This window comes from Ranitomeya variabilis, chromosome 3 (assembly GCF_051348905.1).
Source record: "Ranitomeya variabilis isolate aRanVar5 chromosome 3, aRanVar5.hap1, whole genome shotgun sequence".
Taxonomy (NCBI): Eukaryota; Metazoa; Chordata; class Amphibia; order Anura; family Dendrobatidae; genus Ranitomeya; species Ranitomeya variabilis.
Window position 1 is genome coordinate 378,677,084 of NC_135234.1, and position 144,179 is coordinate 378,821,262.

The window sequence follows — 144,179 nt, forward strand, 5'->3', positions numbered from 1 at the left end:
GAAACCCATTAGAAGAAGCTACCAGATTTTGTGATACATTTATTGCCAGACGGGATTTTGAGCTCTGCGGTTATTGTGTCAGGAAAGTGTCAGTGACTTTTATGTACTATGAGCAGCACAGTGGCTCAGTGGTTAGCACTGCAAATTCTATGCAGTTCAAATTCCACCAAGGACAACATCTGCAAGGAGTTTGTATGTTCTCCCCATGTTTGTGTGGGTTTCTTCTGGGTTCTCCGGTTTCCTCCCACACAAAGACATACTGATTGGGAATTTAGATAGGGAGCCCCACTGGGGACAGTGATAATAGTGTACAGTGTGTACGGAAAGTATTCAGACCCCTTTACATTTTTCACTCTTTGTTTCATTGCAGTGATTTGGTAAATAAAAAAAAAATTATCATTAATGTACACTCTGCACCCCATCTTGACTAAAAGAAAAACAGAAATGTAGAAATGTTTGCAAAATTATTAAAATAGAAAAACTGAAATATCACAGGTTATAAGTATTCAGACCCTTTGCTCATCCACTCATATTTAAATCACATGCTGTCCTTGTGATCCTCCTTGAGATGGTTCTACTCCTTCATTTGAGTCCACCTGTGTTTAATTAAACTGATAGGACTTGATTTGGAAAGGCACACACCTGTCTATATAAGACCTCACAGTGCATGTGAGACCAAATGAGAATCATGAGGTCAAAGGAACTGGCCAAGGAGCTAGGAGACAGAATTGTGGAAAGGCAACAGATCTGGCCAAGGTTACAACAGAATTTCTGCAGTACCCAAGGTTCCTAAGAGCACAGTACTCTACACAATCCTTAAATGGAAGAAGTTTGGGACCACCAGAAGTCTTCCTAGAAATGACCGTCCAGCCAAACTGAGTAATTGTGGGAGAAGAGCTTAGGTGAGAGACGTAAAGAAGAACCCCAAGATCACTGTGACTGAGCTCCAGAGATGCAGTAGGGAGATGAGAGAAAGTTCCACAAAGTCAACTATCACTGCAGCCCTCCACCAGTCGGGCTTTTATGGCAGAGTGGCCCGACGGAAGCCTCTCCTCAGTGCAAGACATGTGAAAGCCCACATAGAGTTTGCTAAAAAACACATGAAGGACTCCCAGGCTATGGGAAATAAGATTCTCTGGTCCGATGAGACGAAGATAGACCTTTTTGGTGTTAATTCTAAGCGATATGTGTGGAGAAAGCCAGGCACTGCTCATCACCTGCCCAATACAATCCCAACAGTGAAACATGGTGGTGGCAGCATCATGCTATGGGGGTGTTTTTCAGCTGCAGGGACAGGATGACTGGTTGTCATTGAAGGAAACATGACTGCGGCCAAGTACAGAGATATCCTGGATGAAAACCTCTTCCAGAGTGCCCTGGACCTCAGACTTGGCCAAAGTTTCACCTTCCAACAAGACAATGACCCTAAGATCACAGCTAAAATAACAAAGGTGTGGCTTCAGAACAACTCTGTGACTATTCTTGACTGGCCCAGCCAGAGCCCTGACCTAAACCCAATTGAGCTTCTCCTGAGAGACCTGAAAATGGCTATCCACCAACGTTCACCATCCAACCTGACGGAACTGGAGAGGATCTGCAAGGAAGAATGGCAGAGGATCCCCAAATCCAGGTGTGAAAAACTTGTTGCATCATTCCCAAGAAGACTCATGGCTGTACTAGCTCAAAGGGTGCTTCTACTTAATACTGAGCAAAGGATCTGAATATTTATGACTATGTGTTATTTCAGTTTTTCTTTTTTAATTAATTAGCAAAAATGTCTATATTTCTGGGGATTTTTTCAGTCAAGATGGAGAGCAGATTGTAAATTAATGAGAAAAAAAACGACCTTTTTGAATTTACCAAATGGCTGCAATGAAACAAACAGTGAAAAATTTAAAGGGGTCTGAATACTTTCTGTACCCACTGTAAGTTAGGTATTAATCAGTTTAGCTTTTAATCAATTTCTTAATATTGAGCAAAGTCCCAATAAACTTGCAAATTCTGATTATTTATCTGAATAGTCTTTGTATGACTTTAAAATGGTGAATAGAACGTTTACATCACAGAAATGTTAGTGACTAGGTTAATATATAAAAGTTGAGCTAAATGTTAACCACTGGCATTACAGTCTGCTTGTAACTGAGTTACACCTCCTATTTTCTTTCTTTGTGTCCTTTGTGCACTGTAGTGTATAAATGACTCAGGCACTGCAGGGACCCCCAATACAACCAGAGGGTTAGTGAGCACGGGGGTTTCTTCTGAAGAACAGGCTGGCCTCTTAAGACATTTGCAATTCATTTTGCACCTGACCTAGCTTTCTTCAAGCCATTAACCTCAGCATTTACTTACTAATCGCTGCCACTAATGGATACAGACAGTTTGTCCAATAGATCCTCCTCACCAGAGCTGGAGAGAAAAGACATCATCACCATAAAGTCTTGTCAAATGTTCCCGAAACTGTGCCAAGGACAAAAAAGGCCATCTCGAGGAAAAATAAGATCCTGCAGAAGAGATAGTGAAGAAAATCCACATGTGCTTCGCTTAAAGGTGAATAGTCGTGAGCGTCAACGAATGCACGACCTAAACCAAGCAATGGATGGCCTGCGTGAAGTCATGCCATATTCCCATGGACCATCAGTGCGTAAGCTCTCTAAGATTTCAACTCTACTGCTTGCTCGCAACTACATCCTTATGTTATCCAACTCTCTGGAGGAGATGAAAAAACTCATGACTGATGTTTATTGTGCCCACCGTCTACCCAGCTGTGCAAGTTCTTTGCATCCCCAGCATGTGACTCCACTACCCCATGTCTTACAAACTTTGCCATCCTCAAATGTTAGCAGTTACATGGGATTATTGACCCAAGATGTCCATCACAACCCTGTTCTTGCTTCTCACCAAATTTCAGGACTTTTCTGCTCTTGTGCCACGTGTCAGCAATTTCCACTTCTGTCAAGAACTGCTTCTTCTCTGCCAGCCTCAAGACATGGAAAATAAGGACCCATTAAATATCTGTATGTATATAACTGAAGTCATATCAAGTCTGAAGACAATTCACATTACAATTATGATTTATCTTTTGTGAAAATATTCATGCTGATCTGTTTTGCTGTACAAAAGCTTATTGCATACTTTTCATAGATTTAGTCATTTTAAACTACAGAGAAATACAATTTGTAAAGTCTCTATTTTGGTCTCCTTGGTATTTCTGGCCATCCACTTTAAAGTGTAACTCTCATTTAGGTGAATTTGCAGCAGAATGTCTGAGTCTACCGCTAGTACCTCTTACTCCTTCCGAATAGAAATTTATGAACAGCAACTGTCATCTCATCATATCTCAGTAATGAGAAAATCAGTCGGCACTGAAGACAGATTTTACCCACGTATTGAGAGTAACTGATCAAAAAGAAGCAGATTTCTCTGATAAGATATATTACAGGAAAAATATTTCTTTGTATCGTGTTAGCCGGTAGATAGAAAAATATTAAAATTTTAAACTTACTCTTTTAAAATCAATATCTCCTAAATTCTAGGCTGATTTATTTAGGCATGGATAATGCTATTCTGCTAATGTTCTAGCAATATGCAATAACCACTATAGACTGCAGTAGACAGAAAAATTGGAAGTCCAATGGCACTGTCTGATTAAAACCACTTTTATTACTGGTGTGCTAAAACCACAATAAAACAGTGGTAAATTACAAAAACAATGAAAAAGAATTAAAAAAAAATTAATATACTTTAAGCTAACATGTTTTTGTCCCTATACCAGGACTATCCTCAGGTTTAATATATTCAACTAGTTAATGAATATATTAACTAGTATGGGTCCGAAAACGTGTTTTGCTTACCTTTGTTAACATTTTACTTTTTTATTGTTTTTGTAATTTACCATGTTTTTTCCTGGTTTTAACACACCAGTAATAAAAGTGGTTTTAATCAGAAGACACCATTAGACTTCCTATTCAATACTCTTGTATACAGTTAATAAATATCACAGTACACCAGTTGGTGGCAATATATTCCAATAACAATCAATTTATATATATATATATATATATATATAAAGAAAAAAGAAAAAAAAAATTTTTATATTATTATTCAGACACCATAAGCCACCAGGGTGCGCTGTGTGACAACTTCTGTGGTAACCACAGTATAAACCGAGCTAAAACCAAAACAATACAGGAAGAATCCAACACCAGTTGGAAAAACAAAGCAGGAATTATTATTAAAATATGCCTTTATTGTGGGTATGGCAGTGGCTACAGAAAAAACATTTATTTACAAATTAATACAAATATATATAAAATAGCGCGGCACCAGGATTATAAGGTATGTCTAATATTCCTATTCCCCCTCCTACATCAGGATAATCTCAAATGTGCTACATATAAATCAATCCATTTCACGTGGTAAAATTCATTAGTGAACAATAAATCAGTGGAAAAAATAAATAGATAAAAAGGATATAATAAAGTGCACCAGTATAACTCTCTGCATAAAGTGACCAAGTGCATCAAATCCAAATATTGATCGTTTAAAGTGCCAGTGTGAAAAGGAGTTTAGGAACCACTCAATGGGTACAAGTAGTGACAGCCTGTGCTGAAACCCGCGTGTATAGATAGCCTATATAGCAGCAATATGTTCGTATCTACCTGAGGGGGATAAAGCCTGTGCCAGCGTCTCGCCCGACGCGCGTTTCGGAAAACCGTTGTCCTTCGTCAGGGGGAAGCCCTGCTCTATGTAGCAGAAATACTTACTTGCTATGAGCGCTCATTGCAATCCGGCAATGACAACCACAGGGTTCTGCTGCAGACCCCCGAGTTGTCATGCAAACCCATCGGAGACCCACGGTAATGTGACACGGGTGCCAATGGGCGGGGTTACTGAAGCGCTTCTGGCGTGAGCATGTTAAATGCCACTCTCAGAGATTGACAGCGGCATTTAACATATTAACAGCCGCGGTTGGATCATGAGTCCACCCGCTGCTGTTAGGGGCACATGTCAGCTGTTTACATCAGCTGACATGTGCCGGAAAATTTGCACCCCCGCCACCGGAGCCCACAGCAAACAGGGGGAGCCTGCCTTAGACGTAATTATATATGTCTAAGGTGGGAAAGGGGTTAAAGAACCAGTAGTGGAAGCTCATGCATGTATGTTCACACAGAAACCACTAGAGAAACATTTTAATTTACACAGCCAACACTACTGTTGTCGGGTGACCCGTGACCAGGAGCTCCTTCCCTGTCCCTAACGCTAGGAGGCGCCGTAGCTCACCCTGTTCCCCATATTACTTCTGAAGGTGAAAATGCTGGAGCTACATACCTTGCCTTATCTCCTTAATCCGCCCTTCATCTGTACCCTTTCCCCTCCCAGGGAAGAGGGGAGTAGCAGTGCACTGTAGTACACCAACCAGACAAACAAGGTAACATGAACAGGGGAAACTGAAACTACCAGGCATACAAATATACACTATAACAAAGGAACCAGGGAGTGGAGGATGAGGTAAAACCAGAGTAGAAGAAGAAAGGAAATGATCACACTCACTAAACCAAGGAACATCCACCAAACGCTTATTCTTATAACCACCATCTATCCTCTATACTAGCCTCCCAGCCATGTATCATAAGCTAGCTCTGGCGATGTGCGTCAGTCAGGACTCAGATTTTATAGGGGATAGGAGTGGCTCAGCAAGTGCAGACACTGGCAGCTTGGGGCCCCAGGTCAAGAAATATGTCTGGGCTCCCCTTCTTTTATGGCGACACACACATACATGTATATACTGTATACTACATAGTCTCCTTTATTATGTATATTGCCATCCCTTATTACACAGTGCCCTCTCTTGTTATGTACAGCACCGTCCCTTTTATATCGGATTATATAGGGACCTGTCTTTATTACATACCGTCCTGTCTTGTAAGATGTATAATGCAATGATGGCTGATGATGCATGGGAAAGCTTCTTTTTTAATGGAAGAGCTGATGGACTGGTCGGCTGGTCACCGCTGCTACATCAGCAGTCATTTTATATTTAACAAGAGAGGGGACTATGTAATAAAAGCGGGAGCTGTGAATAACAAAAATAACAAGAATAAACTATGTAAGAGACAGCACAGTACATAACAGCAGAGGAAGCAATATAATAAGAGAAGACAACATTTAACTAGAGAGGATGGAGCATAATAAGGGACGGTGTTATACATAATAAAAGAGGAAACTATGTAACTAAGGACGGTGTTATACATAATAAATTAGTACACTATACTAAGAGACTGTGCTATACTTAATAAGTGAGGACACTATATACTAAGGAACTGTGCAATACATAAGGCTACATCCCTGTATCTGTGTGCAGTGTTGGTGTGCTGCCCGCTTTTACAGATGCCTTGAGCATGTTCTATTCAGATCCTCAAAATCAGTTCACAACAGAACATTCTCTGACCCCCCATGGATCACATGCTCAGATCCGTGAATTTCCTGTATGTGGGAATGGACCTATAAAACTATGAGCCCGTGTGCCATCCGATAAAAAACCTGGAAGCACACGGACATTTCACACAAATGTGAAAATGTAGAATAAAGGATTTAAAAAAAAAAAAAAAAACATTATCACTCCACGTCACACAGAACAGATACAGAATAATATCTACATCCAGTCACTTACCGTTGACGTCTTGTCTGATTAGAGCGGCTTTCTTCTGTTTCTCCTCCATCTGGTCAGATCTTCATGTCGACATCTCCCAGCAACAACTCGTCCTGTCACAATGATCTTCACAGCCCTGAAAATAAGGTCACATACATTGTATGCATACATGTGTCACCCACCTGAAGACCCACCTCTTCCAACAAGCCTACAACCTGCAGTAACCACTAAACCTGCACGACCAGCTCTACCCTCACCTACTGTATCCTCACCCATCTCGTGTAGATTGTGAGCCCTCGCTCGTGGGCAGGGTCCTCTCTCCTCCTGTACCAGTTGTGACCTGTATTGTTTAAGATTATTGTACTTGTTTTTATTATGTATACCCCTCCTCACATGTAAAGCGTCATGGAATAAATGGTGCTATAATAAATAATAATAATAATATGTACCCCACCATTAACCCCTTAACGACCGCCGATACGCCTTTTAACGGCAGCCGCTAAGGGTACTTAAACCGCAGCGCCGTTAATTAACGGCGCTGTGGAAAAAGTGAATATCGCCCCCCAGAGTCGGATTTTCTCTGGGGTCTCGGTTGCCGGGGGTAGCCAAGACCCCAGAGAACATGATTCGGGGGTTTTTTACTGACCCCCGAGTTGCGATCGCCGGTAATTAACCGTTTACCGGCGGTCGCAACAAAAAAAAAAAAAAGCTGCGATTTGCCATTTAATTTCTCTGTGCGATCACATCGGAGGACAGAGAAATGTGGTCCCCGATAGCCCCCCAATACTCACCTACCTCCCCCGGTGCTCCTTGTGGCTCCCGATGGGCGCCGCCATCTTTATCCGGGGAAATAATGGCGGGCGCATGCGCAGTGCGCCCGCCGCCTGGCACCCGGATGTTCTTTGGGGTCTCGGCTGCCGGGGGTAGCCGAGACCCCAAAGAACATGATCGGGGTCGGTTTTTACCGACCCCTGTTTTGCGATCGCCGGTAATTAACTGTTTACCGGCGACCGCAAAAAAAAAAAAAAGCGATGTCATTCTCTGTCCTCTGATGTGATCGCACATCAGAGGACAGAGAAATAGGGGGATTCGGGGACCCTGTTATACTTACCGGTGTCCCTGGGTCCTCCTGCTTCTTCTGCTGGCCGCCGGCTTCTTGCTCCGGTAAGAAAATGGCGGGCGCATGCGCAGTGCGCCCGCCATGATCTGCCGGCCGGCAGAAGAAAATTCTTCCTCTTTTTTTATTTTGGTCACTGTGAGATCCTATCACAGTGATCAAAATAAAAAAAATAGTAAATAACCCCCCCCTTTATTACCCCCTTAGTAAGAAAAAAATAATAAAATAAAAAAAATGTATGAATTTCTATTTTCCAAATAGGGGTAGGGTTAGGGGTAGGGTTAGGGGTAGGGGTAGGGTTAGGGGTAGGGTTAGGGGTAGGGTTAGGGGTAGGGTTAGGGGTAGGAGTAGGGTTAGGATATGTGCACACATAGAATGGTTCGCTGCGGATTTTTCCGCAGCGGATTTGATAAATCCGCAGGACCAAAACGCTGCGTTTTTCCTGCGGATTTATCGCAGATGTACCGCGGTTTTTGTGCGGATTCCACTGCGGTTTTACACCTGCGGTTTTCTATTATGGAGCAGGTGTAAAACCGCTGCGGAATCAGCAGAAAGAATTGACATGCTGCGGAATGTAAACCGCTGCGTTTCCGTGTGGTTTTTTCCGCAGCATGGGCACAGCGTTTTATGTTTCCCATAGGTTTACATTGTACTGTAAACTCATGGGAAACTGCTGCGGACCCACAGCTGCGGAAACACTGCGGATCCGCAGCAAAATCCGCAACATGTGCACATAGCCTTAGGGTTAGGGTTAGGGCTTGGGTTAGAGCTAGGATTAGGGTTAGAGCTAGGGTTAGGGCTAGGGTTGGGGCTAAAGTTAGGGTTAGGGTTGGGGCTAGGTTTAGGGCTAAAGTTAGGGTTTGGGCTAAAGTTAGGGTTAGGGCTAGGGTTGGGGCTAAAGTTAGGGTTAGAGTTGGGATTAGGATTTGGATTAGGGTTGGCATTAGGGTTACATTTGGGATTAGGGTTAGGTTTGGGATTAGGGTTAAGGCTAGGGTTGGGATTAAGGATAGGGGTGTATTGGGATTAGGGTTAGGTTTTGAGGTTAGGGTTGAGATTAGGATTAGGGGGGTGTTGGGTTTAGGGTTTTGATTAGGGTTATGGTTAGCTTTGGGATTAGGGTTAGGGGTGTTTTGGGGGTTAGGGTTGTGATTAGGATTATGGATCGGGTTGGGATTAGGGTTAGGGGTGTGTTGGGGTTAGGGTTGGAGTTAGAATTGGGGGGTTTCCACTGTTTAGGTACATCAGAGGGTCTCTAAACGCCACAGCCAATTTTGTGCCCAAAAAGTAAAATGGTGCTCCCTACCTTCTGAGCTCTGCCGTGCGCCCAAACAGTGGTTTACCCCCACATATGGGGCATCAGCTTACTCGGGATAAATTGGACAACAACTTTTGGGGTCCAATTTCTCCTGATACCCTTGTGAAAATAAAAACTTGGGGGCTAAAAAATCTTTTTTTGTGGAAAAAAAAAATATTTTTTATTTTCACGACTCTGCATTATAAACTTCTGTGAAGCACTTGGGCATTCAAAGTTCTCACCACACATCTAGATAAGTTCCTTGGGGGTCTAGTTTCCAAAATGGGGTCACTTCTGGGGGGTCTCTACTGTTTAGGTATATCTGGGGCTCTGCAAATGCAACATAACGCCCGCAGACCATTCTATCAAAGTCTGCATTCCAAAACAGCACTCCTTCCCTTCCGAGCTCAGCCATGCACCTAAACAGTGGTTTATCCCCCACATTGGGGTATCAGCGTACTCAGCATAAATTGCACAATAAATTTTGGGGTCCAATTTCTCTTGTTACCTTTGTGAAAATAAAAATTGGGGGGCTAAAAAAATCTTTTTTGTGAAAAAAATATTTTTTTTTGTTTTCACGACTCTGCATTATAAACTTCTGTGAAGCACTTGGGCATTCAAAGTTCTCACAACACATCTAGATAAGTTCCTTGGGGGGTCTAGTTTCCAAAATGAGGTCACTTGTGGGGGGGTTTCTACTGTTTAGGTACATCGGGGGCTCTGCAAACGCAACATAATGCCTGCAGACCATTCTATCAAAGTCTGCATTCCAAAACGGCGCTCCTTCCCTTCCAAGCTCTGCCATGCGCCCAAACAGTGGTTTATCCCCCACATTGGGGTATCAGCCTACTCAGCATAAATTGCACAATAAATTTTGGGGTCCAATTTCTCCTGTTACCCTTGTGAAAGTAAAAATTTGGGGGTGAAAAGATCATTTTTGTGGAAAAAATATGATTTTTTTTATTTTCATGGCTCTACATTATAAACTTCTGTGAAGCAGTTGGTGCTCACCGTCACCACACATCTAGATAAGCTCTTTGGGGGGTCTAGTTTCCAAAATGGAGTCACTTGTGGGGGGTTTCTACTGTTTAGGTACATCAGGATCTCTGCAAATGCAACATGACACCTGCAGACCATCCCATCAAAGTCTGCATTCCAAGCGGCGCTCCTTCCCTTCCGAGCCCTGATGGGTGCCCAAACAGTACCCTCCCCCCACATATGGGGTATCAGCGTACTCAGGACAAACTGGTCAACAGATTTTGTGGTCCAATAAAATTGCAGGCTAAAAAATAATTTTTGAGTGAAAAAAAAGGATTTTTTATTTTCACGGCTCTACGTTATAAACCTCCGGGAAGCAGAGGTTGCACAACAACATTTGTTGTCTAATTTCTCCTGTTACCCTTGTGAAAATAAAAATTTGGGGGCAAAAAGATCATTTTTGTAGAAAAAATGTGATTTTTTATTTTCACGGCTCTACGTTATAAACTTCCGTGAAGCACCTGGGGGATCAAAGTACTCACCACACATCTAGTTAAGTTCCTTATGGGGTCTAGTTTCCAAAGTGGTGTCACTTGTGGGAGGTTTCCACTGTTTAGGCACATCAGGGGCTCTCCAAACGCGACATGGCGTCCGATCTCAATTCCAGCCAATTCTACATTGAAAAAGTAAAACGGCACTCCTTCTCTTCCAAGCTCTGCGGTGCGCCCAAACAGTGGTTTACCCCCACATATGGGGTATCGACGTACTCAGGAGAAATTGTACAACAACTTTTGTGGTCTAATTTCTCCTGTTACCCTTGTGAAAATAAGAATTTGGGGAGAGAAAATATCATTTTTGTGTAAACAAATGCGATTTTTTATTTTCACGGCTTTATGTTATAAACTTCTGTGAAGCACTTGGGGGCTCAAAGTGCTCACCACACATCTAGTTAAGTTCCTTAAGGGGTCTAGTTTCCAAAATGGTGTCACTTGTGGAGCGTTTCCACTGTTTAGGCACATCAGGGGCTCTCCAAACGTGACATGGCATCCGATCTCAATTCCAGCCAATTCTGCATTGAAAAAGTCAAACGGTGCTCCTTCTCTTCCAAGCTCTGCGGTGCGCCCAAACAGTGGTTTACCCCCACATATGGGGTATCAGCGTATTCAGGAGAAATTTCACAACAAAATGTATGGTTAAATTCCTGTTTTTACACTTGTGAAAATAAAAAAATATGGTTCTGAATTAAAGTGTTTGCAAAAAAAGTTAAATGTTCATTTTTTCCTTCCACATTGTTTGAGTTCCTGTGAAGCACGTAAAGGGTTAATAAACTTCTTGAATGTGGTTTTAAGTACCTTGAGGGGTGCAGTTTTTAGAATGGTGTCACACTTGGTTATTTTCTATCATATAGACCCCTCAAAATGACTTCAAATGTGATGTGGTCCCTAAAAAAAAATGGTGTTGTAAAAATGAGAAATTGCTGGTCAAATTTTAACCCTTATAACTCCCTAACAAAAAAAAATGTTGTTTCCAAAATTGTGCTGATGTAAAGTAGACATGTCGGAAATGTTATTTATTAACTATTTTGTGTGACATATCTCTCTGATTTAAGGGCATAAAAATAAAAAATTTGAAAATTGCTAAATTTTAAAAATGTTCACCATATTTCCATTTTTTTCATAAATAATCGCAAGTAATATCGAAGAAATGTTACCACTAGCATGAAGTACAACATGTCACGAAAAAACAATCTCAGAATCAGCAGGATCCGTTAAAGCGTTCCAGAGTTATAACCTCATAAATTGACAGTGGTCAGAATTGTAAAAATTGGCTCGGTCATTAAGTACCAAATTGGCTCTGTCACTAAGGGGTTAATATACTATTAGCCACGCACCATTTAAAATATACAGTAATAAGCTATAATCTCCACCACACAATAATTATTATTATTAATTTATTTATATAGCACCATTGATTCCATGGTGCTGTACATGAGAAGGGGTTTCATACAAGTTTCAGATATCACTTACAGTGAACAAACAATGACAGACTGATACAGAGGGGTGAGGACCCTGCCCTTGCAGGCTTACATTAAACTAATCAGTATGTGACTCTCACCAATTATGTGTGGGACTATCTGCACACAGAATATATGCAAGGTTTTACAGTACAGTAAAACAGTGAAGGAGATCCCTGAAGTCTAAAGGCTGAGTCACACATAACGATATCTTTAACCCCTTAGTGACAGAGCCAATTTGGTACTTAATGACCGAGCCAATTTTTACAATTCTGACCAGTGTCACTTTATGAGGTTATAACTCTGGAACGCTTTATCGGATCCCGCTGACTCTGGAACGCTTTATCGGATCCCGCTGATTCTGAGATTGTTTTTTCGTGACATGTTGTACTTCAAGTTAGTGGTAACATTTCTTCGATATTACTTGCGATTATTTATGAAAAAAATGGAAATATGGCGAAAATTTTTAAAATTTTGCAATTTTCAAACTTTGTATTTTTATGCCCTTAAATCAGAGAGATATGTCACAAAAAATAGTTAATAAATAACATTTCTCACATGTCTACTTTACATCAGCACAATTTTGGAAACAATTTTTTTTTTTGTTAGGGAGTTATAAGGGTTAAAAGTTGACCAGCAATTTCTCATTTTTACAACACCATGTTTTTTTTAGGGACCACATCACCTTTGAAGTGATTTTGAGGGGTCTATATGATAGAAAATAACCAAGTGTGACACCATTCTAAAAACTGCACCCCTCAAGCTGCTCAAAACCACATTCAAGAAGTTTATTAACCCTTTACGTACTTCACAGGAATTAAAACAATGTGGAAGAAAAAAATGAACATTTAACTTTTTTTTGCAAACATTTTACTTCAGAACCATTTTTTTTAATTTTCACAAGTGTAAGAACAGAAATTTAACCACAAATTTTGTTGTGCAATTTTTCCTGAGTACGCCGATACCCCATATGTGGAGGTAAACCACTGTTTGGGCGCACCGCAGAGCTTGGAAGTGAAGGAGCACCGTTTGACTGTTTCAATGCAGAATTGGCTGGAATTGAGATGGGACGCCATGTCGCGTTTGGAGAGCCCCTAATGTGCCTAAACAGTGGAAACCCCCCACAAGTGACACCATTTTGGAAACTAGACCACCCAAGGAACTTATCTAGATGTGTGGTGAGCACTTTGAACCCCCAAGTGCTTCACAGAAGTTTATAACGTAGAGCCGTGAAAATAAAAAATCGCATTTGTTTTCACAAAAATGATTTTTTCGCCCACAAATTCTTATTTTCACAAGGGTAACAGGAGAAATTAGACCACAAAAGTTGTTGTGCAATTTCTCCTGAGTACGTCGATATACCATATGTGGAGGTAAACCACTGTTTGGGCGCACCGCAGAGCTTGGAAGTGAAGGAGCACCGTTTGACTTTTTCAATGCAGAATTGGCTGGAATTGAGATCGGATGCCATGTCGCGTTTGGAGAGTCCCTGATGTGCCTAAACAGTGGAAACCCCCCACAAGTGATACCATTTTGGAAACTAGACCCCTTAAGGAACTTAACTAGATGCGTGGTGAGCACTTTAAACCCCCAGGTGCTTCACAGAAGTTTATAACGTAGAGCCGTGAAAATAAAAAAATCGCATTTTTTCTACAAAAATGATCTTTTTGCCTCCAAATTTTTATTTTACCAAGGGTAACAGGAGAAAATGGACCCCAGAAGTTGTTGTACAATTTGTCTTGAGTACGCCGACACCCCATATGTGGGGGTAAACCACTGTTTGGGCGCACGGCAGAGCTCGGAAGGGAAGGAGCGCCATTTTGGAATGCAGACTTTGATAGAATTGTCTGCGGGCGTTATGTTGCGTTTGCAGACCCCTAATGTACCTAAACAGTAGAAACCCCCAACAAGTGACCCCAGTTTGGAAAATAGACCCCACAAGGAACTTATCTAGATATGTGTTGAGAACTTTGAATGCCCAAGTGCTTCACAGAAGTTTATAATGCAGAGTAGTGAAAATAAAAAATATTTTTTTTCCCACAAAAAAGATTTTTTTAGCCCTCAAATTTTTATTTTCACAAGGGTAACAAGAGAAATTGGACCCCAAAAGTTGTTGTCCAATTTGTCCTGAGTATGCTGGTACCCCATATGTGGGGGTAAACCACTGTTTGGGCGCACGGCAGAGCTCGGAAGGGAAGGAGCGCCATTTTGGAATGCAGACTTTGATAGAATTGTCTGCGGGCGTTATGTTGCGTTTGCAGACCCCTAATGTACCTAAACAGTAGAAACCCCCAACAAGTGACCCCATTTTGGAAAATAGACCCCCCAAGGAAAATATCTAGATATGTGGTGAGAACTTTGAATGCCCAAGTGCTTCACAGAAGTTTATAATGCAGAGTAGTGAAAATAAAAAATATTTTTTTTCCCACAAAAAAGATTTTTTTAGCCTCCAAATTTTTATTTTCACAAAGGTAACAAGAGAAATTGGATGCCAATATTTGTTCTCCAATTTGTCCTGAGTATTCTGGTACCCCATATGTGGGGGTAAACCACTGTTTTGACACACGGCAGAGCTCGGAAGAGAAGGAGCGCCATTTTGGAATTCAGACTTTGATAGAATTGTCTGTGGGTGTTATGTTGCGTTTGCAGAGCCCCTGATGTACCTAAACAGTAGAAACCCCCACAAGTTGCAGAGTAGTGAAAATAAAAAATATTTTTTTTTCCAACAAAAAAGATTTTTAGTCCCCAAGTTTTTATTTTCACAAGGGTAACAGGAGAAATTGGACCCCAAAAGTTGTTGTCCAATTTATCCCGAGTACGCTGATGCCCCATATGTGGGGGTAAACCACTGTTTGGGCGCACGGCAGAGCTCAGAAGGGAGGGAGTACCATTTGACTTTTTTAGCGCAAAATTGGCTGTCGTGTTTGGAGACCCCCTGATGTACCTAAACAGTGGAAACCCCCAAATTATAACTCCAACCCTAACTCCAACACACCCCTAACCCTAATCTCAAGCCGATCCATAATCCTAATCACAACCCTAACGATAATCACAACCCTAACCCCAAAACAGCCCTAATCTCAACCCTAACCATAACCCTAATCAAAACCCTAAATCCAACACACCCCTAACCCTAATCCCAACCCTAACCCTAATCCCAACCCTAATCCCAAACGTAACACTAATCCCAACCCTAATCCAAACCCTAACCCTAATCCCAACTTTAACCCTAACTTTAGCCCCAACCCTAACCCTAACTTTAGCCCCAACCCTAACCATAACTTTAGCCCCCGTCGTCACAAAAAAAGTTCAATGTAACCTTTTTTTTGTACATTGCATCCGCCATTTCCGCGCATGCGTGGCCGTAACTCTGCCCCCTCCTCCCCAGGACATAGACTGGGCAGCGGATGCGTTGAAAAACTGCATCCGCTGCCCACGTTGTGCACAATTTTCACGTGCGTCGGTATGTCGGGCCGACGCATTGCGACCGCCCCGTACCGACGCAAGTGTGAAAGAAGCCTAAGGCTACTTTCACACTAGCGTCGTACTCAGCCCATCGCAGTGTGTCGGGCCGACGTACCGACGCTAGCGTTGTAAGCGCCGCACAACGGGTGCAGCGGATGCTGTTTTTTCAACGCATCCGCTGCCCCATTGTGAGGTGCGGGGAGGCGGGGGCGGAGTTCCGGCCACGCATGCGCGGTCGGAAATGGCGGACACGTCGCACAAAAAAGTTACATGTAGCTTTTTTTGTGCCGACGGTCCGCCAAAGCACGACGCATCCGTCGCACGACGGATGCGACATGTGGCAATCCGTCGCTAATGCAAGCCAATGGAGAAAAAACGCATCCTGCAAGCACTTTTGCAGGATGCGTTTTTTCTCCAACGACGCATTGCGACGGAAGCGAAAAAACGCTAGTGTGAAAGTAGCCTAACCCTAACCCTAACCCTAACCCTAAATTTAGCCCCAACCCTAACCCTAACCCTAACTCTAACCCTAACTCTAACCCTAACTCTAACCCTAACCCTAACCCTAACCCTAACTCTAACCCTAACCCTAACCCTAACCCTAATTTTAGCCCCAACTCGTCTTCTCCTGCCGGCCGGCAGATGGCAGCAGATGGCGGGCGCACTGCGCATGCGCCCGCCATGATGAAAAAGCCGGCTGGCAGGAGAAGACAGAAGAGGACCCGGGGACACTGGGTGAGTATGTTAGGGTCCCCGAATCCCCCTATTTCTCTGTCCTCTGATGTGCGATCACATCAGAGGACAGAGAATTACAGATCGCTTTTTTTTTTTTTTTTTTGCGGTCGCCGGTAAACTGTTAATTACCGGCGATCGCAAAACAGGGGTCGGTGCAAACCGACCCCGATCATGTTCTTTGGGGTCTTGGCTACCCCCGGCAGCCGAGACCCCAAAGATCTTCCGGGTGCCGGGCGCACTGCGCGTGCGCCCGCCATTTTTTCCCGGAAAAAAGATGGCGGCGCCCATCGGGAGCCACGAGGAGCACCGGGGGAGGTAGGTAAGTATTGGGGGGCTACTGGGGGCCATCGGGGACCCTATTTCTCTGTCCTCCGATGTGCGATCACATCGGAGGACAGAGAAATTAAATGGCAAATCGCGTTTTTTTTTTTTTGTTGCGACCGCCGGTAAACGGTTAATTACTGGCGATCGCAACTCGGGGGTCGGTAAAAACCCCCCGAATCATGTTCTCTGGGGTCTCGGCTACCCTCGGCAACCGAGACCCCAGAGAAAATCTGACTCTGGGGGGCGCTATTCACTTTTTCCACAGCGCCGTTAATTAACGGCGCTGTGGTTTAAGTACCCTTAGCGGCCGCCGTTAAAAGGCGTATCGGCGGTCGTTAATGGGTTAACGATATCGTTGCAACGTCACACTTTTGACGTAGCAACGATCCCGCTAACGATCTCGTTATGTGTGACAGCGACCAACGATCAGGCCCCTGCTGGGAGATCGTTGGTCGATGGGAATGATCAGGACCTTTTTTTGGTTGCTGATCACACGCTGTCATCGCTGGATCGGCGTGTGTGACGCCGATCCAGCGATGTGTTCACTTGTAACCAGGGTAACTATCGGGTTACTAAGCGCAGGGCCGCGCTTAGTAACCCGATATTTACCCTGGTTACCATTGTAAAAGTTAAAAAAAAACTGTACATACTCACATTCTGATGTCTGTCACGTCCCCTGGCGTCCACAGGGTTAAAACTGCTTTCGGCAAGAGCGCTGCTAATATGCACGCGCTGCTGACGAGAGCTTCCCTGCACTGAATGTGTCAGCGCCGGCCGTAAAGCAGAGCACAGCGGTGACGTCACCGCTGTTACTGCCGGCGCTGACACATTCAGTGCAGGGATCCCTGCGGACGCCGGCGGGGGACGTGACAGACATCAGAATGTGAGTATGTACTGTTTTTTTTTTTTACTTTTACAATGGTAACCAGGGTAAATATCGGGTTACTAAGCGCGGCCCTGCACTTAGTAACCCGATATTTACCCTGGTTACCCGGGTGCTGCAGGGGGACTTCGGCATCGTTGAAGACAGTTTCAACGATGCCGAAGTCGTTCCCCTGATTGTTGGTCGCTGGAGAGAGCTGTCTGTGTGACAGCTCCGCAGCGACCACACAACGACTTACCAACGATCACGGCCAGGTCGTATCGCTGGTCGTGATCGTTGGTAAGTCGTTTAGTGTAACGGTACCATAATGCACACTTTGTTTACTTTTTCCTTGCAGATTTGCAGCAGATTAAAATCTGCATAATGTCAATTTTTGCAGCTTATTTCATCCACACTAATGGGGGAAAATACATAACAAAAGCATGGCAAAAATGTGAGAAAAAAAATAAATGTATTTTACGCAACTTTCTCCCTACCAACACATTGGGATATGCAGCAGAATTTTCTCCTGCAAATCATGAATGTGTGCACATAGCCTTAGTCCCTGCCCTGTGTCCCCCCCCTCCCAAATCATCATAAGTCCTTGATAGCATCATAATGAATTTGGAAGTGGGAGAAGACATTATCAGGTCCTGACCATCCTCCACCACCTCCCAATTCATTACAAGTCCCTGACAGTCTTCTCCCACTTTTCATAGTTATTAAGGTTGAAGGAAGACTTTAAGTCCATCTAGTTCAACCCATAGCCTAACCTAACATGCCCTAACATGTTGATCCAGAGGAAGGCAAAAAAAAAACATGTGGAAAAGAGTAAGCTCCACATAAGGGAGCCCATTGGATGTAGTGTATATGGACTTTTCAAAATCTTTTGATACGGTGCCACACAAAAGGTTGTTACATAAAATGAAAATAATGGGGATAAGGGAAAATATGTGTAAGTGGATTGAGAGCTGGCTCAGGGATAGGAAACAAAGGGTGGTTATTAATGGAGCACACTCGGACTGGGTCGCGGTTAGCAGTGGGGTACCACAGGGGTCAGTATTGGGCCCTCTTCTTTTTAACATATTGATTAATGACCTTGTAGGGGGCATTCAGAGTAGAATTTCAATATTTGCAGATGACACTAAACTCTGCAGGGTAATCAATACAGGGGAGGACAATTTTATATTACAGGATGATTTATGTAAACTAGAAGCTTGGGCTGATAAATGGCAAATGAGCTTTAATGGGGATAAATGTAAGGTCATGCACTTGGGTAGAAGTAATAAGATGTATAACTATGTGCTTAATTCTAAAACTCTGGGCAAAACCGTCAATGAAAAAGACCTGGGTGTATGGGTGGATGACAAACTCATATTCAGTGGCCAGTGTCAGGCAGCTGCTACAAAGGCAAATAAAATAATGGGATGCATTAAAAGAGGCATAGATGCTCATGAGGAGAACATAATTTTACCTCTATACAAGTCACTAGTTCGACCACACTTAGAATACTGTGCACAGTTCTGGTCTCCGGTGTATAAGAAAGACATAGCTGAACTAGAGCGGGTGCAGAGAAGAGCGACCAAGGTTATTAGAGGACTGGGGGGTCTGCCATACCAAGATAGATTATTACACCTGGGGCTACTTAGTTTGGAAAAATGAAGGCTAAGGGGTGATCTTATGTTAATGTATAAATATATGAGGGGACAGTACAAAGACCTTTCTGATGATCTTTTTAATCATAGACCGGTGACAGGGACAAGGGCGCATCCTCTGCGTCTGGAGGAAAAAAGGTTTAAGCATAATAACAGACGCGGATTCTTTACTGTAAGAGCAGTGAGACTATGGAACTCTCTGCCGTATGATGTTGTAATGAGTGATTCATTACTTAAATTTAAGAGGGGACTGGATACCTTTCTGGAAAAGTATAATGTTACAGGGTATATACACTAGATTCCTTGATAGGGCGTTGATCCAGGGAACTAGTCTGATTGCCGTATGTGGAGTCGGGAAGGAATTTTTTTCCCCAATGTGGAGCTTACTCTTTGCCACATGGTTTTTTTTTGCCTTCCTCTGGATCAACATGTTAGGGCATGTTAGGTTAGGCTATGGGTTGAACTAGATGGACTTAAAGTCTTCCTCAACCTTAATAACTATGTAACATTGGGGAAAATATTCCTTCCCGACTCCACATACGGCAATCAGACTAGTTCCCTGGATCAACACCCTATCAAGGAATCTAGTGTATATACCCTGTAACATTATACTTTTCCAGAAAGGTATCCAGTCCCCTCTTAAATTTAAGTAATGAATCACTCATTACAAAATCATACGGCAGAGAGTTCCATAGTCTCACTGCTCTTACAGTGAAGAATCCTCGTCTGTTATTATGCTTCACCCCTTTACCCCTAAGGGTGGTTTGCACGTTAATGACCGGGCCAATTTTTACAATTCTGACCACTGTCTCTTTATGAGGTTATAACTCCGAAACGCTTCAACGGATCTTGGCGATTCTGAGTTTGTTTTCTTGTGACATATTGTACTTCATGACAGTGGTAAAATTTCTTCGATATAACTTGCGTTTATTTGTGAAAAAAACGGAAATTTGGCGAAAATTTTGAAAATTTCACAATTTTAAAATTTTGAATTTTGATTCTCTTAAACCAGAGAGTTATGTGACACAAAATAGTTAGTAAATAACAATTCCCACATGTCTACTTTACATCAGCACAATTTTGGAAACAACATTTTTTTTTTTGCTAGGAAGTTATAAGGGTTAAAATTTGACCAGCAATTTCTCATTTTTACAACAAAATTTACAAAACCTTTTTTTTAGGGACCACCTCACATTTGAAGTCACTTTGAGGGGTCTATATGGCAGAAAATACCCAAAAGTGACACCATTCTGAAAACTGCACCCCTCAAGGTGCTCAAAACCACATTCAAGAAGTTTATTAACCCTTCAGGTGTTTCACAGCAGCAGAAGAAACATGGAAGGAAAAAATTAACATTTTACTTGTTAGTCACAAAAATGATCTTTCAGCAATATTTTTTTAATTTTCCCAAGGGTAAAAAGAGAAAATGGACCTCAAAAGTTGTTGTCCAATTTGTCCTGAGTACGCTGAGGGGGAACCACTTTTTGGGCGCACGGCAGGGCTCATAAGGAAAGGAGCGCCGTTTGACATTTTCAAGCTAAAATTGGCTGGAATTGAGATCGGACGCCATGTTGCGTTTGGCGAGCCCCTGACGTGCCTAAACAGTGGAAACCCCCCACAAGTGACCACATTTTGGAAACTAGACCCCCTAAGAAATTTATATAGGTGTGTGTTGAGCACTTTAAACCCCCAAGTGCTTCACAGAAGTTTATAACGCCCGGGCGTGAAAATAAAAATCCTATCTTTTCAACAAACATGATCGTTTGGTCCTCAATTTTTTATTTTCCCAAGGGTAACAGGAGAAATTGGACCCCAAAAGTTGTTATCCAATTTGTCCTGAGTACGCTGATACCCCATATGTGGGGGGAACCATTGTGTGGGTGCATGGCAGGGCTCAGAAGGAAAGGAGCGCCGTTTGACATTTTCAAGCTAAAATTGGCTGGAATTGAGATCGGACGCCATATCGCGTTTAGCGAGCCCCTGATGTGCCTAAACAGTTGAAACCCCCCAAAAGTGACACCATTTTGGAAACTAGACCCCCTAAAGAACTTATCTAGGTGTGTGTTGAGCACTTTAAAGCCCCAAGTGCTTCACAAAAGTTTATAACGCCCGGGCATGAAAATAAAAAATTCTATTTTTTTCCCACAAAAATGATCTTTCAGTCCCCAATTTTTTATTTTCCCAAGGGTATCAGGAGAAATTGGACCCCAAAAATTGTTGTCCAATTTTTCCTGAGTACGCTGGCACCCCATATGTGGGAGGAAACTACTGTTTGGGCACACTTCGGGGCTTGGAAGGGAAGTAGTGACGTTTTGGAATGCAGACTTTGATGGAATGGTCTGCGGGCATCATGTTCCATTGGTGAGCCCCTGATGTGCCTAAACAGTAGAAACTCCCCACAAGTGACCCCATTTTGGAAACTTGACCCCCTAAGGAATTTATCTAGGTGTGTGGTGAGAATTTTGAGCCCCCAAGTGCTTCACTAAAGTTTATTACGCCCGGCGTGAAAATAAAAAATTCTATTTTTTTTCCACAAAAATTATCTTTCAGTCCCCAATTTTTTAGTTTCCCAAGGGTAACAGGAGAAATTGGACCCCAAAAGTTGTTGTCCAATTTGTCCTGAGTACGCTGGTACCCCATATGTGGGAAAAAACTGTTTGGGCACTTCGGGACTCAGAAGGGAAGCAGTGACGATTTGGAATGCAGACCTTGATGGACTGGTCTGAGGGCGTCATGTTCCGTTTGCAGAGCCCCTGATGTGCCTAAACAGAAAAAAAAAACACAAGTGACATCATTTTGGAACCTAGACCCCCAAGGAACTTACTTAGATGTGCCCCCTCTTTGGATCTAATCTACTGGTTCCTGTTAAGTAAATTAGTAGTGCATGGAGGTGTGGTACAATTTGAAGCAATCCTTCATACACAGGCCAGGTTTGTCAGGGCAGGAGTCGCATTGATGGATGGTGTCCTTGCGTATTCCTCTTTTGTAACACACTCGGCACCTTTTCTGCGGCTTACCTTTACTTCCAGTTGGCGGGACCACCCCCGGAAAATGCTGGCCTGGTACGATACGAGCACCCTCAGTTCCGGAAGTACTGGCGCCCGCTCCTTCCCTCGTGCCAAACATCAGGGCCTTAACCACTACCTCCTGGAACTGAAGGTACGACGTATCAGTGTGTCGTACACATCGTGACAGCAGGAAAGCGTTGAGCATTGCCATTTGTACGATGTACAGGGACAGCTTTTTGTACCACACCTTGGCCTTTCTCAAAGCACTGTACGGTTGGAGGTGTTGATCGGAGAGATCAATGCCCCCCATATTTTTGTTGTACCCCAGTACAGTCCGGTTTGCTGACCTGTGTAGAGGTACCCCGTACAATGCTGAGGGCACTGCCATCACCGTGTATGGTGGTCAAGAGAAGGACATCCCTCTTGTCCTTGACCACCAGGAGGTGGTCGCTACATTGGGCTTTGCTCTCACCTTTTCTGAGCATCTGCCCAAGTAGCGTCTTCGGGAGGCCTCTCTGATTTTTGCGGACAGTACCACAGGCTGCGGTACCTCGCACTGAGAGGGATTTGCAGTGGGATGCTGGAATAAAAGTTATCGGTGTAGAGGCGATAACCTTTATCCAGCAGTGGGTGCACCAAATCCCACACAATTTTCCCACTCACTCCCAGGATAGGACACTCAGGCGGTTCAATCCTGCTGTCCTTCCCTTCATACACTCTAAAGCTGTAGGTATACCCTGAGATACTCTCACACAGCTTGTAGAGTTTGATTCCTTACCTGGCCCTCTTGTTGGGCAGGTATTGACGGAATCTGAGCCGCCCCTTAAAATGAACCAAGGACTCATCCACGCAGATGTTCTGTTTGGGGCACGTACACTTCAGCAAACTTTTTCTGAAGTGTTCGATGACCGGCCGAACTTTGAACAAACTGTCAAAATTGGGGTCATCTCGTGCGGGACACCGTGCATTATCGTTGTAATGCAGGAACTCATGGATGGCCTCAAAACGCGTCCGAACCATGACCATTCGGAACACTGGAGTGTTATATAAAATATCTACACTCCAATATTGCCGAATTTCTGGCTTCTTCAGGATCCCCATGTGGAGGACCAGGCCCCAAGACTGCATCATTTCAACTGCGTCTACAGGAGACCAGTTAGAAAATGATGAAGTTTTGCTCCAAATATTGCCAAGCATACAAATTAGTTTGCTCCACCATGAGGTTAACAAAATCCTCAGAGAAAAAGACTTTAAAAAAGTCTATTTCTGTGAGGCCGGTGGTGTCAAACTTGATTCCTGATTCTGCCACAAAATCAGGAATCAGTGGCTCGTAATTTTTGGGGGTCGAGGTCCATATGGGGTCCGAAGAGGGGCGCGCTGGTTCATCTTCAGAAGTGGGCGCTGCCTCATTTTCTGTCCTGGGGCGTCTGCGTGGCGGTTCCGCAGGACCCGAGGAGGAAGAGGAGGAGGAAGAGGAGGAGGAAGAGGATGAAGAATCTGAAGAGTAAAGGAATGTGGGATCCTCTCCCTCGCTATCAGTGTCGGAGGAAAAGGAAAGAATACGAACGGGACATTTTTTTTGTGAGTTTGGTGCTTGGGTGTAATTTATTGGTAACTGTGTACGTGTGGGGGGGGATAGTGTTTGGTGCAAACTATTCTGAAAAGAAAAAGCTAAAGGACAAAAAAAGCAAATAGGGAGAAAAAAATACCTGTGAAAGGAAAAGTCTAAAACAGCAGGCCCTAGCTCTGATAAGTGAACTGCGTCACTTATCAAAGTTCGGCCGCGGGGTGTGCGCACGGGGATGTGGAGGAATAAAGAAACGAAAGGCATGGGATTAGACGCATTGGCTGGGTGCGCGCAAGGGGATGTGGAAAAAAAAAAAGAAACGAAAGGAACGGGTTTAGACGCAGCGGCTGGGTGCGCGCAAAGGGATGTGGGAAAAAAAAAAGAAACGAAGAAAGATCGGGCCAGGATCGGGGATGAACACTTACGTTTGTAGTCTCTCTTCTTTCTTTAGCAAGAATTGTGGTGTCACAGGCTACTATAGCACCATAAGTCTCAGCACAGGAGGGGATCTGTCAGCGTAACAGCTCTGCAGGAATCCTCACCAAGTGTGAGGATTCCTGCAGAGCAGTCAGACAGGTCAGGGAGAGGTGAGACAGGTCACAGAGCGGTCATACCGCTGCTGTGGCCTGTCATTGGTGGGATCAATGATCACATTGATCCCACCAATCAGAGGAGGCCCTGGTGATGCCGGTGTTGCTAGGCACCAGCCTATGATCGGAGCTCACAGCTCCGATCAGCCTTGCGCAGGCTGGCGTGTACTCCGGAGGACAGAGAATGAACTTCAATCCAATATTGCGGCCAGCATGCAGCCAGCGGGTAAGGAAAGGGTGAATCAAACACCCGAAAACCCCGCCCATATGACCCAAAACCGGTCCCGCCAAATTCAGGTGACAGGTTCCCTTTAAAGCTCATTTGCCATTTATCAGCCCAAGCTTCTAGTTTACATAAATCATCCTGTAATATAAAATCGTCCTCCTCTGTATTGATTACCCTGCAGAGTTTAGTGTCATCTGCAAATATTGAAATTATGCTCTGTATGCCCCTACAAGGTCATTAATATGTTAAAAGAAGAGGGCCCAATACTTACCCCTGTGGTACCCCATTGCTAACCGCGACCCAGTCCGAGTGTGCTCCATTAATAACCACCCTTTGTTTCCTATCCCTGAGCCAGCTCTTAACCCACTTACACATATTTTCCCCGATCCCCATTATTCACATTTTATGCATCAACCTTTTGTGTGGCATCGTATCAAAAGCTTTTGAAAAGTCCATATACACTACGTCCACTGGAGTCCCTTGGTCCAGTCTGAAACTTACCTTACCTTACCCCCTCACTCTCCCACTTCCTTATAAATTTTAAGTCCCCAATAGCATCACAATGAAGTGTGAGATGGGGGAGTATGCTATCAGGGGCTTAGCACCCTCCTCCACTGCCCAATTCATTTTACATCTATGTCTAACGTCCCCTTCTTCATAAGTCCATTATAAGTCCCCCCTTCCTCCCATCCCAATCCCTCATTGTCCTCCCCACACCTCCACCATTGCCCTCTGCATCGCCTCCATGATTACCTTCTCCACCAACCCCATAATTGCCCTCTCCACCACCCCCATCATTGCCCTCTCCACCACCTACTCACAGCACCACTCACCTCTCTGCACGTTCCCCGGCAGCCGCAGCACACACACAGACACACACCACTCACCTCTCCACACGTACACACACACGCACAACTGGGAGACCCCAGACCAAGACCAGAGACTCCCATCGGATCGGACCGCCCCGCAGGTAAGTATAATAAAAGTTATTTTTCTTCTCTTACAGGTCGGGTTGGAGGCAGATATACAGCATTATAGAATGCTGTATATCAGTCCTGAAAGGTGATGGCCGTATCTCATATCGGCCAAACCTGGTGACAGGTTCTCTTTAAGGGATTAGATTGGGTGTATCAGTCTCTTACATGACAGAGTTACTATTTGTAGTGCGCAAACCGCCTATTCAGAGAAAAAGAGGACTTGAACTCTATAGCGCCACCTGTTGGAAGTAGCGAATCTACAAGTCACAATCAATGCTTTAATGAGTCTTGCAATATGACTTAGGATAAAAGCCAAATCAGTATCTCAATTCACAGACACGGTGTTTCGGGCTGTTGGCCCTCGTCAGTGCGAAGCATGAGAACTGATTTGGCTAGGTGAGAGGCTATTTGTAGTGGACAGTAAACCCACTGAATATTATAGTACATGCATATGTCCTCCCCTGAAGACACATAGGAGAAACACGTCGGGAGCCATACTAGCATAGGGCATGTCCATTCTATGGTAAGCTGTGGACTGCCCTTGTAAGTGGGAATTATCTGAGCCCAAGGGTCCTTTAGAGTCTCCTAGGGCACAATAGGGCCAGCTCTAGACTCCTCTAGCCAGATGAGGATCCACAGAGTGAGATAATGGTGCTAGGATTCCCCGTTCCCCTCTTGGATGAAACCAATTGGTGAGATTGTCCCAATATTTTCTCTACACGTTATCACTCACTGTGTATACATATATATGCTGTGACCACTCTTCAGTCCCATTACATATGGAATTTCATGACCACTGTCATATGATGAATCTGCTTATATTGATTCTGGTTTAGAGGCATAACAATATCTTTTTGGTTTGCCTTTATATCCATCACAGTGGACTAATCAGAGTCAATACCTGATACTCGGGAACAATGCTTTTTTTTATTGTTGTGTCACTTTTTTTATATCTAATATTACAAGTTAAGTTAGTTTTTAAGGGTTCATACTCACAGAGTCCCTGCTCACTTGGGATTTTTTTTTCTCAGCAGGAATATAGATGAGGAAAAATGCAAGTCAATGGACCATCCATATGCCATCTGATTTTTACGGCTACATTACCATTCTGTAGCATAGGGCACTGTCAATGGTTCTGTAAATGATAGAATAGTTGCAGAGAAAAAAATGCATGTCATACGGATGTCCTGCAAGAAAAATCGCAAATACTCAACGTGTGCACATGGCTTAAGGAGGTTGTTAGACTTATGCTATTAACACTTCCATTTCCATTTTTACATCTATGTAAGACCCCATCCCACTTTTCTCATACGTGTCTTCCGTTTTGCCTCAATTTTTTCTAATGTTTTTAAAAGCTGAAAGAGGTAAACTGTCTGAATGTTTGACTTTTAGCAATAAATCTGTGAAAATTGGATGAAAACGGATGGAACACTGAAGTAGCAAGTATATCAGTCATTCTCCATCAGTGTCTCATGTATTGGACATAAGGATCCGGTTTTAAAACAGATGTGAGTATGGATCAATGAGACTACGCATCCATACACTTGGAACATGGACAGCACATGGAGGTGAACACATGGGTGAATGTACCCTAAGACCGTTTTTAAAGCCAGTGCTGTAATATGTAGTGGATGTCCTCAAAAGCACAATAATGTGGGTGAGAAAATTTGCATGAGCGGCCTCATCACCAGCTCATGCAAATCTAGCGCATGTGCATCACTCATTTTGGCAGCGTCACTGCGTCCGAGTGTAAGCTTCCTGGCTTCAGAGGTGTACTGCGCATGACTGGAAGCCATCTTCTTAACTGTGTTCCTGCTTACAGCAACTAGAAGTATAAGAGCAAAACATTGGAAATCACAATTCCTACTGATAGTGAATGGTTAAAGGAACCTGTCACCCCCAAAATGGAAGTTGAGCTAAGCCCACCGGCATCAGGGGCTTATCTACAGCATTCTGTAATGCTGTAGATAAGCTGCTGATGTAACCTGAAAGATAAGAAAAAGAGGTTAGATTATACTCACCCAGGGGCGGTCCCGCTGCGGTCCGGGGCCTCCCATCTTCTTACGATGACGTCCTCTTCTTGTCTTCACGCTGCGGCTCCGGCGTACTGATTTGCCCTGTTGAGCGCAGAGCAAAGTACTGCAGTGCACAGGCGCAGGGAAAGGTCAGAGGCCCAGCACCTGCGCACTGCAGTACTTTGCTCTGCCCTTAACAGGACAAATCAGTACGCCTGCGCCGGAGCCGCAGCGTGAAGACAAGAAGAGGATGTCATCATAAGATGGGAGGCGCTGGACGAGACCGCGACGCCCATCGGAACCGCCCCCCAGGTGAGGATAATCTAACCTCTTTTTCTCATCTTTCAGATTACATCAGGGGCTAATCTACAGCATTCCAGAATGCTGTAGATAAGCCCCTGATGCCGGTGGGCTTAGCTCAACTTCCATTTTGGGGGTGACAGGTTCCCTTTAAAGGGGTTGTCCAGCTCCAAGAAATTGATGACCTACCTGTGGCATAAGTCCAACACCTAGCAATGCCACCGATCAGCTGTTATTTGCTTTGGCTGCTGATGAACGTACACAGATGGAAAGGAGCTACAAAGTGCATCTCGATTGAAAGGGCAGCACGGTGACTCAGTGGTTAGCACTGCAGCCTTGCAGCGCTGGGGTCCTGGGTTCTAATCCCACCTTGGACAACATCTGCAAAGAGTTTGTATGGGTTTCCTCCAGGTTCTCCGGTTTCCTCCCACATTCTAAAGACATACTGATAGGGAATTTAGATTGTGAGCCCCAACGGGGACAGTGATGATAATGTGTGCAACCTGTAAAGCGCTGCGGAATGTTAGCGCTATATAAAAATAAAGATTATTATTATAGTGTAGCAACTGCTTCAGGGTACTGCAAGACACTTTCTATCCTTTTAAGTTGGAGGAATTTGGAACTATTGTAAGAGATTACCCTCATAGCCAGATAAATACATTGCTCCCTTGGTAAGTCACACTCGTCCCTACAGTAAGGCTGGGTTCACATTGTGTTCAGTGACTCCGTTAAACGGACTACGTTACACCGCAGCATAACACGGTGTAACGTAGTCCGTTAACGCCGCCATTGAATGCAATGTCGGACGCATTGCTAGCGCACGCCCACAATGGGTGTGCGCTAGCGATGTGCCGTCATTGAGTGACGGACCCTGAGACGCAGGCTGCAGTGTTTCCGGGTCCGTCACTGCTAGCGCGATTGAACGTCGGCACTTTGAAAAAACAGGAATGGCTGGCGCACAACCCAATAGACATATAGATATACAGAAAAGGGGTGCAAAAATAAGCGGCTTAAAGTAATGTAACCAAACAAAGGAGGACAGAAGCTGCTCAAAAACATAATGCACACCACCCAATATGATTTATACAAAAGGAACAACTTTAATGATGAAACAGGATTAAAAACAATTAAGAGTAACAAAACAACTCCCCCATCAGGCCCGTTCAAAAGTAACATGCTGCATACAAGATATAAGAAAATACCAAATGCAATAAATGGACAATTATGCCAAATGCACACACTGTAATGACCCCGCGATGTATAAACGCCAATATAGCCCTCTGACTGCTCGGGCCATAGCAGTCTAATAGATGCTGTCCAAAGATGACAAAACCAATTAGTCCTGTATGGATAAAAAGCTATGACCAAGTAGCTAATAGCTGGTTACACCACATAATAGTGTGGAACAAGCTACCCACAAGGGGAATGATGAAAATAGGAAGACCCTGAACAGGTAAGGGGCACCGGCACATAATAGTGCAAACCAAATCAAACTGCCCACACAGAATGTCGGCACTTGCGTTAACAGCAGCCCGTTAGCGTATGTGCTGAGCGGGCTGCTATTAACGCAATGTGAACCCAGCCTAACAGAAAAAATTACTCCTTAACATTATAAGCAAATTGTCTCTTCAGAGAGGAAGAGGACTTGAACTCTGGCGCCACCTATTGGAAGTAGCAATCCTAAAAGTCAATATCAACCCTTTAACGAGCCGTCACGATTTAGGATAAAATCCAAACTCAGTTTACTCATTGCAAACCACACCAGCACCCAACTTTAGGGAGGTCAGATGTCCATATAAATTGAACAGAGTATATAGACTGGCCAACGGCTCTCCAGACCCGAGCGTGACCGCTTCAATATATTTCTCAGTAGCTGTCATGCTCAGGTCAGGATAGTTGCAGCCAGTCCGTGCACTGTGTTCCGATCTCGGTCTGATTTATACGGCCGTCTGACTGTGCCCTTATAGAAAGATATCAGCTTTGTCCCTTTTCTTTGGTGATGTTTGCTTAGCTTGTTATGACTAGAGATGGGCGAACCACTGGATGTTCGGGTCCGGCCAAACAGTTTAAAAAAAAGTTTGGGTACCAGCACAGGACCTCATTCACTTGATTGGGGGCCCCGAACATCCAGTGGTTGGCAAACACTGCCTTCGATTGGAGGTAAAAAGTCGACCTTTTGTAGAAAATAAAAAAAATATCCAGCATGTTGAATAAAATTCAGAAGACCTTATTGAAGAATTAAAAAGTTGCACCAGTGTACATGGGCAGAAAAAATGTGCATATCTAGCATACGCATTTCAGAATGTAATCCTTATTCATTGCATCAATCCTATAGTTATATTGTAAATAAACACACAGCAAGAATAAAGTCCTTTATTGGAAATAAAAAAAACACACATTCCTTTTTATCTAAAAATAAACCGTTATACTCCCCTAACACCCATTACATTGAAACCAACGTCTCCTGTAATAAAACAAAAATAAAAACAATATACCATACCCGGCCGTCGTTCTGTCCCACGCCGTAATCCATGTCTGGGGGATATACAGTTTTCAACCTGGACGGTGCCAAGATGCTATGGAAGGTAATGAAAGCTAGCACTCAATCTTTATAGTTCATGGTGCCAGTGAACGGGATACTCGATCCCACACGACATAAAATCAGAATAATCACTGCACTCGTATGGTTTCCAATTGCATTAATCAAAAAGTTTATTCATTTTGAATCAGTGGAAAGCAGTACTTGGCGAATTCGCCAGGTGCCAAGATGCGACCGTCCAGGCTGAGAACCACTGGTGAAGGAGCTGCTGGGAACGCAGCGTCAGTGACTGGGGGTGATGCCATAGAGGTTACATCCTGTCACTGGGCTCCGTTCCCAGCCGAGCCAAAGAACCATCGGTGACATCATGCAGATGTCAGTTTTGCCTTGCTTGTTATCAAAAATACAGGGGAACCCAAGCCAGTTTTTTTTTATTATTTTAGAGCGCAGGCTGATGAATACTCCAATCAGCTGCCACCTGCTCTCGCTGTTATTAGCGGCAGCAGGCATCGGCTGATGGGAGCAGTAGTCCCATCAGCCGACACCAATGACCTGAGAGGTAAACCTTGTATCTCCGATCACAGCTGCTTGTTCACGCTTTCATGTGGGAACCGCGACTGTCTGACCGGCGGTAATGATTTTACTGACGACCAGAGGCAGTATTTGCCGCGCTGTCTTGAACATGACAGAGCGAGAAACACCTGAGATTTGGGGGGGGTGAACCCAAGCAGTAAGGCCGGGATCACACATGCGAGAAATACAGCCGAGTCTCGCATGTTAATACCCGGCACTGCCGCCGTCACTCCGGAGCGGAGCGTGCAGCTCCATGTATTGCTATGTGGCCGCACGCTCCGCTCCTGAGTGAGGGCGGTAATGCCAGGTATTAACATGCGAGACTCGGCTGTATTTCTCGCATGTGTGATCCCGGCCTTACTCAGACTTCCTGGTGAAGTCCGTGTCTGAATAGTAGGCGTTTGGTAAGGACGCGGAACTTTACTGTTCGGGTTCGCCCATCTCTAGTTATGACGATTTTTCTCTATGTAATTATAAATTACAACAAAAATATAATAAAACAATGTGGAAGCTGGTATTTAAAGGAGATCCTTACAGCACTTCAGATGTGTTTTTTCCTGAGCTGGAATGGCACTTTAAATATAAGCCCCCTTTCTCATACACACCTGTGCCCTCATGCCCAGGCGGCACAGTCCGGTGTGCCCTCATGCCCAGGCAGCAGAACGCCACGGTGTGCCCTCATGCCCAGGCACCAGCACAGTCGTGTGCCCACATGCCCAGGCTGCGGCACAGTCCGGTGTGCCCTCATGCTCAGGTGGCAGCACAGTCCGGAGTGCCCTCATGCCCAGGCGGCAGCACAGTCCGGTGTACCCTCATGCCCAGGGGGCAGCACTGTCTGGTGTGCCCTCATGCCCAGGCGGCAGCACTGTCTGGTGTGCCCTCATCACCCAGGCAGCAGCACTGTCCGGTGTGCCCTCATCACCCACGCGGCAGCACTGTCCCGTGTGCTCTCATCACTCAGGCGGCAGCACAGTCCGGTGCCCTCATCACCCAGGCGGCAGCACAGTCCAGTGTGCCCTCATCGCCCAGGCGGCAGCACAGTCCGGGGTGCCCTCATCACCCAGGCGGCAGCACAGTCCGGGGTGCCCTCATCACCCAGGCGGCAGCACAGTCCGGGGTGCCCTCATCACCCAGGCGGCAGCACAGTCCGGGGTGCCCTCATCACCCAGGCGGCAGCACAGTCCGGGGTGCCCTCATCACCCAGGCGGCAGCACAGTCCGGGGTGCCCTCATCACCCAGGCGGCAGCACAGTCCGGGGTGCCCTCATCACTCAGGCGGCAGCACAGTCCGGGGTGCCCTCATCACCCACGCGGCAGCACAGTCCGGGGTGCCCTCATCACCCACGCGGCAGCACAGTCCGGGGTGCCCTCATCACTCAGGCGGCAGCACAGTCCGGTGTGCCCTCATCACCCAGGCGGCAGCACAGTCCGGTGTGCCCTCATCACCCAGGCGGCAGCACAGTCCGGGGTGCCCTCATCACCAAGGCAGCAGCAGTCCGCTGTGCCCTCATGCCCAGGCGGCAGCAGTCCGGTGTGCCCTCATGCCCAGGCGGCAGCACTGTCTGGTGTGCCCTCATGCCCAGGCAGCAGCAGTCCGGTGTGCCCTCATGCCCAGGCGGCAGCACAGTCCGGGGTGCCCTCATCACCCAGGCGGCAGCACAGTCCGGGGTGCCCCCATCACCCAGGCAGCAGCACAGTCCGGGGTGCCCTCATGCCCAGGCGGCAGCACAGTCCGGGGTGCCCTCATCACCCAGGCAGCAGCACAGTCCGGGGTGCCCTCATGCCCAGGCGGCAGCAGTCTGGTGTGCCCTCATGCCCAGGCGGCAGCAGTCCGCTGTGCCCTCATGCCCAGGCGGCAGCAGTCCGCTGTGCCCTCATGCCCAGGCGGCAGCACTGTCTGGTGTGCCCTCATGCCCAGGCAGCAGCAGTCCGGTGTGCCCTCATGCCCAGGCAGCAGCAGTCCGGTGTGCCCTCATGCCCAGGCGGCAGCACAGTCCGGGGTGCCCTCATCACCCAGGCGGCAGCACAGTCCGGGGTGCCCCCATCACCCAGGCAGCAGCACAGTCCGGTTTGCCCTCATCACCCAGGCAGCAGCACACAGTCAAGTGTGCCCACATGCCCAGGCGGCAGAACGCCACGGTGTGCCCTCATGCCCAGGATGCAGCACAGTCCGGTGAGCCACTGCCTTCATGCCCAGGGGGCAGCACGGCTCAGTGTGCCCCGCTCCCGCAGTACGGAGCCCGGTGCCCGGCCTGTAGACACCTACGCACTTCCGCTATGCTGTGCCGGAACTACGGGGTCAGAGTTCGGTAAATATTGGTGATGTCACGCAGCCGACATGGCGGAAGGGTGAGAGTGGTGTTTTGTGTCCCGACATATCCGCACAGCTTGTGTACCCCTCCCTGGCAGGGCACCCGGCTCTCCCGTACTTAGCCCGGGCCCCGTGCACTGGTACTGTGATGCCAGCTGTCCCGTGCCCGGTGCCTGCACAGTCTCCCCAGCGCACATATGTCGCACAAGCCCGGAGCTTCCTGCCACTGTCATGTGGCTGCCCTATACCGTCCTGCCCTCACTCACCGGTCTGGTGTGGCCGTGTACACAGCCTGTCATGGAGCACGGTCCTCGCTGTGCGATGTGATGTAGCAGAGCTGGCACCGCCATAGAGCACACAGAGTGACGAGTTGTGCCAGCTCTGCTACATCTGCTCTATGTGGCCTTGGTGTATAGTGACCTCTCTGATGTCTTCTCTTCTGGTTTGCGGCAGGGAGGATGGAGGCTGGTGGAGAAGCTGGTTACACCAGAGCTACAGCAGCGTCCGGGAGAAGGTATGTCGCCATTGTCTCATGTTATTGCTATGTCCATGGGAACATTCACTCTCATTGTGGCGGACTGCTGCTGTCGTTGTGGCGGACTGCTGCTGTCGTTGTGGCGGACTGCTGCTGTCGTTGTGGCGGACTGCTGCTGTCGTTGTGGCGGACTGCTGCTGTCGTTGTGGCGGACTGCTGCTGTCGTTGTGGCGGACTGCTGCTGTCGTTGTGGCGGACTGCTGCTGTCGTTGTGGCGGACTGCTGCTGTCGTTGTGGCGGACTGCTGCTGTCGTTGTGGCGGACTGCTGCTGTCGTTGTGGCGGACTGCTGCTCTCAGTCCTGGGTCTGGTGCAGGGAATTATTACTAACAGTTCTATAGTGCATATGTATATTCTGCAGGACAGGCAATATTTTTTACGGACACATTGGAAACCTGTAATAAATCATTCTGCTTATAAGTGTTACCTGTCTACAGCCCATAATTCTGATATGAAGACACCAGCTGCAGTCACTGTAAGCGGTAAAATAAGAATTACAGTCAACATAATCTGTACAGCTTCAAGAAAATCACAGACTTCTTCAGCAGTGCCCTATTGGACTGTCCTGGTATTTCTGGACAGTTGGCAGCCCTGGCTCTTCGTGTTTTATTCCCTGCAGGGGCATAAGTAAGAAGGGAGGTTCGCGCTATGAACATGTTCACAGTTGCAGAGAATACACACCCCCTTTGGTTCGTGTACACACAGTCACACACTGACACCCATACATACTGTATATTGATACCTCACACACTGACATATGACAGTCACACTTGCTTTCTTTTATAGGTGGCACAACAGAACTGGAGTGCTCCTGATACTGTGACTCCTGCCCCTGTGCTCCCCTTTCCCAGTCTCTCCTCTTGGATTGCACTGCTGCATGCTATGCTTAGTGCCATCTGCTGGTGAAAGGTGCACATCTCCCATGTAATGCTCTCCTCTCACCAGCTGATGGCATGGCAAATACACCACAAAGCTGTGGGGGATGAGCCAGCAAAGTGTAGAGGGCACAAGGGGGAAAGTTGAACTCTGCCCTTGTGTGCACCCCTGATCTCCTGGCACACTAATCCCTTGTGTGCACCCCTGATCTCCTGGCACACTAATCCCTTGTGTGCACCCCTGATCTCCTGGCGCACTAATCCCTTGTGTGCACCCCTGATCTCCTGGCGCACTAATCCATTGTGTGCACCCCTGATCTCCTGGCACACTAATCCCTTGTGTGCACCTCTGATCTCCTGGCGCACTAATCCCTTGTGTGCACCCCTGATCTCCTGGTACACTAATCCCTTGTGTGCACCCCTGATCTCCTGGCGCACTAATCCCTTGTGTGCACCCCTGATCTCCTGGCGCACTAATCCCTTGTGTGCACCCCTGATCTCCTGGTGCACTAATCCCTTGTGTTCACCCCTGATCTCCTGGCGCACTAATCCCTTGTGTGCACCCCTGATCTCCTGGCGCACTAATCCCTTGTGTGCACCCCTGATCTCCTGGCGCACTAATCCCTTGTGTGCACCCCTGATCTCCTGGCGCACTAATCCCTTGTGTGCACCCCTGATCTCCTGGCGCACTAATCCCTTGTGTGCACCCCTGATCTCCTGGCGCACTAATCCCTTGTGTGCACCCCTGATCTCCTGGCGCACTAATCCCTTGTGTGCACCCCTGATCTCCTGGCGCACTAATCCCTTGTGTGCACCCCTGATCTCCTGGCGCACTAATCCCTTGTGTGCACCCCTGATCTCCTGGCGCACTAATCCCTTGTGTGCACCCCTGATCTCCTGGCGCACTAATCCCTTGTGTGCACCCCTGATCTCCTGGCGCACTAATCCCTTGTGTGCACCCCTGATCTCCTGGCGCACTAATCCCTTGTGTGCACCCCTGATCTCCTGGCGCACTAATCCCTTGTGTGCACCCCTGATCTCCTGGCGCACTAATCCCTTGTGTGCACCCCTGCTCTCCTGGCGCACTAATCCCTTGTTTGCACCCCTGCTCTCCTGGCGCACTAATCCCTTGTGTGCACCCCTGCTCTCCTGGCGCACTAATCCCTTGTGTGCACCCCTGCTCTCCTGGCGCACTAATCCCTTGTGTGCACCCCTGATCTCCTGGCGCACTAATCCCTTGTGTGCACCCCTGATCTCCTGGCGCACTAATCCCTTGTGTGCACCCCTGATCTCCTGGCGCACTAATCCCTTGTGTGCACCCCTGATCTCCTGGCACCTAGTCACCATTTCAAAAAATAAATTCTGCTCTGGTGACATGTCTGTTTATAGTGGTTCTATAATAATGCCTATATAGTGCAGCTTTGGCTGTTAGAGAATAGTGCAGGGGCTCTTTTGTATGCCTTGTGCATACCTGTTTTAGCTGATGTGCTATTTCTAGATTGTCTGCCATTTTGGCTCCTTCTTCCCCCCTCTAATATAGTTTCCCTAAGGCTCCAGTCACATGGTCAGTACTTTACATCAGTATTTGTAAGCCAAAACCAGGAGTGGGTGATAAATACAGAAGTGGTGACGTGTTTCTATTATACAAAAAAGAAAATGTGATACCGCGCTTAGAGGTTAAATACTAGGTGGTGCTGAAAGGCGTATAGCCGGCAACTGAGCACCGCAAGTATGGAGGTAATGATAGGAAGTAGATAATAGTAATAAGTTCCCCTTAATAAAGTGACTAGAATGTACACATAACTCAGTACTGCAGGTCGGTGCTTACCCCGCTGGTGGTGCACGTGTAGTCTTGGGGTCACAATGCTTCTGGGAGGTATGTCCGGTCGGCGTGGATATGCTGAGGGGGAAAAGAAAAAATCCGAGTGATCTAATAGCTGCAGTGCTTCCCTAAGTACCTATCGATGCCATAACGTGTTTAGCTATAACTCTTCGTTGTTTTGTCCTCTATTATTCTTCCTGTAAATGTATGATTGAATGGGCTGTGATCCTATAAGCCTTGCCAGCACTGATAACCGTTCCAGGCTCGCAAGCACACATCCTACCTTGAAGGAAAATAATACCTAGTTGTCCCTTTATCCCAGATGTCCGCGATGAATGGCATATTGCAGACTTAAAAATTACTGGGTGCTGTATGGGATTATTTAGTATGTTACATTCTATTTTTCCTGATTTTATCTTTTATATTGTCTCCCCAGTCTGCAGAGGCTTTGGAGTTTATGAAGAGGGACCTCTCTGAATTCTCGCGAGTTGTGCAGCATGATACAGCATGCACTATTGCAGCTACCGCTACTGTTGTCAAGGAGAAGCTGGCGGTGAGTTTTACATGGACAAAGGCTTTGGTGATGTGTGCGACTGATTAAAAAAAAAAAATTGGCAAAGAATGTTAGCAATGAAATGGATAGACATGACCCTGATAAATTAAAATGAAAAAGACAAAAATAATAACATGCTGCATAGGAAAACTGTATGAAGGACCGTACACCACAATTGTAAAATGTAATTACAAATCGCAGATTTGTTTGACTTTCTTCCCTTTTTTTGCTGCTGATGACACTTTTCTAAACCAGTGTTTGGACTGGCAATAAAAGACCAAATAGATGCTTATGTGGGGTCCTCTGACTGGTGTTTGGCTGCCACAGAAAACCACCAGACCACCACAATTGTGTTGCAGAGGCTGATCAGTGGACAGAGAAGACACTTCTACATGTAACTTTCTAGTACCTGTACAGAGAAGGAAATTTTCTATTTACTAGATCTTTTTTGTTATAGATGGTGACGCCGTAGATGGGGTCATGGTTTGAGCATTCTTGAAGTAATGAAAAGGAGTATAATCCTGAATACAGGATACATAGATATATATGTAAAAATGACCTGGTGCGTTCACCAACAATGGCCATTATTAAAAGATTGGGAAACTTGAAAGTAACATTTCCTGCTTAGGCTACTTTCACACTTGTGTCGTGCACTGCACGTCGCTATGTGACGTTGCGGTGCACCGACGCATACTGTGGAAGCGCCGCACAACGGGGGCAGCGGATGCTGTTTTTCAACACATTCGCTGCCCCATTGTGAGGTGCGGGGAGGAGGGGGCGGAGGTCCGGCCGCGCATGCGCAGTCGAAAATGCTGGACACGATGCACCAAAAAAAGTTACATGCAACTTTTTTGGTGGCGACGGTTCGACGCAACACAACGCAACCGTCGCACGACGGTTGTGACGTGTGTCAATGCGTCGCACTGTCGCTAATGCAAGTCTATGGAGAAAAAACGCATCCTGCAAGCACTTTTGCAGGATGCGTTTTTTCTACAAAACGACGCATAGCGACTTGCAGTGCACGACGCTAGTCTGAAAGTAGCCTTACTTAGACTTTTGTACTATCTGTCCTTGCAGGTGGAAGGTTCTTCGGGGACTACAGAAAAGGTGAAGAAAAGTCTTTCAGATTTCCTAGGAGTGATCTCCGACACATTTGCTCCATCTCCCGACAAGACAATTGATTGTGACGTTATCACGTTGATGGCAACACCTTCTGGGACTACCGAACTTTATGACAGCACTAAGGTACTAGATCTTGATTTTCCCCAGAGATGACTAATGTGTTACTTGAATGTCTAGTTCTTTAATAGAAGTGATAAGCCTATCCTGGTTAACTGCTTTCCGTCATCTACTTCTTATTCATGTCCTAATAGAATGTGCTAATTTTTATTAGGACCTGAAAATACCATTCATCTTCCCTCTAACTTCGCTTATTCCCCGCTGGTAGCACAGACAGAGCTGGTAAGAGCTGTCTGCAGCAACTCAATTAACTCCTTAGATGCTACGGTAAGTAGCAAATGCTGCATGTAAGGGGATTGACAGATGGAGATCAGTACCTCTGTCTCTCGGCTTTCTGCAATACGATGGCGGGGAGCAAATGGCTACTATGGCAACGAGCGTTATTATTATTATTCATTTATATAGCACCGTTAATTCCATGGTGCTGTACATGAGAAAGGGGTTACATACAGAGTTATGGATATCATTTACAGTACACAAATTTACAATGACAGACTGGTACAGAGGGGAGAGGACCCTGTCCTTGCGGACTTACATTTTACGGGATAATGGGGAAGAGACAGAAGGTCGGGGGTGCAGCAGCTCTGGTGCTGGTGAGGAGGCAGCTCTGGTGGTGGTGAGCAGGCAGCTCTGGTGGTGGTGAGGCGGCAGCTCAGTTAGAGCAGATGAAGAGGGGGACATGGGATTCTGGGGTGCAGTGGCTATTCTGGATTAAGAGATAGTTCAGACATACCAGTTAGAGCAGATGAAGAGGAGTACATGGGATTCTGGGGTGCAGTGGGTATTCTGGATTAAAAGAGTACAGACGTACCAGTTAGAGCAGATGAAGAGGAGTACATGGGATTCTGGGGTGCAGTGGGTATTCTGGATTAAGAGATAGTTCAGACTCACCAGTTAGAGCAGATGAAGAGGAGTACATGGGATTTTGGGGTGCAGTGGGTATTCTGGATTAAGAGAGTACAGACGTACCAGTTAGAGCAGATGAAGAGGAGTACATGGGATTCTGGGGTGCAGTGGGTATTCTGGATTAAGAGATAGTTCAGACTCACCAGTTAGAGCAGATGAAGAGGAGTACATGGGATTTTGGGGTGCAGTGGGTATTCTGGATTAAGAGAGTACAGACGTACCAGTTAGAGCAGATGAAGAGGAGTACATGGGATTCTGGGGTGCAGTGGGTATTCTGGATTAAGAGAGTACAGACGTACCAGTTAGAGCAGATGAAGAGGAGTACATGGGATTCTGGGGTGCAGTGGGTATTCTGGATTAAGAGAGTACAGACGTACCAGTTAGAGCAGATGAAGAGGAGTACATGGGATTCTGGGGTGCAGTGGGTATTCTGGATTAAGAGAGTACAGACGTACCTTATAAAGCATATTTGATTTTACATTCCTTTTAAGTTAAGTTAAATGTTTTATTTTTTTTAGAATGAAAGGTCATTTCATGTAATAAAAAACAAATGCAGAAAAAGTGACACCTATCTGATATCACCATGACAGTAACAAACCATATCCAGAATTTCAAACCAACCTATTATTTTAATACAGAGTCCATTGCTTGCATTAACCTTTTAAAAGGGTTCTTCGGGCGTGAGCTAAATTTCTGTAGCCTCTCATGTAACTGCATATTGGTGAATCCTGATTATCAGGATTCCCATTATTTGCCAAATCTAGTGGGTTGTTACACTACTCCTAGTGTGCGATATGCATACTGGCGATCAAGTGCCAACTAGATTCTCATCCACTTTTCTCACCAGAAGGCCCGGGGTCCCATAAGCGTATGGTATCAGATTATTCTCTCATGCGAGAGCATCGGATACGATATGCTAATGACCCTCTGCCCCTGCTCTGCTGCGAGCGTGATCCGAGTGTCACGCGTCTGTGCTCCAACATGACCAGACCGGATCACAGCTGCGGAGGAGACAAAGTAATTTCTCCATCTCCTCCATTGCCGGCGTCTGCGTATATTGCACCACACTTGGATGATATCACTCGCACCCATAGGCTTATATGGGTGCATGAGATCCCATTCTCGGGTGCAATCGCAGCATGCTGAATCGGGATGAGAAAATAATCAGATGTGAGCTGCCCTATAGAGAAGCATTGGGGCACATGCAGTCTGACTTTTTTTTTTTTTATCGAATTGCATTCATCCGATGGTATCACAAGTGGGACTGATCCCAAACACTGAGAAAAGTGAATGTGAATCTTGGCAGCACCTGACCGCCAGTATGAGAACAGAACGTTGAGAGAGAGTTGAATGAGAATCTAGATGACACATGACAGCTAGCATATGCAGATTACATACTGGGGGTCACCCGACTGCCGACTCATTCTGGCAATTGTGGGGAATCAGGACAGTGTGTGTATTGCACACTCTCAGGATTTGCCAATCTGCCGTTACAGAGCCTGATTTCAGAAATGTAGCGTAAGCCCAGGAAACCCCTTTGTGGGGTTAATGCAAGCAGTGGAAGCTGTGTTAAAGTATGGTAAATGGCTGGTTTGGAATTCTGGATATAGTTAATCGATGTGAATACTTTTCTGCCCAATGATGACAGAAGAATTCTAGGAGTGATACCTTTATTGGCTAACCAGAAAATAATATGTTTGCAAGCTTTCAGAGCACAGTGGCTCCTTCTTCAGGCAGGATTACAAAGATTACATTTTTTTTTTTGTAATCTTGCCTGAAGAAGGAGCCACTGTGCTCTGAAAGCTTGCAAACATATTATTTTCTGGTTAGCCAATAAAGGTATCACTCCTAGAATACTTCTGTCATCATTGGGCAGAAAAGTATTCACATCGATTTTTCTGGCTAACACGGTACCACAATACAATTTGTTATTGTACATCTGGATATAGTTAAAAATGACACTATACTTGGTGAATATAATGTACAATATTAGTAGTAAATGCAATGTGACTGTATATGGCGAAATCAGCTAATCTGACATTTCTTTTCTTCCTTGAAGTAGTTAACAGTTTAATTTGTATAGCGATATCCAACACAGTAATACCCTTACTTCTTCTGTTAGGATCTTGCTGGTGGGAATATCCCTTTAACCTATCCCAATATGTAGTAGGTGGAATAATAATAGCAAATAACTTCAATTAGAAATGTAGTATAGTTCTTCTGATTCACTGTATCGCTTACCCCACGTTTATTGCAGTAGCTCAGGTCACTAACTGATTCACTATGTGAGAGGTCACAACCATGAATATCAAAGCTACTGCAATGCCTGCACATACGGTAAGCGGCACAGCAAATCAGGAGAACCATACTACATTTCTAAATGGAGGGATTTGCTAATAATATTATTATTATTATTATTATTATTATTACTCCTACATATTGGGATAGGATATTGGAGATGAGATGACTCCTTTAAGTTCCCACAATGAATTTTTGACATTGCGTATTTTCACTCTACAAATAAATGCTGTGTCTTACAGATCTAGCAAAGTGGATGAGATTTATAGCAATCTTGTGCTCACTGTGCTTTTTCTTTCTTTTTAAACTGCTTAGACTGCAGTGTGTTTTTGAAATCCGCAATATATCAATTTTTGTTGCGAGTACGCTAAGCTTTATGTGCAAATTTTCCCTGTAGAATTGCATTAGATGCAGAAAATCTGCAGGTAAAAAAATGCATGTGCATTTCCACTACAGAAACGCACTAAAGTGCTTGAAATCCACACAAATGTGTCAATAAAGCTTGTCGACTCCAAATACCAGTATCATTTAGATTACTAGGTGCAGCAGTTCTTTTAGATTGAGCATGAAGCAGAGCTGAGAAAGCTAACCCAGCCCGCACCAGGTTCTGTATATCCACTGCTCAAAAAATAAAGGGAACACTTACACAACAGAATATAACTCCAAGTAATTCAAACTTCTGTGAAATCAAACTGTCCACTTAGGAAGCAACACTGTTTGACAATCAATTTCACATGCTGTTGTGCAAATGGAATAAACAACAGATGGAAATTATTGGCAATTATCAAGACACACTCAATAAAGGAGTGGTTCTGCAGGTGGGGACCACAGACCACATCTCAGTACCAATGCTTTCTGGCTGATGTTTTGGTCACTTTTGAATGTTAGTTGTGCTTTCACAGTCGTGGTAGCATGAGACGGACTCTACAACCCACACAAGTGGCTCAGGTAGTGCAGCTCATCCAGGATGGCACATCAATGCGAGCTGTGGCAAGAAGGTTTGCTGTGTCTGCCAGCGTAGTGTCCAGAGGCTGGAGGCACTACCAGGAGACAGGCCAGTACACCAGGAGATGTGGAGGTGGCCGTAGGAGGGCAACAACCCAGCAGCAGGACCGCTACCTCAGCCTTTGTGCAAGGAGGAACAGGAGGAGCACTGCCAGATCCCTGCAAAATGACCTCCAGCAGGCCACAAATGTGCATGTGTCTGCACAAACGGTTAGAAACCGACTCCATGAGGATGGTCCGAGTGCCCGATGTCCACAAATGGGGGTTGTGCTCACAGCCCAACACAGTGCAGGACGCTTGGCATTTGCCACAGAACACCAGGATTGGCAAATTCGCCACTTGCGCCCTGTGCTCTTCACAGATGAAAGCAGGTTCACACTGAGCACATGTGACAGACGTGACAGTCTGGAGATGCCGTGGAGAGCGATCTGCTGCCTGCAACATCCTTCAGCATGACCGGTTTGGCAGTGGGTCAGTAATGGTGTGGGGTTGCATTTCTTTGGAGGGCCGCACAGCCCTCCATGTGCTCGCCAGAGGTAGCCTGACTGCCATTAGGTACCGAGATGAGATCCTCAGTCCCCTTGTGAGACCATATTCTGGTGCAGTTGGCCTTGGGTTCCGCCTAAGGCAGGACAATACCAGACCTCATGTGGCTGGAGTGTGTCAGCAGTTCCTGCAAGATGAAGGCATTGAAGCTATGGACTGGCCCGCCCGTTCCCCAGATCTGAATCCGATTGAACACATCTGGGACATCATGTCTCGCACCGTCCACCAACGTCATGTTGCACCACAGACTGTCCAGGAGTTGGCGAATGCTTTAATCAAGATCTGGGAGGAGATCCCTCAGGAGACCATCCGCCGCCTCATCAGGAGCATGCCCAGGTGTTGTCGGGAGGTCACACAGGCACATGGAGGCAACACACACACTACAGAGCATCATTTCCTTCTCTTGAGGCATTTCCAATGAAGTTAGATTAGCCTGTAACTTCATTTTCCACTTTGATTTTGAGCATCATTCCAAATTCAGACCTCCGTGGGATATTGATTTTGATTTACATTGATCATTTTTATGTTTTATTGTTCTGAACACATTCCACTATGTAATGAATAAAGGTTTGCAACTGAAATATTTCATTCAGTGATATCTAGGATGTGGTATTTTAGTGTTCCCTTTATTTTTGTGAGCAGTGTACAATGTCCATAGACAGTGAGCTGCCTGTCACAGGGATGGGGCGTTGCTAGACCAGGATGCAGGTGACCAGCTAGTCACAGCAATGATCGGCTCCTATGCTAAAACAATCATTGCAGGCCAACATAACCACCAGCTTGAAAAGGGTGACATTGCTGAAATCTGTGTTTAAACCCCTACAGCACTCTGGCTTCAGATTACATAGCAAAAACCTGCTGACAGATTCCATTTAAAACGTGACACACTAAAAAGAGACGAAAAACTACAGTATCAAAAACACTATAAAAATGCATATAAAATTATGTGCTGAAAAACGCAATGAAAAAATGTAAGTAACCTAATTTAGCTAATTAAACTTTAAAAGGTTTTCCCATCTCCATAAATGACGGCATTTTTAAGAATATGCTATTATTATGAGTTATGCCAAAATTCTAAAGGAAAATCAAACCACAATTCTGAGCTTCTGCACACCATTATTTACCATTTTAATGCAAAAATCACCACTCCCCAGTAATTTTGCCTCTTTACGCACTACTCTACAGCTCTGGTCTCTTAATTTTTTGCGGGAGGTCAGCAGCTCATCCCATCTGACCAGGAAATAGCAAAATCTCCCAGGAATGTATTTCATTCAGCTTCTGCTAACTCCCGACCTCCTATCTTCCCTCTTCGAACTGCAAGAAAATAATCTGTCCCTCAGCCCCACCAATAGGCAGATACTTAGAGAAGCTATTTATCTATGGATTATCATTCCAGCCACATAAGAAACAGCAGAGAGCACTACTACAGATGAAAATGTAATGTATGTACAAACCCAAACACTATTTTTAATTGATGTTTATAACAGGTGCACTTTTCACACAGATTATATTGAGTTGTGAACAATATTTTTGTGGGCTTACCTCTTTAAATGAAATTGATCCTCAGGTTTTTGCTATTTGTTCTGAGGGCAGTATGAAGTAGGGACTGAGACTCCGATTTCAGGGATGTGTCATTTATTAGGTTGTGTGCTGTTGTTTCAATATGATGAGTGTTTTATCACCAGGAGATTATCACTGCCTGGACTTCAGCTCACGTGAGCCCTAGTCTGACCACACACCCTCCTCTGATTAGCGTAGACAGTGAACACATAAAGCTGTGTTTTGGGCGGGGTTATCTTTCTGAGCGCGGCTATGTGTTACATCTAGAAACTCTTGATTGTGTCACAACTGCTGAACCCAGTAAACTAAGTAATGCATCGTTGGAATCAGGATCTCTTTCCCTACATTATGCTGCTGTCAGATGAGGTAGCAAAAACCTGCTGACAGATTCCCTTTAATAATCACTGGTGGTCTGACCTCTGAACCAGTATTGATCCTGAGAATGAAGGGGTCGGAGAACTGCTTCAGCATTGTGTTCCCTTCCCATTTCCTGGCCACCGAGCTGTGCAGGGTAGTAGTCAACCTCTCATTCATCCATTTATGCACTCCACGTGACTCTGCTTTATATTTCATGAGGATTTGCTCTTACAGATCTGTTTTTCTTCTTCTCTCAGGCCCGACTATACAGTTTGCAGTCTGATCCAGCTACATACTGCAATGAACCTGATGGTAATTTATTATCTACTATATAATTGTCTAAGGGTCACTTCCGTCTTTCTTTCTGTCCGTCTGTCTGTCTGTCACGGATATTCATTTGTCGCGGCCTCTGTCTGTCATGGAAATCCAAGTCCCTGATTGGTCTCGGCAAAACGGCCACGACCAATCAGCGACGGGCATAGTCCGGCGGCAAAATGGCCGCTCCTTCCCCCCGCAGTCAGTGCCTGCTCCATAATCCCCCCCAGTCAGCGCTCACACAGGGTTAATGGCAGCGGTAACGGACCGCGTTATGCCGCGGGTAACACTCCGTTACCACTGCTATTGACCCTGTGTGACCAACTTTTTACTATTGATGCTGCCTATGCGGCACCAATAGTTAAAAGATCTAATGTTAAAAATAATTAAAAAAAATAAAAAATCGTTATATACTCACCGTCCGTCGGCCCCTCGGATCAGGAACCGGCCTTTCCCGCTCCTCGCGAGGCTCCGGTGACCGCTCCGTCATCATCTCGCGAGACCGCAATGCACTCTTGGGACCGGAGCGCGCGAGGAGCATCGGTAAACGCTTCGCCTGGATCCGGGGCCAACGGAAGGTGAGTCTATAACTATTTTTTATTTTAATTCTTTTTTTTAACAGGGATATGATGCCCACATTGCTATATAATATGTGGGCTGTGCAATATACTACGTGGGCTGTGCAATATACTACGTGGGCTGTGCAATATACTACGTGGGCTGTGCAATATACTACGTGGGCTGTGCAATATACTCCGTGGGCTGTGCAATATACTCCGTGGGCTGTGCTCTATACTACGTGGCTGTGCTATATACTCTGGCTGTGCTATATACTCCGTGGGCTGTGCTATATACTCCGTGGGCTGTGCTATATACTATATGGCTGTGCTATATACTACGTGGCCTGTGTTATGTGTTATATGCTGCATGGGCTGTTATAAACTACGTGGCTGTGTTATATGCTATGTGGGCTGTTATACACTCCGTGGGCTTGCTATATACTATGTGGCTGTGCTATATACTCCGTGGGCTGTGCTATATACTCCGTGGGCTGTGCTATATACTCCGTGGGCTGTGCTATATACTCCGTGGGCTGTGCTATATACTCCGTGGGCTGTGCTATATACTCCGTGGGCTGTGCTATACTACATGGCCGGCCGCGAACAATCAGCGACAGGCGCAGTCCGGCCGAATCCTGTGTATTCAGTGTATTATTCTAAAATCTTCATAAATAAACTACATACATATTCTAGAATACCCCATGCATTAGAATTGGGCTACCATCTAGTTTAATTTATAACATGGCTGGGGTTTACCTATAATTTGGGCTACAAATCCACTGTTATCAGGATATTCCATCCCTTAATGCAAAGTGACATTTCCGTCTGCTGTGCTTGTCCGATCATAGTGGGAATCTGGCCTTAGCTGAAACTGTGATTTTGGGATACATATGGTTTCTGCTAATGAAGCTGGGGGCCTAGCAATGGCCTTGCGCCCACCATCTTAGAACACCCATTCGGACGGACAGATACAAGGCTTAAAGTGGTGGTCCAAAATGAAATTTGCATTTCAACCTAATGTATTAAACTAATAATGTTTCTAATATACTTGAATTAAATGTTCCCTACTGTTCCCGCTTTACTTTATCTTCCTGTTTATTTTCATTTTTTTTCCAATACTTCTGTTCTAATGACGTTTTGTTTGAGAATCCCCAGTGCGTGCAGGAATACTCAAATGAGACATCATCAGGAAGCTGAGGCTGCACTTACTGACTCTGCTGCTTTTCCCTTCCTGAAACAGTGTCATCAGTGATGTCCTTAAATTTATTTATTAAATCACATGAAAGATTACGTCAATAAAGGATACTGAATATGCTAAAACCTATTGGCAACATCCGATATAATAAAACCGCATTCATACAAGTCACCATAACATATATGAAATATATTGGGATCATTATTCAACCCATAATCTCGACTACTATCATATAATAGTAATAAGTAATATAAGACGTTATGTAGAGTTCACCTTGACATAAAATCAAGATTAATAAAGGATAAAAGTGAGAAAAAAGAAAAGTGGATACAAAACAACATGAGTGTGGGTGTAAGGGGGGAGGACATATTGACCAAACTAAGAGGTCCCACTTCAGTTTTTTTTTTAATATAGGCCTGGTATTCACCCAACGACTCAAATTCCAACCAATAAATTCAGGTTTTGTGATAAGTTATTAACTTTAGAGGTCAATTCTTCCATCCACAACGCTTCATTTATTTTAGAGAACGAGAGAGAGATCTTCTGAGCGGAGTCTTTTTTTTTCCAGAGCAGGGGTATGCTCACACGCACGTGACTCCTGATCTGTGATCCTACATATAACTAATTGCACCTTTTCCCAAAAAGGTGTGAATAGCTTACATGACCTAAAAATATGCAAGAAGTCACCCTCCTCTTCACCGCATCGGCAACACATGAAACTGGCTCAGGGATAAGAGTGCAGGCGCATCAGGACTCTCTACCATCAAGATAGCAGTTTATAACTGGTCTCATGGAAACAAGAACAATTTGACTATGCTTTGGAGAAAAAAATTAGTTTCCATTGTTCTTGTTTGTTATAGATAAACCCAAGTTCCCCTCCCATTGTCCTTGGAATTGAGCAACCGGAAGGTCTAGAGGATCAATCAGTGACGTCCTTTTCAGGCGCCTGGCTGGTCCCTGCTATACTGAGCATGGATCGCTTTTCAATTTTGACACATGCTCTGTTTGAGCTCCCTGATCACTGTGCTATATTCTTATGAATGCGCAGTGACAGTGCACTCTCTCGCCGGCTCTAATGAGAAGCAAAGAGCTGACAAGTGGGAGCTCTGTCAGTGCATGTTAAAAGGGGGGAGACCATGGCAAGCTGGGAGAACACAGACCAGCCCAGCCCTTGTTATTATATTATTAAATTCGACAAAACCTAAGATAGAAACAAAATGAACATATACCCCGCTGTAAGTAAGTAAAAAGCAATAGTGCTTGTAAATAATATTGGGTACCGTACTTGATAAACACTTCCATCCCATCAGCATCAAGGTGTAACCAATCAGGATGTTCCGTTAGTATACCGCTAGTATTAAAACCTTACCATGTGTCATAAATTACCTCAACTTGAATAAGGGCTGAGCAGGACCCGGGCCCCAAATATGGACACCCACCATAGGTTGCCTGTCAGCATTACAGAAGTATTGCAGCGTGCTATATGAACAATCAAACTAAATAAGGTTCAACTCCATGGGACCAAAAAAGTTTTAAAAAATAAATAGTTTACAAATATTTAACATTTAAAAGACAAAAAACACACAACCCCTTTTCCTGAGTATAATGGCTTTTTAGAATTTTTTTTTTTTTTTTAAACAATAAATTTTTATTGAAAGTTTACAATTTACATATGATGCAGTAATAAGGTATCATTACAAAGCTGTGAATACAATATGTGTACAAATGCATGTAAACAAGTAACACACAATCCTATGATCTTACAACAACAGGGGATAGGGGGAGGAATATGAAGAAAAAAGGGAGGGGGAGAGGGGAAAAAAAAGGGGGGGGGGAGGGGGAAAAAGGGGGGGCCCGAGGGTGGAATCGCATTGTTTATTATAATTACGGAAAGTCTTTTTGAATCGGATGGTTCAGTGTTAGTTAGATAAAGTGTAGGTACGGCAAAAGGAGTGTGATTAGTATATTCCGCCCAGGGAAGCCATACTTTCTCGAATTTACCGACTTTGTCCATAAGAATAGCCGACAGTTTTTCGTTGATCATATACCAGGAGAGGCGTGATTTAACTGCGGAGAAGTCTATGGTTGGTTTTCTCCAAGCCAAATCTATAATTTGCTTGGTTGCTAGAAATATGAATGATACAAGAGCCTGGGTGTGTTTGGGAATGTTGGAGATGCGTTTGTTGAGTAGAGCTTCCCAAGGGTTTTTTCTGAGATTTATATTTGTGACAGAGAAAACTAAATGGTAAATTCTAATCCATAGTCTCCTAACAGTTGGGCATAGCCACCAGATATGGAACATGTCTCCAGTAGAGTTACATCCTCTGAAACAATTTGGGGAGTAGTTGGCCACTGCCTTAGCCACTCTAGCTGGGGTCAGGTACCAACGGGTCAAAACTTTATAGTTGGTTTCCAGCATGAGGGTATTTAGTATTCCTCCTGTTGAGGAGGACCAGATTTGGGACCACTCTGAGTCAGTCAGGGTAGACCCAATATCGGACTCCCAGCGAAGAGTGTATTTTTGACAATTCCTATGTGAGGGGGAGTTGATTAGAGATTGAGATTGAGTAGAGGAGGGAGATAGTACCTGAGGCATGGGGGCTTTGACGACATCTTTGTTCAAATGAGGTAAAGGAGTATGGAGGGGTAGAGTTTTTCAATGAAGAGCTGACAAAGTTCTTTAATTGTAAGTATCGAAATATCTCTCCGGGGGGGAAATCATATTTTTCTCTAAGGGCTGGGAATGGGATAATCCCGTCCACATTAAAGAGATGGTGAACTCTAGTTATCCCCGCTTCAACCCACTTATGGAAGTATCTAAGGGATCCCATACCTGGGGGGAATAGAGTGTTGCCCCAAATTGGAGCGAGGGGCAAAAAGGGTGAGATTAGTTGCGAAGAGTATTTATGCGAGTCCCAGATTGCAAGAGAGTGTTTTATAATAGGGTTCGAAATATGTTTACGTTGGGTTGGAAGAATCCATAATATTGTATCTAGGGTATCGGGTTGCAGCTCAGAGGCCTCTAAAGATAGCCATTATGGGGGTTCAGTGAAGGCATGGTATAGGGTCAATTGGCCCAATTGGGCTGCGCGGTAGTATTTAGAAAGGTTGGGAACTCCCAAACCTCCTTTTAGGCGGTGACGGTAGAGAGTGGCTTTATTTACTCTGGGGAGACCTCCCCTCCAAACAAAAGCATCTATTGATCTTTGAACCATTTTAAGGAAGTGCGAAGGGATAGGGATTGGCAGGACACGGAATAGATAAAGTAGTTTGGGGAGAATAGACATCTTTAGGGCACGCACTCGGCCTAGCCAGGAGAGGTGCAATTTCTCCCAAGATTGAAGCAAAAGGCGAAGTTTTCGAAACATGAGCGGGTAGTTGGCTGTGTAGAGGGAGTCTAGGTTAGCCGTCATCTTCACTCCTAAATAATCTTAGTGTTTAGTAACCCATTGGAACGGAAAGTCTTTTTGGAGATGTATTATAGTTGATTGCGGGAGGGATACATTCATAGCATAAGATTTGGCAGTGTTTATTTGCAGATTGGATATGGATATGGATTCAGAGTCTTGTAAGGTTTGGAGAAGGGCTGGCAGGGATGTCTGAGGGGACGATAGAAGGAGAAGGATGTCGTCTGCAAACATGAATAGTTTGTGTGGGACTGATGCCACTTCTACACCCTGTATATTGGAGTTGAGGCGCATCTGGATAGCTAATGGTTCAAGCGCCAGGAGAAATAGTAGGGGCGAGAGAGGACAACCCTGTCGGGTACCTCTGCTGATTGGAAAAAGCGTAGAGGAGAAGCCGCTATAGCGTACGTAGGCGGAAGGGGAACTATAAAGAGCATGGATCCAGGAGAGAAAGTGGTCGGTGAACTTCCATCTCTGCAGCACCGCAAACAGGTAGGGCCACGATACAGAGTCGAAGGCTTTTTTGATGTCTAACGACAGTAGCATGCTAGATATATTGCGGCGCTCGCAGAGATGTATTAAATGGGAGACCCTCCGTATGTTGTCTGAGGCTTGTCGACGTGGGACAAAGCCTACTTGGTCTTTGTGAATTAGGGCACCCAAGCCTAAGTTCAACCTTTGAGACAGGATTCTAGCCAGTATTTTAAGGTCTATGTTAACTAGAGATATTGGTCTATAATTGGACCAAGATAAGTGATCTGAGTTGGGTTTATGTATCATAGATATTGCAGCCATTAATAAGGCTGTGCCTGGTTTGTTACCATCTCTCAGGGAGTTGAAGTAATTGGTGAGGTGGGGGGTCAGTGCCGGGGCATATTTCTTATAATAAAGGGCTGTGAACCCGTCGGGGCCTGGTTTTTTTGTTAGTTTTCAAATTTTTAATGGCTAGCTCTATTTCACTGGGTGTTACAGCTTGGTCAAGGAGTTCGGCCATATCAGGGCTAAGGGCCGGAAGGGGAACAGAGTCTAAAAAGTTCTCCAGGGTATCTATGTTTGTGGCAGTTGGGGCGCTATAGAGCTGTCTTAGTTTTTGCTGGAATACATGAATAATTTGCTGTGGGTTGGTTGTGACACCTGTGGGTGTGCGTAAGCGTATGGGGGGGTCTAGGTAGTGGTTGGCATTTTAAGCGGCGTGCGAGATTAGAATTATTTTTATTGTTAAGGGCATAGAAGCGTTGTTGCGACCAACGTATAGCTCGGTCGGCGTTCTCGGAGAGGAGAAGATTTAATTCTGTCCGAGCATGGAGGAGATCTCGGTACGTGGCGGGTAGAGGGGCAGTTTTCATCTGGGGCTCCAAGGCTGAAACCCTGCTCTCCAATTCAGCTATTTTTGCGTTTCTATCTTTTTTTTCTTACGGGAGGCCTCTTGAATGCAGAAACCTCGAAGTACTGCTTTATGCGCTTCCCATAGGGAAATTGGCGAAGAAGCTGATTGATTGTTCAATGAGAAATATTCATCGATATGGTTTTTCAGTTTTTGGGCGATATCAGGATAGAAGAGCAGTGAATCGTTAAGGGTCCAGTTGAATGAGCGAGGCCGTGGGTGGAGTGTTGAGCATGTGATTAGAATTGGGTAGTGGTCCGACCAAGGAGTAGATTGGATTGAAATGTTTGACACATTAGGAATAAAGGAAGGATGGACTAAAATATGATCAATTCTAGTGTATACTAGGTGGCGTGCAGAGAAAAAAGTGTAGTCTCTTTCGGTGGGATGAAGTTCCCTCCATAGGTCTATCCAGTGGTATTGGGAGAGAAGTTTGTTGAGGGCGGTTCAGTCTGCAGAAGGGTATGGTGGCGGAGAAGTAGAAGAATGGGGACTTAAGGACTTGTCTAGGCTAGCTTTAAGTATACAATTGGAGTCTCCGCATAAAATTGTGGTGCCCTGGGCGTGTTCTGAAATCAATTCTAATAGTTGAGAAAAGAAGGCAGCTTGATGGGTATTAGGGGCATAGTAGGAAACAAAGGTCACCAGTTCGTCAGTTATTGTGCCCGTCACCATAATATAGCGACCTTCCTTGTGAACTACTGAAGACTTAAAGACAAACGGGATAGATTTCTTAATACAGATAGCTACGCCTTTAGTTTTGTTTGGGGCGTTTGCTGAGTAGAAAAGCGGGTAAGAAGCGGACAAAATTCTAGGACTGGATTTAGTTGAAAAGTGCGTCTCTTGGAGACATACCACATCTGCCTGCTGGGTTCTATAGTAGCGGAAGGCCTTGGTGCGTTTGTGTGGGGAGTTGAGTCCCCTCACATTGTGTGATATGATTGTGAGAGGCATTTTAGGAGGTTGTGAAATTTGCTTGTTAATTATTAATTGTGGATTATCAATAGGAATGGAGGAAGTATTGCAGAATGAACTAAGTAGGTGGTGTAAGCCCGGGCAGGTAGTTGGGTTGGGGGGTGGGGTAGATTGGAAGGTGTCTGTGGTTTGAGTGGGGTGAGAAAGCCTGTCGAGGGGGAAGGGGTAACTGTAAAGTTGGCTAAGCACTATGTGCTGAGCAGCAGTGTGCGAGGTCACTGTGGGGTCGTAAAGGTCTGCTAGGGGCAGCGCAAAAAGAAATTTATGCAATCATAGCGGAATACGGAAATATAATCAAGTGGGTGATAAAGTCGAACTGGGGATCTGATTCAGCAATCTTGGGGGTGTTCAATGATGGTCTATCCTATCAGCCTATTGTAGCGGCTGATGAGTGGAAGGCATGGAACGGGTTACAAAAAATTACAACTATGCCTAATAATATAACTAACTGAAGTCATTATGCGGCTTTATATTACATTTAAAACATTGCAGTAAAGTAGAATTTGCATAACCTGTCGCTAGAATATGACAGTCAATAGGTAAGAAAAAAGAGAAAAAAAAACCACACTGTATTAGCTTGTGGGTAGAACATATTCACTTGTCTATGGTGAAGATCAAGTCGAAAGGTATGTTCAATCCAGTCCAGAGCTTCAGTAGGAACGAAAGGTGCAGTAGTTCCCAATAAGGGAGTGTTAGAGTTGCACAGTTCAGGAACATCTGTGAAAATAAACTGAGAAAACATACATAACCATATTATCCTAAAACTGTAAAAGTGTCTGACAGGGTAGCCTATAGGGTATCAGAGGCCCAGAATAGAGCCAGCGGCTGTACAGCTCATCACGGGGGATCAGGCGGAGCTTGCGGACGAGATCGACAGTTCTCAGGTCGTGGCTGAGAGGAAGCAAGTGGGGGGGGATAAAGAGGGGTCCATGAGCTGTAATTTAGATAAGCAACGGCTCGCTCCTTCAGGGGAGAGAACTGTGTGGGTCATATCAAGGTGGGAGAATATCAGTTTAAAGGGGAACCTCCAACGATATTTGATGTTATTGGATCGTAGAATCTCCAGATATGGCTTCATAGCTCGTCGTTTGGCGATAGTAGTAGGGGCCAGGTCCGAGAACAGCTCGTATGAGTGGCCTTGGAATGTTAGTGGTGCGGATTTTCTGGCCGCTTGCAGGAGTTGTTCCTTTGTTTTGTAAAAGTGCAATTTAAGGATGATGTCTCTCGGTGGACCATCTGACTTGCGTCTGCTCAAGACTCTATGGATGCGGTCCATTTCTAGGCGCTCAATGGAGATCCCCGGTAGAAGTTCTTGAAACAGGGCTGTTGCAGTGGATTGGAGGTCGGTGACCGTTTCGGGTATACCCCTGATCCTGATATTGCTCCTACGGGCTCGGTTTTTAAAGTCTTCTAACTTGCTATTGAGGGTGTGGATCTCGTCCTGTAACATCTCAATATCTTTTTCGTGAGTTGCAAGGTTTGCTAGGGTCGAGTCCATTTTGTCTTCAAGGTCGGATGTACGGGAACCAAGTTCTCTGATCTCTTTGGTCAAGTCCTTAGTGAACTTGTCCGACATCTTGAGCAATTTAGAGTGTAAGATAGATTGGAACTGCAATAGTAGAGCTGTTTGGTCCGGGGTAGGGGTGTTTGGGGCTTTGCTTGTAGAGGCCGGAATCATCTCAGAGTCTACTCCATCAGGTATGTAAGAGTTAGAGGACTCCGACTGAGAAAATGGTCCGGAAGACATGTCGGCATCCAGGTCTGTTGGTGCGGCAAACCTGTTGCTAGACTGCTTTGAATTAGTTCTACGCGCTTTAGGCATGAGGGCAATTAGAATATGGAGAGAAGTAGATCCCCGTGATATTTATTCCGTAGTAAAGAAATGAGGTCTAAGATGGGGCATATTGCGCAGTATCCCCTAGCAGATGTATGAGGGGTAGGTTAGGACATTGCAACAGTTTTAGGGTGTTTTGTAGACTGAGCCTAATTAGGCGGGTGTTGCATTGGAAGATAGTCTAAAGCATAATTGTGCCTGCGGAGAAGCACAAAGCAGCTTTAGTTGTGATGAAGGTCCAAAAAAAACTAAATATAATTGTATAAAGAAAAAAAAAAAGAAAAAAAAGAAACTAAAGTTGTGCTGAGAATTAAAATTAAGGCTACGTTCACATTTGCGTTGTGCGCCGCAGCGTCGGCACCGCAACGCACAACGCAAACAAAAACGCAGCAAAACGCATGCACAACGCTGCGTTTGGCGCCGCATGCGTCCTTTTTTTCATTGATTTTTGACGCAGCAAAAATGCAACTTGCTGCGTCCTCTGCGCCCAGACGCGGGCGCCGCAGGGACGCATGCGGCGCAAAACGCAAGTGCAACGCATGTCCATGCGCCCCCATGTTAAATATAGGGGCGCATGACGCATGCGGCGACGCTGCGGCGCCCGACGCTGCGGCGCACACCGCAAATGTGAACGTAGCCTAAGGCATGAATGGCAGTTCCTTTATGTCACCTTTAGGTGTCAGTGCAGCACCACAAATATTTTATTACAGTTGTAAAGGTGGGGAAAAGAGATTCCACAGGAATAGAAACGTCAGGATTAATTGTTAAAGATGTGGGTGACTCCTATATGCTTAGGTAAGTCTCTCCACGAACAGACCGAGGGGCCAGGGCCTCGAAGCATACAGCTTCTCACAGCACGGAGGGGTCTAGGTGAACTCACCAAATATGGTGGTGCAAGTCTCCAGAGGGGTGCCTGAACTCCGGGGCGCAGGCCGACTCACCGCAAGTCTCAGAAGCGCCAGTCCCAGGGAAGCGGCGTCAGTGAACGGTGCCAGACGAGTCTCCTCCAGCGACCAGTCCCTTGATGGTGTCGGCGGCGGGAAACCGGGTCGTCAGGAGACGCGACCGGAGGGGGGAACACCACAACTCCGATACTCTCCGCCAGTAGGTGAGTACCCAGTGGAACGCTGTCTCTAGGCAGAGTGCCTGGGCCGCGTTAGTCACTGTAGGTGGAGGGACGGACGGGAAGCTCCGCCAGCGGCGCTGCAGGACACACACCCTCTGCAGGCCTTCTTACCTCCTCCAAACGCCGCAGCTCGTTCCGGACAGTCCACCGGGACCCTGATTGTATAGGGGGGGATTCACCACCGCAGGCTGGTTTGATCAGAATCCACTTCGGGCGCGACCCTCGGTTGGTGGGAAAAGCAGTCTTCTGGCAGGCTTCAGGCCTGTCTGTAGGCCTCAGGTTGTTATTGTGCTTAAAGCACTGGTTTTTGGTCCAGGTGGTGAGGAAATGACTTCTGGGCCGAAGGGTTGATGAATGACACCTTCAAATTGTGTGGATGGGTCATCAAATCTTTTGATTGAGCTAGATAATTGCATCTAGCAGAGGAGCTCAGGGAGAACACGTCCCGCTCCTTCAGCTGCTGGCCACGCCCCTAGAATTATTTTTTTTTAATAAATAGAATCTGTGTGTCATATTCCAAACATCAACATTATCACATGATTTAACCCATGTGAGATATGAGAAAATAATTTGAAAAATGATCCAAATACCACCTTAATTGTACTAACCTATAGAACAGCATAACAAAATTGCTGTTTTTTTTCCTCCTTCCCAGCAGGGCCTTATTTACTGGTGCTGCTGCGCTAGGCACGGAGACTAAGGCTACTTTCACGCTAGCGTTGTTTGCTGTACGTCGGAATGCGTCGTTTTGGAGAAAAACGCATCCTGCAAAGTTGCCCGCAGGATGCGTTTTTTCTCCATAGGCTTGCATTAGCGACGCATTGTGACGTATGGTCACACGTCGCATCCATCGTGCGACAGATGCGTTGTGTTTTGGCAGACCGTCGGCACAAAAAAATGTTCCATGTAACTTTTTTTGTGCGTCGTGTCCGCCATTTCTGATCGCGCATGCGCAGCCGGTACTCCGCCCCCTCCTCCCCGGACCTTACAATGGGGCAGCGGATGCCTTGAAAAACTACATCCGCTGCCCACGTTGTGCTTTATTAACACACTGGCCGTCGGTACGTCAGGCCGACGGTTTGCGACGGACTAGTGTGAAAGTAGCCTAATTACGTCCCATGTTAGTGGTGTTCTTTGGTTCCTCTAGCAATTAACTGTGATTGAATAGAAGAACTTATTGTAATTTAAGTATTGTCTTTTAGTACCCAAATAATACTGCTCATATTGATACTTTGTGTAATAATAGTGCAGCAATGCACCAAAAATCGTTTCATGAGTAGCATATATAACATAACTGAATGAGTGCTGATGTAATACTGTATCCATAGGAAAGCTGTATGCAGTGTTCACAAAAATAAATCTGTAATAAAGTGACCGCTTATTCATTTAGCTGTTTTTTCAAATTGTCGCCCGTCTTGACATTTGATTAGTATGAAGGAAATTTTATTACATTTTTTGAGGGCCAAACAATTAATAATAATGTCTCGCGGTCAACATTTGCTTATTTTATTCAGCGCATTTGGTTTATGTCACATGAGTGCTGCTTTTTCGGGTCCGTCTGACAGAACTGTAAAGGCTTGAGTGCTTGCATGACATAACATTCCAAGATCACCGAGGGACACCACACCAATGGTCAGAAACCAAAGTATACTTTTTAATTTCTGCACTTTGGGGCCCTTAAAACAGGTTGGTTTTGTAGTATATACGGTAACCCCTTTAAGTGGTAAATAGGACTTATAGTGATGATATTAATATTTAATCAGTAGCACTTATATTGTTAAAATCTAAAGAAAATATAAGAGAGAAAAAAGTTCTGTGGATCGCCCCTAAATATACGACTAACCAGTCTTGCTACAGAAATTAAGTCCAAGCCTCCAGTGGATCAGACCCTGTCCACCAGGCATGACAGGAGCTGCTCTACCTGCAGTTCTAACCCAACTCCTGCATCAGTGTGGTTGGGTCATTCACACTTTATTGATCATTATAAAACTCCTTTTTTCTGGGCTACTGATTTTCCTAATAAAATACATACTCCTGTCATAATGACAGGTCTTTTTTAACCCCTTAAGAACAAGTGCCATACTTGTACTGCTCTCATTAAGAATGGGTTATGGAGTGGGCGGGAGATGAACTCTCACCATTCCCGGCAGATGATGGCTGTGTTATTTAGCCATCATCTGCCTCTAACAGCAGCGAGTGGAGATAAGTGTTGCCCTCTGCTGTTAACCTGTTAAATGCCATTGTCAGTCTCTTACAGTTCGCTTTATGGGGGTTCGCCTTTTCTCCCAATGGCTGTGACGTGTACCATGGCAGGTGGAGGTGTGCTGGGAAGACCCGTTCCTGCCATGATAGTTGTCCTAGGAAGACCATCCTGTGACTGGGCTTCATGGGAGACAGTGATTTTATAACTATATACTGCAATAGTAATGTATTGTAGTATTTAGTACAAACGATCAGATGATTGAAACAGTTAAGAGAAAAGACAGCAAAATAGTGTGTTCGGTGAATTCAGCTCTGTAAATAAGTTGAATAAAAAGTAACCTAAATGTCCTGTGTACACTAAAATGGTATCCATGAAAACATTAATTCAGGCTGCTAAAAAGAGGCCCTCATCCAGCCCCTTCAACAAAAAAACAAAAATGTTCAGATTTCAGAAAATAGCGACACAAGATATTTTTTTAAATGAAATTCTGAAATTTTTTTTTCACCCAAACAAAAAAATGCAAGTGTGACATCTCTGTAATTGTACTGACTTAGAGCATCATATTGCAGGGTCATTTTTAATGCACAATGAATGACCTAAAAAAAAATAGCAGAATTGTTTTGGGTTTTTTTTTCCTGCAATTTCACAGTACTTGGAATTTTTCTTTTGTTTTCCAGTATATCACATGGTAAAATGGATTGTGTTGTTGCATGACATCATAGTCCTATTTTGTCGGCAAAATAAGTGGTTCTCAGAAGAAGACGAGAAAAAAATTAAAAGCGCAAAACATATGTCGCCTGGTCCTTTAGGGGTTAAGGAGGAGCTCCCTACCCCAAAGTTCTTTAATGGATTTCTGCTGTCCAAAATCAGAAACAGCCATGTACATATGCCCAAACGCTAACAAAAAAGTCTTATGCATGTTGTATATTGTACAAGACATTAAAGTTTATAGACCACTTTGATTCCATTCTTTTATTGCATGTACGTTTACAAATAAAGCAGGTTTGCTATAGGTTTTCATTAAATTGTCTACCTTTTGGCTTCTGGAGAATGACTGTGTAGACATTACAATGCAAGCTGCTTGGTGGTGTGCTGCCATTCTTCTGTCCCACAGCTCCGTCAGCTCTCTTGTGTACTAATCAGAGCTTGTATTTAGCTGCAGATAAAACCAAATATATTTTAAAAAAGAGTTTGCGCTTAGATTAGTTTCAGGAGAGTTCAGAGCGGGGCAGACTGACTGAGCTGTCAGTGGGCTGTCTGATAAAATGAGGCAAGAACAGCATTGTATTGTATACACAGACAGGCTCCAGAAAGGTTTCCTTCAAAAACCTTTTACTTTAACAGCTGATACATTCTATGGAGTTTCAGAGAAAAACAATGTTTAATAGCTGCACGGGAGACTAGTTGGGTAGGTGGGTCGCCGGTAGCTTCTACCTGCCAACTTCCGTTCCATAGCAAATCTGTTTGGTCAGTAGAAGTGCATGAAATAACAGGGCTTCAAAGGTGTCTGTAGCCTTTAATTATTAACATAGATAATTGTATCTGTTCCTTGCTTTTAACTAACTCTCACTGTTTTTAACATGTCTTATGAACGACAGGTCCCCTGACACAGTTTGATGAATGGTTGACGTCCTGGGACTCAGAGGAAAGGAAAGCGGACATCTCAGAATTGCTGGTTTCCAGCCCCTCCATCCGTGCACTCTACACAAAAATGGTAATTCTGTATGAATTTCTCCACTACTATAGCTGTGTACAGTGGCTTGCAAAAGTATTCATTTCCGTGCATTTTTCATGTTTTGCTGCCTCACAACCTGGAATTTAACAGGGTTTTTGAGGGGTTTTAACAGTTCATATAAAGAACATGCTTACAACTGTGAACATTTGATTTACTTTTTATTGTGAAGCAAATAAAAAGAAAAATGAACAAAATAACGGAAAACTTCAGTATGCAGAACTACTCACCCCCCCTAAAGTCAGTACTTTAAAGAGCCTCCTTCTGTGGCAATTACAGCTGCAAGTCGATTTGCATAAGTCTCTATGAGCTTTCCACTGGTATTTTTGCCCATTTCTCATGGCAAAACTGCTCCTGCTCCTTATGTTTGCTGTTCACCAGAGGAAACCTTCTATCTTCAAGTCTGGTCACAGATTCTCAATTGCATTGAGGTCTGGGCTTTGACTAGGCCACTCCAAAACATTTACACGTTTCCACTTAAACCACTTGATTGTTACTTTAGCAGTATGCTTTGGGTCATTGTCTTGTTGGAAGGTGAACCTCTGTCCCAGTCTTAAATAACTGACAGACAGAAACAGATTTTGCTCAAGAATATCCCTGTCTTTCACTCCATAAACCTTCCTTACGACTTGGACCATTTTTCCTGTCCCTGCTGCCCAAAAAAAATCCCCACAGCAGGATGCTTCCACCACCACCATGTTTCACTGTGGGAATGGTGTTCTTGGGGTGATGAGCTGTGTTGGTTTGGTGCTAGATATAGTATTTGCCTTGAGACCAAAATTGAACTTTTGGGTCACCATCTGTGCACAGCACCTTCATCCATACATATGGGGAGTCTCCCCATGGCAAACTCAAAGCAAGCCTTACAATTGCTATGTGTAAGTAAGAGGCTTCCTCTATGGAATGTATGGCTTAGTTTGGTCATAAGGATAGTTAATCCAGTCTCTGCTTGGGAACTCTGCAGCTTCTTAGGGGTTACCTTTGGTCCCTGTGCTGTGCTGCCTCTCTAATGTCCTCCTTGCCGGGGCTTAGCGTTTTGATGGGTGGCTCTCTCTTGGCAGGTTTGTTGTGGGTACCATGTTATTTCCATTTGATGATAATGGATTTGATGGTGCTCCTGGGGATCATCAGAGATTGGAATATTTTGTTTGTAACCCAACCCTGACTTGTACTTGTCAACAACTTTGTCCCTGACTTGTTTGGAGAGCTGCTTGGCCTTCATGGTGGTGTTAGGTAGTGGTGCCTCTAGCTTAATGGTGTTGCAGCTTCTGTGGCCTTTCAGAAAAGTTGTTTGCCGACCATGTGACGCTTAGATTACACACAGGTGGACTTCCTGTCTCTAAGCATGTGACTTATTAAGGTAATTGCTTGCACCAGAAATATTTATGAGCTTCATAGCAAAAGGGGTGAATACATATGCAAATTACAATTTTTAGTTATTTGATCCCATAAGTTAAATTTATGCTTATATTTTTCTCACTTCACCAACTTAGACTATTTAGTGCTGATGCATCACACACACAAATCAGATTACGTAAAGTATTTAAAACAAATTGTAATGTAACAAAATAGATAAAAAGCCAAAGGGGTGAATACTTTTGTATGCCGCTATATACTGGGCTTTTACCTAGAAGTGTTAAAAGTCAGACCTATGTGCTTTACCCTAAACTGGGAACTAACAGATTAAAGTAAAACATAAATATTTTTTTTTCAAATTTAAAAGTTTGTTCACATTAGCCCCCCTTTGTTTGATTAAAAATAAAGAATTAAAAAATATGCATATATGATAACATTACGTCCATAAATGTCAAATTTATCAAACTGCGTAAAGAGGAAAAAAAGCTAAGTGGCAGATTTACATATTTTCTTCTGCAGCAGCACTGCAATACAATGTAATAGGAGGTGTTCAAAACATTGCACCTACCTCAAAGTGGTATTAATAAAACCGTCAGCTCAGGGCACTAAAAATAAGCCCTCACAATTTTTATCTATAATGCAACAGCCATTAACCCTTTCCTGATTTAGAATGCTGAAGGCCCCTTGGTGGTCATCTGGGGCTTCCTGTGAAACCCAACCATTACTGAAACACTAGAAGGAAAACAAAAGGAACTATTTGGCATCGCTATGTCTGTAAATGTCCGATCTATCAAAATATAAAATGAAGCCTTATGATAGAAGTATGAGAGCCAGCTCATCACTGATGCACTGTAGAGCCGGCTGTCAGTGCCGGGCCGTGCTTACCGCTGCCGATCACTATGTACTGAACGGTGACTGAAGCCGTGCCGACCGCGCCTCTTTGACTGAAAGCTGAATGAATCAAGTTAATTTCCTCCCGGTAGCCAGGCTTTCAGTGCAGTCACCACACGTCTTTAGAATCCTATGAACCTGCAGATTAACGCCAAATCTGCATGATAATAGTGTTTTTTCACATGACAGCTTACTTTTAAGTACGATATGCTGCATTTTCCATGCTCTCCTACCACCAATTCACTTTTTGTTCTCATGGACAGTAATATGGAGAAACTGTCAATCAGAGGCTGGAGGGTAGGGGAACCCATTTATGAATATGTCAGACTTCAACTCTGACTGTAGTTCTATTCTGCTGGCTTATTCTTGAACTTTTCGTGCATTTTTCAAAGATTGTTTTTAGCAATGAGAAATTCTTGGGATAGCCTTGTGGGACCATAATCATGTGTTAATTTGGGAAACACAATCTCTCAGTGCCAATATTCGTTCTTCTAGCTATATTTTCCTAAATCTCAATTGGTGTATATATATATGTTACAGGTCCCGGCAGCTGTTTCACACTCCGAATTCTGGCAACGATATTTCTACAAAGTGCACCAATTGGAACAGGTATATTGAAATGGATAATCATGTTTATTACTTTTTTATGTAATTGTGCCTTCTTCTGCTACAGTCATGTGACTAGTTAGACTGTGTTTGTATCAGGAATGTGTATTTGTTTTTTTTATATGGCCTGAATATGGCAGCATTCGTGCAGGTTAATAGAGCAAGATTACAAGGTGCTGTTACATCCAATATATATTATACCATTGTCACTGCTGTTTCTATTGGGTAGATACATTCTAGTTTTTGTGACACATTACAATATTAACCGTCATTTTAATATTTATTTTGTAAATTAATAGTACATGTGAAAATAAGCAAGTTTGCAATATATGTCATCACAAAAATCCACTTCTTTCACCTCCTTGATTGATCTTCCAATATCTATTCATTGGTAAATTTGTAGTCCGTAAAGACAGATTTTTTTTTTCTTTTTTAAATCAAGAAACTTTTATTAAAACCAATGTTAAAAGCTACAGCAGAACAGTTGGCATTAGACAGATCCTTTATGTAACTCGGATACATGAATAGCAAGCATATAAACAAATGTTCATACATTTTACAAATCAAATTCTTCCTTCCCCCCCCCCCCCCCCGAGCAAATATTCCACCTCATAACTCTTCTCTTTTTGATGTGCAATGAAAAATGACCAAGTTAAAGTGAGATTATTCCCTTAGGTTAATCTATCAGGTATAACGTAATCCAGCTAAAACAGGAATTAAAAATATCTCACAGAGCCAACAGCTTGAAAACAGCATTTTTCACTAGTGCCTCAAAAGCTACAGCTTGGCATCTAATCCAGTCTCCCCAAATTTACCGATAGCTCCACTCTTATTATAGACCTTTTTTTTTCGTTAAGATTGCATTGTTCAAGCTCTGGACCACTTCCTCAACTGAAGTGGACCATTTGCCAACCAATGTTTGGCAATAGACTTCCTAGTTTGATAGAATATTTTAGCAATGGCTTACTGTGCTTGGGAAGATCCGACCACTTCGTCAGGCCTAACACAGGATTTTAGTGGGATTTGGATATTATACCCCTCCATAGCAAATCTGCCAATACTTTCCCGTAGCCCAACCAACCCGAAGTCCGGTCCCAAACATGTGCATTAAAGGTGTTTTCCCACAAACAAAGTTCATTTTTATCAATACATCTTGGAATAATAATAAATGGATGTGGAAACAAAAGCGAGTATACAGACATTACAGCAGGGGATTGCAGCTTATTCTTTCTTTGAGGTAAAACATTGCTTAAAAACATGGCAAGCAAGGCGGAGTGGCGCTACCTTTTTATACTACCTAGTGGGACAGCTTAGGGCAATTGACTCATGGATGCCAGATACTCCCCTGCCCAACTCAGAGAATTACTTGGCATAAGTAGCAGGGACGAACTGTTTATTGGGATTTCTGGAGACAGATAAACCAAACATTCCTAGGATGTTATCTCTAAGGTTAAGGAACCCCTTTCTGACATCGGACGTACTATCCCGTCGAGGTGGGGTGGGCCCGTATGACCACCGACGGGATAGTACGTCATACGCGATCGGCCGCGCTCACGGGGGGAGCGCGGCCGATCGCGGCCGGGTATCAGCTGCATATCGCAGCTGACATCCGGCACTATGTGCCAGGAGCGGTCACGGACTGCCCCCGGCACATTAACCCCCGGCACACCGCGATCAAACATGATCGCGGTGTACCGGCGGTATAGGGAAGCATCGCGCAGGGAGGGGGCTCCCTGCGGGCTTCCCTGAGACCCCCAGAGCAACGCGATGTGATCGCGTTGCTCCGAGGGTCTCCTACCTCCCTCCTCGCCGCAGGTCCCGGATCCAAGATGGCCGCGGCATCCGGGTCCTGCAGGGAGGGAGGTGGCTTACCGAGTGCCTGCTCAGAGCAGACACTTGGTAAGCCTGCAGCCCTGCACAGCAGATCGCAGATCTGACAGAGTGCTGTGCACACTGCCAGATCAATGATCTGTGATGTCCCCCCCTGGGACAAAGTTAAAAAAAAATTCCCCACATGTGTGTAAAAAAAATAAATAAAAAAAATATCCTAAATAAAGAAAAAAATATATATATTATTCCCATAAATACATTTCTTTAGCTAAATAAAATAAAAAAAACAATAAAAGTACACACATTTAGTATCGCCGCGTCCGTAACGACCCAACCTATAAAACTGCCCCACTAGTTAACCCCTTCAGTAAACACCGTAAGAAAAAAAAAAAAAAACGAGGCAAAAAACAACGCTTTATTATCATACCGCCGAACAAAAAGTGGAATAACACGCGATCAAAAAGACTGATATAAATAACCATGGTACCGCTGAAAACGTCATCTTGTCCCGCAAAAAACGAGCCGCCATACAGCATCATCAGCAAAAAAATAAAAAAGTTATAGTCCTGAGAATAAAGCGATACCAAAATAATTATTTTTTCTATAAAATAGTTTTTATCGTATAAAAGCGCCAAAACATAAAAAAAATGATATAAATGAGATATCGCTGTAATCGTACTGACCCGACGAATAAAACTGCTTTATCAATTTTACCAAACGCGGAACGGTATAAACGCCTCCCCCAAAAGAAATTCATGAATAGCTGGTTTTTGATCACTCTGCCTCACAAAAATCGGAATAAAAAGCGATCAAAAAATGTCACGTGTCCGAAAATGTTACCAATAAAAACGTCAACTCGTCCCACAAAAAACAAGATCTCACATGACTCTGTGGACTCAAATATGGAAAAATTACAGCTCTCAAAATGTGGTAACGCAAAAAATATTTTTTGCAATGAAAAGCGTCTTTCAGTGTGTGACAGCTGCCAATCATAAAAATCCGCTAAATAACCCGCTATAAAAGTAAATCAAACCCCCCTTCATCACCCCCTTAGTTAGGGAAAAATAAAAAAATAAAAAAATGTATTTATTTCCATTTTCCCATTAGGGTTAGGGTTAGGGCTAGGGTTAGGGTTAGGGCAAGGGTTAGGGCTAGGGTTAGGGCTAGGGTTAGGGCTAGGGTTGGGGCTAGGGTTAGGGTTAGGGTTAGGGCTAGGGTTGGGGCTAGGGTTAGGGCTAGGGTTAGGGCTAGGGTTACGGCTAGTGTTAGGGCTAGGGTTATTGCTAGGGTTAGGGCTAGGGATGGGGCTAGGGTTGGGGCTACAGTTAGGGTTGGGGCTAAAGATAGGGTTAGGGTTTGGATTACATTTACGGTTGGGAATAGGGTTGGGTGTGTCTGGGTTAGAGGAGTGGTTAGGGTTACTGTTGGGATTAGGGTAAGGGGTGTGTTTGGATTAGGGTTTCAGTTATAATTGGGGGGTTTCCACTGTTTAGGCACATCAGGGGCTCTCCAAACGGGACATGGCATCCGATCTGAATTCCAGCCAATTCTGCGTTGAAAAAGGAAAACAGTGCTCCTTCCCTCCAGAGCTCTCCCGTGTGCCCAAACAGGGGTTTACCCCAACATATGGGGTATCAGCGTACTCAGGACAAATTGGACATCATCTTTTGGGGTCCAATTTATCCTGCTACCCTTGGGAAAATACAAAACTGGGGGCCAAAAAATAAGTTTTGTGGGAAAAAAAATATTTTTTATTTTCACGGCTCTGCGTTGTAAACTGTAGTGAAACACTTGGGGGTTCAAAGTTCTCACAACACATCTAGATAAGTTCCTTGGGGGGTCTAGTTTCCAATATGGGGTCACTTGTGGGGGGTTTGTACTGTTTGGGTACATCAGGGGCTCTGCAAATGCAACGTGACGCCTGCAGACCAATCCATTTAAGTCTGCATTCCAAATGGTGCTTCTTCCCTTCCGAGCTCTGTCATGCGCCCAAACAGTGGTTCCCCCCCACATATGGGGTATCAGCGTACTCAGGACAAATTGGACAACAACGTTTGGGGTCCAATTTATCCTGATACCCTTGTGAAAATACAAAACTGGGGGCTAAAAATCATTTTTGTGAAAAAAAAAAAAAAGAATTTTTATTTTCACGGCTCTGCGTTATAAACTGTAGTGAAACACTTGGGGGTTCAAAGCTATCAAAACACATCTAGATAAGTTCCTTAGGGGGTCTACTTTCCAAAATGGTGTCACTTGTGGGGGTTTTTAATGTTTAGGCACATCAGGGGCTCTCCAAACGCAACATTGCATCCCATCTTAATTCCAGTCAATTTTGCATTGAAAAGTAAAATAGCGCTCCTTCCCTTCCGAGCTCTGCTATGCGCCCAAACAGTGGTTTACCCCCACATATGGGGTATCGTCGTACTCAGGACAAATTGCACAACAACTTTTGTGGTCTAATTTCTTCTCTTACCCTTGGGGAAATAAAAAAATGGGGGCGAAAAGATCATTTTTGTGAAAAAATATGATTTTTTATTTTTACGGCTCTGCATTATAAACTTCTGTGAAGCACTTGTTGGGTCAAAGTGCTCAACACACATCTAGATAAGTTCCTTAAGGGGTCTACTTTCCAAAATGGTGTCACTTGTGGGGGGTTTCAATGTTTAGGCACATCAGGGGCTCTCCAAACGCAACATGGCATCCCATCTCAATTCCAGTCAATTTTGCATTGAAAAGTCAAATGGCGCTCCTTTCCTTCCGAGCTCTGCCCTGCGCCCAAACAATGGTTTACACCCACATATGGGGTATCAGCATACTCAGGACAAATTGCACAACAATTTTTGGGGTCCAATTTCTTCTCTTACCCTTGGGAAAATAAAAAATTGGGGGCGAAAAGATCATTTTTGTGAAAAAATATGATTTTTTATTTTTACGGCTCTGCATTATAAACTTCTGTGAAGCACTTGTTGGGTCGAAGTGCTCAACACACATCTAGATAAGATCCTTAGGGGGTCTACTTTCCAAACTGGTGTCACTTGTGGGGGGTTTCAATGTTTAGGCACATCAGGGGCTCTCCAAATGCAACATGGCGTCCCATCTCAATTCCAGTCAATTTTGCATTGAAAAGTCAAATGGCGCTCCTTCCCTTCCGAGCTCTGCCCTGCGCCCAAACAATGGTTTACACCCACATATGGGGTATCAGCGTACTCAGGACAAATTGCACAACAATTTTTGGGGTCCAATTTCTTCTCTTACCCTTGGGAAAATAAAAAATTGGGGGCGAAAAGATCATTTTTGTGAAAAAATATGATTTTTTATTTTTACGGCTCTGCATTATAAACTTCTGTGAAGCACTTGTTGGGTCAAAGTGCTCACCACACATCTAGATAAGATCCTTAGGGGTCTACTTTCCAAAATGGTGTCACTTGTGGGGGGTTTCAATGTTTAGGCACATCAGGGGCTCTCCAAATGCAACATGGCGTCCCATCTCAATTCCAGTCAATTTTGCATTGAAAAGTCAAATGGCGCTCCTTTCCTTCCGAGCTCTGCCATGCGCCCAAACAGTGGTTTACCCCCACATATGGGGTATCAGCGTACTCAGGAAAAATTGTACAACAAATTTTGGGGTCTATTTTCTCCTGTTACCCTTAGTAAAATAAAACAAATTGGAGCTGAAATAAATTTTGTGTGAAAAAAAGTTAAATGTTTATTTTTATTTAAACATTCCAAAAATTCCTGTGAAACACCTGAAGGGTTAATAAACTTCTTGAAAGTGGTTTTGAGTACCTTGAGGGGTGCAGTTTTTAGAATGGTGTCACACTTGGGTATTTTCTATCATATAGACCCCTCAAAATGACTTCAAATGAGATGTGGTCCCTAAAAAAAATGGTGTTGTAAAAATGAGAAATTGCTGGTCAACTTTTAACCCTTATAACTCCATCACCAAAAAAAATTTTGGTTCCAAAATTGTGCTGATGTAAAGTAGACATGTGGGAAATGTTACTTATTAAGTAATTTGGGTGACATATGTCTGTGATTTAAGGGCATAAAAATTCAAAGTTGGAAAATTGCGAAATTTTCAAAATTTTCACCAAATATTTGTTTTTTTCACAAATAAACTCAAGTTATATCGAAGAAATTTTACCACTATCATGAAGTACAATATGTCACGAGAAAACAATGTCAGAATCGCCAAGATCCGTTGAAGCGTTCCAGAGTTATAACCTCATAAAGGGACAGTGGTCAGAATTGTAAAAATTGGCCCGGTCATTAACGTGCAAACCACCCTTGGGGGTGAAGGGGTTAAGCTTGCCCACACAATCTGGAGACAAGCTAAAAAAGTAGTTGATTTCACTGAGGTTGTGGCAGAGATGCCACTCTGGCACAACACATTCTTACCTTCTCTACAAGAACATCCCTCCTTTTCTTTCTGGAGCTCCAGAAATGTATTGAAAGTAAAAGACTTATATAATCAAAATAATCTAATGTCTTTTGAACAGATACAGACTCAGTACGCAGTCCCAAGAGCTCAATTCTTCAGGTACCTACAACATAGGTCAGCGATCCGATCCCACATAGGTACAGGCACGCAGATATCTTCTCTCCCACTGATCGGCATACTTAAATCACAGGGACCACAAGGTCTTATCTCCACTCTATACACCTATCTACTGTCAGCAAACATGGACTCTACTCCTTCGGCGGTTAAAGGAAAATGGCAACTTTTTATTTCCTGACATTCAGGAGGAGGACTGGGAGGAGATGCTGGAGTCCTCAATCAAGGTTTCCCCATCAGCTAACAACAAAATGACCCAATTATATATAATCCATCAAGCATATCTTACACCAGCTAAATTAGCAAAAATGGGTCGTTCTCAGACCTCGGAATGCCCGAGGTGTCATGAGTTGGAGGCTGACTTCATACACATGATGAGGAGGTGTCCAGTAATACATACATTCTGGCAGGAGGTTACCACCTTCTTGTCATCCCAAATAGCAATACCAATTCCCCTGGATCCCTTGGTGTGCCTGTTTGGGGTTGTGGAAGAAGATAATTGGGACCATTATATTAAAATATTTCTCCTAGAGAGATGCTATTTTTTGCTATTGAATTAATTGCTCTGAGATGGATGGGTAGTTTACATCCAACACTGGGATCCTGGGTAGAACTTGTTAATTCAGTGATTCCATATGTAAAAAAACACGGACTATCAAAATAGAGGGTGCCCTGGGAAATTCTATAAAATATGGGACTTCTGGAACTCAACACCCTTCACTATCTAACAAGTGCTTAAGAATATTGACGTGGCGAGGATGTGCCCAAACCACATTTACAGGTGCATCGGTTTTTCCAGCAGAAATGTAAATTTTTAGTTATTGTTATGTAAATAGTTATCGATCTCCAGGTTTCGAGGTCGACGTTATATGCGATCCAGTAAATGTATACTGAGACAATAAGTTAGAATGAGTGGTTAGATGTATGTGAAATATATAACCACAGTGTAACATTGCTGGACGGTTAATGACAGACATGAGAATGAACTACTAATTCATACATTGTTGTTTTGTAAACTAGTGTAATAACAAAGTGTACTCCTGTTTATGGACATGGTAAATGTGTTTGTTCTTATGTATATTTTCAACAAACAAAGTTAAAAAAAAAAAAAATGCAGGGAATTGTTTTACCTCACAGAAAGAATCAGCTGTGATCCTTTGCTGTCCTGTCTGTATACTCTTGCTTCCTCCCCTTCCCAGGAGCTGTGGTATAATAAGACCATGATCCTGTACGGTCAGACACAGCCATTAGACAGTACAGGAACATTTAAGTTAAACACATCGAATTGTGGAAGTTATTATTCCAAGATCTGTTGATTCAAATCAACTTTAAAATGAACTTTGTTTGTGGGAAAACCCCTTTAAGTCCGCATCCTCCTCTGTACAACGTGGACAACAGTCATCAGCCCTAATCTATATAATACTTTTGGAGTCCTGTAGACTCTGTGTATAAGAAACATTTGGGAACTTCTCTGCGCCGTAGATACTGAGAGCAATCCTGTCGATTCTAGCACATCCTCCCACTCTTCATTCGAAATGCTGCTCACGTCCCTCTCCCACTTAGCCCTGACTAATGCCATTGGATCACCCAGAATTTTTAATAGCAATGAGTTGTGTAATAAAGAAATAATTGCCTTAGTAGTTTTCGCGTGTACTACAAGATCTAACAACTCATTAGAGGGAATGTTAAGATCATAGGTGGTTTCCTGAACCCTTATTGCATGTCTTAATTGCAAGTACTTAAAAATGTCAGAATAATGCAAGTTAAATTTCTGCTTCAGGTGGTAAAATGAATAAAAATGGCCATCTAAGAACAAGTGATAAAAATATTTAAGCCTATGATTTCTCCATTTCCCAAATCCCTACAGATGCTGCAGTTCCCTGAAGTGAGAATTATTCCATCAGGGAGTATTCTTTGAGGAGTCCTGCATCCCCAACCATTTTTTACATGTCCACTAAATTTTATGAAATTGTGAGAGGGTGGGGTGGCATCTCGAGTTACCCTTGAATTTGTGAGCTTCTAGTAAATTATTCCCCTCACAAAATGTTTTGGTAACATCTACCCTGCCTCCGGAGTCCCCTCCGAAGCCCATCTTCTATAGTTCTGAAATTGGGAAGCTAAGTAATACCCGCAGATATGACGCAAAGCAAAGCGATTTCCCTTACCCCCGTATCCCTTGATGTCAGATGTCAATAATGTAATAGGTCTATATGAAACCAGTAAAAACTTCTCCTCTTGAGAAGTAACCACAATTATTGCCTCACACAGGGAATTCAGAAGTCCTCCTGATAACGCATTATTAATCATATTCAGGTATTGTTGCCCCAATACCTCCTTAAACAGCTTGTATATTTCTATTGGAAGGACATCAGACCCGGGTCCCTTGTCTTTGGGTATCTTCTCCACTGCCTGCTGCACTTCCTCCAATGAAATTGGTCTTTCTAGAAATTTCCGATCATTGTCCCCCAGCAAAAGGGAGGCCAAACCAAGAGATCCTCCTGCGAGTAATTGACCCTGTAGGAATTTAAACTAGAATAAAACAGGACATTATCCCCTGTCACCCTCCCAGAGGGCTGAGAGGAAGACGGTAGTCACCAGCGGTGACTCTCCCCCTTGTCTTTGGGGTCGAGGCCGTCTTCTGGACGAAGGATTCTGTTCCAGCGACCCCTCTCTCATCGGGCCCCTGGTCGATCCTCTCTCCCTCTACCTGTGGAACCGGAACATGCAGGTACCAGCGCTTCAGCAGCCGCTCCCCCGCAGTAGTATTTCCCTGTCTAAATGTACAGTGCTTTCACACAGAGTCACGGCCGTTTTTACTTTCACTTTCACCTCTGCGGCCAGCCACGCCCCCTCCGATAGGCCACCCCCCCCTCCTTTTTCGGCACTCTTTTCCTCCTCCACTCAGAGGGGTTTTTACATCCTGGGCACACCCTTCCCTTTCAGTGCGGCCCTATCAGGAGCCTTGGCTTATTCCTCTCAGTACAGCACCGCCCCTTCTTCTCTGCTGGCACTTCCTGCTTCAGCAGCTCCGTGCACAGGAGACATCGTGTGTTGGGGACACGGACAACTCTGCTCTGCGGTGCGGTAGGATTGCGACGCTATATTGGCCCCTCCCTGGTATTATCCATACCACTGTAGGCCCTTTAGCCTTTTCTGTAGTATAGTGCTGCAGAATATCCTTATGTCCAACTCTTCTGGAGCCTTCCTTCCCAAACCTACCATAACTCACTACGCCTGTGCTCGTTGAAAGATAAAGTGGTCTGTAGGCCAATCGTCCCTCTGGATGGGGGCGCTCTCCCTCCCCCTAAGTGGGCCGTTGCTATCTCGCAGTCGGTCTCTGATTTGACTAAGGTATCTCAGTCCCTGGTCCAGGCGCTTGAACGTCTTCCACAGCCTTCAGCCACCAGCGCTCCGACCGTCTTCCATGGCGAGTCGGCCGCACCTGACCTTGAACCACAGGGAGACAAATCAGCCAACCGCTCTAGAAAGAGGACTCTGTCTGGCTCTTCGTCTGGTTCTCCAGGTCCCTCCACAGCGCTCAAGCTGCTCTCCTCCTCCCAATTCCCCTCTTCGGAGGAGGACATTGGGTCTGATGTGGATTCCCAGTCCGGTTCTGACTCCGATTCAGACGAGACTTCTAGCATGCAGGCTGTCGTAGATAGTCTTATTTCGGCTATATCGCTAACCCTCAAACTAAAACAAGACGAGGTTTCCCCCCAGGATTCCTCTGTCTCCTTTAAGCTGGTGAAGCGTCCCTCTTGCTCCTTTCCTACCCATGAGGAGTTTGAGTCTACCCTGTCTAAACACTGGGAATATCCTGAAAAACGTTTTTCGGGTAGAAAACATGTGGACGTGCTCTATCCCTTTAGCGCCGATCTTCTCTCCAAGTGGGCTGAATCTCCCAAGGTCGATCCACCGATCTCCCGTCTTTCCTCCAAGACTGTTCTCTCCTTACCGAACGGCGCGTCACTTAAGGACGCATCGGACAGACAAATTGAGGCGTTGGCCAAATCAGCTTTTGAGGCAACGGGTGCTTCCCTCTGCCCCAGCTTTGCTTCCACATGGGTGGCTAAGGCCATATCTGCCTGGGCCAAGATTCTCCGCCGAGGCATTTTGGCTTCGGCCTCCCCTACCGAGCTGGCTGACCTCGCCGACCAGATTAACCACGCAGGGAAATACCTTCTTACTGCCTCCTTAGATGCAGCAGCCTGTTCAGCCAGGGCAAGCAGCAACATTGTCGCTATGCGCCGCATTCTTTGGCTCAAAGCATGGAATGCAGATGCTACTTCCAAAAAGTCTCTCACCAACTTGGCGTTTCAAGGTTCCAGGCTTTTTGGCGCTCGTCTGGATCAAATTATCTCAGACGCGACTGGGGGCAAGAGTACCTCTCTCCCCCAGTCCAAGCCAAAACGCTTCTTTAACCCAAAGGCTCCTCGAACATTTCGCCCCTTTCATCCGTTTGCAGCCTCAGTGAACGTAGAAAACCCTCTTACAAGCCAGCTCCCATGTGGAGATCCAGGGCTCCACCTCCCATGTCTTCCGGACCTCGTTCCAACAGATACCGTTCCAAGTGACGGGTCACCCCCACCTGGGAGTCTTTCCAGGGTGGGAGTTAGGCTTCTTCTCTTCAAAGACACCTGGCTGTCAGTGATCAGCGACGCCTGGGTCAGAGAGATTATCACCTCCGGGTACAAGATCGAATTTTCTACCCTCCCGGAAAATCGCTTCTTTCTCTCACCCCCCCAAAGCAACCGTCCCATTTACCTGGCTTGCTTCAAGCCGTAACGTCTCTGGTCGCCGCCGGAGTCATAATTCCCGTTCCTTCCAAAGACCCTTTTTGTGGGTTCTACTCGAACCTTTTTGTAGTCCCAAAGAAGGATGGGTCTCTTCGCCCTATCCTGGATTTGAAGCTTCTGAACCGCCACGTCCGACCTCGCCACTTCAGAATGGAATCCCTGCGGTCAGTGATCGCCGCCATGGAACCCGGGGAGTTCCTCTGCTCTGTCGACATCCAAGATGCGTACCTTCATGTCCCCATCTGCGTACGGCATCAGAGATTCCTTCGGTTTGCTGTCGGGGACAATCACTACCAGTTCACGGCTCTCCCCTTCGGTTTAGCGTCTGCCCCCAGGGTCTTCACCAAAATCATGGCGGCGGTCATGGCCCTCCTTCGTTCCAGGGGAATCCTCGTTATCCCCTACCTGGACGATCTGTTGATCAAGGGGTCCTCTCGTCTAGACTGTGCCCACAGTCTCCAGGTCTCCCTGGACACCCTGACCCGTCTCGGCTGGATTATCAACCGGACCAAGTCCTCTCTGATTCCATCCCAACGACTGTCCTTCCTGGGCATGGTGTTCGACACGAACTTAGCTCGGGTCTCCCTCCCAGAGGACAAGTTCTGAGTACTCCTCAAGGCGGTCCGCCTTCTCAAACGCCCAGCCCCTCAGTCACTTCGTTTCTGCATGGGAGTCCTGGGAAAGATGGTGGCCTCCATGGAGGCTGTTCCTTTCGCCCAGTTCCACACCCGCCCCCTCCAACTATTCCTGCTATCCACCTGGAACAGGTCCTTGGACTCCCTGGACCGTCCCGTCCACCTTCCTCTCCAGGTCCGTCAGTCCCTAACCTGGTGGACGTTGTCCTCCTCTCTCCTGAGAGGAAGATCATTTCTTCCCCTTCAGTGGCAGGTCATCACCACCGATGCCAGCCTTCTCGGGTGGGGAGCAGTCTTCCGACAACACACGGCTCAGGGCCGTTGGACCACCCAGGATGCTCTCCTTCCCATCAACCTTCTGGAGATCAGGGCAATCTTCCTTGCGTTAATCCGCTGGCAGACTCTTCTGTCGAATCTTCCTGTCCGCATCCAGTCAGACAACGCCACGGCCGTGGCGTACTTAAACCACCACGGCGGGACTCGCAGCGGCCAAGTAATGGCAGAAGTGGCAAAGATTCTTCGGTGGGCGGAACGCCACGTTCCGGCCATATCAGCCGTTCATATCCCCGGGGTCGAAAACTGGGCAGCCGACTTTCTCAGTCGCCAGGGCCTAGCAGCGGGCGAGTGGTCTCTCCACCCCGCAGTCTTCAATCAAATTTGCCTCCGCTGGGGTACGCCAGACGTCGATCTTATGGCGTCTCGGATGAACCACAAGGTCCCTCAGTTTGTCGCCAGGTCCCGGGATCCTCTTGCCGTCGGCCACGACGCCCTGGTAATTCCATGGTCCCAGTTTCAGTTTCCCTACCTGTTCCCACCCCTCCCCTTGATTCCAAGGGTGGTAAAGAAGATCAAGTTGGAAGGAATTCCAGTCATACTGATAGCGCCGGACTGGCCAAGGCGGCCGTGGTACGCCGAGCTCGTAAACATGCTCGCGTGCACTCCTTGGAGACTCCCGGATCGGCCAGATCTTCTCTCGCAGGGACCTCTCTACCACCAGAGTTCTCAGTCGCTGAGTTTAATGGCATGGCCGTTGAGGCCGCAGTCTTGAAAAACTCTGGTCTCTCTTCCCAGGTCATACAGACCATGATCAGAGCCAGAAAACCGGCTTCTTCCCGTATCTACCATAGGTACTGGAAAGCGTTCTTTCGCTGGTGCGAAACCAATGAAGTTTTTCCAATGTCCTTTTCTCTTCCGGATCTTCTCGGTTTCCTCCAGTCTGGTCTCGATTCGGGCTTATCCCTCAGCACACTCAAGGGACAAGTGTCCGCTCTGTCGATTCTCTTCCAGAGTGACCTTTCCTCCATTCACCAGGTTCGGACGTTTCTACTGGGAGTTGCGCATATCGCCCCTCCTTTCCGTCCTCCCTTGGAACCTTGGGACCTTAACCTGGTCCTTGACGCTCTTCAGGCTGCTCCCTTTGAGCCTCTTCATGACGTGCCCTTTTCCCTTCTCTCTTGGAAGGTCTCCTTCCTCATTGCCATTACATCCATCAGGAGGGTCTCCGAGTTGGCAGCCCTGTCATGTCGTTCCCCTTTCCTGATTCTTCATCAGGATAAGGTCGTTCTTCGACCGGTTCCTGAATTCCTTCCCAAGGTGGTCTCGGCTTTCCACATCAACGAAGACATTGTCCTTCCATCATTTTGCCCTTCTCCGGCTCATCCTTTGGAGAAGTCCCTTCACAAGCTTGACGTGGTCAGGGCCATTCAGGTCTATCTTTCTAGAACTGCTCCCTTCCGTCAATCCGATTCTCTCCTTGTCGTTTCTGAAGGTCGTCGGAAGGGCTTTCAAGCGTCTAAATCCACCATTTCGCGCTGGATTCGCTCGGCAATTTCAGAATCGTACCGTGTTCATGAGGCACGTCCTCCCCCGGGGGTGCGAGCTCACTCCACCAGAGCTGTCGGAGCTTCTTGGGCTGTTCGCCACCAGGCCTCCGCCTTACAAGTTTGCAAGGCCGCAACCTGGTCGTCTTTGCACACGTTTACGAGGTTCTATCGGGTTCATACCCAAGCCTCGTCCGATGCAGGTCTTGGTAGGAAGGTACTGCAGGCGGCGGTCGCACACCGGCCGGCTTGAGACCTTTTCTCTTTTCCTTTCTACCCACCCTTTTCCGGGACTACTTTTGGACGTCCCATGGTTGTCCTGTGTCCCCCAATGAAGCGATAAAGAAAGAGTGATTTTTGGTACTTACCGTAAAATCTCTTTCTTGGAGCCTTCATTGGGGGACACAGCACCCTCCCTACTGGTTTGTTCTGGTACCGTGTTTGGGGCCTGGAGACCCTAGTTGAGTTGGTACTTTTACTGTTATGAGTTCTGTCGCTTCTCCTACTGCTTTTTGCACTAACTGAGGTGCTTGGTGCCTGTCGGTGGGTATATACTGCCGGGGAGGAGCTACGCCTTTTTCCTTTTTTGCATAGTGTCAGCCTCCTAGCAGCAGCAGCATACACCCATGGTTGTCCTGTGTCCCCCAATGAAGGCTCCAAGAAGGAGATTTTACGGTAAGTACCAAAAATCACTCTATTTTCTCTTTATTGCCCATTAGTATAAAATTCTGTGACGCCCTGTGGTGTCAATATGATCACTGCATGCTTAGATGAATTCATTAAGAAGTGTAGTTTGTAAAATAGGGTCACTTATGGGGGATTCTATTGTTCTGGCACCTCATGGGCTCTCCCAGTGGGTCATATCACCCCCAAACCATAACCATAAAATCTGCGCTACAGTATGGCGCTCCTTCCCTTCTGAGTTTTGCACTGTGCCTGAAAAGTAGTTCCCGATTACAAGCAGGGTATTGACGCAATCAGGAGAAATTGCACAACAAACTGTGAGGTAAATTTTTTCCAATTAGCCCTTGTAAAAGTAAAAAATTTGAGGCTAAAACAACATATTAGTAGTAAAAATGTAATTGTCCTTTCTTCACTGCCCAATAGTATAATTTTCTGTGAAGCACATTTGGTGTCAACATGCTCACTGCACCCCTAGATGAATTCATTGAGAGGTGTAGTTTGTAAAATGTGGTCACTTACGGGGGGTTCTGTTGTTCTGGCGCTTTAGGGGTTCTGCTAATGTGACATGGCACCCTCAAACCATTCCAGCATAATCTAACTTCCAAAATGGTGCGTCTTCCTTTCTGAACTTTGCATTGTACCTCAAAAGTAGTTTTCAACCACATATAGGGTATCGGCGTACTCGGGAGAAATTACATTCAAATTTTGAGGTCCATTTTCTCCTGTTACCCTTTGTGACAATAAAAAATTGGGGGCTAAAAGAAAATTTTTGTGGGATTTTTTTATTTTATTTTCACAGCTCTATGCTGGGGGTTCAAGGTACTTGCCACACATCTAGATACATTCTTTAAGGGGTCTAGTTTCCAAAATGGGGTCACTTGGGTGGGGTTTCCATTGTTTAGGTACCATCATAGGCTCTCCAAACTCGGCATTGTGTTTGCTCTCTATTCCTGCATTTTTGGCATTCAAAAAGTCAAACGGTACTCCTTCCCTTCCAAGCACTGCCATGCACCCAAACAGTAGTTTTCATGCACATATGGGGTATTGGCATACTCAGGAGAAATTGCACAACAAATTGAAGATCATTTTCTCCTGTTACTCTTGTGAAAAAAAAAATTGGGGTCTAAAGTAAAATTTTTCTGAAAAAAAAAGTTAAATATTTATTTTTTCCTTCTATGTTCTATTAATTCTTGTGACGCACCAGAAGTGTTTAAACTTCTTGAATGTGGTTTTGAGCAGCCTGAGGGGGGATAGGTTTTAGAATGGTGTCACTTTTGTGTATTTTCTGTCATGTAGCCTCCAAACGTGATGTGGTCCCTATAAAAAAATAAATAAATAAATTGGTTCTGTAAATTCTGTTGTAAAAATGAGAAAATGCTGATCAACTTTTAACCCTTCTATCTTCCGGACAAAAAAAAATTGTCTAAAAAATTGTGCGGATATAAAGTAGACGTGTTAAATGTTATTAATCACCTATTTTGTGTGACCGAACTCTCTCTGGTTTAAGGGCATAAGAATTCAAAGTTTGAAAATTGTGAAATTTTTGTCATTTTCATAAATAAACACAAGTTCAATCGAACAAATGTTACCACGAACATGAAATACAATATGTCACAAAAAAAATCTCTGAATCGGTGGGATCCGTTGAAGCGTTCCAGAGTTATAACTACATAAAGTGACAGTGATAAGATTTAAAAAAAAAAAAAAAGAGGCCTGGTTATTAACTTACAAAGTGGCTTGGTCCTTAAGACAACCACCAGGGAGGGTGATTCCCCTAGGGATACTCCATCAGGATTGCATTCCTTTACCTTAGATTTTCCTGCCACTGGGGAAGAGTAGACCAGCTCATCCTGTTGGTGATATATTATGTGGCCCCTGCAGATGGGACCTTAACCCCTGTCGCCCAGAAACTCTGTGAACATTTTGGGCAAACTTTCCCAGCCTGGCCGCTATGTCTCCAGAGACATCTTTTTGCCTCTTCCTGCAAGATGCGCGAGCTCCACCTTTTGGACCGAGCCTGCTATCCTCCATCTTCCAGGCCCATCTTATTGCTTCAGGTGATCCCAGCACCTCAACCTTAGACCCAGCCACTCAGATAGCCAAAGACTTCTTCCCCTGAGCTGAAACACCTTATATGCACAATCGCTGACTGCAGGATCTAAGTAAAGGAGGCTTTAGGACCCAGGAAAGTTCCTGCAGGCTCCACACTCAGGTGGTGAGCTTTTTGTCAGCAGGGACCCTTCCCACCGGGGTAAGTGGTGCCTTGTCCTCTTCACACCGTCTTATGTCCCCTCACAACACTGTGACAGGACACCTAAGACGACTGCCTTCGCTTCTCAGTGCGCCAAGAGCCAAAGTCCACCCGACAGTAGCACAGTGGTCCTCGGCATCAAAGTCTGTCTCACGCAGCACCACTGTTGACTCTTCCCCTCCTCCACCACCAGTATTGTGCAGTTAATAACAGGGAATATGGGTTTTAAAGCAGGATATCTGTCCAGAGAATCGGGTGCTCTGCTCACATGCGTCCACTTAGTAACAAAGCATGGCCATGTCCCCCATTGAATGACAGACTTTCCTTTTACTGAGACAGCATGAGACAGTTGGTGCTTTTAAAATTTTATTGAAAGGGTGAGGAGTTTAGGGCAGACACAGACATTCTACTGTATGTTCACCTGTAATGTAGTTCTCCATAAAACTGTATGAGCACCAACTGTTATCTCCTATCTCCCTAATGGGAAAGTCCGTATTCACGGAAGAATGATCTTACCCGTGAATTGAGAATTTTGAGAATGATCAATTGAAAAGGAGAAAGAAGTGGATTGTTGTAATAAGATATTATTTTCACGTGTACTACAGATTTATGGAAAAAATAAAATGGTGGTTACTTTTTAAACTAACACATGTATAGCAGCCAGTAGGACCCTTCCATTAAAGGGATGTTAGATCCATAGACCAAGGAATCTAATTTGGCAAAAAACATACGGTAATATAGAAAATTGGATCGCGCCCAAGTAGGTTGTAGAAAAAAAGAACAAAAATGCATTGCGCCCAATAATGCTGCGGTGTTTCGACCTAGTACAGGTCTTAATCCAGCTTGTAAAACAGTACATAGACAAAGTTTAAATAGTGTCACAATTAGAATGAAACGAACCATTCATATAATTAACATACCATAAAAACGTGACTTCCAGAACACAAAATAGTCACAGGTATAGAAATCTAACTACAGCAATCCACATACATTGATATAGTAATCAGTCAAAATAGCACATTTAGCATAAGATTGTAGCTGTGTTTCTCCATATGGCGCATACGTTGGCGTCCATACAGCACTGCTGTACAATCGCATGTTGGTAACAGCCGTCACCAGGCATCCGTCGTCAGTTGACTGAAGATAGCTGGACTATATCGCAGGATCTAAAAGAATGCAAAGCGTCCTCACAGCCAAGAAACCACAAGCACATGACTATGAGGAAAAAATAAAATAAACATCCAGCAGAAAGGAATGCAGATTATGATACAATCATGAAAGTGACTAAATGCATACACAGGCACAAAGGTTCTGAGTTTCTAAGTGAATACAAGCATTTGCTAATCCTGTTATTACTAGTGTTGAGCAACATTGCCCAACAAACGTGCTCTCCAAGCATGTGCTGTGCCTGTCACACAGCCGCGACACATGCAGCTGCGGAGCTGAACAACTGATCAGCCGGCGCTCCATGTATCCAGGTTCCCTCTGCAGCTTATTCTGTAAGCGCTATAGCTTGCCGTATAAGGAGGGATCCAAACAGATTCACCTATCTCTAGTTATTACTAACTAATACACATGATTGGTAATTAATCAAGTGTCACAAGTAAGTTACAAATCACCCACCATACAACATAACTGTTAAAAAATCTCTCCCATCAACAGTTTTCTCCTCTTAATATACTGAAATCAACATATTATACAGCACTGTGTACTTACAATTGCCCATTTTGTCTTTCTACCCAGCTAATTCTTCTCTTTTCTGTTAGGTCTTTGACATCATATAATTAGAAATTGACGAGCTGAATCTTTCTAAGCTCTATGTAGGAACAGGAGGTCAATTTTCCCTGTGGAACTAATCAGTCACTGCAAAAGTCTCTCTGGCAGAGGGAGGAATGGAATAGTTTGGTCAGGAGTTGAAGAGGGGAATGATAAATGCAGGGACAAGAGACTTCCTTTTTCTACATAGAGCAGAGAAATGAGAAGAATTAGTTGGGTAGAAAGGCTAAATCAGCAGTTGTACGTAAGTACACAGTGCTATATATTATGATGGCCGCAATATATTTAGAGGATTACTATTTTCATGGGAGATCTTCTTTAAGGGCATATCTAACACCACTGGCATTGCAGAACAAGAACGGAACAAACGTCATTAAAAAGTAAGTCACCGACATCCGAACTGCTGCCTCAAAAGTAATGAATGAGCTCAACCAATGTCTTCACAACATAATTATGGATTCCAAACAGAGACCCATGTCTTGGGTGCATGTACATATTTCAAACCTCAAAATCACCCTCCTAGCTATTGATCTATTTGTCAGCTAGAAATAATCTTAAAATATTAAAAAAAGAGATGTTGCAAAAGCTACCTAGTACATAAGTGTAAAACAGATTAGACAAACAATGCACAGTTTTATGTAATCAAAACACCTGTGCCCATACCGGAAATTAGAAAAAAGGAAGTTCCGTGCAAAGAAGACTAATAACCTATACCAAGAAAATTGCACATGCAGAACTAAGGATTAATAAAAGGGTATATTTTTATGGATCAATTAATTAAAACATATACATGCATAAAGTAAATAGATGAGATGGTGAACAATACCCAAAAAATGGCACCGCAGATCAGAGGCAAGAGAGTAAAAATCAATACAACATACTACTTCATGCATCAAGTGACATTATAAATAGGTAGTGAACTGTGCTATAATAGATATAAATGACTGGTGAATTGCACCAAGATAACAAAAAAGATGCAGGGGTAGCTAGTATAAAAATGCAATAATTACCCCAGGCCTGCGGTGCCACAACCCCCACACGCGTTTCGGCTGCATGTGCCGAAAACATACCGTATATAAAAAAAACAAAAAACAAACACAGTACCAATGAACATCCCAAGATTTACCATTTGACCTTATTAGTAAAAAAATATATAATACAAAAAAACAACAAATGTTTATAGATCGTCAAATTAGCATAACCACCTCCTATGGGCCACCGCCCTCTATGAGTAGTATTTGGCACTATATAGTTGAATCACTATATGCAGACAAAGGCAGCATCCTCTTCATTTAACAATCTAGCCAGATCATTGCTATAGAATTGAGGATAATGTCATATTTGCATGTAGCTGAAAAGTGGGACCCTGGAGTTGGTTACTTGTGGGCCCTTGGCAGTGCAGTCCAACACTGGACACACTACATTATAAAATTAAAGAACTTGTATAAGCAGGTACTCGGGGATCCAGGTGAGCCTCTTTGCTTCTTAAAAATAAAAAAAAATTGGGAGTTGGGGAGGTTTTGGTCAACCCTGCACCCCCACCAATTGTATGGCATTAGCTTTGGTGCTGGCCAGATGTAATGTTTGAATGGGACTGTAAAGCTCTGCTCAATATGTAGTGGCCGGGTGCTACAGATAAACAGGAGCTGAAGTTCAGTACTGGGCAGCGCCCACTGCACATGAAACACGGTGCACCTCCATTAAAGGGCCACAGTCACCCCCTCCAGCCGTTATAAACTAAAAGAGCCACCTTGTGCAGCAGTAATGCTGCAGTCTAACAAGGTGGCTCTTTTAGTTTTTGATTCAGTTATTCCCTCAATAAAGCGTTTTAAAATTTGCCCTAAATACCTGTCCTTAGACCTGGAGGCGGTCCGAAGCCTCCTCTGTGAATCTCCCAACGGCCGTCACTCTTCTCTTCTGGGGATGTGGTCGCCGCCCCCTTCCCGCTGTTTCTTCTTAAATCCGGCGCCTGCGCTGTGCGTGCCTGCCTGGGGCAGGCGCAGTCTTCATTGTCCTTCATAGCTCAGATCCAGGGTCCCTGACTGCACCTGTGCGGGCAGTGCGGCCACCCTGTTACTGAATCCCCGCCCTGCACTGTGTTATTCATTATGCACAGTGCGGGGCTGGTATTCCTGGGCATGCGCACTGCGCTGTTCAGACGCTCCCCCGGTCCCCCGCCTTCCAGCGTTGCCGGAATATACAGGTTTCCTTGCCAGCGTTTGGAATGAAGCAGCCGCAAATAACGCTGGAAGGCGGGGGAGCTGGGGGAGCGTCTGAGCTGGGGGAGCGTCTGAACAGCGCAGTGCGCATGCCCAGGAACCCCAGCCCCGCACTGTGCATAATGAATAACACAGTGCGGGGCGGGGATTCAGTAACAGGGTGGCCGCACTGCCCGCACAGGCGCAGTCAGGCACCCTGGATCTGAGCTATGAAGGACAATGAAGACTGCGCCTGCACCAGGCAGGCACGCACAGCGCAGGCGCCGGATTTAAGAAGAAACAGCGCGAAGGGGGCGGCGACCACATCCCCAGAAGAGATGAGTGACGGCCGTTGGGAGATTCACAGAGGAGGCTTCGGACCGCCTCCAGGTCTAAGGACAGGTATTTAGGGCAAATTTTAAAACGCTTTATTGAGGGAATAACTGAATCAAAAACTAAAAGAGCCACCTTGTTAGGCTGCAGCATTACTGCTGCACAAGGTGGCTCTTTTAGTTTATAACGGCTGGAGGGGGTGACAGTGGCCCTTTAAGTCTTAACATCTAGCTGCTGCCGAAACAGCTGATTGGTGGAGGTTCCCACCGATCTGATATTAATAACCTATTTTAACCACTTCAACCCCGGGTGAGTTTTCTTTTTTTTTTCCTCCCCTCCTCCCAAGAAACATAGGCAACACCTCTATACATATGGTTATCATTGTAAACCTGCCTCTGATGATAAAAAGCCTAACTGAAAATTTCCCAACAGGATGGAATTTGTGAAAAAGCCCCAGTGGCCACTGTAAAAATTGCAAGATTACTTTATTATTTTTTTTAATTAAGATTGTGATCTGAAAAAGAAAAATGCATTTCCCACAAAAACCTGATTTAAACAATAGGTCATTTTCTGATATTTTCCCTTTAACTAACAGTTATTTGGAGCGGACTACTCAAATACCAGACCACATTGGTGGATTTTTCATTCAGATTTTGATGAGCCCATGATATTCTTTATTTGAATCAATACTTTACCACTAGCTTAACAACTTTGTCTTGTGGACGTGGTAGTATGCAAGGATCTTGTCTCACTGTATGGTTTTCATGTGTCACTTTGTATGTAACAGAAAGATTTGACAATGGGTTTGTTTTTAGGAAGAAGCTCGGAGGGATGCTCTGAAACAGAGAGCAGAGCAGAGTGTTCATTTTGAAGATCCAAGATGGGAAGAGGAAGAAGGTGAGCACATTTCTTATCTACACTATTAATCAATAGTTTTATGTGTTTCTCTCTATAAATCTAAACCGCTTAGATGGCTAGATGCGTCCCATTGGTTCATTTATCGAAAGCCCTCCGTGATGGCCTTTTTTCCTCAATTTGAGTTGAAACCCCAAAATAAGAAACAATACAAGCCATATAAAATAATTCTACAATTTTAATACATACAGACAACACAGTTTAAGACCATAGAAAAGAATGAAACACCACAGGTAATGAGAAATCGGAGGACAACTGCCAAGGATTTAAACCATAATAAGTATAGGAGATGGGTAACCAAGACCAATGGTTTTTTTTATAATAGTAGGAATAATATAGAAATTGATTTAACCTAATATTACACCTAAATAGGTATACTAAATTACAAACCAGCCACATGCAAGTGTAGTAATACATAAAGTGCTCTATAGTGCTGTGCCTAGGTAGGCCTCCTATCTATAATATAACGCTGGGAGCGTCACTCTGTCCGAAGCCTTTATAGACTGCGCAAGCGCCGGCGCAGTCTGGACCCCACAGAGCGACGCTCCCAGGAGATCGCGGTATGCGTAAGCGCTGAACGCACACCGCGATCTCCAACAGAGAAACAGGGACGAGCCAGGAGGCGGAGGGTGAGTATACTTACCTGTCCCGTTCCACCGACGCCATTCCGGGCCATGAATATCCCCCTGCTCCCGGAATCGGCGCCTGCGCAGTCCGCGCTTTCCGGCGCCATTTTCTTGAAGACACATTGCAGTGTGTCTTCAAGAAAATGGCGCCGGAAAGCGTGGACTGCGCAGGCGCCTTTTCCGGCACCAGGAGGACACAGAAGATCTGTCCTCCTGGTGCCGGAAAAGGCGCCTGCGCAGTCCGCGCTTTCCGGCGCCATTTTCTTGAAGACACACTGCAATGTGTCTTCAAGAAAATGGCGCCGGAAAGCGCGGACTGCGCAGGCGCCGATTCCGGGAGCAGGGGGATATTCATGGCCCGGAATGGCGTCGGTGGAACGGGACAGGTAAGTATACTCACCCTCCGCAAGTAACAAATTGCTGTGCCATGAGGCTGTGGCACTTCATGCCACAGCTATTTGTCACTTACGCCACTTACGTCCACAGCCACCGCACCCACCACAGCCACGCACAGCCGCCGCACCCAGCACAGCCACGTACAGCCGCCCACAGGCACACACAGCTGCCCACAGCCGCCGCACCCAGCACAGCCACCCACAGCCGCCGCACCCACCACAGCCACCGCACCCAGCACAGCCACGCACAGCCGCCGCACCCAGCACAGCCGCCTACAGCCACGCACAGCCGCCCACAGCCACGCACAGGCGCCTACAGCCACGCACAGCCACCGCACCCAGCACAGCCGCCGCACCCAGCACAGCCAAGCACAGCCGCCGCACCCAGCACAGCCGCCGCACCCAGCACAGCCGCCCACAGCCACGCACAGCCGCCGCACCCAGCACAGCCGCCGCACCCAGCACAGCCACCCACAGCCGCCGCACCCAGCACAGCCGCCGCACTCAGCACAGCTGTCCACAGCCGCCGCACCCAGCACAGCCACGCACAGCCGCCCACAGCCACACACAGCCGCCCACAGCCGCCGCACCCAGTACAGCCGCCGCACCCAGCACAGCCACCCACAGCCGCCGCACCCACCACAGTCACCGCACCCAGCACAGCCACACACAGCCGCCCACAGCTACGCACAGCCACACACAGCCGCCGCACCCAGCACAGCCACCGCACCCAGCACAGCCGTCCACAGCCGCCGCACCCAGCACAGCCACGCACAGCCGCCTACAGCCACGCACAGCCGCCTACAGCCACGCACAGCCGCCTACAGCCACGCACAGCCGCCACGCACAGCACAGCCGCCGCACCCAGCACAGCCGCCGCACCCAGCACAGCCGTCCACAGCCGCCGCACCCAGCACAGCCACCCACAGCCGCCCGCACCCAGCACAGCCACGCACAGCCGCGCCACATACAGCCGCCCGCACTCAGCACAGCCACCGCACCCAGCACAGCCGCCCACAGCCACGCACAGCCGCCTACAGCCACGCACAGCCGCCGCACCCAGCACAGCCGCCGCACCCAGAACAGCCGCCGCACCCAGCACAGCCACGCACAGCCGCCGCACCCAGCACAGCCGCCGCACCCAGCACAGCCACCGCACCCAGCACAGCCGTCCACAGCCGCCGCACCCAGCACAGCCACGCACAGCCGCCCACAGCCACGCACAGCCGCCTAGAGCCACGCACAGCCACCCACAGCCGCCGCACCCAGCACAGCCGCCGCACCCAGCACAGCCGCCGCACCCAGCACAGCCGCCGCACCCAGCACAGCCGCCGCACCCAGCACAGCCGCCGCACCCAGCACAGCCGCCGCACCCAGCACAGCCGCCGCACCCAGCACAGCCGCCGCACCCAGCACAGCCGCCGCACCCAGCACAGCCGCCCACAGCCGCCGCCCACAGCCACACACAGCCGCTGCACCCAGCACAGCCGCCCGCACCCAGCACAGCCGCCCGCACCCAGCAGCGCCACGCACAGCCGCCCGCACTCAGCACAGCCGCCCGCACTCAGCACAGCCGCCCGCACTCAGCACAGCCGCCCGCACTCAGCACAGCCGCCCGCACTCAGCACAGCCGCCCGCACTCAGCACAGCCGCCCGCACTCAGCACAGCCGCCCGCACTCAGCACAGCCGCCCGCACTCAGCACAGCCGCCGCACCCAGCACAGCCGCCCACAGCCACGCACAGCCGCCGCACCCAGCACAGCCGCCGCACCCAGCACAGCCACGCACAGCCGCCCACAGCCGCCGCACCCAGCACAGCCGCCGCACTCAGCACAGCCGTCCACAGCTGCCGCACCCAGCACAGCCGCCCACAGCCACGCACAGCCGCCCACAGCCACACACAGCCGCCCACAGCCGCCGCACCCAGTACAGCCGCCGCACCCAGCACAGCCACCCACAGCCGCCGCACCCACCACAGCCACCGCACCCAGCACAGCCACACACAGCCGCCCACAGCTACGCACAGCCGCCCACAGCCACACACAGCCGCCGCACCCAGCACAGCCACCGCACCCAGCACAGCCGTCCACAGCCGCCGCACCCAGCACAGCCACGCACAGCCGCCTACAGCCACGCACAGCCGCCTACAGCCACGCACAGCCGCCTACAGCCACGCACAGCCGCCTACAGCCACGCACAGCCGCCTACAGCCACGCACAGCCGCCGCACCCAGCACAGCCGCCGCACCCAGCACAGCCGTCCACAGCCGCCGCACCCAGCACAGCCACCCACAGCCGCCCGCACCCAGCACAGCCACGCACAGCCGCGCCACATACAGCCGCCCGCACTCAGCACAGCCACCGCACCCAGCACAGCCGCCCACAGCCACGCACAGCCGCCTACAGCCACGCACAGCCGCCTACAGCCACGCACAGCCGCCTACAGCCACGCACAGCCGCCTACAGCCACGCACAGCCGCCGCACCCAGCACAGCCGCCGCACCCAGCACAGCCGCCGCACCCAGCACAGCCACGCACAGCCGCCGCACCCAGCACAGCCGCCGCACCCAGCACAGCCACCGCACCCAGCACAGCCGTCCACAGCCGCCGCACCCAGCACAGCCACGCACAGCCGCCCACAGCCACGCACAGCCGCCTAGAGCCACGCACAGCCACCCACAGCCGCCGCACCCAGCACAGCCGCCGCACCCAGCACAGCCGCCGCACCCAGCACAGCCGCCGCACCCAGCACAGCCGCCGCACCCAGCACAGCCGCCGCACCCAGCACAGCCGCCGCACCCAGCACAGCCGCCGCACCCAGCACAGCCGCCGCACCCAGCACAGCCGCCGCACCCAGCACAGCCGCCGCACCCAGCACAGCCGCCCACAGCCGCCGCCCACAGCCACACACAGCCGCTGCACCCAGCACAGCCGCCCGCACCCAGCACAGCCGCCCGCACCCAGCAGCGCCACGCACAGCCGCCCGCACTCAGCACAGCCGCCCGCACTCAGCACAGCCGCCCGCACTCAGCACAGCCGCCCGCACTCAGCACAGCCGCCCGCACTCAGCACAGCCGCCCGCACTCAGCACAGCCGCCCGCACTCAGCACAGCCGCCCGCACTCAGCACAGCCGCCCGCACTCAGCACAGCCGCCCGCACTCAGCACAGCCGCCCGCACTCTGCACAGCCGCCCGCAATGATGGGGGCGCAGGATGGAGCAGCACGTGATAGGATGGGGGCGCAGGATGGGAGCACATGACAGGATGGGGATGCAGGATGGAGCAGCACATGACACGGTGGAGCAGCACATGACAGGATGGGGCGCAGGATGGAGCAGCACATGACACGGTGGAGCAGCACATGACAGGATGGGGATGCAGGATGGAGCAGCACATGACACGGTGGAGCAGCACATGACAGGATGGGGGCGCAGGATGGAGCAGCACATGACAGGATGGGAGAGCAAGATGGGAGCAGCACATACCAGGATGGAGACCATATACCAATATAAATGCTCGCCACCCGGGCGTAGAACGGGTTCAATAGCTAGTATAATATATCGAGCGTTGGTGAAATACAATAAATAACTCCTATAGACTATACCCAAGGAATTCCAGTAGTTATGACATTGGAGGAAGCATTCCCTGCTAAAGGAATTAAAAGGTACATGAGTAATGTTACCATCCTAACTTGTTTCACAAAAGTTTGGCATCTTAACAGGTATCATGGGATGAACTCTCATATGATTTGCTTAAAAAGATATACTCCATGTATAAGTCGATCCGAGTATAAGCCAGTGCACCTAATTTTGCCTTGAAATACTGTGAAAACTTATTGACTCAAGTATAAGCCGGGTATGCATTGTCCCCTAATCCCTATTCTGGTGTGCATGGTTCCTTATTCCCATCCTTGTCTGCATGGCTCCTTATCCCCATCCTTGTATGCATGGCTTCTTATTCCCATCCTTTGTCTGCATGGCTTCTTATTCCCATCCTTTGTCTGCATGGCTTCTTATTCCCATCTTTGTCTGCAAGGCTCCTTATTCCCATCCTTGTCTGCAAGGCTCCTTATTCCCATCCTTGTTCCTCATCCCCATCCTTGTATGTATAGCTCCCATGAGAAAAGCATAAAGAAAAAATCCTACTTGCCTTCCCTGCGCTCCCTCGCAGCATCTTGTTCCGGTGTGCCAGCAGCTCCTGTGGCCGAGCGATTACGTGTCCTCGCTCATTAAGGTGATGAATATTCACCTTTCTCTACGCCTATGGGAGTGGAGAGAGGTTGTTATTATTATCATTATTATTATTAATATTCATTACCTTAATGAGCGGGCACCCGTGAGAGCCCGGTAGCTGCTGGAAGCCGGTGGCTGTAACTGTGCGCGCGCTATTGGAGAAATGAATATTCATTGCCAGGGCAGTGAGTACTCATTTTTCTTTAGCAGCAGGCACAGGCTTTAGCTGCAGCAGACTCTTGCCTCCTGTTCCCCCCTCTGCTCCGCCGCTCCCCCTCCGTAAACTGGGACAATGTCTTGTGTATAAGCCGAAGGGGGGGGCACTTTAAGCACAAAAAAATGTGCTGAAAAACTCAGCTTATACACGAATATATATGGTACATCCTTTTTTATTCTACAGTTGTACTTTGTTTTCGGGCCTAATTGAGATGATGTTTGACACTATATTGGGTTGCTGTATGTAGTAAATGACTAAAGAAAGACTTCTGAAAGATTTTCTTCAGCTAAAGTTGGCTGGAGGATCAATATATGATAAGTAATGAATGTATTGGATTAGTATTTTTTTTTATACTGGGTTTTGGTTGTTTGAAGTTTTCTTGTTCCCTATAGAGACCAAGTGATATAGAGCAGTCTGCCTTTTCTTTATTAAATAATCAAGCTGTTCATGTGGCATTCTTAGGGGGCACTGCACCCTACAACTGCTACTATATTCAGCCATTCTCTTGTTTTTTTCTTGAAAGAACTTCACTGGCATTGTCATCATACAATGGATCACTTATTTTGTGAGAATGTCTTTTGACTTGTGCTCGGAAGGCTTTGCCTTTACAAAATACCGGTGTACTGTTCTGCTTGCAAACCCCTTATCTCAAACCCATGTCTCTAGTTCTGTAGGATCTCAGTATATTTTTAATGGTAATGATTCTAAATGATAAAATACATTTATAAAATAATGCGGCACCTTTAGTGTTTCTCTAAAGACTGTCATTTTTTTTTTAGCAACTAAGAGCTGGCAGTTTCTTCCATGTTCTAAATCTCACAATCATTGGAAATTTGCCTCCCTATTCTCTGGCAGTAATGTATTCGCATTGTCTGGCTGTGTATGTTCCATCACTGGTAGTCCCAGTGTAGAGATAAAATATAAATAAATATATATATATATATATATATATATATATATATATATATATATATATATATATATATATATATATATATATATATATATATATATATATATAATTATTGACAATTTATATGCCTTAATTCTCCAATATGATAGGAAAGCACAAACAAACGGGCTAAAATTCTTAATTTGTGGGCTTTTTTACATGACTAAGGTGTTGTTGGGAATTGAGAGGCAAGGAGTTCTGCTGTGCAGGAAAAAAATCTTCAGGGGATGCAACGCTAACACAGGGCTGCGGTCTTTTCATTGTCACGATTGGTAGGAGCCTTAGAGGTATAGTAACCAATATTCGTAAAATTAAGGCACATGTCATCACAGGACAGGAATAACTCTTTAACGATATTGTTAAACAAATGAACTGACTTTGAATATTAGCTTTATTAAGCACATGAAAGCTTAAATATGTTCTGAATTTTATCCCAGAAGAATTTGTCGGAGCAGGCTCACCTCGTAGCACTAGCTGTGAAAAGAATTTAAGGATATTACCTTCTGCAATTCCAACTCTAAATGTGGAAACCAGTTGTGAGGAGCCAGAACAACATGTCAAAGAAACTGTCTGCATCACAAGTCCTTCAGAGAGCAGTGAAAGTATCTCCCCCATCACTCAGATTGACAATCCAGCTTACCATGGTTGCACAACTCAAGATGAAGACTCTGCCTGTCCATCTGCAGTAATAGAAGAGTTACTAGAAGACAAACCAAATAAGCAGTATCCTCCAAACTCTGAAGATCAAGCGGCCAAAGCAAACACACAGAATGCAGTTCGTAAGGATGAACCAGCTTCGGATCTTCGTGTGTTTGAGCTTAACAGTGACAGTGGGAAATCCACACCCTCTAACAATGGCCAGAAAGGTATGAACCCTACCGGAATTTTTTATGTAACTTTTTTCCAGAAGTTCCTCCATAGTTTTTGTATATATTTAAAATTAGTGTGTTATGCTGATTCCACTTATTAACTGTATGAACTATCCAGTCAAATACAATAATATCTAAAGTCTTTTTCTCGGCATACAGCTTCCTGTCCACCATTGTAGAATTGAGTGGGTGGGCAAAATCTGGTGACCCAACCTTTGCATGTTTGCCACATTGGAAGTACTGTGCTGACTTATGATACAGGGGTTTTCCCCACAAAGTACATTTTAATTAATATATCTTGTAATGAAAATAAGTTCCACGATTGTTTTTTTTTTTTTTTTTTTAAAGTTCCTGTGCTGAGATAATCTTAAGGTACCTTCACACGAAACGACATCGCTAGCGATCCGTGACGTTGCAGCGTCCTGGCTAGCGATATCGTTTCGTTTGACACGCAGCAGCGATCAGGATCCTGCTGTGATGTCGCTGGTCGCTGAATAAAGTCCAGAACTTTATTTGGTCGTCCAATCGCTGTGTATCGTTGTGTTTGAAAGCAAAAGCAACGATACCAGCGATGTTTTACACTGGTAACCAGGGTAAACATCGGGTTACCAAGCGCAGGGCCGCGCTTAGTAACCCGATGTTTACCCTGGTTACCAGCGTAAAAGTAAAAAAAACAAACAGTACATGCTCACCTGCGCGTCCCCCAGCGTCTGCTTCCTGACACTGACTGAGCTCCGGCCCTAACAGCACAGCGGTGACGTCACCGCTGTGCTTTCACTTTCACTTTAGGGCCGGAGCTCAGTCAGTGTCAGGAAGCAGAGGCTGGGGGAGGCGCAGGTGAGCATGTACTGTTTGTTTTTTTTACTTTTACGCTGGTAACCAGGGTAAACATCGGGTTACTAAGCGCGGCCCTGCGCTTAGCAACCCGATGTTTACCCTGGTTACCCGTGGACCTCGGCATCGTTGGTCGCTGGAGAGCGGTCTGTGTGACAGCTCCCCAGCGATCAAACAGCGACGCTGCAGCGATCGGCATCGTTGTCGCTATCGCTGCAGCGTCGCTTCGTGTGAAGGTACCTTTAGAAATGTGCCTGTACTGTGTAATGGCTGTGTCTGACCTTGCAGGGACATGGTCTGATCACACCACAGCTCCTGGGAAGAGGGAGAGTATACAGACGGACATCATGGGATCGGAGTTGATTCTTTGTGAGGTCAAACATATTTAAGAACAAGCAGCAAATGCTTTACCTAGCAGAAATCAGCAGCTGTGAACCCATATTATCCTGCCTGTATACTCTTTTTGCTTCCTAACCTGCCCAAGAGCTGTGGTATGATCAGACCATGTCTCTATACAGCCATTACACAGTACTTGGCAGGGGTACAGTTATAAGATTATCTCAGGAGAGAAACTTTTTTTTTCTTAACACATCCAATTGTGGAACTTATTTTTATTCCAAGATCTGTTAATTAACGTGTACTTGGCTTGTAGGGAAACCCCTTTAAGTGTCAATACTGTCAAGGGGAGGTTCTCAAACGAGCCACTTACTGTATATTGCCACTGATACCATACAAAGGCTAAAAATGATGGTGCAGGGCTGATTGATTAGAAAGTGCCAGTTCAGCTATACAGTTGCCCTAATTGTTCTATAGTTGGTGTAATTTAGAATTTTCTTTTTGCAGGGTCAAGTACAGATGTCAGTGAAGACTGGGAAAAAGACTTCGACATGACAGAAGAGGAGGTACAGCTGGCCCTATCCCGGGTGGAGGTATCGGGAGAGGTGAGCTCTTAGAAGGCAGGCTGACTTTTATCTGAATGTTGTTTTATACCTGCTAAGTATTATGCTGTTTTGTGTATAGATATCCTTACATTTATTTAAATTAAATGTAATTTTTGTCATTATCAATAAAAATTGCATGAAAAAAACACCTTTTTTTTACAGATTTGTTTTTTTGGGAGGTTTTTTTTTGGCTTTATTTTCCATTTTTTAAACAGAATGAAACTATTAACAATAGCAACCATTAGAGTCAATAAGTATCATCAATGTTCACTGAAGCCAGTTCAAAGTCTGACCTTAGATCAGTATAATCTACAGTAGTTGCATAGAATGAATTAACAACTAAAGAATCCTATCCATACACTCAATACATACAATCATACCTGACCCCATGTCCATCATCTCCCCCGAAATGTCATTAAATATCACCTTATGCCGACATATGCTACTGAGTATACAGAAGTCTCTGCTAGGAATTCTGTTTGGCAGTGTCTTCAGTTACCAACCTCCGTGCCCATACCTTTTCAGATTTAGATGCACATCTCCTATTCATAGAGGACTTGCTGGCTCCAAGTGAACCAGTTGTTGCTTAGTGTCTGTAGGAGGCACTTGGGTCTGCTTTCAGACCCCACAGTTTTTATTTTTATTCTATTTTTCCCTTAACGGAGCGAATGGGGGTGACGGATCCCTCCTAGGTTCCAATCTCCCCCGAACCATCAACAGGCGAGAACGCAGAGCGTCCCTCCCCGTACCCTTTCCTGCACCATTGGATGCCAGCCCTGAGCTCACCTTACGGGCGACGGTTCCTTCGCGTTCCGATCTCCATCCTCTATAGCAGGCGACAACATGGAGTAGCCCTCCATTTACCTCTCCTGGAGCCAGGTGCATAGCCGGACATGATGTTTATTGCGTCCGTGCAGCCCCCCACTGCATCACCACTGTTATAGCGGATGATGGAAGGCGGCAGAAGCTCTCCACCCCCTCCCTGACTATGGCGACGGTGGATTGAGCACCGGCCCGCCGCATCTACCGTGAGTACACCTGCGGGGCCGAGGCGCTGGGGGGTCCTGGTCCCTGGGATAAGGGAGGTCCGCATATACCTTACAGCCCGGGTGCATGGGTCATGTCTGTCCGCACAAATAGCGGCAGCGGCGCTGCAGGCCGCAACCGCAAGCTTAAAATTTAGCCCCCGGCTGCTCTCTCGTCCAGGCTGGAACGTTGGCTCCGCCCACCGGCGATTACCGCCGTCCACTCTCTCTGGCGCTTCTCATTCTGCGAGAAGCACCTTCTGTTCCTGATCTCGGCGGCCATCTTTGGACACCCACAGGGCTGATGCTGCAGCGCTGCTCCAGCGTTTTGAATCACAGCTTCAGGGATTAGTGTTTTCTGTGGACAGATTGCGGACCTCCCCCGGAGACTCAAGACCCAGGACCTGGGTAAGCTGCAGAAACATAGCTTAACCCTTCCCCTGCTAGTAAGCGCTCTCCTCAAGGCTACACTATGTCTCAATCAAAGCCTAACAAAAAGTCTGGGAAAACCCACACTGGGTTTTTGCTGCTTGTACTGCTTGTAAGGTATCTCTTCCCCGGGGTGACAATACTGCGTTATGCTCAGCTTGTGAACCGGTGACCGCTGAGGAACCACCTGTTACTGATACCGAACCCAGTGAGCCTAGCCCCCCTGAGTGGGCTACCTCCCTTACCCGGTCTATGGCATCCCTGGCCAAAGCGTTAGACTCGCTCCTTCCTCTAACCAGGGCACCCCCCTTGTACACTAGGTGTTGTACCTTACCAAGGAGCTCTCGCTCTTCCAGGAAAGGGACTCATGCCTTGTCCCCAGTCCATCACCGGAAATCGGGTTCTGAGAGTTCCATTTCTCGCTCCCCCTCCCTTGGGGCTAGTAGAGAACCTGGCTCAGAGGACGATTCTGACACGTCCCTAGATCAGGAATTTCAACACGATCAGGAGACTCTCTCCTCTCTCATTGAGTCAGTAAACAACGCCCTGAAGCTAGATGAGGAACCTTTATCTAAAACGGATCATGCTGTGTCCTTTAAGAGGACCAAGAGGGCTCACAGAGTGTTTGCCAATCATCCCGAATTTAAGGAAATCGTTGAATCTCATAGGATCCGTCCAGATAAACGCTTCACAGGGCAAAAGCCCATGGAGTCAAAATATCCCTTTGCTCCTGATCTAAGAAAAGATTGGTCACAGTCTCTGGTAGATCCTCCAGTATCGCGCCTAGCTACTAAATCTATTTTATCCTCTTCGGAGGGCGCGTCGAATAAAGACCCCACAGATCGTCAGATCGACAATATGGCTCGTTCAGCTTTTGATGCCTCAGCAGCTGCACTCTTTCCATCTTTTGCTGCTGGGTGGCTAAGGCTATGACCCATTAGGCTGAGGTCTTGTCTTCAGCTGTTCTGGATACCAATCTTCCCCCAGAGGTAGCAGACCTTGCTATTCAGATAGCCAGAGCTGGGGATTTTCTAGTGACCGCGTCTCTGGATGCCGCTGACTGCGCTTCTCAAGCAGCAGCAAACGCCATCACCATTCGGAGGTCCTTATGGCTCAGGGACTGGCGTGCGGATTCTGATTCCAGAAAGTCATTGACTTGTTTACCATATCAGAGCGGTCGCCTTTTTGGCGAAAAACTCGATCAATTTCCAACGCCGCTGGAGGGAAGAGTAAATTTCTCCCACAACAGAAACTCTTTCGGCCCTTTCGGAACCAGCAACAGCAGGCTCGGTCCCGATTTTTTTTTTTCGTTCCAACTCAAATTGGTCCTCTACTTCCACATCTTCCGGACCCGGCCGGGCACAACATAGGGGTAGAGGTCCCCAGAGCTCTTACAAACCTTCCCCTTCATGGAGAGGCAGGCATAACCAGTCAGGATCCAGGGGGTCCAGACCGGGCAGATCTCCCACACAATGACTCCCGGTGGTATCCGGAGGACACCCTCAAAGTAGGCGGCCGCCTGCTTTCCTTCTCCGACGTGTCCGCGACCTAGTGTCCTCCGGATACAAGATAGAATTCTTCTCTCTTCCACCAAATCGTTTTTTCCTGTCTTCACCTCCCAGGGCAAAGGCATCAGAGTTTTTTCAAGCCAAAGGCTCTTTAAAAGAAGACGGGGTTATTATCCCGGTTCCTCAAAGCGAAAAGGTTTCAAGGTTTTTATTCAAACCTGTTCATTGTTCCAAAGAAGGACGGTACAGTACGGCCCATACTGGACCTAAAACTGCTGAACAAGTTCGTCAGGGTGCGACGGTTCCGAATGGAATCGCTTTGTTCTGTCATCGCCTCCATGGAAAAAGGCGAGTTCCTGGCGTCTATAGACATCCAGGACGCATATCTCCACATTCCAATTTTCCCTTCTCACCAGAGGTTCCTTCGCTTCGCAGTTTCAGGAACAACACTTCCAATTTGTGGCTTTGCCTTTCGGTCTCGCCACCGCTCCCAGGGTATTTACCAAGGTCACGGCGGCCACCGTGGCCATCCTTCACACCCGAGGCGTGGTGGTGCTACCGTATCTAGACGATATCCTCATCAAAGACCCCTCTTTCCGCGCCTGCAAGGAGGCCGTGAACATCACAATAGATTCTCTTTCTCGCCTGGGTTGGAAGATAAACTTCAAAAAATCTTTCCCAGTACCGGCTCAGCGAATTTCCTTTCTAGGAATGATACTGGACTCGTCCCAGGAGGTGGTGCTTCTTCCCCCGGAAAAGATCTCAGCCTTACAGCGGGAAGCTCAGAAGCTCTCTCAACCTCGCACTCACTCTCTGCGCTTCAGTATTAGAGTCCTCGGCAGGATGGTAGCAGCCTTGGAGGCGGTTCCATTTGCCCAATTACACCTCTGTCCCTTAATAATAATAATAATAATAATAATAATAATAATTTTATTTATATAGCGCCAACATATTCCGCAGAGCTTTACAATTATAGAGGGGATTTGTACAGACAATAGACATTACAGCATAACAGAAATCACAGTAGATAGATACCAAGAGGAATGAGGGCCCTGCTCATAAGCTTACAATCTATAGGAAAATGGGGAGACACAAGAGGTGGATGGTAACAATTGCTTTAGTTATTCGGACCAGCCATAGCGTAAGGCTCGGGTGTTCATGTAAAGCTGCATGAACCAGTTAACTGCCTAAGTATGTAGCAGTACAGACACTGAGGCTATTAACTGTATGCCCTCCTGGCTGTTTGGGACAGGAACCCATTCTCCCTCGACCGTCGGTTCTTCCTTCCCCAGCGAGTCAGACAGTCTCTCAGGTGTTGGACATTAAAGTCCTCCCTGAATCAAGGGAATTCTTTTCTTCCAGTACATTGGCTAGTTGTGACAACAGATGCCAATCTTCTAGGCTTGGGAGCGGTGTTCTTACATCACACTGCTCAGGGCGGGCCGCTGGTCACTTCAGGAAATCATGCCTTCCGATCAACATCTTAGAAATTCGGGCTATCTGGTTAGCTCTTCTCCAATTCCATCCTTTCCTGGCGGGTCGTCCCATCTTGATTCAGTCCAACAATGCCACTGCAGTGGCATACATCAACCGACAAGTGGGAACCCGCAGCATGGCAGCCATGAATGAGGTAGGCTATATTCTCCGTTGGGCCGAGGAAAACCGCTCAATGATTTCTGCGGTTCACATCCCGGGAGTGGACAATTGGGAGGCAGATTTCCTCAGTCGTCAAGGCCTCGACTCCGGGGAGTGGTCTCTGCATCCGGTGAGATCTTCCACCAGATCTGCTGTCGTTGGGGAACTCCGGACGTGGATCTGATGGCCTCACGGCTAAATTCCAAGGTTCCCGACTTCATAGCTCGGTCCCACGATCCAGTAGCCATCGGGGCAGATGCACTCTTACTCCCGTGGCATCATTTTCGGCTTCCGTACATATTTCCCCCGCTCCCCTTACTGCCGAGGGTCATCAAGAAGATTAGAGCGGAGGGAGTGCCGGTAATCCTGATTGCGCCAGATTGGCCGCATCGGGCGTGGTACGCGGAACTAGTTCAACTAGTCGCCAATGTTCCCTGGCGATTATCGAATCGCGCTGACCTGCTATCACAGGGACCCATTTACCACCAGAACTCCGAGGCCCTGTGTTTGACGGAATGGCCGTTGACTCCTGGGTTCTAACTCGGACAGGTTTCTCTCCGGAAGTCATCTCTACCATGATCAGCGCTAGAAAGCCTACGTCTATGCGCATTTGTCATCGCACTTGGAAAACCTTCTTTTCCTGGTGCAACAACCGGGGACGTCCTCCTCTTGAATTTTCCATTCCTTCCATCCTCGAATTTTTACAAACGGGTTTGGACTTAGGTCTCGCCCTTAGTTCTCTCAAGGGGCAGATTTCAGCCCTGTCCGTTCTGTTCCAACGCAGGATTGCCAACAGATTACAAATGAAGACGTTCATTCAGTGAGTCTCCCATAGGGTGCCGCCCTATAAGATGCCGTTGGAACCATGGGACCTTAATCTTGTCCTCGAAGCCTAGCAAGAAGCTCCTTTTGAACCTCTACAGGAGGTTTCCCTGTCCTTTCTTTCATGGAAGTTTGCCTTCCTGGTTGCGGTCACGTCCATTAGACGAGTCTCGGAGCTGGCGGCTTTGTCTTGTCAAGTCCCGTTCCTGAATTTTCATCAGGATAAGGTGGTTTTGAGAACATCCCCGTCCTTTTTGCCAAAAGTTGTCTCATCCTTTCATCTCAATCAGGAGATTGTCTTACCGTCTCTCTGTCCGGCACCAGTACATCGCATCGAGAAGGCCCTCCACACACTTGATTTAGTGAGAGCTCTCAAGAGATACGTCTCGCGGACGGCGTCCTTCCGCAGGTCGGATGCCCTGTTTATGCTCCCGGAAGGGCCAAGGAAGGAGTTTCCCGCTTCCAAGGTGACAATAGCCAAATGGATTCGTTCAGCTATTCAGGAGTCCTACCGAGTCAGGTCATCCTGTCTCAGCAGGGATTAAGGCTCATTCCACTCGTTCAATGGGTGCGTCTTGGGCCATCCGGCACCAAGCTTCAGCAGCACAAGTTTGCAGAGCTGCGACCTGGTCCAGTCTGCATACATTTACAAAACATTACCATATTCACTCTCAGGCCTCGGCAGATGCGACCGTCGGCAGACGAATTTTGCAGGCGGCTGTGCCGCATCTATAACCTGTGGGTACAAGGAGCAATTACAGTTGATTGATCCCCACCTAGGGACTGCTTTAGGACGTCCCATGGTCCTGTGTCCCCGATTGAGGCGTAGGAGAAACAGGGATTTTTGTGTACTCACCGTAAAATCCTTTTCTCCGAGCCAATCATTGGGGGACACAGCACCCACCCTGTTAGCCTAACGGCTTTGGTTTTCTGTGTTGGTTTGGACATAGTTCATCCTGGTTAAATATTAAGCTCATACTGCTTTGTTACCGAACTGGTTCACTTGGAGCCAGCAGGAGGGTGTATACTGCAGGGGAGGAGCTATTCTTTCTGTATTACTTAGTGTCCTCCTAGTGGCAGCATAACACCCATTGTCCTGTGTCCCCCAATGATTGGCTTGGAGAAAAGGATTTTACGGTGCGTACACAAAAATCCCTGTTTCCTCTGCAGTAGTTTCCTTCCACACAATTAGCCAGCCATGTAATGCATTACAGAGCGGCCCCCTGTTCTGCCTTATGATGGGGGATCCCTAGAGGTGGATCCTTCTGAGTGCCAATAGGACCTAATGCATACTAAGGTAACCCTTTATAAATGTTTTTCTACTCTTTTATATAAAATGTAATCATTGTTAACAAATGTGCACATTTTCTATTATATTTTGTTTTTTTCAGCGAATGGAAATATTGTTATTTCTATCCAAATGTTCAAAGTTTGCTACAAATATATCTTGGGTATGCAAACTTCTGTGAGCTAAATCTAGTGGAGTCTGGGCTGTTATAGTTTCCGTAAATGTTTCACTGACCACGAGCAAACATCTTGAAAATGGAAAAGTATCACAGGAGTAAAGACCCTAAAGCTGTGTTTACACGTTGGGGCCAATGGGCATTGCAGCACAAAACTGCACATTGGACACAAGATGTGAACAATGCCAAATAGAGGTATACTAATTAGCAAAAGGAGGAGAAAGCCCAGAGTTTTTAGGCTAAAAAAATACATATTTATTAATTACACATAATAGTAAACAAATTAAAGTATATCATAAGAAAAAAGACAGACTGGTAACAAGGTAACAAAGCAGTATAGCAGTATATGCACCTATAGCAGCAATTAATCAAAAGGGGATGTAGGGGTGAATACATATATTACATATAAGACACACACAGTGGTCATAAACCCAAATGCGAACATCTAGCACGGATTAACAATGAAAGCAAAGATCATACCCATAGTGCTGGTGCATACTGCAAGAGTTACCACAGAAAACTGAAGTGCCCAACACGTGCGTCCTGTGTTTTAGTATATTGCTTTTTCAAGGGGTTCCATGTAATTAATAAATAATGTACTTTTTAGCCTAGAAACTTTGATCTTTCTCCTCCTTTTGGTATGTTATAGGTAGCAGTTAATTTATTGTTTTCTGTGAATTCTTACATTCTTACATCCATCTATATAGCTAAATTCACACTATAAACAATGTACTTGGTAAATTTGATTCCTCGAAGTATATCAATTAGTACAGCTATTCCCACTAAACAGCCCCCAGTGTGTCAACCATTGCATATTTAGGGTCACTTGGCGCATTATGTGACTCCTATTTCTGAATTGTAAGGATCACAAAGGGCTATTTTATTTTATGTCTTTTTAAAGCGTATCCACCATTCCAATATATTTTTCTAAGAATCAATAAATAGTAGAAGCGTGATGCGAAACATTCTATCTTCTTCAGTAATATGCATCTTTATTCATTCTTCACACGTTCTTCCTCCTCCCATAATCCCTCTCACTACTTTGAGTCTTTAGTAGCTTTTTCTTTCTGCTGGACACTGTTTTTTTTTTGTTTTTTTTTATTTCTTGTGATTTTTCTTTTCATGGCAAGTAGAGTTTTATTTTTACTATATGATAATGATTAGAGTTCTAAGAGTATGCATATATTTGTCATTATTTTTTGCAAATAGTCTTTATTAAGTCTGCTAGTCGTTTGTGCCTACAGCCATAATTAAATCTTTGCATCTTCATTGTAACAGTCTACAAACAAACCCTGTGTGCTTTGGTCTTGCAGCAATACTGTCTAACATGTGTCCTTACTACTTACAGAGGTTGTACAGTCTATTGAAGAACTCAGAGTGTGCAAACGGGTGCTCATGTGCCCTCAACTGTGCAATTTTTATACTTCCGGACACATACTGACTAGACTTGCTCGGCCTCAATCAATACACTTGTATTGAGCGAGGCCACACATGTCTAGTCAGTACGTGACCACTTGTATGCAGACCACATACTGACTGCCTGCTCTCACTGGCTATACTGGAGAATCTGGACCTTGAGCCGTGACTGATGACTTTCTTTAGAAGACCAGACAAGCCCTTTATAGAAGCACTCCCATGTATCCTATGTATATATATTTTTTTTATTAAATGTGTATGCAATGTACTGTGAGTATGCTGAACGGTGAATGCTGGTATTTAGTTTATATTGCCATACTGAACTATAGACAAGTATTTCTTATCAGCTTTATCATCAAAATGGTTTTCCGACCATTCTGAAAAATCATGGACAGACAACAATTTATACAGACAAGTTCTTCAGAAAAAAATAAGAAACTTTTTCTTTTCATTTGAGTATTTAATACAATGTTTTCATATGTGGACATTTGATTTGGTATACATATATAACTTATTGTATATTAATATCTAGCCAGTTTCTCCCATAACCATGTAACACTGTCGTAAAACAGACTGTGTTTACTTTCACATAACTCTAATTTTGATATATTTTGTATATCCCTTTAGCATAATTCTAAAAACCTCCGGAACGTCACTATTTTCCGGTGATTTATGTGAGCACTAGGGCTAATAAAGGCATAGTTATTGCCTCAGTTTTATATACAGTTCTCATTGAGGGATGTGCAAGTTCATGCCGGATTGATTATTCTATATCAATGTTTCTCTTGTCCTTCTTTTTAGCTTGAGGATGAAGACTGGGAAAACTGGGAATAACGAATAGAAAAGAGATCTCTGCTTCTTCACCTGGACACTACATGCAGAGCTGAAAGCTTTCTCCTCCAACTTCATCTGCCAGACATCCATCATGCTCCTCTAATCTGTACTGGGTCACCCATCATGTACACAGGAGAGATGAATGCATTTGTGTGCATCGGCATAGCAGGGTTTTAAGGCATAGTTCAATATCTTGTCTTACGCTTGCCCTTTCTCTGCAGGACCTTGCCTTTGCGGTTGATTAAAAGGCAATGTCTCAATCCTGTTGACATTTCTTGCTATCTGGAGGCAATGCATGTGGATGTGACGTTCCTTGGCAGGACTGCTTAGTAGTTGCTTTTTTTTGTGTTGTAAAATGCCTGAATAGATTTGCATTCTGATTTGGGAACATGACATTGGAATAAAATGATCTGATCAATGTAGTAAAAAAAACCCCACACATCTTAATTTGCTCATTTTGGGGCAAATCGATTCAAGTGGATAAATTGCTTATGCAAAGCATAAATCCGGATTCACTGTACAGAATGCTTGATTCATATAGGGCTAGGCTTCCTAACCTGCCAACCTTTACACCTTCTCCGGCACCTAATTTGAGGCCTTTCCTATATAGTAATATTTCCGACTCACATGGTTTGATTAGAACGTAGAAACAATAAAAACATCATTGACATTTTGCCAACTGGATCGGAAGACTCTGCTACACACTGCTAAATGATCATTACTGTGTGGTTAAAGTGGGCGTCCATTAGTGGACAATCCCTTGTTTAATCACTACAGGGACCCAATCAAAACAAACAGAATAGATACTCGCCTCCCACAGTTTCATGCCCGCACCGTTATTCCTTACTGGTCAAGTGACGTAACATCATGTGATCGCCACAGCCAATTAGTGACTGCTGACCGACTGCAGCCTTTATTACATCGGCAGTGAGAGAAGATCAGCTTAGAATATTGTTGAGCTGAAACCAATCAGTGGCTGCTGATTGGCTGCAGCGGTTATGTGACACCGACATCACAGCCACTGTGTGGGGTACGTATCCATTGTTTTTTAAATAGAGGACTCTGCAGTGATAAAGCAAGGGTTGTCCACCAATAATGCAGTAATCTGTTTGGGTTCATATTTTGCTGTGGGGACCAGATTCTAATTTGTGCAGGCCCTTGTTATATTAGCCTCTCTTATCCTTTCATCCTGCTACCCAGTCGTTTGTGCAATATATATTTCCTATTTATTACAGCAGAAAGGTGGAGGAGGGCAACATTTTAGGGGAAAATCTCACACACAAATTTCACATCTGCTTTTTGGTCTTTTTTTTTTTTTTTTCCACTGAAACTTCTACCAGACTTTGATTTAGAGGTTAAGACTGAAATGGTTGGATGAGTTACTCTTTACACTCACTGCATAGAAATCCAACAAAATGCTCCTTTATTTTATAGTAAATAAAGTACGTTAAGCAACCCTGTACCTCTTCTGAATGTATTCTTTCCAGGAAATGTTGCATCAAATTTACTTTTGGAGTCAGACCTCAATGGGCTTAAATTGCATTGGGTAAAATATTTTTGCTTCTGATGGATTACAACTAAGTTCTCTTAGAGAATATTTCAGGAGACTGTATCACAAAGAAATTACTTAATTTTAAATCGGGGTTTTTTGTTGTTTTTTTTAGAAAAACATGTTAAACATTAAAAAACACTTTTCACCCTGGTCTTAAGGGGAATTACCGTAATATGCTGATACTTTCTATTTATGTAGGTTCCTTGTCAGCTTTGCTGTATATACTGGGATAGTATGAGCAGAGAGATAATGTGTGAGGATGTATAAAAAGGGGAATTTTTATTTTCTTTTACAGACCTAAATCTAATTAACTGAACACAAAAAAAGAAATGCATTGTTTTTATTGTATATCTTTTCCCACTTTTCCATGATTATTTCTGGGATGCTAGAACACTTCTTTATGCAGTACGGTAATTTATCCCTAAATCGGCATCCTCAATTTCAACAAAACAGTCTAGTTTTCTAGGGTGCAAAGAAATCATATCTCTTCTATTATTTCTCCTATCCATTGCACTCAGTTATTCCCTTTTGGATCCTGCACTTGCCCATCAGCTTACTGAGCCCAGCAAATGCCTTCTCAGTTAAGCCCCCGTCACACTAAGCGAGATCGCTAGCGAGATCGCTGCTGAGTCACAAGTTTTGTGACACAACAGCGACCTCAGTAGCGATCTCGCTATGTGTGACAAGTAGCAGCGACCAGGCCCCTGCTGTGAGATCGCTGGTCATGTCAGAATGGCCTGGACCTTTTTTTGATCGTTGAGGTCCTGCTGGGTAGCACACATCGCTGTGTTTGACACCTTACCAACGACCTCGTTGACTACAACGTCACACAGGACGTCCCTCATCGAGGTCTGAATCGTCATAATAGCTGCCATGTGACAGGGTCACAACGACATCGTTGTACAGGTCGCTACAGGTCGCCGCATCGCTGCTGCGTCGTTGGGAAGATCTCACTGTTTGACATCTCACCAGCGACCACATAGCGACGCAGCAACGATCCCTGACAGGTCGTATCGTTGTCGGGATCGTTTTAGCGTCGCTAAGTGTGACGGGGCCTTTAGGTGTAACCTGTAAACTAGGATGAATGGTGTTAGTGGCATGTCAAGCAGATAGATCTAGCACCAGAGTTTTTCTTCTCCATTTTTAAATGGCTAGAACATTTTATTTTTCTCTCCGACATAGCAGTATGAGGGCTCATTTTCTGTGGGATGAGTTGTATGTTTTTTAGTGACATTACTCATTTTACCATATAAAGTATGGGAGAATGGTAAAAAAAAATGGCAGTATTATATCCTGAAAACATCAGTTGGTTTGCATTGAGCACTGGAGTTAGGGGACATGAACTTGCAATCATTCGATCACTTCTACTATATACAGCAATACCTGCTGTATTGTTGTAATTAGAGAAAATGACAGTCTCCTATGATGCCCAGTCACAGGCTGGATGTCAAATGAGATATCACATAACAGGCAATGGAACCTTCTGCTAGCCCCCGACTATCATAACAACTTATCGGCTCCACATGATCGCCTCACGGGGGGCCAATGGGCACCCGAACAGATGTCTTGGCCATACAGCGGCACATAAATGCCGGTGTCAGTGATTGCTATCATTGGTGGTAGTGCTGATGGCTGCAGGTAAAGGCATATGGCGGGTGTGTACTATAGCCTGCACTTACCCTGTTTGGATCAATATCTGCCTTTGAGCCCTCTCCAAATTCCTTTACAGATTCCATGACTTAATAGTATGTTGTGGAACGTTAAGGGGTTAAAATTGAGCTCACGTGCATCCTTTTTTTGATGTATCATCATGTCAAAGATGATTCACTGGATTGGTTTAACCAATCTGACATTGATGGTCTTTGTGCAAACTACGATGTCCGAACCGGCAGCTGGTTTCCTGACCCACGCTCAACAGCCTTATACCCTGCAGACTGTGAGCCCTCGCAGGCAGGGTCCTCTCTCCTCCTGTACCTGTGTGTGCCTTGTTTTACTCATGTTTGTTGTACTTGTCTAAATTTGCCCTGTTCACATGTAAAGCGCCATGGAATAAATGGCGCTATAAAAATGTGTAAGATTAATAATAATAATAATAATAATAATATGTCTATGAGCTTCTGTTGAGTTTCTATCAGGAGACCATGGCCTGACCAGGCATGCTGGATCTGTGAAACCAGCCAAAGGCCTCATTTACATGTCCATGTTTAAACACGTATGTGAAAACTGTGTACGGGACCCCATAGACTTGTAGTGGCGCTTTTTCTTCACAACACACAAGTAGATAATACAACATTAATATTGTTTTGAGACTTTTTGCTATGAGTCTTAAAGGGAATGAGTCTGTTTAAATCGGGCTTTTTGTTAACTGGGATTTTTTGTTTTGCTTTTTATTTTTGCAGTGTGTTTTTTTTGTTGTTGTTTTTCTCTCCGGAAGAGCTTTCAGCAAGACTCTATATTATCAGAGGCAGGGTTACAATGGTAAGTCCTCTATACACAGCTGGTGACACAGGATCAACCATTCACATTAGGCATTTCTCATTACATGCTCCCATTAACGTTGAGCTAAGGTGCATCTTGTTTTTAATAATCATCTTTGAGATGATGAATGGCTAGAACCATCCACAGCATGATTGAAGAATTCTGCGGTAAATTGATTTGACATGGAGCTGATTTGTAAATACCAACCCATGTGTATATTAGGAATTGTCTGAAGAACTTTCCGCACGTCTGAAGATGGGTACAAAATGTGCTGCAGCATTAAAAGTTCCCAAAAGTTTGGGACGAAATGAGTAATTGAAGGAAAAGGGCCTTTGTTAGGAAAGTTGAAAAAGAACGTGATGGTGCATTCTCCGGCCTTCCACCGTGAAGATAAAGTGTTTCAGAAGTACAATAATCTACCAATCTGGCCTTTATATTAAAGGAAATCTGTCACCCCAAAAATGGCCTATAAAATAAGGCCATCGGCATCAGGGGCTTATCTACAGCATTCTGTAATGCTGTAGATAATCCCCCGATGTAACCTGAAAGGTAAGAAAAACAAGTTAGATTATACTCACCCAGGGGCGGTCCGGTCCGATGGGCCTCGTGGTCCGGTCCGGGGCCTCCCATCTTCTTACGATGACGTACTCTTCCTGCTCCGGCGCAGGCGTACTTTGTCTGCCCTGTGGAGGGCAGAGCAAAGTACTGCAGTGCGCAGGCGCCGGGAAAGGTCAGAGAGGCCCGGCATCTGCGTACTGCATTACTTTGCTCTGCCCTCCACAGGGCAAATCAGTACGCCGGAGCCACAGCGTGAAGGCAAGGAGAGGACGTCATCGTATGAAGATGGGAGGCCCTGGACCCGCACCGCGACGCCAACCGGACCGCAGTGGGACCGCCCCTGGGTGAGTATAATCTAACCTCTTTTTCTCATCTTTCAGGTTACATCGGGGCTTATCTACAGCATTATAGAATGCTCTAGATAAGCCCCTGATGCCGCTGGCCACAGTTTATAGGCCATTTTGGGGGTGACAGCTTCCCTTTAATGAAAAGAGCCATTTAAAGGAATGTGGTATCAAAAAATAGTTTTTCCATATCACTGTGCATTAAAAACACACAAATATTGCAATTTTCACACTGACCATAAAAACTAGACTCTCACACTGCCTGTTCTGTACAGATGACATTTCAGCAGAAATTATCATCACAGACAGGATTACAATGAGAGTTGAGCAAATATGCCAATATCGGACTACAAGCTGTCACGAGAAAGATGACAGTAGCAAAGTACAGAAAGTTCCTTGAATAAGACATGTACATGTCTGTGAGTGGCTGAGCTTCAGGAATCTCATGTTGTTGCGAGATTTGAGAAAACGGCTGTGTACCAATAGTTCAAATTCAACCTCTCGGAACACAAATCCCGAAGTAAGGTGTGACAAATTTGTAGCATATCCAAGAAAACGTGACAGTAATCACTTTAACCCTTTCACCCCCGGGCCATTTTCCGTTTTCGTTTTTTCCTCCCCTTCCAAGAGCCACAACTTCTTTTTATATTTCCGTCAATAAAGCTGAATAAGGGCTTGTTTTTTTGCAAAACGAGTTGTACTTTTCAATGGCGCCATTGATTTTATCACATAGTGTAAAATGGGAAAAGCATTCCAAGTGCAGTGAAATTGCAAAAAAAAAATGCAATTCCACAATTGTTTTTGGGGCTGTCTTATTTACTTTATAACAAATTCAATAATCTGAAGGGCATAAATAAACTAATATAAATCATAAAGAGAACCCTATAAAAACCAATTTTTTATTAATATTATTTAAAAACCATTATAGGTTACAAAGCAAACCAAAAAAACACCGTGAAGTGAAAAACAATCCCACCAAGGGATATTAGGGGAATCCCTTGTGCCGTATCTAAGCTGTCACCTTCCTACTTGCGGGGGTTGGCACCCTATGGGAAGCGTATTGGCGCCCCCGCTCAACGACGGCTAGCCCTAGTTGCCCTATAGATACAATGAGCCGTAACCCTCCCCAGATAGGGAATAAAGGGCACCTCTAGATCTATACAATGATCACTCCTACACAACTAAGGACAACCCTAATAACTTGAGCTGACATAATTTTGGGGTACATACAATGTTTTGATCTCCTCTTATTGTATTTTATTGCATTGTTGCAGCTGCCAAGAATACATAATTCTGGCATTTCTATTTTTTTTTTCTTGTTACGTCGTTTACCAATCGGATTAATTTATTTTATATTTTAATAATCAGACATTTCTGAATGCAGCGATACCAAATATGTGTATTGTTTATTTTTTTAATTGTTTTATTTTCAATAAAGCAAATGAGGGGTGATTTGAACTTTTTTTTTTTTACCTATTTTTTTTTTTTTTTACATTTCTCACTTTTTACTTTATTTTAGAGTTCTTTTAAAAGACTTGAAATTGTCTGATCACCTTTGCTACATATAGAAGGGCTTCAGCACTGCTATGTAGAGCGGAAATGACAGTCTCCTAAGAACGCTGGCCGGCGTTCACAAAAGCATCGTATTATAGTCCATGAGCCGGGCCAGATATCGGTACCACCCGGAGTGACTAATTTTCTTTGGTATTTTTAGGTAGATGCATGTCTGTAGTTTATTTTTTGATATGATAGCCCTTACATATACGTAGCTTATTAACCCCTTCAGCCCTAGGCCTATTTGTACCCAAGTGCCTAAGCCAATCTGACCTGTGCCACTTCATGGGCTAATAACTTTGGAACGCTTTCACCTATCCAAGCCATTCTGAGATTGTTTTCTCGTGACATATTGTACTTCACGTCAGTGCTAAATGGGAGTCAATATATTTTACCTTTCTATATAAAAAAATGCTAAATATTCGGAAATTTTGGAAAAATCGGCAATTTTTTAACTTTGAAATTCTCTGCTTTTTACAAAAATACTGATACCCCCCATAATAGTTATTAATTTACACTCCCCACATGTTTACTTCATATTGGCATCATTTTGAAAATGAAACCTTATTGTTTTACGACGTAATAGGGCTTATAGTTTTATGCGCAATTTTTCACATTTACAGCAAAACCCACTTTTCAAAGGACCAAGTCACTTCTGAAGTCACTTTAAGGGGCTTACATAACAGAAACCACCCATAAATTACCCCATTTTGCAAACTACACCCCTCAAGCTGTTCAAAACTCATTTTTAAAAACTGTTAACCCTTTAGGTGTTCCACAGGAATTTTAGCAGAATGAAGGCGAAATTTCAAAATTTCATTTTTTTTCCAGATATTACATTGTAATCCAATTTTACCTGCAACCTAGCAAGGGTTAACGGCAAACCCAAACTTGGTTACCCTAATTCTGCAGTTTATAGAAACACCCCACATGTACTCGTAAACTAAAGTATGGGCACACAGCACAGCTCAACACGGAAGGAGCGCTATGTGGTTTTTGGGTGGCGGATTCACTGGAAGAAATCTAGGGGGCCATGTCACATTTGAAGGCTGCCTGAGGTACCCCCACAGTGGAAACCCCAAAAAGTGACCCTATTTTGGAAACTACACCCCCAAGGAATCTTTTAGGGGGTATAGTGACCACTTTGACCCAACCAGTGTTTCACAGTAGTTGGAAACACTTGGTTGAGAAAATGGAAAAAGTTTATCTTGAGACCCTCAGAAATGAACAACTCTCAGCATTCTGGATGTCATACTTGGACATGGTCGAGACCATGCTGGCCCTGGTTCGAGCTTCAAGAGAAGGCAACTGGATGCTTCACCTAGGAGCAATCCGACAGATGATACCATGGTGTTTTGCCTATGACAAGGTCAACTATGCCCGATACCTAACCTATTACTATGCCACAATGTCTCGGCTGCCCATAGAACACCCAGAGGTCCATGAATACTTCATGCAAGGTGGCTTTTCGGTCCAGATCGGTAGCAAGAATCCTTTTGGACGAATTCCTGTGGACCAGACCATTGAAGAGACAATCAACAAAGACACCCAGACACCAGGGGGCACAAAAGGCTTCAGCCTCAAAGTTGGAGCTGTTTCCAGGTTCTACCTGACATCAGAGTACCGCAGTATGTACTTGAGGCAGCTGAGGGCCCTGGTAGGCCAACAATATACTGACTTCAGCCATTCAGACCTACAGGTGTCTAGGATTAGAAGAGATGAAGCCGATGTCCAATCTTTCGTTCAACTGCTGGAGACAGGTTGGGTGAACCCCTTCAACAAAGAGCATAATGGTGAACTTATCAGTTTGTCAACAGCGACTGTAGCACCACCAGATGTAGCCAAAGACCTTCAAGGGGCATACAGTATAGGAGAGGATGCATATCAAACATTCAAGGATGAGCGTTTGGGTACCGATAAGCCAACTACATTGTTTCATGACAAGATGACGAAGAACAAACTTAAAACGTTCTCTAACATCCAAATGAAGACACGCAGACAAGGTCTTGGCAAGGAGGTAATTTTGAAGGCTGACAGAAACCTATTTGGCCAGATGATACTTGTAGCTGAGAACAGAAAGCTACAAATGAGTGATGTCTTGACTCATCCCCTGGGTCCATTGCCATGGGCACTTGCCAATGGTGATGGGTCTATCCGCAAGACCAACAAGGCTGCCCTCGCAAGGGAGTTGGAGAGGAATGCTCGTCCTGCAGAAGTGATCCCCGAGCCCTCTGCAACCATCATTGATGGGATGAGCCTGGTTCAGAAACTGAAGGGAAACAATGCAACATTTGGCCAGCTAGCAGGCACAGCAATGAGTCGCGCTATCCATGAGGGTGCTAAGAGCAAGCGCATTGATATTGTCTTTGACGTCTACAAGGAGACATCCATCAAAGATACAGAAAGAGTCAACAGATATGAAGGCACAGGGATCCATTTCAAGAACATTCAACATGGGCACAACATCCAGCAGTGGAAAAAGCTTCTAAGTAGTTCCTCCAACAAGGCAAGTCTCATAAAGTTTCTGGTAGAAGAATGGAAGGCGAAACACCACAGGGAGAAGCTTGAGGAGAAGGAGCTGTATGTCACATGTGAGCAGCTCTGCTTTAAGATCACCAAAGAACAGTGGGAAGAGGCTGCTGACCTTAAGTCAAATCAAGAAGAAGCAGACACACGCCTCCTTCTCCATGCTCTTCATGCAGCAGAATCTGGTTACAAGTCGGTCATCATCACTTCGGAGGATACTGATGTCATGGTCCTGTGTCTGGGCATGTGCCACAAAATCCCATCCCACCTGTTCCAGAAATGCGGTACACAGAACCGGACAAGATTCCTGGATATCACCACTCTGAGCCGAACATTGGGAGGCAGCGTATGTGATTCATTGATTGGTATGCATGCATTTACAGGCTGTGACACCGTCAGTGCATTCGCTGGCCGTGGGAAGATGACGACACTCAAGCAGTTGAAGATGAACAAGACATACCAGGATGCCTTTCAGGAAGTTGGTCGTTCATGGGAAGTGTCTACCGAACTTTTTGAGAAGTTACAGGAAATCACCTGCCACATGTACCTGCCAACTACCCAAACAACTGAGGTAAACAGGCTCCGTTATCAGCTGTTCTGTGCCAGATGTGGAGTGGTAGAGTCAAGTCAACTCCCTCCTTGCCAGGACTGCCTTTTCATGCATGCACTGCGTGCAAACTACCAGGCTGCGATCTGGAGGAGAAGTCTGCAGAGCCAGCCATGGGTTGCAAACCCAACAGACTGCGGTTGGATGATAGATAACGACGGAAAGCTTGTTGTCAAGTGGATGCAAGGGGCACCAGCACCAGAAGCTATTATACAGCTACTGTCCTGCAAGTGTGTGCGGTCATGTGAACTTCCTCAGTGTACTTGCCTCAGCAATGGCCTGAAGTGCACAGACATGTGCAGATTACAGACATGCCAGAACAAGGGTACTGAAGACGAGCTAGTAGAACAACAGTCAGATTCAGAGTCCGATGTTGAAGACATTATGGAGTAACATATATATATATATATATATATATATATATATATATATATATATATGCACATGACATGTTCAGTGTGTATTTACATAACTTGGATTAAATTTTGTTACAAATACTACATCTAGTCACTCCGGGTGGTACCGATATCGTCATATTTGGTTCTTGGCTCATGCTAAAATTCCTGTGGAACACCTAAAGGGTTAACAGTTTTTAAAAATGAGTTTTGAACAGCTTGAGGGGTGTAGTTTGCAAAATGGGGTAATTTATGGGTGGTTTCTGTTATGTAAGCCCCTTAAAGTGACTTCAGAAGTGACTTGGTCCTTTGAAAAGTGGGTTTTGCTGTAAATGTGAAAAATTGCGCATAAAACTATAAGCCCTATTACGTCGTAAAACAATAAGGTTTCATTTTCAAAATGATGCCAATATGAAGTAAACATGTGGGGAGTGTAAATTAATAACTATTATGGGGGGTATCAGTATTTTTGTAAAAAGCAGAGAATTTCAAAGTTAAAAAATTGCCGATTTTTCCAAAATTTCCGAATATTTAGCATTTTTTTATATAGAAAGGTAAAATATATTGACTCCCATTTAGCACTGACGTGAAGTACAATATGTCACGAGAAAACAATCTCAGAATGGCTTGGATAGGTGAAAGCGTTCCAAAGTTATTAGCCCATGAAGTGGCACAGGTCAGATTGGCTTAGGCACTTGGGTACAAATAGGCCTAGGGCTGAAGGGGTTAATAAGCTACGTATATGTAAGGGCTATCATATCAAAAAATAAACTACAGACATGCATCTACCTAAAAATACCAAAGAGAATTAGTCACTCCGCTTGGTACCGATATCGTCAAATTTGGTTCTTGGCTCATGGACTATTAACAGGCACAAGGGTCTTCTGCCGACCCCTGGCTGTCATGACATCTCATCAGGTGGCTCAAAAATATTGGATAAGAGACTAATACATATGCACAGATTTTGCCAAAACTGATTTTACATTTTCATTGTGCTGTATTGTGTGCAGAATGCTCATTTTAGAATAATACTGTAACATAAAATGTGAAAAACTTAAAAGGGACTGAAAAATGTCATAGAATAAAGGGTCGATTGACTGACTACACAAGTCTATACGTCATTTGCCTTTAATTTATCACTTCCCTTTTCCACGTCTCTATCCTTCATCCAGCTTATATGTTCATAAATGCAACACTCATGCTATTGCTATCCTCCAAAACATCAACATAAAGCTGTCATTAGAGTATGGTCATATTGTAATGCATGATATTTGCTTCCGGCTATAATCATCTTTCGCAGAAGGTTATCTATGCAACCTGGGGACAAAATAATGATTTTTCTGTGCTTATATCATTTCCTCCTGTGCAGCTGTACGTGACCATGTCTGATAGAACTCTGATCATGATACTATGGTAAGTTAGATGCAAGTCTACAAGAGCAAAGTGTGACATAGACTACATGAACCGAAAATATACAAACCTGACTACACCAGAACATACAGTCCAAGACCAGATCAAATCCCATTAGACACAGATTCCAGGGCTTACCCCATACTTAATACAGACTTCTAGATAAATTCAGGTTCACACTAGGATCCATCAATAATGAATATTCCACGTTTGGACAGAAGAAATCACTATAAGGGGCTGCACATTGTATTTAGCAAATACTTGGTGTGGTAAAGTATGGACATACTGTATATACAGTTGTGGCCAAAAGTATTGACACCTTTCAATTCTGTCAGATAATACTCAGTTTCTTCCTGAAAATGATTGCAATCACAAATTCTTTTGTATTATTATCTTCATTTACCGTATTTTTTGGCATATAAGACGCACCCCAAATTTGGGGTGAAAAATGCAGAAAAAAAGATTTTTTATAAGATGGGGGTCCGTCTTATTGTCCGAATTTAAGATCTCTTACCTGAGGGCAGGCAGTGGCAGAGCAGGGTCACAGGAGGCATGGTGGTGGCAGAGGTGAGGTGATGCTGAGGTGCGGTGGGCGGAACGGCGTGCACCTGAGCAGGGTCCCATCCTGCTTAGGTGGGCGACGCCATGGCCTGGTGTCCATGGGGAGGTTGCTGTGGCGGTGGCAGACGTGCGGTCACTTCCTCAGGTGGCAGCGGCCAGGGTCCCTTCCACATTTGAGGTGACGCCACAGCAGTAGTGAAGGAGAGCAGCGGAGCTGGGTGGTTTTCCTGGTGGCAGCGGGCTTACCGGCATTGTGGCGGCGACAGAGGTGCGGGCATGATGTGGCACGGTGAGCTGTATGGCGTGAGCAGGTCCCATCCATATTTGAGGTGAATCCGCGGCCCGGTATTGATGGAGAGCAGCAGCGCTGGTGAGTTAAGGATTTTTCCGGTGGCGGCGGCCATCTTGCTAAGGCCGCGGGTGCGCAGATTCACTACTCTGCGTCCCAGGGCTTCAGGAAAATGGCCGCGGGAGGCCGCGCGTGCGCAGATGGAGATCGCGACGGCCATTTTCCTGAAGCCGAGTTCGGCGTGCGCAGATGGAGATCGCGGCGGCCATTTTCCTGAAGGCGAGTTCGCAGATTGAGATCTCGGCTTCAGGAAAATGGCCACCGCGATCTCCATCTGTGCACGCGCGGCCTCCCGCGGCCATTTTCCTGAAGCCCTGGGACGCAGAGTAGTGAATCTGCGCACGCGCGGCCTCAGCAAGATGGCCGCCGCCACCGGAAAATACCGTAACTCACCAGCGCTGCTGCTCTCCATCAATACCGGGCCGCGGATTCACCTCAAATATGGATGGGACCTGCTCACGCCATACAGCTCACCGTGCCACATCATGCCCGCACCTCTGTCGCCGCCACAATGCCGGTAAGCCTGCGTTCCGAATATAAGACGCACCCCCCATTTTCCTCACAATTTTTTGGGGGAAAAAGTGCGTCTTATATGCCAAAAAATACGGTAATTTGTCTTAAATGAAAAAAACACAAAAGAGAATGAAGCAAAAAACAAACATTGATCATTTCACACAAAACTCCAAAAATGGGCCAGACAAAAGTATTGGCACCCTCAGCCTAATACTTGGTTGTACAACCTTTAGCCAAAATAACTGCGACCAACCGCTACCGGTAACCATCAATGAGTTTCTTACAATGCTCTGCTGGAATTTTAGACCATTCTTCTTTGGCAAACTGCTCCAGGTCCCTGATATTTGAAGGGTGCCTTCTCCAAACTGCCATTTTTAGATCTCTCCACAGGTGTTCTATGGGATTCAGGTCTGGACTCATTGCTGGCCACCTTAGAAGTCTCCAGTGCTTTCTCTCAAACCATTTTCTAGTGCTTTTTGAAGTGTGTTTTGGGTCATTGTCCTGCTGGAAGACCCATGACCTCTGAGGGAGACCCAGCTTTCTCACACTGGGCCCTACATTATGCTGCAAAATTTGTTGGTAGTCTTCAGACTTCATAATGCCATGCACACGGTCAAGCAGTCCAGTGCCAGAGGCAGCCATGCAACCCCAAAACATCAGGGAACCTCCGCCATGTTTGACTGTAGGGACCGTGTTCTTTTCTTTGAATGCCTCTTTTTTTCTCCTGTAAACTCTATGTTGATGCCTTTGCCCAAAAAGCTCTACTTTTGTCTCATCTGACCAGAGAACATTCTTCCAAAACGTTTTAGGCTTTTTCAGGTAAGTTTTGGCAAACTCCAGCCTGGCTTTTTTATGTCTCGGGGTAAGAAGTGGGGTCTTCCTGGGTCTCCTACCATACAGTCCCTTTTCATTCAGACGCCGACGGATAGTACGGGTTGACACTGTTTTACCCTTGGACTGCAGGGCAGCTTGAACTTGTTTGGATGTTAGTCAAGGTTCTTTATCCAACATTCGCACAATCTTGCGTTGAAATCTCTTGTCAATTTTTCTTTTCCGTCCACATCTAGGGAGGTTAGCCACAATGCCATGGGCTTTAAACTTCTTGATGACACTGCGCACGGTAGACACAGGAACATTCAGGTCTTTGGAGATGGACATGTAGCTTTGAGATTGCTCATGCTTCCTCACAATTTGGTTTCTCAAGTCCTCAGACAGTTCTTTGGTCTTTCTTTTCTCCATGCTCAATGTGATACATACAAGGACACAGGACAGAGGTTGAGTCAACTTTAATCCATGTCAACTGGCTGCAAGTGTGAGTTAGTTATTGCCAACACCTTTTAGGTGCCACAGGTAAGTTACAGGTGCTGTTAATTACACACATTAGAGAAGCATCACATGATTTTTCGAACCGTGCCAATACTTTTGTCCACCCTCTTTTTTATTTTTGGTGTGGAATTATATCCAATTTGGCTTTAGGACAATTCTTTTTGTGTTTTTTCATTTAAGACAAATTAAATGAAGATAATAATAACAAAGAATTTGTGTTTGCAATCATTTTCAGGAAGAAACTGAGTATTATCTGACAGAATTTCAGGGGTGTCAATACTTTTGGCCACAACTGTAGGTGAGGCCGTGACCACAATGATGACTAAAAACCTCTCGTGTAAGGGCTGTCCCACACGTCCAGATAATTCCGGTACCGGAATAAATCGGTACTGGAGTTATCCGTGTCCGTGTGCCTGGGAACTCACGGAGGCCATACGTGCGGCACACGTGTGCCGCCCGTATGGCGAGTGGGTACCACACGGAGCGTGTGGTACCCACTCTGCATGGTGCTGAAGCTGCGATTCATATCTTCCCTGCAGCAACGTTTGCTGTAGAGAAAATATGAAGAATAGTGTTTAAAATAAAGATCCATGTGTCCGCCGCCCTCCCACCCCCTGTGCGCCCCCCCGCTGGTCAGAAAATACTTACCCGCTCCCTCGCTGCTTCCTGGTCTGGCCGCGGCTTCTCCTGTATGCGGTCACGTGGGGCCGATCATTTACAGTCATGAATATGTGGCTCCACCTCCCATAGGGGCGGAGCCGACTATTCATGATTGTAAATGATCGGCCCCACGTGACCGCATACAGTAGGAGGCGCGGCCAGACCAGGAAGGAGCGAGGGAGCGGGTAAGTATTTTCTGACCAGCGGGGGGGCGCACAGGGGGTGGGGGGGCGGCGGACACATGGATCTTTATTTTTAACACTATTCTTCATATTTTCTCTATAGCAAACGCTGCTACAGGGAAGATATGAATACCGGCTTCAGCACCATGTGGGGGGGACAGCGCTTACTGTAGCGCTGTCTCCTGCACGCACACGGACCCCAGACGGAGAATGTCCGTGTGAGGTCCGTGTTTTACGCGGACCCATTGACTCTATTGGGTCCGTGTAAAACGTGCGCTCCCACGAACACTGACATGTCTCCGTGTTTGGCACACGGAGACACGGTCCGCAAAAAATCAATGACATCTGCACAGATGCATTGATTTTTATGGGTCTACGTGTGTCAGTGTCTCCGGTACGTGAGGAAACTGTCACCTCACGTACCGGAATCACTGACGTGTGAAACCGGCCTAATGGAGAGTCGGAGGAGATAGCTGTCATCTGAACGATTGTACAGCCAACACCTATCTAATATTTACCCCGAAATAAAGACAGATTTCAGATTGACCCTTTGGTGTCACAGCTCCTTTTGTCTTTATGCTAGACTTGTTTTATTTTCATTTATATAATTTATTTTACTCACTTATATCGCACCATCATATTCCACAGAACTTTACACACATTATCACTGTGCCCATTGGGGCTCACAATCTAATTCCCTATCAGTATGTCTTTGGAGGGTGGGAGGAACCCACACAAACGTGGAGAAAACATACAAACGCCTTGCATATGTTGTCCTTAGTGGGATTTGAACCCAGAACTACAGTGCTACAAAGCAACAACGCTAACCACTGTGCTTTATTTTTCTATTTTGCCAGTTCAGGAGCTATGACTTTTGTTTTTTTGGCAATGTAGTCATATAAGGACTTGAATTTTTGGGGATAAGTTTTATTTCTCAGTGGCACCATTTTGGGGTTAATAGCACTTATTAACAATTTTTTAATGAGCCATTTTGTTATCTTTATTCTGCTGTTTGATGCTATCACGGCAATATGAAATTTATATTTGCTTTTTTATGTTTTGCTACTTTTGCACAAGCCATGACTTTATAAATTATATGTTTTTGGTTTTTTTAGAGGTTGGTCATCATATTGTTACCCACTATTTTTTTAATTTTTCTATAGATAAAGCTGCACGAGGGCTTGGTTTTTTTTTTAGACAAGCTGTAGTTTTTACCGATTCCAGTTTTTTGGAAAATACTACTGTTTGATCACTGTTCATTTTTGTAGTAGAGCGTTCACTGTGAAATATAATTGACATGTAAGGGCTTGTGCCCACGCTGCGGATTCCATTGCGGAATTTTCCGCAGCGGATTTGATAAATCTGCAGTGCAAAACCGCTGCAGTTTTTACTGCGGATTTATCGCGGTTTCTAGTGCGGTTTCCTCTGCGGGTTTACACCTGAAGATTTCTATTGGAGCAGGTGTAAACCCGCAGCGGAATCCGCACAAAGAATTGACATGCTGCGGATTATAAACCACTGTGTTTCCGCACGTTTTTTTCCGCAGCATGTGCACTGAGGATTTCGTTTCCCATAGGTTTACATTGTACTGTAAACTCCTGGGAAACCGCTGCGAACCCGCAGCTGCGGGAACGCTGCGGTTCCGCAGCAAAATCTGCAGCGTGTGCACATACCCTCAAAGTTATTCTGCGGATTACATTGATGCACAACTTTTAACTCTTTGTTTTACTACTTTTTTTCACAAGAAAAATCACTTTTTGGTCACCATATTGTAAGAACCCCAACTTTTTTATAGGTTTTATAGTTTTATTGGTATCATTTTGGAATAGATATGACTTTTTGATCATTTTAATTTTTTGCATCAAGATGAACAAAAATGGCGAGTGTGGCATAGTTTTTCATCATTTGCTTTACAGCGTTCACCACGTGGTATGAAAATTGATACATGTCTTTACAAACACACTGTAAGTGACCTTTTGAATGGGATTTCAGGGGGATTACAGATAAATATTTTTCATTTTAATAATAAAACTATGATTAAGAATTTTGTTTTTATTTTCTTTTTACTAGTCTCCTAAGGTGACTTGGATCTGTGATCCTCTGATGACATTGATAATACTACTTACAGTGGGGCAAAAAAGTATTTAGTCATTCAGCAATAGTGCAAGTTCCACCACTTAAATAGATGAGAGGCGTCTGTAATTTACATCATAGGTAGACCTCAACTATGGGAGACAAACTGAGAAAAAAAAATCCAGAAAATCACATTGTCTGTTTTTTTATCATTTTATTTGCATATTATGGTGGAAAATAAGTATTTGGTCAGAAACAAAATTTCATCTCAATACTTTGTAATATATCCTTTGTTGGCAATGACAGAGGTCAAACGTTTTCTGTAAGTCTTCACAAGGTTGCCACACACTGTTGTTGGTATGTTGGCCCATTCCTCCATGCAGATCTCCTCTAGAGCAGTGATGTTTTTGGCTTTTCGCTTGGCAACACGGACTTTCAACTCCCTCCAAAGGTTTTCTATAGGGTTGAGATCTGGAGACTGGCTAGGCCACGCCAGGACCTTGAAATGCTTCTTACGAAGCCACTCCTTCGTTGCCCTGGCGGTGTGCTTTGGATCATTGTCATGTTGAAAGACCCAGCCACGTTTCATCTTCAATGCCCTTGCTGATGGAAGGAGGTTTGCACTCAAAATCTCACGATACATGGCCCCATTCATTCTTTCATGTACCCGGATCAGTCGTCCTGGCCCCTTTGCAGAGAAACAGCCCCAAAGCATGATGTTTCCACCACCATGCTTTACAGTAGGTTTGGTGTTTGATGGATGCAACTCAGTATTCTTTTTCCTCCAAACACGACAAGTTGTGTTTCTACCAATCAGTTCCAGTTTGGTTTCATCAGACCATAGGACATTCTCCCAAAACTCCTATTTATCATCCAAATGCTCTCTAGCAAACTTCAGACAGGCCCGGACATGTACTGGCTTAAGCAGTGGGACAAGTCTGGCACTGCAGGATCTGAGTCCATGGTGGCGTAGTGTGTTACTTATGGTAGGCCTTGTTACATTGGTCCCAGCTCTCTGCAGTTCATTCACTAGGTCCCCCCGCGTGGTTCTGGGATTTTTGCTCACCGTTCTTGTGATCATTCTGACCCCACGGGGTGGGATTTTGCGTGGAGCCCCAGATCGAGGGAGATTATCAGTGGTCTTGAATGTCTTCCATTTTCTAATTATTGCTCCCACTGTTGATTTCTTCACTCCAAGCTGGTTGGCTATTGCAGATTCAGTCTTCCCAGCCTGGTGCAGGGCTACAATTTTGTTTCTGGTGTCCTTTGACAGCTCTTTGGTCTTCACCATAGTGGAGTTTGGAGTCAGACTGTTTGAGGGTGTGCACAGGTGTCTTTTTATACTGATAACAAGTTTAAACAGGTGCCATTACTACAGGTAATGAGTGGAGGAAAGAGGAGACTCTTAAAGAAGAAGTTACAGGTCTGTGAGAGCCAGAAATCTTGATTGTTTGTTTCTGACCAAATACTTATTTTCCACCATAATATGCAAATAAAATGATAAAAAAACAGACAATGTGATTTTCTGGATTTTTTTTTTCTCAGTTTGTCTCCCATAGTTGAGGTCTACCTATGATGTAAATTACAGACGCCTCTCATCTTTTTAAGTGGTGGAACTTGCACTATTGCTGACTGACTAAATACTTTTTTGCCCCACTGTATGTACTACAGTGTTCCCTGTTCTTTTTTGACTGACAGTTTGCCAGTCAGGCCTCACCCTCCAGAAATGGAGGAAAAATATACCAAATTAATAAAATTAAAATATAAAAAATTTGTGAGTCCTCTGTGGTTGATACATTTTAATGGCTAACTGAAAGGATGGTAGCAAATGGCAAGCTTTCTAAATTACTCAGGTCTCTTCATCAGATATAGTGTAATGACCTGAAGAATCACAGGAACAGGCCAGGAACAGGCCAGGAACAGCTGTGAGATGGAGCTGCAAATTTCTTACCAGCATAAAAAGGGTCACTAACCTCTTCAGCACCAAAGGAAACAAAATCCATTTAATATGAAACACAAACACACAGGCTAAATGTAAGATCTGCAATTCACAATACATTATGACTAACCCCAGATCTCCCAGAAGGACGTGACGTACTCGTGACACATACGTATCACAGAACGGCATACCTATCAACTTTTAAAGTGAAGGACATAGGGATGTATTGCAGCATTTACAGTTATTTTGCCCTTACTGAAGCTTCTTAGTGTGCACTAGTAGGGGCACAGCCCTTTATACTCTAAGTCCAAAGTGTGGGTAGGGGAATGTGGAGAAATTATATTTTGTTAGGGACACTGGGGTCATCCTACTGTGTGAGTAAATCAAGAGAACTAGCCACTTGCAGATATGAGATAGGAAATTTATTTGAGATCCAAAAGTGAGTGCACACTCACTTTTGAATTGCATATAAAATTTCCCATATGGCACCAACACATACATTGATTCTCTGCAACTCCCATACAGTATGCTGGCTCCCACAGTCCCCCATACAATATAATAGTCACAACAGTCCCTCCAAACAGTATGATCACCACAGACCCCACCCACAGTGGTGATCATAGTCCCTTCACACAGTATAAGCTCCTCTATAGCCCCCTACACACAGTATGATGGTCCCAGAGCTGGCTATATACAGTATGATGATCCCACAGCCCCCTACAAAGTATGAATATTCCAGTAGATCTTCACAGCTGATGACCACAACTCCCTTATCTATAGTATGATTGCTCCCCACAGCTCCCTATATAGAGAATGAGGTCCCCATAGCCCCCTATATACACTATGATGGCCACCACAGCTCCCTATACACAGTATGATGGCCCCATAGCCCCTCTATACAAGTTGATGACTACCAAGGTTCCCTATATACAGTATGAGGTCTCTACAACTCCCTACATACAGTATGATGCACCCCGCAGACCAATATACAGAATAATACCTTCTCAGCTCCTTATACTCAGAATGATAACCTCCCACAGTCACCTAAACAAAGTATGATAGCTTAAAACACATCAAATGTGTTTAAACAAATGTATCCTCCCCTACTTCATAAGATTCATCAAGACTTTGATTGCTGGACTACTGGTACTTTTTCAGTTACTCAAAATGAACCTCCTGCCTTGCTTATTATACCTCTTAAAAGCCTTCCTCATTAAGGTTCTATTACACTTCTTTGGCTGCCTAAATAATGCTTTCCAGAACTTCATATGGGATGGAAAACTTGCCAGGATAGAAAGATCCATCTTATATAGACATAAGCCGAGAGGTGGGATTGGTCCAACTAATCTTCGTGTCTACTACCAATCGGCTCTCATAAGACGTATGATGGATTGTTCTAAGGGACCCAATTGTTTGTTAGAACCAATATTTCTCTAAAATTGCTCTTCCTTCCCTCTGCTGACTTGACCAAATACAGTTGTCATGATCCAGTCCAAGGTTTGTTTCTTGTTATTTTCTCCCCGGTCTGATCATGGGGGGGTTAACCTTCTTTGCCTCGTTTTGGGTTCTGTGTGGCTATTTCAGTGTGCTGTGGCCTGCGGACCAATGTCAGTGATAGTTCACGCTCCCAGGCTACAGCAGCTGACCCCTTGATTCCGTGTTTTGTCCTCTGCCCGTGTACTCTGTTCCCGTGACTTCCCTTTCCTGCACCCCGCTTTGTCTTAGTGTTTGCTCCCTGTGCTTGGACCTCTTGGCATGTGACCCGGCTTGTCTTCTGACCTGTTTACTGTCTCTCGTCTCAGTTATATCTGCTCCCATCTGGCTCTGTCTTCTGACTTGTATTTGACCACGTGTATTGCTGTGGCCTCTGGTACTTCTTGTCCTAACGGTTTCTGACTCGGCTCGTCTGACCACTCTTTCGCCCCTTGGTGGCACTTGTGCTGCTGCTCAGTGGTGTTACGCTGTGTGTGTAACCTCTCTTCCCTCACCAGCATCCCCTGGTAGAGGTTGCACTATACTGCACTGCAGCAGAATTACAACAGTGGGGTTTAGTATCCTCGAATCCTCTCATAGGCCCTATCTGTCTGCAAAATAATATTTTCATCTCTAAACGTGACTCCATCACTGTCCCCACTTTTCTTGCATCTTATGGAATCTGATCTTCCTGGTATAGAAGACACTGTGTTTTGTGTTTCTTCTTTTGAGAACTTATGTTTGTAGTCTGGTCCCTCCAGACACACACTCCGATAATGTACATGATTTTGGTCCTCCAACCCCCAATACCCTGAGCTTCCATCTCCCCAATTTTTGCTGAATTAACTCAGTTCTAGATTTCAGAAATCTGGGTACAAGATACTATCCAGATTGTACCATGTGACTTGACACACAGCCTACAACCAACCAGTCCTTCTATGTGTTGTAGATGTTAGGAGGATGAGGATTCGATGTTCCATTAAATCTGATCCTATTGTGTCCTGGTGCCATACTGGGATACTATCCAATGGATTATCTCCAAACTTAAAGGCCTCCAACTTCCTGTTGCACCTGAACTACTTTTGTTGCATCACAGTGATATCTCTCTCCTTCAGCACTTGATTAATGCAGCTCACTCTGGCATTCCTGTCTTATGGAGGTACCCAGATCCCTCATCCCTCACTGTTAGCACTCTGGTTCTGCAAGGTCAATTAAATTACAAGAATGGAAGACCTAATCTCGTCATCACATAACACAACCTCTCCTTTTAGCAAGACCTGGTATCACTAGGTACTATAGAATACTGGTGAAATCTAGCATAGTTCTAACACCTGGTAAAAGAGTTGTTCAGACAGTAGTCATATGGTTAAAATATATATCAAATAGAAGAGTATAGGATGCAGACTCACATAGTAATAATGTGAAACTCTGTTATGTGCGTAGGTTGCGCCCAAACGCATATTTCACCCAGCCTTGTCGGGGGGCATGCTAATTATATACTGTTTGTAGCCTTGGGTGGTTTGTTGTTAGCCCTATATTGAGCTACAAAATGTGTTATGATTAGTGTTGAGCATTCCGATACCACAAGTATCGGGTATCGGCCGATATTTGCGGTATCGGAATTCCGATACCGAGTTCCGATATTTTCCGTATATCGGATACCGGAATCGGAAGTTCCCAGAATTCAAACTGCCCGAATTCAGCCAATGAGGACTGATTAGAAGTGTGGGCACATCATGTTCTGCATGGTGGGCATGTAACTACTGGCATGGCTGTGATTGGCTGCTGAAATGATGTCATGCTGCAGTTTAAAAGTCGCTGCCGCCATTTTGGGCTCACTCTGCTGTGAATTCAGTTAGGGACAGGACTGAATTAATAATAATAATAAAGTTCACCAAACACACCACTTTACAATTGTGTAGGCCACATTAGCTCATATTAAAGTCTAGTCCACACTTTAGAAAATTAGTGTTTCTCATACCTGTTAGGAGCTGTTCAGGAATAAGCACACTAAGCCCTTAGTACTTTTCTGCTTATCTTTATCAGGCCGCTTTCACATTTGCGGTTGTGTCCGCAGCGTTTCTTCCGCAAATATCTGCATGCGTTGTGTATTCCTATCTTTAACATTATCGACGCATGCGTTTTTCTATGTTCGCGTTTTGCCGCGTTTGACGACGCATGCGTCGTCTAGCCGTCTGCGTCTTGGCGCGGAAATGCAACATATAGTAATTTTTAGAGGCGTCATTTTGCCGCCTGGAAACGTATGGGGCTGATTGCGCAAGGTTTGCGCCAAAAAAACGCATTGTAGTCTATGTAAACGCATGCGTTTTTCAGTACATGCGTTTGCTTGCGTTTGCCGACGCATGCGTCTCAATTGAGAAAAACATGTCTAGACACTGATAAGCCACCCCCCACATACAAGGTGATAAAGGGAGGGTGTGGACAGTTGCAGGTCACTACTCATCAGACTGCCTTGCAGACGAGACGCCCCACAGCCCCTTGGAGCAGCAAACAAGCCTCAGAACTATGTGAGTATATCCTATCCAATGCATTTCTTTTCTATAATCTGTGTCTATATGCCCTAATTTCTGTCATTCCTTTCTTTCTGCACACATCAGAATGTCTTCTTCTTCTGATGAGGAAACGCCTGGGCCTGCACAAGGGGAACATGTCAGCGAAGTGAGTATTCACCTCCTCAGATTGGTAAGTATTCACTGTCACATCTACACATATGACAATGTATATTTTCCCTTTTTCAGACCACTTCTTCTACAGCGGAAGAGACTGGGCAGGAGACTGGGCAGGAGCAGCGTAGTCACGGCCGGGCAACACGGCGGCATCGTGTAAGTATAGCTGGCTGAATGTGTATTGTATCCTCACTTTATAATTCTTGAATCTTCATTTCTTTCTACTTCTCTCTTTCTTTCCCTTTTGCTTCAGCACCAGTGTTTTTTTTTACTTCAATATTCATGCCATTCCTCTGATTCTGTTTTCTGTCTTCCGTATGTGAACGCCTCCTATATTAATGTACTTTTTGTTGTTAGGTTCCAGAGGAGGATGAGGACCTAATTGAGAATGAACACCTCATCTCCCTGGTTCACGGGCGAGTCGCATTGTGGGACACCCGGGATCTACTGCACGCCAACAATGTGACGATCCGGAGGCTTTGGAATGAGGTGGCCGCAGCGTTGTGGGATGGCTGGGCCAATGCCCCGGCTCGGGTCCGTTCTGCATTTGGTAAGTATCGCAATGCAGTGTGATGTATTCAATACCTTGGCCATGCTCACACAACTGTGTATGATGTGAGAAAGTCATTACTTTTTCACAGCACATACAGTTGTGTGACCATGGTCAAAAGACCATTGTCCTAACTATTATGTTTTGTTTTGCCAACAGTGTCAAAAGTGAAAACACGTTGGAGATCGATGAAGGACCGCTTCAACAAGGACCTGCGCCAAGAGAGCCAGCTTCCAAGTGGTTCTGCAGCAAGGATACGCAAATACAAGTACCACCGCATCCTTGCGTTTTTGAGACCGGTCCTTGCACGAAGAACGTAAGTATATTGGTTAAAAAAGAAAAAAAAAAGTGGTGTATAATGCAATTTTTTGGGGGTCATTATTTCAAATCAGTATTTTTAATCCAAAACCTTGAGTGATTGATAGATGCAGAAGTGGGGTACGTGTTCTTTGAATACTTTCCCTCACATAGTTCCTCTCCAGGTTTTGGCTTACCAATACTGATTTGAAATACTGAGCAAATACTGAGAGTGTGACGGCAGCCTGCACAACAGATCTATACTCAGCAAGTTAGGTGTCAGAAATAATGAATTCAGGATGCCAATGGCTCCTCAATTCATTTTTCCTGACACTTGTCCTGGTGAGTATAAAGGTGGCTTGTATGTCCTCTGTCGTCAATTCGTATTTCCCATCAGTATTTGTAATCCAAAACCATGAGTGGTTGATAGATGCAGAAGTGGGATACGTGTTCTTTGAATACTTTCCCTCACATAGTTCCTCTCCAGGTTTTGGCTTACCAATACTGATTTGAAATACTGAGCAAATACTGAGAGTGTGACGGCAGCCTGCACAACAGATCTATACTCAGCAAGTTAGGTGTCAGAAATAATGAATTCAGGATGCCAATGGCTCCTCAATTCATTTTTCCTGACACTTGTCCTGGTGAGTATACAGGTGGCTTGTATGTCCTCTGTCGTCAATTCGTATTTCCCATCAGTATTTGTAATCCAAAACCATGAGTGGTTGATAGATGCAGAAGTGGGGTACGTGTTCTTTGAATACTTTCCCTCACATAGTTCCTCTCCAGGTTTTGGCTTCCCAATACCTTGTATAGAGATATGGCTTGTATTGCCTCCATCGTCTCTTCATATTTTACATCAGTTTTTTTAATCCCCAAGGACTGGTCGATGCATGCAGAAGTATAGCATGTTGTTTTATGAAACTTTTATTCCTACTGTTGAACTCCTGGCTTGCAAATTCTGATGTAAAATTCACTACAAATAGTGTTAGTGTGACCTTTCCCTATCTGAATGTTTATCTAACTGTTGAGTTATCTTTTTGTAAATGTTTTGTAATATTTTTATTTTTTTTTCCGCAGCACTTGGAGCTCCACTGTTGGCCCAGGTTCTGGAGCGGTCCTTCATCAGTCAGCCACGGACCCGTCCCAGCCATCCTCCAGCGCTGCAGCAAGTGGGCCTGCCACACAACCTGGAGACCAGGAAGCTGGTCCATCAGGTGTTCCCCTTCCCCAGTCCTCTGCCTCTAGCCAATTTTTTATGGGCTCCTCCCGGCAGCGGCAGAGGGCCGCGGACAGGTCACTCATGCCCGAGTTTTTGCACTTGAGCTCGGTCTTCCATGAGGGACTCAAGGCGATGGGTGACCGACTGGATACTGCCATTAGTCATATGAGCACACGTATCCAGGAGGTAACCACAGCCCTTGCTCAAGTGAAAGCCGACCTCCAGAGGCCAGCACATCATTTTTTTAATCAGATAGAACAGGGCATGTCGGAACACCTTAGTCCTGAGCTCCAGATTACTGTTATGCAGGCCTGCAATGCTGCTTACGTGCAGGCTATGCAGCAGAGTCGGTATTTTCAGCAGACAGTGGGGGCATTTCCAACAGTGCCCACACTGTCACGCTTTACATCAATGCCGACATCTGCTGCATACCACTGCACGGCCACCTCCATTCCAAACACTGCCGGACCGTATTATAGCACCACCACCATGCCCAGTGCAGTGGGTCAGGCCACCGCCACCACCATGACAACTGCTGCTCCTGCTTGGGCCTCCTCCACTGCCACCAGCATGCTGCCGCCGCAGGACCCTGGCCTGGCGTTCCCCGCCACCACTACAAGACTGCCATTGCCGGACCCTGCCCTGGCTTTTCCTGGCACCACCACCAGACAGCCGTTGCCAGACCCTGCCCTGGCGTTTCCTGGCACCACCACCAGACTGCCGTTGCCGGACCCTGCCCTGGCGTTTCCTGGCACCACCACCAGACTGCCGTTGCCGGACCCTGCCCTGGCGTTTCCTGGCACCACCACCAGACTGCCGTTGCCGGACCCTGCCCTGGCGTTTCCTGGCACCACCACCAGACTGCCGTTGCCGGACCCTGCCCTGGCGTTTCCTGGCACCACCACCAGACTGCCTTTGCCGGACCCTGCCCTGGCGTTCCCTGCCACCACGACAATGAGCCCGCGCAAAACAAGGAAGGGGAAAGGCAAAAAAAAACAAAAAACCATAGCTATCCCTCCCCCCTCACCTCCCAATGTGTCTGTAATGTCTGGTTTGTCTCACCCTTCCAGTGTGTCTCAGCCCTCTCATGTGTCTAGCCCTATCCCTGAATATCCTGACCCCAGCAGTTTCATTGCGCCTTCTCCTGCCACCCCTATGTCGGCTACAGTAAGCCAGACCTCACAACTCAACACCCCACAATATCGGCACTCAACTCCAAGCAGGCGCAGTTAATTTTTTTGTTTTTGTGTTTAATAAACACTGCCCCAATGAGGTTTGGTTAATTGTGTATTTCGCCGCCGTCACCACACACCGTGCGCCAATAACAAATAATGCGTCAAACACTTTTTGGGGGGCCACCTCCAACCTACAGTACTTAATTAACAGAACACTGAAGCTTGGTGTGTGTTTGCTTAAGAGATATGAGGTTGCCCCCCAAAAAAACACTTGTATTTTCTCCAAAAACAGTTCTTTCTGTTTACTCCGTGACTTTTGGTAGCACACAGAAGACAAAATGGTGGTAATACACAGCACAAGTGTACTCAACAGGTCGTGTCTTATCAGAAACATTATTTATGACCCCTGACCTTCTGATTTTAGAAATGCATTATATTATCTCCATTTTATCTTATGGGTACATATACATATATTTCACACAAAGTGAAGGGTCAATGTACGTCATACATGACATATCTATACTCACCCGGGCAAGTGTCATGAAAAATGAATTCAAGAGCAATTAGCATCATAAATTCATTATTTCAGACACCTGACTTGATTACTATAGATTTGTGGTATAGGCTGCCGTCACACTCTCAGTATTCGCTCTGTATTTTACAGCACTATTTGTAAGCCTAAACCTGGAGTGGAGCTATGTGAGGAAAAGTTCAATAAACACATATGCACCACTAAAAGCATTTAACTACCACTCCTGGTTTTGGCTTACAAATAATGCTGTTAAGTACTGGACAACTACTGCGACAATAACAGACATCGTCTATACAGTCTGCGGCAAATAGCTAATGGTGAAACAAGACAGCACTCAATGACGTCAAGAACCTAAGCCCAAAAACCCAAAGTGGTTTGTTAAGGAAATAGATAGGAGACATGGTGAAGAAAGTAAATCACAATTATTTTATTAGAAAAAACATTAACATTCCAAACATAAATTTGCAGACCCGAAACCAGCAGTACATTTTACACCATATTGTCCTGCCATGGCACACGTCCAATGTCAGAATCAAAAAACGCTGCAAATTGGTCCCGCATGTGGCCTACTTCAACTGTTGACCGCAGCGGGTGATGACGGTAATCAGGCAAAGGGTTTGCAACAGGTTCATCAAGTTCTATGGTGGGTCGCTCCTTAGCCAGAATGAAATTGTGGAGAACCACACAGGCTTTAACCACCTCATCCACTGTCTCCATTTTTAGATTTATTGCAGTTGCTAGAATGCGCCATTTGGACACCATAATCCCAAAGGCACACTCTACTGTTCTGCGTGCCCTGGTTAGTCTGTAGTTATAGATCCGTTTTGTGCGGTTCAAGTCCCGACTTGAATAGGGCTTCAGGAGATTTTCACTCATCTGAAAGGCCTCATCCCCAACCATTACAAATGGCAGCGGTGGGCCTTGAGTGTAGGGGAGTGGTCGTGGCTGTGGGAAATTAAAATTTTTGCCATAAACACGTCGGCCCATATCAGAGGTTTTAAAAGTCTGTGAATCGTTGCCACGGCCAAAAGCACCAATGTCCACAGCAATGAAGCGACAGTCCGCATCGGCTATTGCCATAAGAACTACTGAAAAATATTTTTTGTAGTTGAAGAACTGTGATCCCGTTCTGGCTGGTTTGGTAATCTGGATGTGCTTCCCATCCACCGCACCCAAACAGTTGGGAAAATCACAAACAGTCCAAAATTTGTCAGCAATTTCTTTCCACATGTCCTCCGTGGGTATGGGTATAAATTCCTCACGGAGAATGGTCCATAAAGCCCGGCAGGATTCAAAAACAATTCCGGACAGCGTGGAAATCCCAAGGCGGTACTGGAAATGAAGGGATGACAAGCTCTCTCCAGTTGCAAGAAATCTGTAGTAAGAATAAATAATTTACAAAATAGGCAAAAAAACATCAGACCTGCAAAAAATTTTGGGTAGCTTTTGTTTAGAATTATTACGTACCTTAAGGTAACCAGGAGACGTTCCTCTGGTGGAATGGCTCTACGGAGCTGTGTGTCCTGTCTCCGGATGGCTCCTTGGACACGATCAAGCAAATCCCGGAAAGAGTCTTGTGACATCCTGGTATATTCCGGGAATTTTTCTGGGTTCTCATTGAGCTCACCATACAGGGTGCGATATGCACCACGGCTCTCACGCAGTTCTACAATGGGGTGTTGCCAAAACCGCCTACGCCGTGTCCTTCTCTGTCTTTCCCGGTTTCGGTGTTGCTCCCAAGCAAACGCACATGCCAGAAAAATCTTGATGCTCAGATCCAGTTTGAAGTAATAGCTATCCATGTGAAGATCCATCTTGTCACAGGACACAGGAGCAAAATCTGAAGATTTCAGCTGTCCTAGGGTCTATATATAGATTTCACATAATACACGCCCTTTGTAGTCCCATTGGCTGGTTCTTGCATCTAGATTTTTTCTCTGGTAAATTTTTGCGACATGCGCACAAAAAACGCAAACGCATGGAAAACGCAAGCAAAAGCATGTAAACGCAGCGTTTTAATGACGCATGCGGTAACCGTAAGCGTTTTAAAAACGCTGCGTTTACACGCGTTTTTCGTGTCCTTGCGTTTGCGGATTAAACGCTGCAGATTAAAACGCTAATGTGAAAGTAGCCTCAGTCAACCAAGATGAAGAGAGCAGGGAGTAAGGCACGTGGGCGCGGAGCAGGGAGAGGACGTGGGGATTCTGTGCCTGCTGCGGGCACCGGTGACTCATCATCACCCAGTTTCAGCAGGGAACAGTCCTTCATGCGCAGCTTTGTAGGAGATCGCCGTACACCGCTGCTGCGTGAAGAACAAATTGAAGCCGTTGTCGGATGGATGGCAGCTAACGCATCGACTTCAATTAGTGCCACATCCTCTCAGGCACAGAGCACTGGAGAGCACCCATCTATCTCTTCACCACCTGCCAAATTGCCCAGGCAGTCAGAGAGCCCAGGACAGGAGCCATCTCTACTTCTGTTCTCTGAATCTCTTGGTTTGAAAACAGGGGGCCAGCCAAGCAGCATTGGAGAAATGGGAGAAGAGGCAGTGTGCAGTGATGCCCAACAGCTTTGTCTCTCTGACTCTGAAGAGGCGGGTGGGCCAGTGCCTCCGGTCACCACACCGCAGTACGCATTTGATGATGAGACTCCGGTGCCACATTCTGGTGCGTACTGTGCTGCCGAGACTACCCAGGAGGAGCAGTTGGTGGCAGAGGGTAGTGTAGATGATGAGGTCCTTGACCCATCGTGGCATGAGGTACAGGAAGGTGGTGGGAGCAGCTCTGAGGAAGAGATTCCACGAACGGGCCAAAGAGGGAGAGGGAGGGGGAAGACTGCGGTTCCTGTAGCCTCCACTTCGGCACCCATTAGGAGCATGCCTCTTCCAAAAGCCAAAACGGGCGCTCCCAAGACTTGCAGTGCCTGGTCCTTTTTTGACACAGTTGGAGATGACATTTGCTTTGTCAATTGTAAGGTGTGTCATCAGAAAGTCAAAAGAGGGAGAAATGTCAGCAACCTCAATACCACAAATATGTGGAAACATGTGCGGACCAGGCACGCGGTGGAGTTACAAAAACACACTGAAGACCTAGGCCAACCTACAGCGGCACCTACCACCTCTTCAGCTCGTGTTGTTGCCTCTTCCTCCAGCACCCACACAGCTGGTTCGACTTCCTCACAGGATCGCCATGGAAGAACCTCTGGCACTGTTGTCCAGAGACCCACTGTAATTCCACCCGCAGCACCACATTCCCAGTCATCCTCACACTCCCAGCCCAGTCTACAGCCATCGGTAGCACAGGCATGGGAGAAAAGGCGGCCATTCTCGGCAAACCACCCCCAAGCACAGGCTCTGAATGCTGGCATTGCAAAACTACTGTCCCTTGAAATGCTGTCATTCAGGCTGGTGGAGACTGACAGCTTCCGTAACTTGATGGCATTGGCAGTCCCACAATACAATGTGCCCAGCCGCTTTTATTTCAGCAGGCAAGCCGTCCCTGCCCTGCACAAGCATGTGGAGGGACACATAAAACACGCGCTACTGAACGCCGTCAGTAGCAAGGTCCACCTCACCACCGATGCGTGGACCAGTCACCATGGACAGGGGCGATACCTTTCCCTCACTGCCCATTGGGTTAATGTTGTTGAGCCGGGTACAGATCGTGCGAGTGGCGCAGGATGTGTTCTGCCAACTCCAAGGATTGCAGGAATCCAGTCTGTACGCATTGACTCCTCCTCATACACAAGTTCCTCAGAATCATCGCTGCAGGAGCCGTCACAGTCCACCTCCACATGGACCCGTGAACGTTTACCTGTTACGACCGACATGAGCACAGCTGTGGCCAAACGTCAACAGGCTCCCTTGAAATTAATTTCTTTGGGGAATCGAAGCCACACAGCACAGGAGCTCTGGAATGCCATCAAGCAGGAGAGCGACGTGTGATTTGTGCCAGCGAATCTCCAGCCAGGCATGGTAGTGTGTGACAATGGCCAAAATCTGGTGGCAGCTCTGGCCCTAGGCAACCTCACTCACATCCCATGTCTGGCACATGTGCTCAACTTGGTCGTGCAGAGTTTTTTGAGGGACTATCCGGATCTTCTGGATCTTGATGCACTGCTGCACAAGGTCCGCCTAGAGTGTGCTCACTTGTGGCATTCTAGCATGGCAAGATCGCGCATTGCAGCTCTGCAGCGCCGATTCCGCCTTCCGGAACATCGCATCATATGTGACCTACCCACCAGGTGGAATTTCACGTTACATATGTTGGAGCGGTTGTGTGAGCAGCAGCCAGCAGTAATGGAGTACCAGCTGCATCAGGCGCAAAGAAGTCGCACTCCGCACCGTTCAGACTTCACAACCACTGAGTGGGCCACTATGAAGGACGTCTGCCAGGTTTTGCGTTCCTTCGATGATTCCACGTGGATGGCGAGTGCAGATGATGCACTAGTCAGCATGACTGTCCCCCTTATCTGCCTGCTTCAACAAACACTGCAAGCGCTAAGGGATGATGTTGTGGAAGAGGTGGAGGATGAGGAGTCACCAATTCCATCAGCTTCTGGACAGTCAGCGCTACGTGGTTCCTCACAAAGGCCTAGGCAGGGGACACTTTGTGAGGAGGATGAGGAGGAGTCAATGGAGGAGGAAGACATCGGTCCAGAGGAGGGAGTTACACAATTCTCCAGTAGTCAGTGTGTAGAGCGAGGGTGGGGTGATGCAGAGCAGGCAGAGATCATGCCTCAAGCAGGGGACAGCATTTCTTGTCCAGTTGGCAGTCTGCAGCACATGGCTGATTACATGCTGCAGTGCCTGAAAAATGACCGCTGCATCGCCCACATTCTCAACACAGCTGATTATTGGGTGTACACCCTCCTAGATCCTCGCTACCGGGACAACTTACAAAGCCTCATAACACCGTTGAGCCGGGAGTGTAAATGCGGGAGTACCAAGACACACTGGTGAATTCCATCATCTTCTCCAGTCCAAGTGAGAGCAGTGCTGCTAGTGCTTTACAAAGCAGCTCAGTGCGTCGAGGCAGTGGAGGAAGTTCGGCACAAAGAGGAAGCAGAATCAGTGCCTCAGCACAGGGCAAGACCAGTATGGCCCAACTGTGGCACAGTTTTGTGTGCCCGCCACACATGTCTACACCATCACAGACGGCTCCAGTCAGCAGGAGGCAACGTTTCGCGTCAGATGGTGACAGACTACATGTCTTGCCCTCTTACTGTACTCCCAGACGGCTCTTCCCCCTTCAAATTTTGGGTCTCTAAGCTGGATACATGGCCAGAGCTAAGCCAGTATGCATTGGAGGTGCTGGCTTGCCCTGCTGCTAGTGTATTATCGGAACGCATCTTTAGAACCGCAGGTGGTCTACTAACAGACCGTCGCATGCGACTATCCTCCGGTAACGTTTACCGGCTTACTTTTCTGAAAATTAACAAGGCCTGGATCTCGCAGGATTTTGCCACTCCTCTTCCAGATTAAATAATTGGTTGTCTACAGTATCCAGGTCTCCTGTTGCGTTCATGTTTCTACCACCTGAACTGTAAACCCTGGGCTCCAACACCGCCAGTTGATGCTCAGAAGTGCAGGCTGCACAGTCAAAACACATGACCCAGTGTTATTGGGTTTCAGTAACGTCAGCTGATCCCCAGCTGTGTAGCCGGCAATGTGTCCTGTGACCACCACGCTGACACAACTACTGAAATTTAAGGGAACCTGTCCCCCCCCAGGGCGTTTGTTACTGAAAGAGCCACCTTGTGCAGCAGTAATGCTGCACAAGGAAAAGGTGCCTCTTTTCTTTGAGCTCCTTGCACATGCTGAACCTAACACTTATGAAATGTGTCCCCTCATACCGTGAAACCATCCCGGAGGTGGGACTTTCCTTCGTAATGGGACACAGCACAGCCGTCATTCCTACCCCCTTGGCGCCGTGCGCCGCCTCCTCAGCGTTGTTTGAATCTGTCCCGTAGCCTGCGCTGTTTGTTGTGAAATTGGATTCTGGGCTCCCCCGGTGGCCACTGGTGGAATTGAACTTGTGTGCATCATCCTCTCTGTTCACCTGTTCCCATCAGGATGTGGGAGTCTCTATATAACCTTGCTCCTCTGTCAGTTTCATGCCGGTCAACAATGTAATCAGAAGCCTTTCTTTGCATGTTCCTGCTACTAGACAACTCCCAGCTAAGTTGGACTTTCGTCCTTGTTTGTTTTTGCATTTTGTTCCAGTTCACAGCTGCTGTTTCGTTACTGTGTCTGGAAAGCTCTTGTGATCTGAAATTGCCACTCTGGTGTTATGAGTTAATACTAGAGTCTTAAAGTAATTTCTGGATGGTGTTTTGATAGGGTTTTCAGCTGACCATGAAAGTGCCCTTTCTGTCTTCCTGCTATCTAGTAAGCGGACCTCGATTTTGCTAAACCTATTTTCATACTACGTTTGTCATTTCATCTAAAATCACCGCCAATATATGTGGGGGCCTCTGTCTGCCTTTTGGGGAAATTTCTCTAGAGGTGAGCCAGGACTGTATTTTCCTCTGCTAGGATTAGTTAGTCCTCCGGCTGGCGCTGGGCGTCTAGGGATAAAACGTAGGCACGCTACCCGGCCACTGTTAATTGTGCGGCAGGTTTAGTTCATGGTCAGTTTAGATTCCATCTTCCAAGAGCTAGTTCTTATATATGCTGGGCTATGTTCTCTCGCCATTGAGAATCATGATAGTTTGACCGGCCAAAAAGGGTCGTTTATTTAATCTGTCTGTGCCTGAACACGCTGCTATGCGAGAATATATAAAGGAGTCCTTGGAAAAGGGACATATTCGTCCTTCGTCATCTCCCTTAGGAGCCGGTTTTTTCTTTGTGTCTAAGAAAGATGGCTCTTTGAGGCCGTGTATTGATTATCGGCTTTTGAATAAAATCACGGTTAAATATCAATATCCGTTACCACTGCTGACTGATTTGTTTGCTCGTATAAAGGGGGCCAAGTGGTTCTCTAAGATTGATCTCCGTGGGGCGTATAATTTGGTGCGAATCAAGCAGGGGGATGAGTGGAAAACCGCATTTAATACGCCCGAGGGCCACTTTGAGTATTTGGTGATGCCTTTTGGTCTTTCAAATGCCCCTTCAGTCTTCCAGTCCTTTATGCATGACATTTTCCGCGATTATTTGGATAAATTTATGATTGTGTATCTGGATGATATTCTGATTTTTTCGGATGACTGGGACTCTCATGTCCAGCAGGTCAGGAGGGTTTTTCAGGTTTTGCGGTCTAATTCCTTGTGTGTGAAGGGTTCTAAGTGCGTTTTTGGGGTTCAAAAGATTTCCTTCTTGGGATACATTTTTTCCCCCTCTTCCATCGAGATGGATCCTGTCAAGGTTCAGGCTATTTGTGATTGGACGCAACCCTCTTCTCTTAAGAGTCTTCAGAAATTTTTGGGCTTTGCTAACTTTTATCGTCGATTTATTGCTGGTTTTTCTGATGTTGTTAAACCATTGAGTGATTTGACTAAGAAGGGTGCTGATGTTGCTGATTGGTCCCCTGATGCTGTGGAGGCCTTTCGGGAGCTTAAGCGCCGCTTTTCTTCTGCCCCTGTGTTGCGTCAGCCTGATGTTGCTCTTCCTTTTCAGGTTGAGGTCGACGCTTCTGAAATCGGAGCTGGGGCGGTGTTGTCGCAGAGAAGTTCCGACTGCCCCGTGATGAGACCTTGTGCTTTTTTTTCCCGTAAATTTTCGCCCGCCGAGCGGAATTATGATATTGGGAATCGGGAGCTTTTGGCCATGAAGTGGGCTTTTGAGGAGTGGCGTCACTGGCTTGAGGGGGCCAGACATCAGGTGGTGGTATTGACTGACCACAAAAATTTAATTTACCTTGAGTCTGCCAGGCGCCTGAATCCTAGACAGGCGCGCTGGTCGTTGTTTTTCTCTCGGTTTAATTTTGTGGTGTCATACCTACCGGGTTCTAAGAATGTTAAGGCGGATGCCCTTTCTAGGAGTTTTGAGCCTGACTCCCCTGGTAATTCTGAGCCCACAGGTATCCTTAAGGATGGAGTGATATTGTCTGCCGTTTCTCCAGACCTGCGGCGGGCCTTGCAGGAGTTTCAGGCGGATAGACCGGATCGTTGCCCACCTGGTAGACTGTTTGTTCCTGATGATTGGACCAGTAGAGTCATCTCTGAGGTTCATTCTTCTGCGTTGGCAGGTCATCCTGGAATCTTTGGTACCAGGGATTTGGTGGCAAGGTCCTTCTGGTGGCCTTCCCTGTCACGAGATGTGCGAGGCTTTGTGCAGTCTTGTGACGTTTGTGCTCGGGCCAAGCCTTGTTGTTCTCGGGCTAGTGGATTGTTGTTGCCCTTGCCTATTCCGAAGAGGCCTTGGACGCACATCTCGATGGATTTTATTTCGGATCTGCCTGTTTCTCAGAAGATGTCTGTCATCTGGGTGGTGTGTGACCGTTTCTCTAAGATGGTCCATTTGGTTCCCTTGCCTAAGTTGCCTTCTTCTTCCGAGTTGGTTCCTCTGTTTTTTCAAAATGTTGTTCGTTTGCATGGTATTCCGGAGAATATCGTTTCTGACAGAGGGACCCAATTCGTGTCTAGATTTTGGCGGGCATTCTGTGCTAGGATGGGCATAGATTTGTCTTTTTCGTCTGCTTTCCATCCTCAGACTAATGGCCAGACCGAGCGGACTAATCAGACCTTGGAGACATATTTGAGGTGTTTTGTGTCTGCGGATCAGGATGATTGGGTTGCTTTTTTGCCATTGGCGGAGTTCGCCCTCAATAATCGGGCCAGCTCTGCCACCTTGGTGTCCCCGTTTTTCTGTAATTCGGGGTTCATCCTCGATTTTCCTCCGGTCAGGTGGAATCTTCGGATTGTCCTGGAGTGGATGCTGTGGTGGAGAGGTTGCATCAGATTTGGGGGCAGGTAGTGGACAATTTGAAGTTGTCCCAGGAGAAGACTCAGCTTTTTGCCAACCGCCGTCGTCGTGTTGGTCCTCGGCTTTGTGTTGGGGACTTGGTGTGGTTGTCTTCTCGTTTTGTCCCTATGAGGGTTTCTTCTCCTAAGTTTAAGCCTCGGTTCATCGGCCCGTACAAGATATTGGAGATTCTTAACCCTGTGTCCTTCCGTTTGGACCTCCCTGCATCTTTTTCTATTCATAATGTTTTTCATCGGTCATTATTGCGCAGGTATGAGGTACCGGTTGTGCCTTCCGTTGAGCCTCCTGCTCCGGTGTTGGTTGAGGGTGAGTTGGAGTACGTTGTGGAAAAGATCTTAGACTCCCGTGTTTCCAGACGGAAACTCCAGTATCTGGTCAAATGGAAGGGATACGGTCAGGAGGATAATTCTTGGGTGACTGCCTCTGATGTTCATGCCTCCGATCTTGTCCGTGCCTTTCATAGGGCTCATCCTGATCGCCCTGGTGGTTCTGGTGAGGGTTCGGTGCCCCCTCCTTGAGGGGGGGGTACTGTTGTGAAATTGGATTCTGGGCTCCCCCGGTGGCCACTGGTGGAATTGAACTTGTGTGCATCATCCTCTCTGTTCACCTGTTCCCATCAGGATGTGGGAGTCTCTATATAACCTTGCTCCTCTGTCAGTTTCATGCCGGTCAACAATGTAATCAGAAGCCTTTCTTTGCATGTTCCTGCTACTAGACAACTCCCAGCTAAGTTGGACTTTCGTCCTTGTTTGTTTTTGCATTTTGTTCCAGTTCACAGCTGCTGTTTCGTTACTGTGTCTGGAAAGCTCTTGTGATCTGAAATTGCCACTCTGGTGTTATGAGTTAATACTAGAGTCTTAAAGTAATTTCTGGATGGTGTTTTGATAGGGTTTTCAGCTGACCATGAAAGTGCCCTTTCTGTCTTCCTGCTATCTAGTAAGCGGACCTCGATTTTGCTAAACCTATTTTCATACTACGTTTGTCATTTCATCTAAAATCACCGCCAATATATGTGGGGGCCTCTGTCTGCCTTTTGGGGAAATTTCTCTAGAGGTGAGCCAGGACTGTATTTTCCTCTGCTAGGATTAGTTAGTCCTCCGGCTGGCGCTGGGCGTCTAGGGATAAAACGTAGGCACGCTACCCGGCCACTGTTAATTGTGCGGCAGGTTTAGTTCATGGTCAGTTTAGATTCCATCTTCCAAGAGCTAGTTCTTATATATGCTGGGCTATGTTCTCTCGCCATTGAGAATCATGATAGCTGTTTTGATATCCCTTGGCCATGCGCATTTAGCGCCGCCCGTCTTCTGACATCATTTGTTGTCAGGCTGCCTGCGCCTGTGCGGCTGCGCTGCCCGAGATCCCGCCTCGCAGTCTCTTCTGATTTAATCACACTGCGGGCCTGGGATCCATGGGCATGCGCAGTGCATATCTTCACCTCAGGCTCTCACTCATCTCCCTCCGCCTTCTTCAGCGCCGTCAGCTGATCCCTAATAGCATGCCACGGCGGTAACGCCGCACAGTCTTAAGAAGCCGGAAGGATGGGAGTGAGAGGCAAACATATGCACTGCACATGCCCATGGATCCCAGGCCCGCAGTGTGATTACATTAGACGACACTGCGAGGTGGGATCCCGGGCAGCGCGGCCGCACAGGCGCAGCCAGCCTGACAACAAATGATGTCAGAAGACGGCAGCGCTAAGTGCGCATGGCCAAGGGATAACATAACAGCGCAGGCTACGGGACAGATTCAAACAACGCTGAGGAGGCGGCGCACGGCACCAAGGGGGTAGGAATGACGGCTGTGCTGCGTCCCATTACGAAGGAAAGTCCCACCTCCGGGACGGTCTCACGGTATCAGGGGACACATTTTATAAGTGTTTAGTTCTGCGTTTGCAAGGAGCATAATTAAAAGAGCCACCTTTTCCTTTTGCATCCTTAGTGCTGCACAAGATGGCTCTTTCCCCTGCTGTGTAGCTGGCAACGTGTCCTGCAAACGCCACGCAGACACAGCAAACACTAAGCTGCCTCCAGTGCAGGCTTCGGCCTACACTCTGTTCTTCCTTGATTCCCTGGGCTCTAACACCGCCAGTTGGTGCTCGGAAGTGCTGGCGGCACAGAGAAAAACACTCGCCACTGTGTCACTGGGGTTCGGAAACGCCAGCTGTTCCCCTGCTGTGTAGCCGGCAACGTATCCTGCAAACGCCACGCAGACACTAAGCTGCCTCCAGTGCAGGCTTCGGCCTACACTCTGTTCCCCCTGCTGACCCTTGGCTCCAACACCGCTAGTTGGGGCTCTAGGAAGACAATCTTGAATAGGTCCCCCTGGTTCCAGTACCGTCAGCTGGTTCCGGGCAGAGCCTTAGGCTTAGGTGCCTCCTTCTGGGTATCCGAGTTCCACCAATGTCAGGTGGTCCTTGGTAGTGCTTTCTGGCACAGGTACCTCCTGCTTAGTAACCGGGTTCCAGTAACGTCAGCTGGTCCTTGGTAGTTCCATTGGCTCTTGTACCTTCGGCTACCCATCCGGGTTCCAGTACCGTCAGCTGGTTCTCGGCAGTGTCTTTTGCTCTTGCACCTTCTGCTCCCCATCCTGGTTCCAGTACCGTCAGCTGGTTCCAGGCAGAGCCTTTGGCTTAGGTGCCTCCTTCTGGGTATCCGAGTTCCACCAATGTCAGGTGGTCCTTGGTAGTGCTTTCTGGCACAGGTACCTCCTGCTTAGTAACCGGGTTCCAGTAACGTCAGCTGGTCCTCGGTAGTTCCATTGGCTCTTGGACCTTCGGGTAGCCAGCCGAGTTCCAGTTCCATCAGCTGGTTATCGGCATTTTCTCAGCCTTCTTGTACCTTCTGCTACATTCCCAAGTTCAAGACCCTAAAGACGACGACCCGGAAGACCGAGAAGCAGAAGAACAAGACGCTGCAGAACAAAGAGCAGAAGAACATTAAGCATAAGACTAAACATTTGAGCAAAAGATATTATCTAAATTATAAGCAGAAGAAGACTAAGCAGTGTATGGGGGTGAGTCCGTTCCTCCTCGTGGTGCCCCTGGAAAAAGCCTGCTGCTGCAGGCCTAACTGAACGCGGACAAATCCTGTTGTAACTCTTTTGTGACAGGCAGAACGGAAGGTGTGATCTTCAAACTGTTATAGATAACAACTACAGGAATGCCTGTCACAAATAAGAATATGATGAAGAAGTAGAATATGAAGAAGAATAATAGTTTAATAAAAAGAATATGAAGAATGTAACAAAAAAAATAATAGGTAGAAGATGAAGAAGATGAATAAGGTGAAGAAGAAGTTGATGTCAAAGATGCTGCTGCTGAGGATGATGAAGAAGAAAATGTCGGAGAAGTAAAAAAGAAGGTGAAGGGCATGGAAGTAGTGAAACATCAATATCTGACAAAATAAAAAAAATCTTAACATAGTCAATATCTTTGTAACTCCGAACGTCTTAAAAAAAAAAAAAAATTCCTGCTATTCTATTTGATTGGGCTAAACCTCTATGCCTTTAATGTCTCCGCCACCTCCCCCAATACATCCTACATTATTCTTAGTTGTTTTCCTTCATGTAGAATGAACCTACAAGGAAAGAAAGGGTTTATTTTAATTCCGATATTTTGGTCTCATTGACTTGCATTGGTATCGGGTATCGGTATCGGCGATATCCGATATTTTTGGAATATCGGCCGATCCAATCCGATACCGATACTTTCCGATATCGGAAGGTATCGCTCAGCACTAGTTATGATACCTTATATTTAATAAGGTTGTGAAATATTTTATAGCACCATCTTTCTTTTGGTTTATCTCGTGACACTTAGGTGCCTCTCTCTTATTTGGCGAGATACTTTTGGTTATAGGAATATTGGTTGGTCCTATTAGTCATTTCACTGTTGACATGTTCTGGACAATCCCGTTATTCTTTTCTTCTTTATTTTTTCTCTCCTTCTTCCTGTTTATTCTGTTATTTCACACTTAAAAATCAGAACAGACTTAAGAAACAGACCTAATAAAAGGGGAAGAGGTGTTGCATTGTATGTTAAAAAAAGCGTATATGTCCACATAGATTGAAGCTTCAGAGACTGGGAGTTCTATGGAAACTGTTTGGGTAAAAATACATGGAGAGAACAACGTAAAGGACACCATGTAGGTATTTACTACAGGCCACCTGGGCAAGCTGAAAATATGGATGAACTCTTCATGCATCATATGGCCAAGTTCTCAAAAAAGTATGATGTAGTGATCATGGGAGATTTCAACTATACAGACATTTGTTGGGAATCTCTCTCAGGCAAAAGTAACAAGTCCAGCAAATGCTAGAAAACAAGGGGATCTGCTACCTTGGATCTAATCCTTATAAACAGGAAGGAAATGGTTGAGGAGGTAAGAGTGGTTGGGATCCTAGGAGGCAGCGATCATGCTATCATAGAATTCTGGATAACTAGAGGCAGAAGACCTGTGAAGAATCCGACTTCAAGGTTGGATTTCAGAAAGGCAGATTTTAAGGGACTCGAAAACAGGATGGATCCAATGGCTGGATGTCCTTAAGGAGAGAAATGTCCAGGATTGATGGGTAACTTTAAAAAATTAGATTTTTTTTCAGCACAATCGTTAACAATCCCTAAAAGAGGGCATAATAGGAAGCATTTAAGGTAATTAGGATGGATGAACACAGACCTTAAATACATGTTAAAAAAAGAAGAAAGATGGAGGCATATCTAAAGAAGAATATAACGCTGTCTGCAGAACCTGCAGGGCATGCATCAGATTATCTAAATATCTAAAGGTGATAATAAATTAAGGCTTGCAAGAGACATCAAAAGCAATAAGAAAGGATTTAGGGGGTATGTCAAAAGTAAAACAAAAGTCAAAGATGCTATAGAATTTTTACAGGATGAAAATGGTGAAGTGCTAAAAAATGAGATTACTGAACATTTAAATTCCTATTTTGCATCTGTTTTCTCTCAGAAAATAAATGTAATATCAAATGATCTTCACTGTACTATTGAAGAAATAGAAGAATACACACTATCTATAAACAGTGAAATATTGAGGAAACTTAGGGTACCTTTACACAGTGCAATTTTGATCGCTACGACGGCACGATTCGTGACGTTGCAGCGTCGTATGATTATCGCTCCAGCGTCGTAGACTGCGGTCACACGTTGCAATACACAGCGCTGGAGCGATAATTTCATGACGTATTTGCGATGTAGAAGCCGTTGGTTACTGTGCGCACATCGTATACAACCTGTGTCACACGATGCAATCATGCCGCCACAGCGGGACACTAGACGACGAAAGAAAGTTTCAAACGATCTGCTACGACGTACGATTCTCAGCGGGGATCCGGATCGCAGTAGCGTGTCAGACACAACGATATCGTAAATGCATCGCTGGAACGTCACAAATCGTGCCGTCGTAGCGATCAAAATTGCACTGTGTAAAGGTACTGCGTTTCCCTGATCCACCCAGTCAGTGATTCTGTCATAGAAGGAAATTAAGTTAGTCGGACATGACTTATTAGCTACAAACCCATGCTGGCTGTAGTTAACCACTTAATTCTCATCCAGGTACTTGCATAGATGTTGTTTAATAATTTATTCAAACATCTTTCGTGCTATAGAAGTTAGGCTCAAAAGCCTATAGTTCACTGGGTACACATGGGTTCTGGGACTTCTGTTCTTCAAGAATTTTCAAAGATTATGTAGAGTGGTTCAATAATTTCTTCTGTCATCTCCCTCAGGAGCCTGGGATGTAATTCATCTGGACCTGGAGACTTGAGAATTCATTTACGTTGGCTAAGGAAGATCTTCTTTATCAGGTA

At 45.6% G+C, this 144,179-nt stretch overlaps 2 protein-coding genes across 4 annotated transcripts; both read left to right on the forward strand.

Moving 5' to 3' along the window:
• The first annotated feature begins 2,254 nt into the window (after positions 1-2,254).
• Positions 2,255-3,373, forward strand: LOC143818249 (oligodendrocyte transcription factor 3-like). Its single transcript, XM_077299605.1, has one exon. It carries the CDS (start codon positions 2,365-2,367, stop codon positions 2,995-2,997), a length of 633 nt encoding a protein of 210 aa, XP_077155720.1. The 5' UTR covers positions 2,255-2,364; the 3' UTR covers positions 2,998-3,373.
• A 29,462-nt stretch (positions 3,374-32,835) lies between these two features.
• On the forward strand, positions 32,836-103,932 carry BSDC1 (BSD domain containing 1). 3 transcript variants are annotated; one of them, XM_077296031.1, is made up of 11 exons: positions 32,836-33,199; positions 33,655-33,715; positions 36,869-36,985; positions 38,063-38,230; positions 45,154-45,208; positions 59,494-59,609; positions 62,415-62,483; positions 84,174-84,255; positions 91,132-91,560; positions 93,241-93,338; positions 102,438-103,932. In XM_077296031.1, exons 1-11 carry the CDS (start codon positions 32,865-32,867, stop codon positions 102,468-102,470), a joined length of 1,563 nt encoding a protein of 520 aa, XP_077152146.1. In that variant the 5' UTR covers positions 32,836-32,864; the 3' UTR covers positions 102,471-103,932. The 3 variants fall into 3 exon arrangements, with proteins under 3 accessions (XP_077152146.1, XP_077152147.1, XP_077152148.1); XM_077296032.1 differs by having other exon boundaries at positions 91,135-91,560; XM_077296033.1 differs by having other exon boundaries at positions 33,165-33,239.
• Positions 103,933-144,179: the final 40,247 nt, after the last annotated feature.

Bases quoted from the DNA above. Each gene is read 5' to 3' on its own strand.
- LOC143818249 (XM_077299605.1), top strand. From the start codon at position 2,365: ATGGATACAGACAGTTTGTCCAATAGATCCTCCTCACCAGAGCTGGAG.
- BSDC1 (XM_077296031.1), top strand. From the start codon at position 32,865: ATGCCCAGGCGGCAGCACAGTCCGGGGTGCCCTCATCACCCAGGCGGC. The intron at 38,231-45,153 runs GTACTAGATCTT...TTCTTCTCTCAG, and splicing joins AACTTTATGACAGCACTAAG to GCCCGACTATACAGTTTGCA. The intron at 84,256-91,131 runs GTGAGCACATTT...ATTTTATCCCAG, and splicing joins AAGATGGGAAGAGGAAGAAG to AAGAATTTGTCGGAGCAGGC.